We start from the raw sequence: 119551 nt of genomic DNA, 5'->3' as shown, positions 1-119551 counted from the left end.
GTAGCAGAAACGATACAAAAAGCTTCATCTAAGAATTAGCCTTACCACTTGTAAAAAAAATCTATAGATATTGCAAACTATAGCTTTAGTAATTTTTTCGTTGTTTACATGCAACAGAGAAAGAAAACTGCCATGCGCAATATCTTTTTGAATGAATAACAGCGGCAGAGCGGCAAGTCAAAGAAATAAAGAAATATTTGTGCAATGTTTAAAACTTAGCGTTATACACAAGTTGCGCATTCCATGACATTTATGCTAAGCAGCGAACTAAAAGCCAGAGAAATTTCCTTTAAGCCGGAAAAAAAGTGCAGTTTTTGTGTAATTTAGAGTTATAACCGGGTGTGCATGTCGCTGTGACACATTCGGTCCCTCAACATGGTCGAAAGGAAGAAATAGTTTGAAGAGTATACTCTAGTTAGTCTAGTACTCTAGTATATACAACTATAGTTGTTAGTAGGTATGCTGGAGAAGGAATTAATACGTTCGTACCAATACGTAGAGAATAAGTAGTTATGTTATTGCTACAAATAAATGGCAAAAAACTCAAATTCATGCAGTAACCGTAATTATTCCCTAACTTAATTATGACGTAAAAATGGCCGCCATTAAAATATAAAAAATGAGCTTGAATCGAGTATTTGGAGTGAATAAAATGTAAGTAAGTAAGTGAAATTAACAAATAAATTAAAAAGAGTGAAATTGCAGCTGCCATGGTTTCAATAAGGTTGCGCCAGGACATGAATTGCACCATGCAATGCCAAGATCAAACTGAGTTTAAATCGTTTGTAACTCACGTTGAATGCGCTCTGGTGCTAGCCTCGTCCTGTCACGGTAACTGTAACACACTTATGCTGAAAATAAACATTACTTGCTACTTATCAGTAATCACTAACCTAGCATGGAGACGTATTCTATCAAAAACGCGTTATTATACTATAGCTCGCCTATCAGTATATTTCTATCTCCAACTAACCCACATCATTTTTGCATCAAAAAATTCCGCGGCATCTTACAAAATGCTTTCCAATTTTTGTTATGGCATTGCTTAAATACAAGCTGGTTACTGATGATGTGAAAAAGGTTTCGTAAGGGATTTTAAAACAAACCTTATTGTTAAAACAAAATTGTTTGTGATTAAAAGATTACGCTGCAAATCCCTTGTTTAGTCTGAAATCTCGCGGGGATCCCTCCATTCTGTAAATCGGTTGGCAAACACTGGCTACATATTATTAAAAATCCTTTCCGCCTGTACTCACTGGCAACAACTTTTTAAATTAAAGCCCACTTTTTTTGGCACTTCCCTTCTTGCCCTTCACTGTAAGATATACAGAAAATTGAACCTACTGGAAAATTTGCAAGTTTCACAGCAATTTACGAAATAACATTCTCACAAAAATTTACTTTTATGAGCAACTAATCTTTCGTAAAGGTGGTGATCTTTATAACCAGTAGTTTTATTAGGCGAAATCTATTATAACAACGCAATTTTATTGCGTTATAACAAAACATTTTATTGCGGCTAATTGTTATGTAAGACTTGAAACGTTTGCGGCGGTCTTATCAAAGAAAAACAAAAGAGTAACCGCAAAAAAATTGCAGCAGTAAAGGTAAATACATCGGCATAATTTAAAATGAAACTAGTTGTAGTATTTATGTGCAATTGCCATTTACCGATATAATGACTGTGTTGTCGTCTAAAACAATGCTGCTAATTGTTGTAAACAAAATTCATGATATATGGCCTAACACAGATATATATATATATAACTACACCAGTATATAACTCCATTGCAAGTTAATATATGGTAGCGCTAACACCTTTCGGATAAAGCTATGCGAGTGCAAAAATTAAAAATTTCTTGGTCGCAGAAATGTTCGCCACCACGTTCAACAACGAAAAGATGTCGCAATGCACTCGAGGAATATTTGCGCATAAAACTTAGTGACGAGTAGAGATCGCGTGCGTATGATCATCTATAAACAGCGACAAATAGGTTTAAATCACATTAATTCTAGGAACGCAAATAGTATTTGCGTTGATAGGGATGACGAAAGTAATCTGTTATGTTACTAAAAATAGCCAACCTACATGGTATATTTGGAAACAGTACAGATAAAATTTGTCATTGCAAAAGAACTCAGCCTTCAGTTTTTATTAATTTGAACAAATAAAATGGATACAATGCGGCAATCAAGAACCTTATGAAAGACAAATTTATGTTTGGTAACAGTCTGTGATAGTATAACACATAAAATGCTTTTGCAAAGTAATTTAAGCTTCGTTGTAACTTATTGCTACAAAAAATTACCCAATGTGTTCAATTTAAATGAAGTCACACAAACGTGGGCGTGAAATTCATTCGCTTGTTGGTAAAAGTCGGACATCTGATCCAATTATTTTCTTGCACTCGTTTAAGTAAAATCAACTTTGTTAAGACATTTTTAACATGCCATTTATTTATTAATGTTATTTTACAGTTTTTAAATTGTGATAATAATTAATTTTTGTTTGTATTAGTTGATTGTCACTGCTTACCTCACGTTTTCTGCTTTACCTTCACCTTGTTTACCTCACACAACGTTTTCTTATCAGTAATTCACCTTTTGCATGCTATAAAAGCTGTTATTGAATGATTTGAGAGCTTCAGTTGGGTTTGGTTGTTGGGGATGAAATAAAATCGCTCTCCTGTGTTTAACTCATGACGCCACGGTTCACTGTGAATGTGGAAAAAGTCTAGCAAAACAAAGCTTCAGAGTCTTCCGTTACATACATAAGTCTAACTGTAGTTTAGATAAGCTTGATTACAATTATTCCAATAAAGGTTACTTACAGGAGTACTTCTTAAACTCGTAAAATTATAACTTCATTAAAATGCAAAAAGCCTTTGAAAAGCGATGAGGTCATCATTTCTTAGTTTCAAGAAAGATTTTAAACAGCCATAGTCATAACCAAATAAAAAAGATTCTAAATAAAGCAAAAAATTAATTACAGTTATGCGTATTCACAGGGCCGAACTGTAGGACGCTCAAGACTGCTGGGATTTATTTTTTGAGCAATTAAATGTCAATAAGCATGTTTGAGCGATATATTTTTTACAAAACTGTGCTTATATAAATTCGTAAAAATGCGTTATACATCTTAGCCGTAGCGCATTCATTTCAGTTAGGTTTGAAAGGATTTGATTCATCTCATAGTCTGATGAAGGCCGGCCTTACATGTAGAACATATATGGACTCACTGTGAGTCCATATACATATATGTATTTGTGAGTCACTCACAACAAAACATTAGCTGAAGTAAGACAGCGCAAAAAGTTTTCACATTTTTGTTGGTTTATAGCGCATAATAAAAGCATTGAACTTATGTACTACTGCATAAATGTAATTTAGCTCTGCCTGGTCTGAAACTGCGACAAACGTGAAAAGAGAGAAGCAAAGTGAAAACCTTTTTACTACTAATGAAATATGAGAGCGAACACATTGGTCCATAATTCCGTTAATTATATGAGCAATAAATTGTCGTATTTTTTCCATAGTTACCTAAATACGGTCTTGATCCTATTCAATTATTATTGATGGTCTTCTATTCCGATATCCTTAACTTTATTGCCGTGTTAAGTTTATTCCTCGATGAAACTTGTATGTGATCATTGAAGCAAGAAGTACCCTGCTGTCACTTAGCGGTTATAGGAAGCTGAACACTACAGATTATAATTCCAAGAAAAAGATACATAGACAATAGCATAGGTAAATGAATGTAGAAATAAATGTCATTGTAATGTTGTTACATTCCCAGAAGTCATCGCACGTTAATCGTCGTTAACAAGATGTCGAAATGCCGAGGCCAATATGACGCACAACAGGCTACTTCATGACGTCTTACTAGATCGGGATGTCTGCCATTCATTTCCTATGTTCGCTAATTATAAGACATTATGGCAAAAATACTCACAAAATAGCCTATACTTGTTTGAGGTCTACGAACCGAAAAACTATAGACTTTCATTAGCAACACCCACATTGTTGTAAACACGTAGTCCAAAAACGCAACGTATGCCGTAATAAACACGACAGGTCCACAAATTTAGTTCAAGTACTTTGCCTATCTTTAACAATGGGAAGATGGAAACTTTTTAATTTATTTACCAACTGCAAAATGTTCAAGCATTGAACTACAATGCTTTTATTCGTTGTGTAACAAAGGGATTTAATACACTCAACAAAAGTCATACATTTCTTCAAAAGTCGTGTTTTTATAGCGCTTTAGATGCATCTTATCTGCGGTTTGTTGTTTTAGGTTTGTTCGGCTAACGTATCAAGCTCTCTGTGGGATAAGAGTCTTTACCTTAACCCTAATGTCCGAACACCGTAATAAAAACGTTTGGGCAAAATTTTTTACTAATGCCAAAACACCCCGAATTTGAAAATTAGCGACAAAATTCAATTTTTAACCTGCTTTCTTTTGTGCATCAGAATTAGCTCGTTAACGGTACATCGCTGAAGCCCATAAAACTGAGAGCTCGTTGGCTGTCTATTGTAAAAGTATAAAAAACTACTCCCAATGCATGGCTGTGACTCTTTTAAAGAAGGTAAGTGCCCTTCGCCAACGCAAACGACTGCGAATATAAAAATCGTAACTAAGCGGTATAACATTTTTAATATGAAGTATGGGTATGTAGCGCCCACCAACGTCACAAAACAATTTCTGTACTAACCCATTAGTCCTCATCACGCTAAAAACAAAGCACACAGACAACGGGAACTCAATCATATAATTACTCAACGTAAAAAAAAACAGACCAAGCACGCATAGGCTTCATTCAAATATAAGCCCGGAGCCTCCTAGGATAATAGCACGTCTGTAGGCAACATATGGAAGCAAGTACCAATTCCAACGCTAAATGGTTAATGATCATAGATTACAAACGGTGGTGCACCGAAACAAATGTATTCCAAAGCCCACAAACCACTCCATCAACTGCTAACCCTTGTTTCTCAAACCATAACACATGGTGAGGTAAATGATTCGGCTCTTTACAGCACCCTCTATTCATTCGTGGAGCATCGTCCGGTCTATCTAAACTATTGCTACTGTTTATGCAACATGAGTGACCAAGTTGGCCATATTTTCCCCAACCCCACGTGATCAGTTGTCCTGTTGATGTCACAGCTGCAGTATGGCGGGAGCCACAGGATACTCCAACTATAGACACAAAACCATTCTGTCCAGGAAGATACTTTTCAAGTTCTAAAAGTTGAGGCTCTAAAACCATACCAACAGCTTCGGTCGAACTTGAATCCGCATCTTGATTGAAATCTGTACAAAGTGAACCTTGCTGCAGTTCTGTAGCTTCAAACTCAATTCTTTTCCCGCTAACAGTATTCTCGCTATAGTGATGGTTTGGGGATTTGGATAAAAGCTTTGGAAATAAACAGTTTAAGCCAGACTTTTTTGATTTGGGATCTGTAGTATTCTTAGGAGAAATTTTAGTGCACGTTGTAAAGATTTTGTTTGGAGCAAGAAATCCTGTTTGACCAGATTCATTCCATCCCCATGTGTAAAGGTCATTAGTTTCTTAGAAAAATAAGAATATGAGAAGCATAGAGTTTCACGATTTTGTCCTATTATCACTATATACGTAAATTACTTTGAAGATCTATGACAATGATAAGCTGTATCTGATTCTGAACACATACTTGACCAACTATCACATACATACCAGCCAATGCAACAGAGTGCCAGCCACCACATGAAATATGTTGTATTGTAACTCCATCCAATGTTTCTACGAGTTGTGGAGCTTCAACTGTGTTTGTATGTCCATGTCCAAGCTGGCCACGACTGTAACAACAAGTGTTTGTCGTTGACTGCATCACTTAACCTTACTACAGTAGTCAGTATGTCATGGTTATCATCAATCAGTATGCCCAAAAAGGTTAAACAGGTTGACAAATTTCTCTACTAACCTGCCTATACCCCATGAGAAAACCTTTCCATCTGTTGTTAACGCTAGACAATGATCTTTTCCACAGCTTATTTGCTTAAAGAGCGGTTTAATACAGAGTGGCAGTGAAAATTTGTACAAGCGTTCTTGGCCTCCCTTCTCCAAGATCACTACCTTTCCATCTGATGATTAATTACTTATTGGAAATATTGCTATTAGGAAGGATCGACTTTTTTTGTCAATCAAGTTATATAAACAGTGGAACCTTGTTACTTTGGTAAAAATATTGATTTCAAATATATTCAAAAAAGTCATGCATATTTCATTAAACATATACAAATTCAAATCAGATTAATACAAACTTATGTAAACATAAATAAACTCATGCAAAATGAATAAATTTCAATTAAATTGAAAATAATTTCATGTGAACTCAAATTAATTAAGATACAAAAAAATTATGGAAATCAGACTACATACAGTACATAAAAATCAAAATAAAATCATGTAATACAAAAATATCTTAAAAAACTAAAATAAATAAATAAAAACTCAGATAAATACCAATACAAGTGAAATTAAAAAAGCATAAAAACGGTTTAATTTTACAAATTTTTTTTTTAATTCAAGTGAAAGTTGTTCAATATAAAAAAGGACAAAAGTAATGTTAACAGTAAAATAAATCAAACTTAATTTGATCTTGAATGAATTTATTTAATCTTTTTTAACTTGCATAAATTCATTCAAATTCATATGAATTCATTTCAATTTACATTAGGGATGCATCAATTAAAAATTGATACATTTTTTACCGATATTTAATGCAAAATTTGCTGCTGATTAAGTAAGTTTTAAAGAAGCCAGTTTGTTGTGAGAATAAGAAGAATCAGTATGAAAATCTGTATGCTACAACATGTTTATAAATGTGCGATTATTAAAACCGAATAATTGGTAAAAAGTGATTCCAATTAATATCTCCAAAATGGCTAATAAAGTCAATTAATAACCAGTTAATTAGCGCAACAGAAATTTATCCAAATTGAACATAAATTGTATGAAATTAATCAAATACAATTTATATACTTGTAATTAATCAAATTTACTTGAGTTTATACATATATATTTCAGTTTTTATATACGTTATTTAGTTTTAAATAAATTAACTGAAACTTATTTGAGTTCATAGTAATTTATTTAAATTTTCTCAAATTTAATTGATCTTTTATAAGTAAATAAAGTATATTTATACCAACACTGATTTTTATAAACTTAAGTAAAATGCAAAGTAAAACCATCTATTCAGCCTATTGCATTTAAAACAGAACTATGTTTCACTCACGGTTTGGCGTTATTATCAGTTTATTGAAATTAGAAAACCTGACCATAACCGAAAGTTAATGAATCCAAAAAGACCAAAAAAGGCTAGAACTGTGAAAAAAATAAGCCATGCAAAATGGCAAACTGTTATGTTCTGCTCAAACAAAGGTGGTTACAAATAAGACAGATAAAAAAAGCAAAAATGCCATTTGTTTTCTCTTGTCAACAAGAAACAATTGAATTGTTTTTGAATTGTTCGCAAATTGCAATCAATAGTTAACAACACAAAAAATCATACATACAACAAGATGTCATATTATTGTAGCTGACAGCATCATTTGAGAATACAAAGTGTATTGTAAATAATGTTTCAAGTCTTAAGCTGAAACTGAATGCCAAAACCTAATGATAATTTTGCTAAAGCACCCACGAACTCATGGAATGTAAAATAAAAGTTTGTATGAAATATTGTACAGAGATGCACTGCGTCTTTGTCGTTTTTAAGGAAAAAGTCTACAAAGAAGTGTCTCAAAATGGCAATAAGCTTAAGCAAATAGAGATTAATCACAAACAACGACTATTTATGACATTTTCCACTGCAACTTTTCCCTCATTTTACAAAGCACTAATGCAGCGCAGCTTTATGTAAAGCGTTTAACATAAACTGTTTGGAAATATCTCCACAAATTTAGTTGCTGTTCAATAAAACTGCCAAGTAAACAGAGGTGGGCAGTCGCCAGTCGGTAGTTTGAAAATACCGTCAGTAACGATACCGGTACTTGGCAAAAAAATGTACCGACGATTCCAATGTTTGATACTATTTCAAAAAAAGTAGTTTAGTACTTTGCTTTGCTTTTAATATGCCATAGTTTGGTAACCTCTGATCTTCTAAAATGGCTATATGGTCATATCATTTACTTTGCCAATTAAGTATCCCAGTACAGCAAACACAAAATTTTTCTATCAAACAAAGGATTTTTTTAATAATAAGACCTTCATTTTTTTCAGTATTAATTTCAGTGATTTTTCACATTATCAAGACAATTAAACACAGACACTGTATCGGTAATTTAAAATTTGGGACTGAAAGCAGAGTGAAAATTAAGGTGGTTGCTTTACTACCACTTGATTGTCTAGACCAGTGTTTCCCAAAGTGGGCGCCAGCGCCCCCTTAGGGGCGTTGGCGCCTCTCAAGGGGGCGCTGGCTACTAAATGGGCGATTGGGGGGCGCTGATAATAAATTGGGCAGTAACAAGAACAGTGCCAAAGTAAACATTTGCGCTGTTTGTATAATAGTTTTATGCTTCGATTTACTTATTTTACTTTGCTGTGTTCGGTTTCATATTCTGAGAATTTTCGGTTAATCCTGAAATAAAATACATTTATTGGTCTCACTATTCTTATTGTTATATTAATAGACGAATTCCAACTGTATTGCGTCATAATAATCTTGCGTTTTTTCTCATGTTGCATATGCCAAAGGGTATTTAAGCCACGAGGAAGCTAGTGTGATTGTGAATAGGAATATTCTTAGATTTTAGTTAGTGAGCCGGTACCTAGGTATAGTTATTTTATTCATTCATTAGAGTGCTAAATAATTAATGAGTTCAGTCAAACGAAAATGCAGGCAATACAGTTCAAGTTATCTCCAGTATGGATTAATTCCAGCCTCAAATTCCGAATCACAGACAATGTGTTTGCTGTGCTCTAAAGTGTTTTCTAATGAAGCGATGAAGCCGTCCAGACTTTCCGAGCATTTAACGAAAATTCACCCAGATAAAGTAGCCAAGAGTGCAACATTTTTTCAAATGCTCTGGGAAATTTTACAAAAAACGGAAAACTGTTGGCACGATGTTTTCAAACCTTTCCCATACAAGTAATGATGGATTACGTGCGTCTTACAATTTGTCTTTGATGCTTGCAAGAAAAGGAAAGCCACACACGATCGGCGAAGAATTGATATTGCCATCAGTGAAGGAAGTTTTAGACACCGTTTTGCACAAGGCCTCTTCTACAGTTATTAAATCTATTCCTCTGAGTAACAATACTGTTCAGAGACGGGTGGATGAGATGGCTACCGATATACAAGATAGCTTATGCAGCATCATCAGGAATACAGAATTCAGTTTACAACTGGATGAGTCAACTTTGCCAGGAAATAATTCTCTATTACTTGGGTATGTTCGTTTTGTGAATGATGGAGTTTTACATGAAGAATTGGCAATAGCTTTAGCACTGGATTCAGATACTCGGGATGAGACAGTATTTCAAGAAGTTAAAACATATCTCGAAAAAAAAAAAATTCCACTTACCAATGTCATAGCGTGTGTAACTGACGGCGCCCCATCTATGATGGGCCGTTACCGTGACTTCATGGTATTCCTAAAAGCAGCAAATCCAAACGTACTTACAATTCATTGTGTGATTCATCGGCAGCATTTGGTGGCCAAGAATATCAGTGGTCGTCTTAACCTCTCATTAAGACTGTCATCAAGGCAGTAAATAAGATTAAAGCTCATGGACTTAACACACGCTTGTTTAAGCAATTGTGTAAAGAGAACGAGGCCTTTGAGCGCTTACTTCTACACACGGGAGTAAGATGACTCTCCAAGGGAAGCTGCCTTGCACGATTTTACACACTGATAGATATTGTTGTGGAATTCTTGGAAAGCTGACACCCTGGCTTTGCCAAAGAAATTATTGCTATAAAATGATATCGCATACTTGTCAGATATACTTTCCCAATTTAACGAATTGAACCTATTCCTTCAGGGTAACGAGGTAAATCTAATCAAGGTAAAATCAGCACTGTGTGGATTCAAAAATAAGGTTGTGTTGTATGGGCGAAATTTAGCTAGACGCAATTCTTCCAGTTTTCCAGCTTGCAACAACTTGCTATCAGCGACAAAGGTATTTCTAATATTGATGTTGAGACATACAGCAAGTATATTTAGGAGTTGCATGAAGACATGGAAGTTCGGTTTCAGGATGTAATACAATTGGAGATTCCTGACTGGATAACCGACCCATTCATTGATATTTCCGAGCAAGGGATTCTTGCAAAATGATTTTGAACTCAAACCAAAATTCCGTATCTCGTATCAATCATTTTGGCTGCAACGCGAAATTAAAGTGAAATATCCTCACGTGTGGGACCGGGTAAAAAATTGCCGTCACAATGCTTCTGGACAACAGAAGAAACCACCTGGACATAGTGAGACGAGGAGATTTATGAGTGTTATGTAACAACATGTTTATGATGTAAAAAAAGCTTTGTTTGACTTGAATGGTGGATGATGTAATAATCCCTGCTATCTAGTTTGGATCGCTGGAGCTAGGCTTGTAAACGTTCAATTTATTTGCTTATCGATGTAGTTAAAGAAAAGCGATTACACAGTTCGAAAGAGGAATGCCCTGCCGTGTCAGAAATGTTTTAGTTGTCAAAATTGACCCATCGTACGTCGAGTAATTGTAAAAATTTCAGGCTAATTTTAGTGCTGGTTTTGCAAGCGTACATGTGCTTTTTTCCTTGCTTCTCGAATGGATAGTAAATTCGTTGTTACTTTTTTGTTAAATGGGCGTTTGATAGTCAGTAAGTTGTCCAGGGGGGCGTTATCGGAAAAAAGTTTGGGAAACACTGGTCTAGACTCTAGAAAGACAAAAATGTTTGGGACCAAATTAAGATGGTTGAATAACCAACAGGTCTCAATATAATGATCCTCAACCAAGGTTCCACTGTATGATAAAAGAAACTAACTTACTTTCAAGGGCATATACACTTGATTCATGGAACTTATTTTCAACCATTTCGAATTTCTTTTCTTCATCTACTAAAATGAGGTCGTCTTTGCTTATTACATTTTGACAATTAGCAGTTGTTGCAAAAACATAAAAATGTCCAGTTTTGGTTAAAATTCCAATGGTTTCACCCAAGTCCAGTATTTTGACAATTTGCTTGTCTTTTAAAAGGTGGCTTTGATTCAATTGTATAAAAACATGGTCATCATTTCCGTAAAATCCTTGTATTATTAACTTCTCATCTAAAGTATAATACAGAGTTAACCAAATTAAAACAATGGAACCATAACACATTTTAATGGGAAAAACTGATACTGTAAACAAAAAACTTACTTGATATAAACATTGATGCTGACCATGACGGAAAGACATCAGTTACAGAATGATTTCTTTCACCAAACTTGCCACATTCTGTTGGTATCCAAACAACTGATGACTTGGGAAAAATCGAAATTTGACCAAAGCCATTAAACCCAAATGCAAGCAGTTGGGGCATTTGTGTTATAATAAATTTAAACAATGCGGTAATTTGTAAACTCAAATCAAATTTGAATTCATAGTGTTATTTTATAAAATGAAAGTATGTACTGCTTGACCACATTCAGACAGGTTAACAGAATTATTGGAGGCAAACAGCTTTTATTACACTTATTAGCCTGTGTTTAATAAGGTTTTAAATTATTAGTACAATTGTGTGATTCATACAAGATTAATTGGTGATGCATGGGCTATTACTGTAATACTTCTAGACCTGTCAATAAATCTATGGTAGCGGGTACCGAGCGGTAGCCTAAGGTACTGATCGTTTTGATGCTAGTGTAATTATAAACAAATAAAAACGATGCAATGAGTTTGCCAATAGGAACAAGATACTAGAACATAAAATGCCGATATACAAGAACTTAAAATGTTTTTTGAAGATATGTTATACAACGAAACTATGCAGCATGCCCGTGTGAACAGTTTTAAGTTGTCACAGAAAGAGATAATTGCTAATAATTGCATTTATGCACATTGTTGGAGTAGTAGTTTGACGATACCTTTAGACCAGTGGTTTTCAACCTGGGGTCGCGACCCCGGGTGGTTCGTCTGCCTTTTCTCTGGGGGTCGCGAAGACGACAATTAAATACCAATCACTATTATGAAAATGACAATTAATTAGTGTAAAAAATTAACTGTAATGATATTAGTGAATGTTGTTGACAGTGAATGTTCAAACAGTTGAATAAAAGTTGAATGTTCAAACTGTGAGCAGCCAGGAAGCAAGTTGCAAGATAGACTATTGTTTTTGCAGCAGATGATAGCCTAGGCAAGCCAGTGTAGGCTTACTATTGAGTTCCCGGTATCAATCATAAGTAGGCTACGGTAGCTAGCCTAGCCTGAGGAAATTTCGAAAGCGACTGTTAAGAACAAAGTAACATTTTCTAAACATAAAAAAATAAAACTTGACTTTTTTATTGCTATTTCACATCAAATAAGAACATTTTAACAGCTTATTTCATACAGATTCAAGTTTACCGAGGGCTAACGAGCAGTATTTTTTGCTCGGTTTTCAACGTAGTAAAGTAGCAAAAAAATGACTTTTTCAAGCTCGTAAAACGTTAGCAAGCATCCTGTAATGAACCTCTTGTTTAGGAGCTTTAGACTCGTGATATAGTTTACTTAAAATTTAAAAATTACAATTGGTGATACTTCACAAAATTATGGCGAAAAAGCGAAACTATTCAGAATCATTTCTCAAGTATGGATTTGTCCCAATCGTCTCTGATGGCATTGAAAAACCACAATGTGTACTCTGCATGAAAGTTCTTTCGGTTGAATCCATGAAACCAACAAAACTCAACAGGCATTTAGAAACGAAACATAATGACTGCAAAGATAAAGACTTGTCATCTTTTGAGCGAAAGGCAAATTTCTTGAAGCGATCTCGAATGGATTCCTCCGGAGTATTCCAGCAACAGAATCGAGCTTCTGTTGAAGCATCCTTTCAAATATCATTGCGAATTGCTAAAGCCAAGAAGCCCCACACAATTGCTGAAGAGTTGATACTACAACCTGCGAAAGACATTAATCGCATGTTAATTGGAAAGGAAGCAGAGAGCAAGTTGAATATACTATCACTCTCGGGTAACACAGTGCAAAGTAGGATTTCACTGATGTCAGAGGACATCAAGGATCAAGTAATTGATCAATTGAAGTCAGCTGATCCGTTTGCCCTGCAGCTGGACGAGTCCACGGATGTTTCATCCTGTTCACAACTAATTGCATTCGTGCGTTACATTCACAATGGTGTGATGAAGGATGAGTTTTTGTGCGTTATAGCTCTGCCGTCCAGAACACGTGTAGAAGATAGTTATCAGACTATTGATACTTTTTTCAGGGAAAATGATATCAAATGAGAGCTGCTGTGCGGACTTTGTACAGATGGTGCTCCAGCCAAGTTAGGCCATACTTCAGGGTTTCATGCATACATAGCATGTTCAATGGAGATAATACCCAATAGCCCTGAAAAATGACTCAACTACAGAAGATGTCTTCAAAGAGAAGAATTTGTCTGCATATTGGTCAGCCATGGTACCTAATTGTTATCCCAGAGTTGCAAACGCAGCCATTCGACTTCTGATGCCTTTTCCGTCGACCTGGCTGTGTCATGCTAATTGTCAACAATGCTGGAAATAAAGAACAAGGCCAGGAATAAACTAATAGTAGAGCCAGATCTAAGGTGTGCTCTGGCAACAACAGCGCCACGCATAGAAAAGCTTGTCGCCAAGATGCAACACCAGCCATCTCACTGATGCTGCCTTGTGCATGTATTCAATAAATGAGTATTTTTTTTCAACAGAGTGGTATCATAATTTATGTTATTTTTATTTATATTTTTTTGTGCTATTTCGCATACACAAATGTATTACATATGCCTGAATCAAAATTTTTGGAAGGGGGTCATTAATTATATTGGGTTGTTAAACTGGGTTGCAGTATGAAAAATGTTGAAAACCACTGCTTTAGACAATAGGGTCTAGGGCTCTAGGCCTACTAGTATATTAGCGTATGTAAGCGTTAAACTAAAATATTGAACATACTAGCATTGGTGTATTGTAAATAAATGAAGAAAATATGTTCAGCATGGAAACTGGAATTAGAAATTAGAACAATAGGTTCAGAGATAAAATACGATTTTTTTTTATTCATGAATGTTAGTAAAAGTTATGCAACATGACTGCATTGTCAGTTTTGAGGCGCCACGCAAATGTTATTAATTGAAATTATGCGCACTGTTGTAAGTCAAACAGTTCTTTTACAAGAGGTGCCCAGCTTGCAAAAGCTTGGATGCCAGCGGACATCCATTCAAAAAAGTTAAGATATTCTCCGATTTGCATCGATTCAGACTAGAATATGGCAAGATGACCAGCAAATGGGAAAACTTGCATAATGACCTATATGAGATAGCAAAAGTACAAATAAGTACTTTGCTATTGTACAATAAGACTTTTAGTCCGAAAACAAAGATTATATTATCATACCATAGGTACCATATTCTGGCGTCAAAGGTGGGGGTGTCTCGCACCCTTAATTTTAACAGTGAAAAGACACCCTTTGCCAAAATGAAGGTAATGCCTAAAGATAAAACGAACAGGGTAGGATGCCTAATTTATACTGCTTTTTAAGGATCGCTTAGTTACGCCTTTAATTATTCTTAAATAAAGGTATTTATCAATATTCAACAAGTAACCGGCTTCACGCCGGTCCTCCTTCCTGTGCAAAGGCTATGGAGACCAGGGACTTTTCTTTGCAAAGTTGTGAGAAAACTGTGGTGCTGGGGTTGACAGAAACCTTAACTAGGGTATTCCCCTAATAAAACTTTTTTTTACTTGGAAATAAAATTCCATTTAATTATGCGTAGCCATAAACTTTTCGGCGTATGAATCAATTATTTAGGGTCAATCGAAAAAATTTAATTTAAAGTTTAATTTAATTATTTAGGATCCCTCATTTACAGTGTAAACTTTTCGAACAGACTACTTTGAAAATCAAACAAATTTTTTGAACTGTACTGAGACAGTACTACTCCGCTTGGTAAATCTTTATTTCTAACTTGACTCAAGTAAAGTCAATTATCTATTTGACACAGGTTAAGTCAAGTCAGGACCGTTTTACTTATAGCCTAGTTTTACTTATAGCTAACCTACAATTAGCTGATTAGTTGTTGAAATATTTGGTGACTTTGCAAGAATAGCTAAAGTGTAGGGCTTTAGGCAATAGCCTATTAAATAGCCCACAAACACTGTATATAATACCAATTAATCATTTTTTAATCAATCAAGTCATATCTTGTTAGGATATAAGTATTAAGCTGGGGGATTTAGCGGCAAAATTGTGCTTTTGTCAAGACGTGTTTTTCGTGGACTAACAAAAAACATTTTCACGACAAAACGTTTTTATCGGTTAAAGAAAGCAATTTATCTTTAATTTAAAACACGCTTGCTTGCGGCATGATTGCGAACGCTGGTATGAAGCGAGGGAATAAAACGTGAAAGACATTCAACATTTTTAGTCAAAGGTTTAAAGGTGCCTTGGAAAAGTAGCGATGTCTGCGTGGAAGTAGAATGAAAGTTGCACTATAGATTAGTTAATGATAAAATTTTGTAGCCTACCAACTAAGTCAGATTAATCTGCCTGCGTATGAAACTTCAGACATCTTTCATATTTCAAATTACAAACGCAAGTGCTAATTGTATGTCGATTGTTGTACCAAGCTCAGCAATATGTTGTTTAAGTTGAGGTTTTTGCACTTATGTTGGATAAATATAGTTTTCTTAGCCGGGACGCTGTTCGCAGTTCGAAACAATATAAATGCACCAGTGTGTGACAACTTGGCACCAAAATCATTGTCATGTGTAGATGTCAAATGCAATAACAATAACGTTGTTGTCAGCATTCCAACAGCCAAGCTAACAAATTTTTCATTGAATCCTGGTGAGTAAGCACTTAAATTTTGTTTTGCCATTTCTTTAAAGGAAATCTTATATGGAGTCGATTCCCTACTGTTACACCCTGCTTTAGCCTAGTGTGTCCAATCAAAATTTAGCAAAGATGAATTAATAAACCAGTTGTGCGATCAACGTCGAATAATTAATTCAAAAATTTTAAACTAAAACCTTCTTGAAGCCTTCACTAAGTTCACTTCTGTGACAAACTCAATTTAGGTTTAATGCTTTTGTTTTCATTTTACAGACTTGGAAACAAATCTTTTTGTCGTCCAAGGGAACTCTTCCGATGTATCTTATAACGAAAATGGCGATGTACTGAAGATAACTTTTCCATACAGAAAAGACACCGAAAGAAATATTTATGTAAGATGATTTTTTTAATCTTTGCGAAATTCCCATTAGTTTGTCTTATCTAAAACTTCACACTGATATGAATCAGAAATTTGGCACTTCACTAAACTGAAAGTTCTTGTTTGCAGTGGAGCGGTGATCAATTGATATATCCTATATATGAAAGCATGTCATATGTTACTGACGTCCGTCGCTCGTATCAATTAAATTACACGTGTAGTTTTTCACGTGAGGAAGAACGGTTCCGTTTATTCTCAGGTACTCGTATACTTTGTTATGTGATGTAAAATTTATTAATAACATCCCGGATGATATGTAAATAATATTAATGAATAATGAATGTTCAGACGAAAAAGAGAAGAATTTCATCAACTATTTACAGTATCGAGATGGTGCAGAAAAGTTTTCGGGTAAGAAGTGGTTAGTTTCTGACATCCTTGATTTACACACGAACGTGTTTTCTTTGGCTGGCATGTATCTGGTGGAACTAATTTTATTTACAGGTGAAGCTTGTAACTCCTTCTTCAATATTACCATTCTTCCAGCATTTATGTCATGGGATGTGAAATCAGCACTGTCCGCTCTTTATCCTTTAAAAGCCATTGTAAGTGATGTTTTAAAACTCACAATTCATTCCGAAATGCCGAACAGTGTGGCACTTTTTTGCTACAATTTATTTTTATCGTATCTTCTTTTAATCAGGTACAGACTTTCCAATCCAATGGGAGTTTACTTAGTCAAGCTAAAAGTTCGCTCCCGGGGCTTTCAAATATTGTAAAGAATGCTGGTGATACAGCAGCACCATCAGATACACAGTTGTTCTCTGCTTATATTTACAAATTCGATGTGCCCGTCCAAGCTTTTGGAGCTATTCTGGACAGAGCACAGTAGGTTTTACGAAACATTATAAATTACATCAGTTTTCAAATTACTTTAGTGCGCTTATTTTCGTAGGGCGCAACAAACTTTTGCTATGCTTCCACCGTGTGCTTGGGGAAGTGAGTATATTTTGATTTCGTATTCCGCGCGCAAAAGCTATGTTGTCGTCGTGAGCTACTATCCAGACACAGAAGTTGAGGTCCGCTTGAAAAATCAAGGCAACTTGAAGTTTAATTTTACCGTTTCGGCTTCTGTTGCTTACTTCGTGGCAGGACAAGGTTACTTGGCAAATGTGACAGATTTAAGTGGAATTTTACTTCTTTCCAACCAACCTGTCGGTGTGTTTTCGGTCATGCAAGATGCCAAGGTATAGCCTAAAGCTGCTGTCTTAGGAATTTAGCTTTAAAAATCAGTCGCTTTCATTTAAGCTTACTGATGCAGTCGGAAAAATCTCAAGTTAAAATTGTTTTTTTATTCAAAGGTTCCAGCTGAAAAAACTTCTACACACACCAACAATCTGGTAGAACAATTGCTCCCAGTTTCTCTTTGGGGCAGCGAATACGTTGCAAGTTGTCCGAGCTTTCACCATACAGGATGCATAATTCGACTGGTATCTTATTGGGAACACGTGCTTGTTAAAGTAAGATGCTAAACAAGGACGCATTTAATAAGTGTGATGTCGTCTGCGTTACACACTTAACCGCTTTTGACCTATGCTATGTGTTCTGAAGAAATACCCGTTTTTGTTTTTTCAGATATACCAAGCAAATTCCACACGTGAATTTGAATTGCTTCCTTATTCTTATTATGACGTCGATCTGGGTAGGAATGACAAGGGGTATCTAACAAGTGTTAACAGAGTTGCGTTTATGGCGGTCTTACTTGGAAAAGGCGGATTGATAGGTAATCCCTATTTAATCCATAGTAACAGATTCTTTCTAAAACGTATTCTAACAAGCTTGCATCAATGAGTCGATAGGTCAAACCAAATTCCTCCTTTTGGGATTGACATTATTACATTCTATCAAACCATGTTATCCATCAAACTACATAGACTACATGTTTCGTATACCTGCGAAGTCTCGATAAACCATGGTAAGGTTTAACTTCGATCTTGTGTTTCTAGAGCATTCGTCACCATCTTCCCATTTTCGTAGTAGTATTCACGAAACCGAGGCATCAAACCAAACGTTACCATTCTTGGTCCAACTTACACCAGTTAGGTTGTACTCTTCAATGCACACAGTCCCTCCGCACATATACGATGACCCTACTCAAACGATTACACTTACTTTCACGACTAATGCCACTGAAGGTGAGGTAAAATTTAGCTAGCTTGTCTAGTGCACGAGTTGAAAAAATATTGATTCATTAAACTACCCTTTTTGCCTAGTAAGTTTTAATTTGCGTGTTCGTGCTCTTTATACAGATATGCGTTTTCTGGGCTTCCCTACTTCATCTGAAGACTGGTTACTCGTTTCCAATAGAACTGATCAAAAAGTTGCCCAATTCACCATTATGTTTCGCGACCACATGCAACATTATTATGCAAGCTCTGGACAGTCTCGGTTTTCTACGATTGTGTACAAGAGGTCCAGAAATACTCTCACTGCTCACATGGGAGCAATGAACTTCGTGCATATTCCACTAAACGGTATAACAGGTTTCTTTAATCACACTAACGATTTGAGGTTAAACACCTAACCCCGTTGTATACAACCACAACAAAGGCCATTCGTTCCATATCTAAATATCTCATTTCACTCCCAACGCCTACAGTGCCAAGTGCAAAGCAGACAACGCCACTCGTGGACACTTCAGTTCCACCCACAACTCCATTTCCTATAGACGCCTGCGCGAGTTTTCCTTGCCAGAACAACGGCATTTGCTCACCAACAAACACTTCCAGGTTTAATTACTATGCTTTGTTTTGTAAAATAGTACACGGGCGAGTAAACATGGCCCCAAAAATGAAGGATGTTCTTCACATAACTATGTTCTCAAAATAATGTTTGGCAGAGTCTTCGAATGTGTTTGTGATAATCGACATGCTGGCCGATTTTGCCAGGAGGTAGTTAGCAGACGTAATGGTTTTTTCTACATGGCTGAAATATCTACTCCTGAAATTAGGCGTGGCTTTGGAACAACAGAATCAACAAGATTGTGGTAAATTTAACTCCGTGAAACTTTCCTCTTAAGTTAAAAGTTCTGTTCCGTTTCCTGTAAGTATTACTGATACCTTGGAATTTGGCTGCAGGTTTCCAGTAAAGGTTGAAATAGTTTCGTTAGGCCAACACTACTACATCAGGAGTCTGGATGGTTGTCCAAACCAGTATCCATGTCTCAGTTGGCTAAGTATTTATGAAGAAAGGAAAGTCGGATTCTTGCAGGGTGCCGGAGAAAGGCAAGTACCTATCTGTAAGTAAGTATATATTTCCATAAATATTTTATACCTAATTCCTCAAACAGCCCATATCCATGGACCATGGTGGTAAAAAGCTTCGATGACCCAGGAAGTTTCCTAATTAGTGGAATAACTGGAGAGTACTTAAGCATTGGTGCCTACTACCATTTGTCAAACGATTCTGATAAAGCAATATCGGTTCAACTTTTACCCACGACATGTAAGTATGTTACACAGTTAACCTCCGAAATATAATTTTTACAAACATGTACTTCCGATTCCTTACAGTGAATTCCAGCGTCTTGGAATCACAGAAATACGACTCATTCACGCAATACGAAGTCCAAAATATTTTCTCAGTCATGAGTAGCATCCAAGTTCCTCTCCATGAACCTGGTGTACTTCTTTCACCGGGATTTAGACTTTGTTTTTGGTACAAAGCCTTCCTCACTTCCCAAATTTCGTTTCCCGAAATTAGATTTCGTCTGCGTGCAAATACAATAAAGGTAAACGAATTTCCAGGATTAAACCCCGGAATGAAGGCGATAGCTGTAATTGACAAGGCTGGACTCGAGGTATAATAGTTCGATCACAAGACTAGTATTCAAGTCGGTTAATAAGACAGTTAACAGTGTTTTGGGTTCAACTTGGTATTCTAAATTTCACACGGTAATAATAAGCTGCTGAGATTACCTTTAGCGTTAGAATTCTTTGCCCGTTCATTGTATTTGTGTTTCAGACTCCCACAACGGATGAATACAACGCATTTCTGCGAGATTTTTGGCATTTTGCTTGTTTCCAATCGGATGAAGTGTCTCTTACTGTTTACGTGGACAGCTTCAAAATCGCAAAAATCTCGTTATCAGACCTTGAGTCAAACGAGAGCTCGACGATTGATATAGCCTACTGCTCACCACAGGCACTACCTTCATGCTTTTCAGGTGAATTTCTATAGTCGACTTGCATCAAAATTGTGTAAAAACAGGCAATCATGCTTTTAAAAAAATCGCTCCATCACGGTCACTTTGTAGCTTCAACGATATTGCTAAAACATCCATTCGAAGTAATGGTTCCTTCAGTTGCCACACTTTGATTGTTAAACCCCTCCAAGTTCAACGTTTTGTACATTTGATACAGGTTTTGTTCAAGGAATTAGCGTTTGGTCGCTTCCAACGAGCAGCGAGTCTTTGCATTCGATCTACACAAAGCCTTCGGCGTGTGGTCCTGCTGCCAAGGGAATCAAACTTATCGGCCCCAACATAATCACACGCGACATATTATTTCCGATATGTGCTTGTCGTAGGTGTTTAGAAGTTTACTATCAGTAAAAGGGATACTTGTAATTTACGTGTTGCTGCTTTTTTCACTAGGACACTGTCCGGTCGGGTGGAGCAATGCTGGATCCCAATGTTTTTCGGTCGTCCAACAGCGATTCACTTTTAGAGAATATCAGGCTGCCAATTTGTCGAACAACATTAGACCGGCTGTCCTCACAAGCAAAGAACACCGTTTTGTGGCGTCGAGCATGGTGGACTCCATCTCTCCATTAACACTGCCATATGTATCTCGTTTCTTGCCTGCTTTCAATGATACTTATTTGTGGCTGTAAGTACATGTGATTGCATGCTGCTGTGTAGAGACGTACCTTCGGAAAAAAACTTCATCAATATTTATTGCAGCGGTACTTTTCCTGTAGTCAAGGAACAAACCGCTAAGAATTTGTCTCTAGCTGTTTGTGCCGTGTATTCGCCACGTTCATTTTCTTCGATTCCAATGAAAAATCTTTCTTACTGGCCCAGTCGCGCTGCCGGCGCCATTGCACAGCCAAATGATTATTATTTGGAAGACGGCGACTGTTTTTCTCCACGTTCTGGCGTTTATGCTCAGAACAGTCGATTATTCCAGTCAACTGAAAACACAGTAAGTTTTATCGTTTTAATCGTTTAACATTTTGAACTTCGTCTAATTCCTTTCTCAAATATACTATTCTCCTTTGCATTTTCACAGATCATTTTTCTGCTGGGTAACCTTCAACTTTATAAATCAATGGTCACCTATAAAACTGTTTTGAAATCCATTTGTGAGTTATTTCAAGACGTGCTATTACACAAAGCCAAATGCTGCTTGGTGGCTCGCGGTTTGAAATGTGCAACGTCGCTTGCAGAATTTGAGCAGGTATACGATGTATTTTTTCTCGAACCGTCGTAAGTTTATTTGTAGACTCCATTATAGAATGTCTATCACCTTTTCACCTTTCGTTTGTAGAATATCTTGAAAAACGTGGACATCCAGTCACTCAGCTTAACTGCACAGGCCACCAGTTTAGGAAAAATACTTCCTCGCGATTCATACGTGGTTTTAGCTACAACAGCGGTACAAGACGACAATTCAATAATAAGGAATTTGAAAACGGCTTTGATTAGATCGCATTCATCTATTTATGCTTTAGGTAAGCATTAGCATGCTCCTGATGGTATGTTTTATTTTCTTAATTTTCATTTACTTTTATAGGGTTCGGGAAAAGCAATTTGCGATTTCTCCAGAGTTTGGCTACTCATCCACACTTTGCCCACTACAATCCTTTCAACAATTTAACGCGTAACAATACGAGCTGGGAAAAGTTCGTGTTATCGTTCCAAAGATTTATTTGCGGTAATTATGCTGAAATCAATAAAGAGTCCTGCATATGGTCAACTCGTCTTAAAATCAATTCGCTTATCTTGAACTTATAGAGCTATAGCAACTTTTTGTTGTAGGGATCAAACAGTCAAATCAGTCCTTTCCACTTTCGGGTACTTCTGATGATTTCGAAGATCCTGTGTTCCCAAATACTCGCAACTACCGTATGTTCACTTAATAATTTCAATTTGTTACAATAATCAACTAATTTTAATTGACTATTGTAGCCATAGCCAATTTAATTGACAATTGACTACAATAGCCACACTATTGTAATTGTACAACGTATAATTAAGCCTCCCTTATACTTTTTTTTTCGTAAAATTTTATTTTCTCAGCTGAACCAAAGGTGATGTGTGGCAGACATCAATTAACCGTAGAATTAGACCAGCAATTTGTTCTGGAAAAGGTGAACCTTGTAAGTTCCAACAACATTGTCGTTTATTTTGAGGGATACAAAAGCAACAAAGCTTGTCGAGCCACAAACGCTTATGGTGCACCAAGACCAGTGTACAGGTAATTTTATGGAGCTTCTTTATTACATTATGCTTTTGTGGCGAAACTTTTCTCATACCTTTGCTGATCCTGGCAAAACAGGTTATCTGCCCATTACCCGTTTCAAGAATGCGGATTAAACGTGCAACATTCAACCAACCGTATGTACGTTTCTGGAAAGATATTTCGGGATTATCTTAACATAAATCTGCCGATATCATTCGGGATACATCTTGCTAACATCAATTGCTCGTACGCTAACAATAACAGCGCAATCAAAGAATCCTTTAAACCCGTTTTAAACAGGTACGCGTTTTTCATCTCCACCGAATTGTTTAAAGTTAGTGAATGTTACATCTTAACTTCAAATATTTTGTCTTCAACATTTTGTTTTCAGAGATGCCAGCAATATCACTGGGCGCGGGAAGTTCTTTAATATCTACATAAGTTTATACAGAGATGAAACTCTGAGAAATATGTGGCCACATGAGCCGGATGTGATTATAGGAAATCGCATGAATGTTCTGGTTAATGCATCTCACCCTGTACCGCAAGGTCTAAGAATGATCGTTGTGTTCTGCGTCGCTTCACCTAAATCGGTGTACATGCCTAACTCCACACTTCAAATTCCTTTGATAAAAGACGGGTACGCGCCTTAACAAAAATGACATGAATTTTTTAGGCTAAGATCTGTTAGCCAAAGTGTCCTGAGTCTATTGTTCATTCTCATTGCTGTTTCTGTGTTTCATTTTGCAGATGCGTCCCTACCATCGCTTCCGCAGGACTCGGAGCAAGAATCATCATGTTTGATGACAAAAGCTTGCATTTTAACTTCTTAGTGTTTAAATGGCGTAATCTCCTTTACAAGAAAATATTTGTTCACTGTTTGGCCGAAGTTTGCGATTCTCGACTTCCTTCCTGTGCGGTAAGGGTTTTACGCGTACCGTAGAGTTTATTTTAGATTAGTGTACTTCACATTAGGACTACCTATCCCATCACTATCAATGCTCAGCGGACAGATCCCAAGTCGACCGCGCAGCCTTTAAGAAAAACAAAATATATTATCATGTATGTTTTGTATAACCAAAGCATTTTCTCTTTAGCCTTGTTCATCGGCTCGAAGACGGCGGTCACTAGCAAATGGTGTCTACCAATTAACAACATCCGTCGCTCTGCAGCCAATCACGGCCAAATCTGCAACTAATACCACTGATCAATTAAAGAACAACTTCCTACCAACAGGTGATTTCAAAAAAAGTATTGTATATGTATAATAGAAGTAGTAGGCACACTACAGTGACTTACTAATCATACTCATTTAAACTCCAGCGCCATCTAGCATTTGCACGAAATCTCGAGTAGTTTTGTACCTTTTAGAATCGAAACTGACTACTTTAACCAAAACCAACTTGGGCATGGTCAATCAACCACTTAACAACCATGGCCGTGGCCCTGCAACCACTGGCTTCCAGCTATCTGACTACAAAATGGCTTGTTTGTTGCTGTTTACTTTCCTGTTTTTTCTTACCATCATTGTGGTGGTATTGCACGTTACAAGACGAGACAGTTTCAGCCAATGTGTAAAGTAAGACTTATCCATATAAAGATCCTATAACTTCAAGCAAACGCATCATACCTTGACCATCTACTTTCAGGCATACCGCAAGTCGTTACTACCGTGGGCTAAGTGTTTCTGACATAACGCAAGATACTTACCCGAAGCCTGCTGTCAACCAAGGTGATAAAAACATGTTATCATCATACATTCGTGCATTGTCTTAACATTTACGCTTTCGCTGTTTTCAGCAACTGCAGCTTCCAGTTCAGTTTTCAGCGCTGGTGCTCATCCCGTGATAGATTCCACTCATATTTTGGATCAAGCCGATATCCAACCTGCACCAAATACCAGACAAGTTCTGCTAAAGGAAGTCGTGAATGCTGCCAACAATTTTCGCTCTGTCGCAGGAGTTTCTGTTCAACCTCGTAGTAACCGCAAAAGAAAGCCGTTCTCAACTTTTCTTGGCAGCGATAGCGAAACGCCAGGTGGAAGTCGTCCAAGATCAGGAATTAGCAACGTGAATACAACTGCTTTCAACGACAACGACAACAACAACAATCTGGCCAATAACAATAAAAAAGCACTGAACAATGATGGCAACAAATCTCTCAAACTCCGCTTTGAAGAGAGGGCTATGGAGCAAACTGTTTTGTGAAGTTGCAAATGATAGCATTAGCAAACGGCATAACTTGCATTTCGTTACATAATAACTTAAGTTACATCAAGCATCAATCTCACTAGTTTATTGATTTTCTGCAACGGCATTGTGTCTGCTGCAATTTATTTGTTTTCGATCAATTTATTATGTTAGAACCTAAATTAGCATGTTACCTTTGTGGTGATAAGCTTATGTTCTTTTCGTTTTCATTAAACTTATATTGCTTGCTTGTGTGCTGTGTTTTGAAGTTACCATTTCAAGGCAAAATAAAAACATCTAGCACACAAAATTTGTCTGTTAAGTGACTTGACGTCAGTCACGAAAGCTGTGTCAGCTGTCGTCCAAGTTGGCTTTCATAATTGTAGCCTATAATTGTAGGCATCGGAATACCGTCCCAAGAGCTTATTACTCACCGGTAGGGACGGCTACATCTCTTTGCATTTTGTTGTATACGACTACTTATCAGTTATATGATCTAGGAAAACATAATACAGTATTTAGCATAAAAAGTGGGATGCGCGGCATCAAAATAGTTTAATCGGCATTTCAAAAATGTACACCATAAACTGTCGGTTATTATTGTGCGTATGCTTATAAAACAAATAATAATGCTAATATAATAAAACAAATTCCATTGTAGTTCTTCTCCTTCGGTGTTCGTTTTTCTCATATTTTGACAAGTTGGAGAGCAAATACTGCCTCCGTTTCCGGACACTGAAAACCCGAGGTACGCCTCTGATTCCGTGTGAGTGTGACGTGCAAGTTCATATTGGTGCAATCCTTTGTGAGTGCAATCGCATTTAGGTGCAATCTCGCGTGGGCACAATGCCGTAACCAACCAGAAATAAATCATTATGTAGTGAAGATCAGTGTAGGGAAATACCCTGTTAGAACATTCTTTTCAAGTTTCTTCTGTTTTGTCCTTTAGGTTTCGAAATGTTTTACCATATTTCGTGTTTATAAATCACTCATTCTGTTTTCAGAATTAAGCGATAAAATTAGAAGAAAAAGTATGCAAAAAGTTGGTGTAATGGGTTTAGTGATGGCTTGATATTGGAGTCCTCAGTTGCACAAATACCTGTAAACGAATGAAACATCTAAAACAGCACACATCCTCGTTCCCGTTAACAAATACCATTAGTTATTCAAGATATCACGCTTACTACAACTTATTTGTAGCAATGATTAAAACAAATGCATTACTGACCCAAGACCCTAGAACCCCAAGATACCTGTGCGAGACCATCCCACTTTTTACTACCCTGTTTTACAATAGTACTAGTACCCTTTTTTCGTTTTAAGCTCTTTATCCATTCATGCTTTGCCAATTTTCCCTTTCATTACTTTTTCTTGAACATGTTTTTGTGATATAACTGTTAGCATACTTTTTTCAGTGAAATTGCAACAGCGACCTTAATCAAGTGACCTAATTAGCTCATACTCTCCGGAAGTGGAACACTCTAGTTATGTAAGACATTAATAAGTATGGTTTTACCAAGAATAATTTGTGCCATTTCTGGTGGTGTTGACAGCGCTGTTGCTGCACTGCTTCTAAAAAGAAAAGGTAATCTGTTTATTTGAAATTACTATAGTAATCCTTAACTGTTTAAAAATTAATTCGTTAAAATATTTTTAGCATATCCCCTAAAATCTATCATGTTTGTTAGGATGTCAGAGCTACTATAATCCAACTCGTTGTGATTTTCAAAACCTTAGTTCAATGGCAGATTTTATATACTCATATGTCTAGGGTTTAGTGCAGAGGTTTCTTGCCACTTGATTCTTTGCTATCATATATGACAGGGGTGGCCAGACCTGCTTCATGCTCGAGCCGCATATAACAAATTCCAGTTTTAAAGGAGCCACAACACAAACATAAAAACCACGAATTTATTCACTCACAACGAAGTGTAGCTATTGATTAACATTAGTGGTGCGTGGTGATACTATGAGTCTCCACCTGGGCTTCACCAACTCTTTTTGCAATTATTAGTATAACCGTAACCAAGACTTAAAACTAGGTCAGCCCTGACGTACAGCTTCAATCTGACAGTTTACTTAACTACAGTGTACAAGTTAGCACACTTCTGTACAATAATGTCCTTTTTGGAGTGTAATTTGATTATTACTAACAATGAGTCCATTGTTACTACGTGTGATAGAACGCATTGTTTCATAATCTGATCAAACAACCCGTCTAGACCGGGAAAATGCATGTCTAATTCATCAATGCAATTTCATTAAAGAGCCGCAATCAAAGGCTCAAGGAGCCGCATGCGGCTCGAGAGCCGCAGTTTGGCCACCCCTGATATATGACATCCTAGACTTCTTTTACCACTTTTAAATAATTTTGAATTTTAAGCACAGGTTATATAAGTTATAATCTAAGTTATAAATTTTGTATAAGCTAGTATGTAACAGTTTTCTAGATGTAATAAATATTACAATGGATGTTACAGTTTAACATTAAGTCTTGACCTGATTATTTTTGGTTGGTTTGTTTTCCGTACACTTTATTTGTTAATTATGTAAAATATTAGATCTGCTTATCGTTGTATATGCTTGTTTACAGTTTTATCTTCATATAAGCTAAATTCTTCTAAGCAGCATTATTATCATACCAACCAAAAACAAAGTGGTTAGTTTGTATTTCACCATCATCGCATTTGATGAAAATTAATTTCAAACATGTCAGCAAACCAAAGATTTTTTTCTCTATCCATTTTTATACGTTCACTGCATTTTTTGTTCAAGGAAAAGACAGATCAGCTTTTATTAAAACAAAAGTTTTTATCAAACAAATTTAAGTTCTCAATCGCCATTGAGTTACATATTTTGAAGCAAAGCAAATTTGTTTGTGATTAAATGTCATTAGAAGTCAAATTAGACAACATATTTATAAAATTTTATCGTTTGTTGCTGATACAAATAAATTCTAGATTTATTTGTCTTGACCTACATCATGATATGTTTGTGTTTATTTGAATCCAAATAAATTTCCTTGCTTAACGATACCAATACTGATTTATAAAAATAGTAATGTATAAATATAAATGTAGTGACACTATTTTGACACTATAAATGTAGTGACACTATCAAATGCAAACAGCTATTTTGATGCAGAAAGTGCCAAACATAAACCTGATTGTTTGACAAAAGTTCATCATTTTTAGGTGTTTTATCAAACTCAGGCTTCACTCTCACAAAATAAAAAAAAGTATTTTTTATCATGAGATAATGCATTCGAAATGCATTTGAACTGTTAACACTGCTTCATGAAATTTACTGTCTTCTCACACTATTTTCCTCTCAGCATATTATTTAATTAGTATTGAATACAATTAGCGTTTATAATTTGTATATTTTATGGTACTAGTTGAATTTCTTAGAAGACTTTTCTTACAACTTGTATGTTTCAAATGGTTTTATTTAATATGGTACTTTTACTTGCATAGTTGTATGTACACCAACAACACAGATTCTAGATGTAGTCGTTACCAAGTAAAGTTTCTTTTTTAGATTTAAATCATCTTGCCTTTTTATGCAGTGATATGGTCAGGTTGGCTTTGAGTTTGCATAACGTTAAAGAGACTAGACTAGTGCAAAAACAATTTCATCTTAATCTTATATCAAAGAGCACAAATATTTGAATAAATTGGTGAACAAGTTTGAAAACCCTTAGGCCACCAAGACCAACAAATTGCGACAAAACTTGACAAAGACCAGTTGTCTCATAGGCTACAGTTATTTGATACCTTTCAACTGGTTTAACTGTTTGGTTGATGTGTTTGTTCATGTATTTCCAAGGTTATGATGTGTTGGGAATATTTATGAGAAACTGGGATGTGCGCGACGAAATTGGGCACTGTACTGTTGATGAAGATGTCAAGTATGCCAAGCGTGTTTGCTCCGTTTTAAACATTCCATTTCGAGAGGTTAATATTGTGTTGTAAAATGCATGGGAAATTTATTTCAAACATGTAACCATTGGTATAGTATATTGTTTTAACCATTGTTTTCAAATTTTGATCATGGATCTAGCAGGTTTGGTAAGTTGAATGTCTACTTATACTTAATTTACGGGAATTATATACATACTTTTTATATCTATGTATGTCAAGGTTAACTTGGTAAAAGAGTATTGGAGTAATGTGTTTATGCCAACTATTGAAGAATATGAAAATGGAAACACTCCAAACCCAGATGTGCTCTGCAACCGGCACATAAAGTTTGATTCACTACACAAAAAATGTCACAGACTTTTTGGGGATGACAATTTCATTGTTGCAACTGGACATTATGCACAGACCACATTTGGAGAAAGAGTTTTGAAAGAAAACATGCAGCTTGAATTTGGTGAGTAACTTTCGAATGCATTTCCTTGATTATATTAGCAATAAGATTAATCTCATAAAATAATCATTTGGGCTGAGCCGATACGAACCCACACCTCAATAGATTCGCCAAATATCGCCTTTGTGGAAGATTAGGGCAAACACCAATACTAATAATGGTGAACCCAAATATGGTATTACTTATAAATTGACTGACGTACTAAAAAATGATGATTTAGTTTCCTGGCGAAGCTAAAATAGAGTCAACAGTACTTACAATGAAGGCTATTTTCCTAAGGATTTTGCTTTTCCAACTGCTTTTTAAACCTTATTTTTTAAAACAAAGTGATTAGGGATTACATCATGTTACAAGCAAGACTTGACAACTTTCGGATGAATTTTATTGTTTGGTTTTAATATGAATATCTTCCGGCTTCGTTTGTGTCAACCTACATGATATTTGGATTCGCACGAACCTGAACAACTTTGCTTGCCACACATTCCTAATAATTATATATATAATGTGCTACATATTCTTCAATACTAAGAAGTTTGGTTGCCTTTACCATTGGTTGTTTTTTTTGCTTTTGGTTGGCTTTGTGTAAATGCACATTAAGTTAGATGTTTTAACTTCAAAACTTTTCAACAACAGCCTTGTCCTGGCAAGCCAGCTTGTCTGTCTTTATGATTTTTCGAGCTATGCTGGAGCCTTGGGGAAGCCTTGCTCCGAAAAAATGTTTGTGCCAAAACAGATTAAAAGCATTTAGGCTAGCCAGCTTATACAAGAAGTATATAAGTCAATAAGAAATCCACTCCTGGTTGTGAAGCAAGCATTTGTTCATGATCAACAAAATGGCCTCATAACCAATATGTGAGACATCTTTGGGATATGGAAAGAATGTTTAATAAGGTCCTGTTGAATCTTGTAGCAATAGTATCACTGAGCATGAAGTTTCCAAACGGTTGTAAAGTCCTCCAAAACTGACAAAGCAAATTGGCAAACGCTTGTGATGGAATCCCGCTTGAAATGCTAAAGCGTGTGGACAGAGGCAGAAATTCTTTGGCTGACCTAAATGTTTTTAAATTGCCGTAAATTTTGGGAAAAACACTAAAAGACTGGCGAATAGGTGTTATTCTCCCAACACATATTGTAAATAGGGTGACAAAAGGTGTTGATTTTATCAAGGAATCTCTCTGCTAAGTCTACCTGGTAAGGTGTATGTCGGATGTGTTGAAAAGCAATGTTGTGAAGTGGATGGATTGCAGCTGGAGCACACAATGTGGTTCAAATTGTGTTTTCAACACAACTGATCAATTTTTTCTCTTATCAAAGCTTTGAAAACTATTGAGATACATAAAAACAAGGCCTTTGTCATGTTGTATCTGAAAAACATACATGATTAAGCTCCTATTTCTCAACCCTATCACCAACATGGAATCCACCAGTTCAATTTTTTGTTTTCAGAGAACCACTGCACAAAAATTTGACAAAGGTAATTTTGACTATGATTCATATTGATACTTTTACATGTGAAAACAAAGGTTTTCTCCATTGGCTTCATTTGGCATGAGCAAAAAAGAAATAAACCAACCAGTAAATCTTGTGGTCCATTTAGCAAGCATTTTTGAATGATTTGGTCATAATGTTTCAATGATTAATTATTTGTCAAAATCTATAGCACATAAGTCAAATTGGCAGACATAAAAAGTATTGTAAGCTCCCTCATCAGCTACCCTTATAACCCTCTTAAGGGGGCATCGAACACCAAAAAATGCCATAAAATCTTTGTTTGTTTTATTATACAGTGAATTTACTAAAAGACCGATTACTCGAAAAATTCTATATGGGGCTCTCTGAAATTTTGCACGTCAATTTAGTATGCTTTGGACTACTATTCCATAAAATGCCATCAAAAAACCATGATACAAACTTTTTTAACAAAGCCGCAAAATAAACACTAGAATTTTCGGTCTAAAAAACCCAATTTTAGCTACTTTCATGCTAATTTTTAGCCAAATTCTGCACGTGACCTGGGACATTGAAGCACGCCAACTGCTAGGGTAATTCCAAGGCTAGCTGCTGCCTTCTGGTTGGTCTAAACATGTTTTTTAAATCCCTACGTAGGAGTACAACGAAATCATAGAGATCTTAGTTTTAAGTGTTTGACAGCTCCTTAATAGTAGATGGCTGGCTCCTAAGAGTGTGAGAGTGAAGAGGTTAAAAATTAAGCACTATATTAATTAAACCATGGTTTTAAGTCCTTCTAAATGTTTTTTTTAGAGCAACAACTTTTGATGAGTGTTGACAAAAATAAAGATCAAACTTTCTTTCTTCATGAGGTTTGTAATATTTGTCTTCAGTTTTTGTTTTACAACATTAAGTTCGGAAATAAGTCTGAAATATTTATCATTGATTTTCTAGATCTTTTGATCCTAGCTTTAACCAAAGCACAGCAGCAACACATTTTTATTTACTGTACCGGTAAGTAAAAATATAAAGAAATTTTGTGTTGTAGGTAGCATTAAAAGCATTGCTTCACACCTATTTCCCCGTTGGGCACTTGCACAAAACTGAAGTAAAGGAAATTGCTGCGAGTTCAGAAGTAGACTTCACACTAGAGCGGAAAGAAAGCATGGGAATATGCTTCATAGGAAAAAGAAATTTTTCTGACTTTATTCAGGTTTGTTGCTTTTAAGATTGTATTTAAATTATGGCAAAACCAGTGCTAGTGGGAAATAATTACAAGTCCAGGAGATGGTAATAGTTATCAGCCATTGTCAGCACTTAAACGGTTTTTCAGGAGATTTTATAAAAATTCACAGGATTACGTCCCCCCCAAAAAAGGTTCTTTTGTGTGTTACGAAACTGGAAGAATAATGGGTGAACACAGTGGTTATTACAAGTATACCATAGGACAGCGAACGGGAATTGGTGGGCTGAGTGATGCATATGCAGTTCTTCATCGAGATGTTGTGTCTGGGAATGTGTATGTGGTAAAGTAATCTCCTTTGTCTCGCAAATTTTGTTTGGACCTACAGTAGTGTAAACAGTAAACATGTGATAATAACCATCATTGTGCATCAACTAATAATATCAATCCTATAATGAACTTCCTTTTCTACACTATCTCAAAATAGCAGTTTAAAGTTGGTATACTAACTTAGAAATGCCCTAATGTTATAAAACTGTAACTACGTTTTATAAAGGAAATTTTTATGAACCTAAATATCACAGGTTCATGGAATGGATCATCCAGCTTTATATTGTCAGAGTTTCATTACAAATCCAGCTCACTGGATTTCCGGGGTTCCAGAAAGCATCAAAAATGGGGAATCTTTTAAATGTAAATTTAGGTTTTTGCATAGGGAACCTTTAGGTAAGACTTGTATTATTGCAATTTTTTCAATGGAAGATTTAATGTTAGTGTTAAGCAATTTATTGGTTAATGAACAGTCGATGTATAAGGCTGTTACTGTTTTTTTTATTGTCATTGAATGTACTGGTCTGAATATTACCGATAACTCCATACTTTAACCCCCAAATCCCTGAAACAACTCAAACTCTGTAACAAGAATACTAACGTATATTTTTTGGCGATTTATTTCTTTTAATACCAGTGCTCCAGCTAACCTAGTCCTGTATCCCAAGTATATCTAAAATGTCTGAAATATTAAAACAAAATTATGTCTTGTATAGTAGGATTGTACTTTTTTTGGCTCTAGCACCTGTATTTGTTTTAGCAGCACTAGTGTATATAGGGTTGGAACCAGCCCCCCCCCCCCCCCCCCACGAGCCCGACCTTTTGGGCCATAGGAAGACATGCGAATTTTAGACCCAGTTTTTAAAAACATTTGCCCACCACTCAACGCAATGCTAAAGTCGCCACGGTGTAACAGGACATAAGGTTTGCTCGAACTCAGTGATGTTTGCCTAGTGCTTGCTCTTAGAACAAGGCCATAAAAATTAATTTAAAGACTAAAAATCAAATTGAAAAACTAACGTAAACGAGCTCATGCTGTAATCGGGACACAAGTCGATCGTCGCTGAGTTTAAATCGTCGGTAGACGGCTCTTAGTTGGAGCATATTGGTTCCCATGTACCGTATCATGATACAATTTCCTCGCTTTTTTGCATGTTAGGTATTTATTTTTGTTGTGTTTACTCAGTGGAATGCGAAGTAATTCCCTTTCAAGACGATGGTAGACTGCTAGTGATCTTGCAAGAGCCACAGCGGGCCATCACAGTTGGCCAGGTATTTGTAGTACTGTAGTTGTTTCGAGCTAATGCTTTTTTAATAACAAAACAAAGCTCTCATATATGCACAAGCATTTATTACAATATATTTAGTAACCGCTTGCAATGTGTGTTGGTATAAATTAGGCAGCACACAATTGTTACAGTTAAGCTGATGTCAAACGTTTTTTTCTGTGTTTGTTTCGCCATTGATCAAGTTACTTTTGTTTGCATAGTCAGTAATTTGACCAAAAGTTTTTCTCCAAATCTTGTATTATTACATTTCAGAACGCAGTCTTTTACTCAGGCGATCAATGTTTAGGCGGTGGACGAATCGATGACCTTGGACCATCTACGTTAGAATGCCAGGAACGTGGCCAATTGAACTTGACCACTTTTCGTAAAAACCCAGATAGATGGCGGCGTTTGGTCAACAGCTACGGAAAAAAACTTTGTCCGTTTCCAAAATCTGGTTTAATCTACAATAGCCAAGCCACTGATAAATGTTGATATTTTGATGCTAAACCGCTAGCCATGTTATAATACTATGCATAAGACCGCTTCTGGTCAATGTGAGCGAAAATAAAAATTCTTCCGCCCAGATTTATTTCTTATCAGTGCAGTGCAGTCATGCGAACTATCTTAGTTATATGTTATCAAATATGGAAACCTTGCTGGAGTTCGATATCTTCTACCTACCCACTTTTGTATTTTGAATATTTATTATCTTTTCCCATCCACTGATGAACAGCATTGAAGCAATTTTCATTTGTCAGTTGCTTGAACACACCACCTGCTCGTCTGCTTAATTTTCGCTTTTTCAACTTACGTTTTATGGATTTAACTAATTATAGGTTTAGTGGCCGTGCTAGTTGTTACCAGCAAATATTAACGTTATTTCTCTTGAGCACGTTTTAAGCCTTTTCAGCTTTGTCACTCATTCCTGTTTATTGGCGCGTGTGAGTAACAACTGGCTTGATTTCTCGTCTCCACCGCGCTTTTGACGAGAAATAAAATGATCGATTGATTCTCGAAGCGGTAGGCCTAATGTTTCAGCCCGAACCGTTGCTGATATGGATTCGATTGTTTTAGAAGACTTTTACTGGTTTTAAGAAGATCTGGACTAGTTATTGTGTCTGTCCAGGTGAAGTGAATAGGACAATAATTTAGAAGTGTTCGCATAGTCCGACTCATAAGCCTGACTTCTATTGTCTTTCAAAGAGTTTCCTTCTCGAGGTCACTTGAAGATGCCACTGGTAATGGTGATTAATGTCCGCTCGGTGGTAAACGTTTGTGAGAATGCCTTAATCTGTTCTACGTTATCATTCGCGGAGGAAAGGATTTTAATTTTAAAGTCTCGTAAACTAAACAATCCTTTCCTCTAAATGAGGTTTAATGTTAACTATATTGTCGCATCTATAAGCGGCTCCGCAGTTTGTATTATCACTTTTTGTTTGATGCTAGGCATTGAAACGGAGGAAGTGAAGGTCGAGCGTTCCTCTGTTCCATAGAGCTTAACACCCCCAAGTCTGGTCGTGTTTATGTAGGGCGGCTTAATCTGCTTTTCAAATATTTGAGCCAATCATTTAAGCAAACAAGGTTTATTGTTTCGTATGCTTATAAGCGAAATTATACGCGTCACCTTCAGCACGTAGGCGTGATATAAAATATGCAAAAGTAAGATAGATTTTTGGAAGGTGTACGTTTAATAAATAGCCAAACGAAATAGCATATGATATAAGATAAATATTTTGTACCCACAATAACAAATCTACAGAGAGTTTATATTCATTAAATTAACCTTACATTGCCAGATATCGATTTAAACGAGCTAACGCGTGGCATACAGGGCATAAGTTGGCCTTCTTTTATTCTCTGGTTGCTATAGTTACGGCTTAATCAAAGAGTGTATTGTGTCGTCATAACGTTTATTGTTACAATACAATAAGAAATTTAACTGTTCCTACGATATGTGGTCTTGTAACCTTTTGGAAGGGGCACATTTTTATGTGGTAAACATAACTATTATTTTTTAAAAGCTAGTTTAGTAGAAGCACATTCTCATTATAAAACTGTGGTGTTGGATTTCTGCTGGAAACAACAATACTGAGAAAGAGAAGATATTCAGTTAGTTGAGAGCAAGCTGTAAGCATGTTTTTAGGAGACGTTTGAATGGACATTAGCGCATCCGTGATTTGGATAAGTACGACTGTGCTGAACTACACTTTAGAACCAGTGTTTATGATTAAGTTGTTGCATGTAGAAAGTGTTCAAACTAGTGTATGTTAGACAGCGGAATGAACAAAGCCAGTGTTTTGTAAGGTGCTTTGAGGGACCGAAAAAGTCTCCTAAACTTCTTCTGCGGTCACTTTAAATTTAGATCATGGTTGTTTTTAATTTTTATGTACTTCCATTATGGGTTTGATAACATAACTGCAACTTCTTAAAATATCTTAGCGGTCGCCAAAGCAAAACCTTAAAAAAATTGCACAAGATGAACCTATAAGTTCTACTGTACTCCGTCACGTCTCCATGTATAGTATACATTAGGGATGGGCCGACACGAACCCAAACCCGAATAGATTCGCCGAATATCGCCTTTATGGAAGATTCGGGCGAACCCGAACACAATATTACTTATAAATTTACTTACTTTCGTAAAAAATGATGATATAGTTTCCCGACAATGCTAAACTAGAGTCAGCAGTACTTACAATGAAGGTCGTTTTCCTAACAATTTTGCTTTTTCGATCGTTTTTTAAACACTATTTTCGGAAAGAAAGCGATTTGTTTATCGATTACGTCATTTTAGAAGCAAGACTTGACAACTTTTGGAGAAAATTTTATTGCTTGCTTCTAATACGAATAGATTCGTTCGTGTCGACCTTCATGATATTCGGGTTCGCACGAACCCGAATAATCTTCCTCGCGGCACATCCCTACTATACATTGTATAGTGAAGACAATACGAAATGCCTCGATTGATTTTCTGAGCAAAGTTAATAAAAACCTACTTTATTGATGTGTGTTCGTTCATTTTTTGGTATACTCAAGGAAATAGGTGATAAAATAGAAATGGGAGATAACAATTTACTTAAAAATATCCTCAGCATGGACGAAGCGGAAGACAAAGACACAACTTTGGTGGATATGTATCATGACCTTCTTTTCATCGGCGAAAGACTCAAGAACGAAGTTCAAGCCGCTATAGAAAACGATCTCGCTGCAAAAGCAAAGCGAGCAGAAGGAGAAGAGAGCGAAGTGGAAGAAGAAGATGAAGACGACGAAGAAGAGGATGAACAACAGGAGGATGACGAGGAAGAGGATAGCGAAGATGAAAATAACAACAAAGTAAGCATTATATGGCAAAATTATAATGTTATGTTCAAATTAAAAAAACACTTGTTCTTCAAAACGGCAGCCGTTAGAATTGCTGTTTTGCACAAAGTTTTAGTAATAGTTAGCTTGTATAAAATTTAATAGTTTTCAAATAATCTCATTATATAACACTTGTTTCTAACTGAGTACCGCGTACTTTTCCAAGAAACCGAAAGACAAAAGGCAGAAAAAACCTGGTACTGAACTCGAACAACTGCTTGAATCTCTGGAGCTCCATAGGCAACAAAAGCAAAACTTGTTGATCAAGAAAGCGATTCTGTTAAAGTTTGAAGAAGCCCTCTTTGGAAACAACAACATAACCATGACAATAGATTTACGGTGAGGATATATATTATAACCTATTTAATTACAAAGTGACTATTTCACCGTATGTAGTTCACGCAACCTGTTGTTAAAGATAGACGCTGAGGTTAGGAGAATAGTTATGCAAAAAGTTAATTTTAGCTATTTAAGGTTTTATTGCAGTTAGATTTAGATGGTTTATAGGTTAGGTTAATTAGGTTTACTGTATCAAAATATTTAAGTTCAAAGGTTGACAGGCAACTGTGAAAAATACCTTCGAACACACGATTATTTCTGGTGAAATTTTGGAAGTCATTTAATTAACGTGAAAGCAAAATGAAAATGTTGAATTAAGTAAATTAACTGGAAAATCGCATCAAAGACAAACAGAAATAAACTAATAGAATTGTTTTTATGAGTTCTTTGCTGGTTCGCAGTATTAATATAGCAACATATCGTATTACGAACACATGTACAATACTAACATTGTTACAGACGATAACTAGCCGCGACCAAACAATACCGCCTATTTTAAATTTCAACAAAGTTTCTTTTGTTTAGTTTTTCCGTACTATTTTTCTATGGGCTTGGATAACATTCACATAGTTTTCGGATTAGACTATTTTTCCCTCCACAAACCAATTCGTGTTTCACTACCCATTGTGTTACATGTTGCTTGGCCGAAGAATATTGCGAACTAAAAACCATTGTTATTTATTAACCAAGTAAGCTTTCGTATTATAACTTATATTTCCATTCGTTCAGGCAAGTAGGCGAAGAAGAGAAAGAAGGCAAACTGGAGGAAATACTCCAGTGTAAAAACCTTACTCGGTACATGCCAAAGAAGGAAACTGAAAACGGAATTTCTATGGAGTTTGCCGAAAAAGCTGCTTTTAGAGAATCCGTCAGCGTAGCAGAAAGCCCCCCAGACATACTAAAACCTTTTCGCTCAAAAACCCCCAAGAAAATTGCAGTCAACCTGATAAAACAGCAATATAATATCAGGTACGAAAATGTGATTAGTTTACATTTACACATATAGCGACAAACTTTGGTATGCAGTTGCAGTTTATTGTACCTGTGTTCTTAGTCTACTATAAAACACGTTGTTCTGGCGCATGCAGGCACCCTACTAAACTAATCAATTCAACTGATGTTATTCTAGGTGGAACACTAAAAGCGGCGAATCAAAACCGTTCGATTTTTTCGATCTTCCAAAGCAGTTTCGAAAAGGCACTGTGCGGAAAGCTCACATGCAAACTTTGCTGTATGAACACAAAGCTAGCATCATCAACCTTCCGAAGACCGTTAACGCTACTGGTACTTTAACAAAAGAAGATTTATGCCCTTCTTTTGTCTATGTGAAGAAGGATCCTTACGCCAAAGATGCCAGTGAGGCGGATGAATCGACTCCGGTGCGAGCCCGAGACGAACCCAAGTTCTCCTGGCAGCGATGGACGGTGCAAGGGGGTGACTGCACTGAGCTTGGATTTGAATTCCCGATCGAGCTGAAGTGGATCAATCCCAAGGTAAAGACGTTGATAAAAAAACTTTGCCATCCGGTTTCAGACGACTTTCATCCGGAGAACACAAACAATCTGATGTACCTCCTGGTGGTTAATGACACGACATCAGAAACGCTATCCGAAGTTGGAAACTGCAGTCAGATTTACATAGGAGCTGCAGATGAAGGCCTGAAGGAGAAATTTCTGCAAGGAGACAACTGTCATTGTGCTAGAATGAAGGAATTATACGAACAGTTTAGCACAATGGAGGCATTTACGCCAAATACGACCGCCTTGCTTGTTGAACTAAGAATTCTCCTGGCTCTGACTAGAAAGGAATCTCATGCTCTCTTTGCTCTGCAATCGTTTGATGACCCAAGAACTCTAGGTCGTGAACTTCATGATCTCATTATCCAAGTTCTTTGTCTGGCAGACAACGAGATTTGGGGGCCAGCTGTCAACATGAAATTTGGACTAAATGTTAAAGAAGAGTTAAAAAAACGACGTCGGTACTTACCCGATCACTTTCCTGGATCACATAGAAAGAAAAAGAAGTAAATCACAGAAATCTGACACAATTTTGTCGTGTTTATTTTGGTCACATGCAGTCCTGACTGGCACCAGTTAGTCACTTGTAGTCGAAACACCTTTCTCAAAAAAGCGCCGCCAAAGTGGCTGTAAGGTGTATGTAATTCACGGTGGTAAATCTCCCAAAGTATTTATCACCTAGATCCAGCACAGAATTATTTGCACTTACGTGTAAAAACTTTTTGTACGGATTTTTGCACTTATTGTTTCGTATGTAATTTTAAGTACAAAACTGTACGAACATTGTATATAAGCTGATGAATACTTTTTACCATCTAAGGCATCTCGATAAATCTATAACGTTAACTTATTACACTAATTACAGTATAAGTCAATGCATGTTTGGTTGCTTTGCATAATTCTAGCACTTTCGCTATTTAGGGGAGACTACAATAGTCGGTGGGTTACTTTTAAAATCCATTTACAGTACTTAATATATTTTGGAGAAAGAGTCAAATGTGTTTGAGTAGTTTACCTATTCATAGCTTACTTTGGATAGCTCAAAAGAAACTTTAATTCCATTAAATTTAACTTTAACTTTAATTTCATTTAATTTACTTTAATTCCAACTTAATCCACTTTCTGCTAGAGACATTTTTAAAAAACCCTTAATTTGAAAAAAGAAATTATGTTGAGGCAAAAGTTTCCTAACTTTTTAAGAGTCACCAAGTTCCTGGGCTACGTAATTATAACTCACTCGTGATAACCTAGAAAGAATTTTTATACAAGACCCCAAACAAATTTTCAAGCTTTCCCTTCAAAGAAATGAAAGAACCAAGCGATTTATTTGCAACTTGACGGATTCCGAAAAGCTTTCCTACCTGGATATGTTTGAAGTAAGTTACATTTCAACGTAGGCTATACCAAGGCATGCAATTTCTCAACTTTTTCTCCGCTGAAAAATGTTATGTGTCGAAGATAAAATGGTCTTAACTTGAACGTCTTCCAAATTGTGTGTTTTTATTTTCGTGTTTATTTTCGCAGCAAAAGTATAAGTTAGTACAAGAAAAGGGGCAAGGCATAATAATAGGCAGGGCGTTTTAAAGAGGAAAACATAACAAAAATGTTGCGCTTTGCGCATTTGAAAGAAGCAGTTGGGCAAGTAGGTTGTTAAAATAAATATTCTTTAAGTTTAAAAGCTTAGCTGTCATTATTTCACTGAAAAAATTCGTGCGCTCCAAGCTATTTGTCACAGTTTCTTGTTAGCTTAACTTAAATGTTACAGTAGAATTCGCCTATAGTGACTTCGGCTATAGTGACACTTCGCCTATAGTGACACCTGTTGCAAAGTCCCGTTTGCAAACCATATGTTTTACATAGAAATGACTTCGCCTATAGTGACTTCGTGTATAAGAACACTTTGCTTATTGGGCTCAACCCTTGGGCTCAAAAATTTCCGTATAAGGACACTCGTTAGTTTGTGATGTAATAATATATAATTATATACTTTATCCATGCGCAAGCAAGATGATAGAAAAGGTTTATGAGCAGGCTTCATAATAGTGATGTAATAAAAGCGTAGGCTACTGTGGCTGCTAGCCTTGTTCCATGCTTTTGTTCTTGTGAGTTGTGATCAGGTTGATTGTCATTGTATAGTTTGTCGATCTAGCAACAATCGCTATGTACAATAGAACTTGCATATAATGGACACGTGTATAACGAATAACCGTATACAACGGACTAATTCTCCAGTCCCTTTGAGGAAAACAATGTAAAATACCTCGTATATAACGGATATCGCATATTACGGACAAATTTCGCTGGTCCCGACTGGTCCGTTATATGCGAGTTCTACTGTAGTCATCTGCGGCCATTTTACCTTGACTTCGTCTATAGCAGGCATGCACAACTCAAAACAGTACACGGGCCGTTTTAGGGAAAAAATATTTTTCGCGGGCCGCGTGCTAACGTTGTTGTAACTAACGTGTAGCCTACTTTATATAATGTGACCGATTAACCGTTGAATAAGAGATATCGTTGAGAAGATGGTTACTGTCAAGAGACGGTTGCCTCTCGCACTACAGTATCTAGTTGTTTTTAACGCTTAGCGACGGTAAAGCATCGGATTCGTTGATTATGTAACTGTAACCGTGGAGAAATTGCCTGAATGAGCGAAATCACGGAATATCTCGTGGGCCGCATGAAAAGGTTTCGCGGGCCGTATGTTGTGCATGCCTGGTCTATAGTGACACTTCGCTTATAGTGACACTTTTTCCGCGGTCCCTTCAGGTGTCACTATAGACAAATTCTACTGTATAAGGTAATAATCTAAACACAACCAAAATCTTCCTTCTAAATCTACCTCTAAAGCTGCATCATTACCTCGAGTCTTTCCATCTCTTCAATGAATTCTTTGCTATACTTTACGCTTTATATATATATTTCTAGTTCGACATAACGAAGCCGTAATGTATCAAAAAACACAAAATGCGGCTAGATTTGTATGCCAGATGATGCCCATTCGAATTAAAAATATCCGTATGAAACAAGTATTGCCAAAAATAAAAACGCTTTAGATTTTTAGCACATCTTCGGAAGACAATTCAATTGCCATGAAAAAGGAGGAAGAATTCTCCAAAAGACGGACGAATGCTAGCCCTAACGTATTAGCATTTTAAGACCCAAACCTGTTTGCTATTTTTTTATGTGTATCATCGGGCTTTGTATTTTTTTTGTTTTAAAATTTCCGGCTTAGTAGTAGTACTAGTATTTTACAGCGCTTTGTGTTTTTGTATGAAATTATTTACTGCAATTTAAGTCTATCCCGTTTCGAAAAATTATGTAAAATAATTCTTGTTCTGCTTCTTTCAATGAAATTATTTCTTTTAACATCACGTTACATTACATTTACACATTACATTCAACATTAAAAATACATAAATAAAGTTAACCTTCAAAGTGCCAAACTAGCCTATATCCTGTTTTTTATTTTACTTTAGGATTTGGTTAACACGGTTCGGGCAACATCAACGTTGTGAGTGATGTCTGTGAAAGTTTTTACGACCTCTACGCATGACTTGTCGCGTTACCAGGTTACAGATGTACTCTTTACTCAAATTGATTCAGATTGTGCAAGCTAACCTATTTGTTATTGATTGATGTACTCTTGAATTAGGTTAACAGCGGATTTCCGCTTCCAGTCCATTTGATTTGGTATGAAGACACATTTTAAAATATTTTTATTTTAAAATCGATCTGGTTTCTTAATCTAAGCTTAAGGTACAATAGGCTTACAAATCTTGACTAGCCTAAGCCTAGTAGTGATGCGCAATAGACCTTAGCCTAAGTGCCTAAGTGTTAATAAAGTTAAACTCTCTTGATTCTGATGGTGATACAAACCTGTAAGTCAAGTCGAGTCATTTTAATTACATTATCAAGTTCAGTCAAGCCAGATTTTCCGTGTTAACACAAGTCAGGTCAAGTCTTTTAAACAACAAAACACATATAGAAATAGCCTACCGGCATATGCTTATACAGTAGCAATTCAAGTTTTTCCAAAAAGTGCTTTGAATCAGACTCCAATTACAAGTCAAAGATCTGAGTTTTTCCATCTCTACCTTATAGAACTAATTTATATAAAATTGTAGAATTGTGGAAACCATAGTTAGGTTGATTCATTGCGTCAAATCCCGAATGGAAAGTACGGTAGTTTTTGACAAGAAGTCATGCGTACAAGGACGCAAATTTTGGCGTGATGACGCACACTGAGGCCTCAATTATTTTTTTATTTATTATAAATTGGCGTTCAAACAGTCTTTTTGTTTGTTTATTATAAATCGGCCTGAAGATAAAAAATTCAGCGTGCACGCTTATGAATCTCATGCAGACAGCTTCCACTCTTTCCACTATGGCCGTCATTGTGTAGTGTATGCTGAAGAAGATCACTTAGCATACATTTTAACAAAATTTCGTTTTCATGTTAGTTATAAAACTTGGGCACAATATTTTGGCAAGGGGTGATGTTGTCTTAAACAGGATTAAGCAAGTAAACTAATTACTAGCCCAAATGGTCAAGTTTGACAACTGCGTGAAGATCTTTAAATCCATACACCACAGTGCTCAATGTTTTTTTTATCCATGTTGCCCAGGAAATTTAATTCTCATACTCATATAAGGGAATTTTTTGAATGAGTGTACTAGGGCCTAGCCACATGTAAAGTAAATAACGAAAACGTTTCAGTGCTCAAAATTTTGTTTTCCTGTCATTTTAGATAAACTGCAGTGTATGGCAATTTTCACTGAGATCTTGTGGGCACAAAAACAAACTTTCGGTGTCCAGTTGCGCAAAGAAACTAGCCGATGTGCACTTGTGACTGTAACTGTTTGTTGCTATAGGGAAAATACAGCCTTTTATACTAGAAAAGGAAGAAGAAATAGTGTCTCTTTTTCACAGGAGACTTTTAAGACTTCTCTTCTCCCATCGAAGAGTGGCATGCGATTTTGTTCTACCAGTGTCATTCTGGTCCTTCCAGAACAGTCATTCTTGATTGTGGACTGGAAAGTAGGCAAATTGCTTTGTTGTTTTTTTGGAAGTCATCCTAGTTAGCTATCATTATCAGCTGATTACAAAGCAAAAATTTTTGATTGCAAAACATTTAAAGCTGACTGATGGTTATCATGAGGCATGTTACATTAGCGCTTGTCACTTTATACATAACTGTTAATAAAAAGTGAAGTGTTTTCGTCTTTAGGTTCCCAAAGTATTAAGAGTTTAAGGAACGGAATATTTAAGTATGCCAAATTAAAAAGGTAAACTAAATTTTTGAAAGTTCATAAATTTGTCCAACACCATAATGCTATGCTTTTTTTCTTGATCAACAATAGGGTATAATTAGATTAGTGTTTGATCAAACTGGTATTTGTTGCTCATAAAAATGTGACCAAAATTTTGTGTCAATTGGAACAGGTAAAAAGGCTAGCTCAGTAACCGGGGCTCATTCGTTCTGATGACTTTATTGTAATATAAATTTAAATCTGTCACATAATATGCTAACTTATTCCTAACCAGAATCTATGTTTTAAACTAACTTCACTATACACCTCCAATTTAGTTCAATTCAATTCGAAGTAAAATAAATTCAAGTTTTTGCATAATCATTCTCTCAACCAACCATATGCGTTACATGTGCATGACCTACTTTGTGGTAACTTTAGTTAAACTGGAGGCTAGGTACTTCCCCTTATTAGCCTAATTGGACAAAAATAAGAAGTTTCTATAATTAGTAGGCTTGTTAACAGTACTTGCATAATTACGTAATCTGATTGACTATTGGTTCGTAACCGTAAATCCATAATTTGCAGTAACATTGCTTTTTAAATTTTTGAATTACGACAAGTTCTTTCTGAAATTATCATAGGTTTATGATTTAATAATTATATAGTTTTACTATCAAAATTAATTCAAATGATTGACTGTGGCTTGTGCTTTGCAATTTGCAGTTTGTTTTATAATAAATAAATATGATATGCTAATGTACAAGTGAAATTTGTTAAAAAGTATAAATTTGTTGCTGATCGCCATGTCTTCCAAAGAACAACGCGGTCCTCGTACTGCAACAGTAGGAGGAGGTGCTCAACACCGCACAAAACTTCCTCCTATTCCAGTGCGAAATCGAGCAGTTTCTGGTGGTGGAGGAAGTCGAGATTTCTCAAAGAGCAAACTGATGACGTATCGCAGAAGCAAGCATTACCAACGAATGCTGAATGACATTATGTAAATAAAATCTTAAGTTGGAGTGTTTTTGACGTGTCAATTAATTGAATAAATGTATTAAATATCTTACGTCAGGGTAGCAGTAAGTTTAAAATGTAGCAGCTAGAATGCTGAAATTGTTGTTGTTGAATTGGCATGATTTTTGTTCTTATAGAATCAAAGAAGCAGAAAAGGCTGCAGAGGAAACAGAAGAATTTGTTCGTCATGCTTCTCCCGATAAAAATGAACCTGGAATGCCTGTCTCTGTAAGGCACACTCTCCACATTTTTTAAATTCAAAATAGCATTACAGACCTGCTAGTTCTTATGAGTCTATGATTTTCTGTATGTACTTTCCATGTCTTTTAAGTACTTCTTATGCCTTTTAAGTCTTTGTGGATATTAGGAAAAGTTTTACCATACTTATAAGTGTCCTTACATTATGCAGATGATGAGCCATGAACGAAAGAGAAGGGTTAGTATAAATTAGTGCAGTGCAACTGTGTTTAGTACTACATAAAAATGATAGCTTAATTAGTTAATTAATTACATAGATTATTAACAACCAATGTAAGTTACAAACTATATATTGATGCTGCACTTTCGTGATTATCGTGAGTAAAATGCATCGCTTTTCATGTCTTTACAGCAAATGTACATGTATATGAAAAAATGTGTCGAATCTGGTCCCGTAGTACCAGTCCAACAAGAATGGCTTCAATCTATCTTGGAGAAAATTCCTCAGAAATTGCAGACAAGCAAGCAACAGAAAGAACAGATTAATGAGATATTGACTGAAGTGAAATCTGACTTTGAAACAAGCACAAGAAAGTCAATGGGTAAAATTACAATATAAAATTTTTTTTTATCTGTACTGCATTTATTTGTGTGTAGGTCGGACGCATGTATAAGGTATAACCCAAAATTCTCGCTCAAAAATAGTACAAAATATTTTGAACATATTTTATTTGCAAAAGCGCTACATTTAATATCCTTCAATGTGATGCTTCAGTCACAATCTTGTGATTAAAAGTTGCAATCCATACTTTTCGGCAAACCAAACCTTAATCACATTTTGTCTTCAACCTATAAATATCTGACAATGACAAAACACTAGAGCAGTATTAATTCATAAAAAGCAAATCACCCCAAATAAGCTATCGCAACAATACCATTACTATATTAATATAACAAATATTACTTATTTACTTATTGCAACATAAAAATATTTACCTAGTGCAACATGTGTTGTTGAAACCTTCCGTCAAGGGTCTTGACAAAGAAGAGGCTGGCCCGCCACCATGCGAACCTGTGTAAGTTACTACAATATGATCTAGTAAAATTATTTCAATTACATTTTGGAAAGGCCAACCGGCTCTTTATTTACTTCAAAATATGTCATATTTACAGTACAGCAGAATTCGTTTATACACCCAACTCGGGATCAGCTGGTTTTTTGATATTTTCAGTTTTAGTTATAATGACTGGTTTTCCTAAAACTGCAACTAAGCAACTCCCTAGGGGGTAAAATTGCAATTAATGTATTGCACTGTATTTGTTCAACACTAAACCTCTGCGCAACGAAGTTTGTGTAGGTGGAAATTTTTTTCTGAGATGGTTATCTACTTGTTCGATTAGATCTTCAATTGTCATAGGCCATTATTTAAACACAGTAAAGAAGAATTTGCCTGCATGGGAAACTGAAAAGGAGTGTGTAAAGCACTGGCTTCTTGGAGTGGGTGTATTAGCCAAGGTTTTTATAATGAGGAATGAATAGGAAAACTCCTTCCCAAGTAATCTGAATGAAATAAGCAGTTGGTTGTATTAATCGAATTCCACTGTGCATACAAAACGAAAATGTGATCGTGACTGATTTTAAAATACATTTCCAGATATATAAACTCACTTACATTTGCTTTTATGCTTGAAATAATTCCAGGGGTATTGACTATTCCAGTCCTTGGCATGATCAGTTTATAAAAAATCGCAAAGAGATTGAGGACAATTTGTGGATTGTTCACAGTTCCATGCAAGTTGTTCTACAAATGTGTCAGAATAATCTTCAAAACTTACTTATGGTTGATCTTGGAGGACTGAGGTTTGTGCAAATTTAATTTTTGCTGTTTATAAGCTATTATTATTGAAGCTTAATCCTTAAGCATTTAATTCGTTTGAAAATTCATTTGGATAACAATCAGCAATTGCTGTAGTTTTCTAGTTTCATGATTTAACTTGTTTATCAGGACTTAGTTAACCCAACTGACGTTAAGCAATGATTATTTTTCAATTTGCACAAAGAATTTGAAATGTAACATTTTACAAATAAACATACTATGGTGTTTGCCTGGATATATGTAAAGCAAATGTTGTGACAACTCCATTTTTTGCAGAGCTCAGGGTCCAACAGACATTGATCATCTTCGAAATCATGTTGCTATTGAATGTGAAAAGACTGAAGACCGACTGATGCAGCGTTGGTATCCCCGCATCATCAATATCTATAGCGATGATGAGAAATTTAAAATGATTCGGAAAGATAAGACAGACTCCTTTTATGCAAGTGTCACAACTCTTATTTCAAACCAGGTATTTGCAAATTAATGCTTACTATACAGCTAGGGGTAGTTCCGTATTTTCCGGATGCTAGTATGCGAATCGACGGCAGTCTGTATTCTTATGAAGTTAATGAGTCAACTGAACAATGACCAATCAATGTGTTAGTAAGTTGGGCGTTACAAGTTTATTGTATAATGACACAATTTTATTTGTGGAGTTTAAATTTGATTGTTTTGTTTGCCCCTTTGATTTAAGACATTTTGCATTCCGTAGTGCTGGCATGATGCTATAAATCGTGATGGTTTTGCTACATGTGAAATAGTTCAGTCGGTTAATTACATTTTTATGCTACTGGTTGCAACAGAATTGTTTCAGTTCTTATCGGCTTACAAGTATAAAAATGTCAAATATCAGTGAGCTACAGAATGCTGTCATATTTGATGCTATTATATTTCCTTTAAACTGGGCCTAATTATTGTTATTATAAGAAACAATGACTGGCATAATGTTACCTTGATTTAAAGTCATTTGATATTTCAAGTTTCTTGTGGTCTATATTATATCTATTGTTTTGTGGATTGTATTACTTGTTATTTGATAGCTTAACATTTCATTACTGGTAATATTGTTGGTTTTTACATAGTGAAACTAATGTTTCAATTCATACATTTTTATTCTGTTGTTTATTCCAAAGCATTTTTGTTTTTATGAATTTTATATACTATTGTGCATAATTTTTTTAGTTATTCATTTCTGAACTCTTAGTATTAAGCAATCATAGATGATGTGAATTTTTACACATTAAGAGTCTGGTTATTATTTTTTAATCACAGCTTCCCTGTAAATATGTGTTTTGTTGTAGTTGAAAGACCTGGTCGTGAGATCCCTAGACCACTGGGTATCGCTATTTGATTTAGATGACAAATGCAAACTTCCTATTTTCAAAATGGAACTTACATTTGATGAAGGAAAAATGGAGTTTTATCCAAGTTTTCAAGTAAAGACAATAATCAAGTCGCAGTTGCCTGATTTAATTATGGATAGAACTTAACTACAAATGAGACTTGATGTTCCCCTAATGACGTTTTTATATCTTGTAGTTTTTATGTATCTCTTGTAATTCTTATGTTTGGTGTCTTGCAGGATCTTGAGGAATGCATATTGTTTGTTGCTGATACCATCAGCGGTAGCATGCATAGCGTACCTACAGTCCAGTCGTGGCTCTCTGGAGCAGCATCCACAGTGAATGTAGACACCTCAATCACAGATGATCGAGTTATGTCAGTGTTGGCAACGCTAAGGGATGCTGTCAAACATAATTTTGAAGCCGTTCAGGAACATATGAACTTCTTTGGTAATTTCGTCTTTGCTGTATTCCACATGACTTTGTCATTTTAATGCCTCGGCGTGAACCTTACAATCCATTAATTGAAACAAAAGATATTTTTCATTCAACAGGTTGATTTTTCAAAATGTGCTAAATTTTAGAAAACTCTAATTGCAATATTATAGCTAGTAGTTGCCATTTAATTGTATTTTGATGGCTTCTACTGTTTACATGTATACTTAATACATATCCCAGAATAAATGCACTACAACATGATAGCAAGTTTCTGAATGCAGTGTTGCTATGGTATCAGCAGGCCACATGTGAAACTTTGACCGTGATTTCAACTTGTCATAAATCAAGAATTTTAGGCTTACTAAATCAAGCATTTTGCTCTATTGCACTTTAAGAAGTTTTTTATTACTTCTTGCTTTTGCTTGGATTGTCTTGATTGTGCATGATTTATCAGAAAAAGCTACTTTTTGCTCAATTAAAAGCACTACATTTTATTAAGAAAAAATATCTAGCCTGATTTTCCACTGCATATATAAGAAAATTGCGCTGTAAATTGTTCAGTAAGCACCTGCACCCGCTCTTGTGCTTTGATGTCATACTGTGTTTAATTTATCCTGAGTTTTGACTTGTATAACACACATGAGGCCTAATCAGCTGTTGTACATACCGTACATAAATGCAGATAATTTCAGTTGTATGACCTAGCTGAAATTGAACGGTGTTATGAATGATTGATGATGGAAATGATTTTGGCAGTTCTTTTTAATGTCATAAATGCACTCTTGGATGCCCTAAAACCCTAAACTTTAGCTAAAACTTTGGATTTTTTAACTTTAATACAACTTTTCTCTTGCATGTGCAGTGGAAAAATACAGCTATCTAGTGAATGGGGAAGCTGCGTCTGATATTGAGAAGTTTAAGGCAGAAGAACACAGCTTCAAAGACTACTGTGAATATATTGAGCAGTTCCGTAACACTGCAGCTGACATCAACAATCTTGACAGCATTGTTCATTTTGACATGGTGATAAATTCTATAACACACTTGGCAAAATAACGGACATGTGTTTACTTTTTCGTACATATAATATATATATATATATATACAAACTTCATACTTTTCTTTGAAGCAATTTATGCTGTGGGTTGTATTAAGTTATTTGGATTTTTGTTGTGGCCCAGAACTCGCTACATAAATTTAAACATGCTGTTTCATATTCTTTACATAGATTCGATTAAATTGTGAAGACATTAAGCATGGTTTGGTGGAATACGCGAGAAAACATGCAGACACTTTGCTTGAACGCCTTACCCTTGATCATAGGACAGATAACAAAGAGTAAGTATTTCTTAAATTGTAGATTGATGAATATGTTTATTTAGGTCTGTTTTATTTCCAAAGCTTATTTCAAGACTTTGTTGATTTTAATTGGACCACATCATTAACTTAAACTGATATGATTTAAATGCAGAATTTGTTCAAAATTTGAGCAAATCAAGCAAAGATGTTTGAAGGTTCCTGAAAACAGCGAGGAAATGATGGACATGATAGAATTTGTTAAAGAAGCAAGAACTGTCGGTAAGTGACATGAGGGGTCATTACCGGTATAACATTATTTTTGGTATGATTGCATATGAGGCATCATCTTGTATATGATTTGCTGTAGTGCTGTACTTGTGGTTCCACACTTACTTAAACTGAAACTTTTTCGTTTTTTTAGGAGTAACTGAGCTGAAGGAACGAATTACTGAAAGCCACAAACGTTTGAACTATTTGTTGGATGTACATCTTTTCAGCCTTGAAGATGTTCAGTTAAACAGCACTGTACTTACATGGCCGAAAAGTATTCAACCGGTCTTTGAAAGCAACGATGATGTAAATACTACATTTGCAGTTTTGATTTTCTTTGGTTTATTCAAACATACCAATTCTTCTTGTTGTAAGAAAATATTTAACATTAGATGAAATATAATAAAATAAGTATAGGCTATAATAAAGTAACATTAATAAAATACTGTTGCACTGGGAAGTGCCCACATCAAATGAAAAATCCTAGATCTCCCAGAGAACTAATAGTTATCTCTAAAAAAACCTAAAAAACAAAAAGCTGTGAAGGCCCCCCTCCCAAACAAAGTAAATTAAGTTACGATATAATTATATAATAAAACACCTTCTATTTTTTATCTACTATATTCCTAATTTAATCTACTATGTTTAAACTACTACTCACCATTTTTAAGACTAGTTAATATTTCTGAAAGAAATTTACTGTTGGCAATATTAAAAAATACAAAATTGTTTATTTGCAGCTCGTGGAAGCATCGAAGAAAGCTGGTGAGCAGGAATTACTTGCCAAGAGAGAGAAGGTGATGCTTGAGCTAGAAAAACTTTCTCGTCGTGCCGCTGAGTTTGAGGAGATGGGAGAGCTTGAGATGATGCAACAATATGTTAACGACACAAGAACCATTCAGAAGAAAGTCGCAGAAGCCCAGGAACAAATTACTTTTATCAACAAGGTTTGTTGGTCATATTTTCATATTTGTTATTCACAAATGTTGATAATATTATCGCGCTAATTACCATATATTCTGTAAACTTTAGGTAATTTATTGGAGGTGACACTTGAAGTCATAAAATTTAACACTTTCTCTACCAATGCTTAGACTCGGGTTAATTTTTTTAAACGACTTGTGGTTTTTTTTAAATGCTTATGTTTCTATTTTGTCTTGCCTTACAGGAAGAGGCTTTGTTTAAGTGGGAAGTTACCAGCTACCCAATTGTAGAGCAGATCCAGACTTCCCTTGAACCTTTCCAAAAATTATATGGTACTGTTTTGAAGTGGCAAAAAGCAGAGAAAAGATGGATGGATGGGGAGTTTATGAAACTGGAAAGTGAAGCCATTGAAGCAGAAGTTGATGAGTTCTGGAGAGAGATTTACAAATGTGAGGAAGACAAACTTTAGATTGTATAGTTTTGAGGCATATTGTTAAATAGCTATATCATAAAAATGTATATAAATCAACCAGTGTGTAATTAAGGATATTAAAGCTAAGTGAACATAGCTAACTCAACAAAGTAAAGGCATTTTCACCTAGGTATTTTCAAGTTATGCATTTTCCAGGTTTAAATGACTTTATTATGTTTTGTCATGTCAAGTTTTGTGTTATGTTGACTAAAATTGATTCAAGTGTGATGGAAGCTTAAAAGATAAAAACATGTTAAAATCTATAAACATTTCCTATTATTTTAAAGAAGTTTATAGTTTTTACTTTTTATAATGTACTTAACAAAACTCCTGAAAACTATCATTGTGACACCACATTACTTCAAAGATCTTTTTTTTTGCGTTATCTGCAGCCAATAAATCTTTCACGATGAGGAAGAAGAAGATGGAAGAGGAAAAACGCAAGAATGCTCCCAGGAGGAGGAAAGTTGGGGATGAGAAACCGGAGGAAGACGAGGAAAAGAAGGATGTCATCCTCGAACTTTGCACAACCATCATGGAGGGTGTCAAAGAATTTAAGGTGCATTTTATTAAAAATACTGTATAATTATTTACCCTCATTACCATTGATTTGAACAGTCAGCTTTGACCGTTAACACTGCAGAGCTGTTTTCCTTGTAGTACACACACTAGACAACTGAACTGCAGCTACTTAATATTGTACTCATTTTTTCCGCTTGCAGCAATTTATTCCTCTCATTACAACATTATGCAATCCTGGTATTCGCAAACGACATTGGGAGCAGATGTCTGAAATATATGGAGATGACTTAACACCTGATGCGGGCACAACTCTTCGCAAGACGCTCAAGAAAAATCTTGATGAACACATGACCGATTTTGAAACTATTAGTGGTGCTGCAAGCAAGGTATAAAGCTTTAGTAGGACTACTTTAGCGACATTAGATGTTGGAAATTATGCTTAAAAGTTTTTGCTAATATAATAAAAAAAAACATGCAGAGCATTCATTAAAGTAAACGTGGAAACAACAATGTTCCTACTCTGTTTTTGCTTGTATTAACATTTCTGGAATTTATATTTCTGCATTTCAGGAATTTTCTCTGGAAAAAGCGCTTGCACGCATGAAGGAAGATTGGGAGGAAATCCTCTTCACCACATTGGAATACAGAGACTCCGGAGTGTCCATTCTTTCTTCTTTGGATGAAATTCAGACCGTCCTGGACGATCAGATTGTAAAAACCCAAACCATGAGAGGATCGCCTTTCATCAAGCCCTTTGAAGATGAAACTAAGGTACTGTAATAAGTTGTAAACTCTATTTCAGCTCTTCTTTGGAAGTGATAAGTTTAAAAATCTATGCATCGTGGCGGCTCCTACTCGTATCCATCTGATGCAGTGAAAAACTTAATTTTTGTGCACGATGCTATGAAGGTAGTGGTTTCCAACAAGAATAATCTTATCAAACCCACTTTTATGGCACAGGTATGGGAAGATAGGTTGCTTAATATCCAGGATACTTTGGACGAGTGGCTGAAAGTCCAAGCACAGTGGCTTTACCTGGAACCCATCTTCAGTTCAGAGGACATCATGCAACAGATGCCAGAAGAAGGAAGACTCTTTCAAACAGTTGACAAAAACTGGAAAGAAATTATGAAGTTCACAATGAGAGATCCACATGTACTTTTTTGTTTTATGAAGCCGATACGTGTATTTTTTGTCTCACTTTGACATAAAAAAATCTTCAAAAACTTTAGGTTATGGCTGCCACGTCCATGAAAGGTCTGCTGCAAAAATTGATTGACAGCAATCAGCTCTTGGATAAAATTATGAAGGGTCTCAATGCTTATCTTGAGAAAAAGCGTCTATTCTTTTCAAGGTTAACTTTCCAAATCACGCTATGCATTGACATGTATTTCTCCAGTTAATTGACACGGTTGATTTTTTTACAACATTTTAATGTTGTAGGTTCTTTTTCCTTTCTAATGATGAAATGCTGGAGATTTTATCCGAGACCAAAGATCCTACTCGAGTACAACCGCATCTCAAGAAATGTTTTGAAGGTATTGCCAAACTGGAGTTCTTGGAAAATCTTGACATAAAAGCAATGTTTAGTAGTGAGGGTGAGAAAGTTGAGTTGGTCGATCTGATTTCGACTTCTGCCGCCAGGGGACAAGTAGAAAAGTGGCTTTTGCAAGTAAGAAAGTTGTGAATACTTTGAACCAATTTGAATTACATTAAATGTTGTCTGCCAAGTTACTTTGATCGACATTCGCGAAGTGGTTATGTACATGTAAATTTTAGAAACAGTAGTCGTAGTTGAATGATGTAGTTACATGACAATATAGGTGGAGGAGGGAATGTTAAAATCTGTACGGGATGTCATCATAAGAGCAAATGAGGCTTATCCACAAGTGCCACGTCATGTCTGGGTGACGGAATGGCCTGGCCAGGTAAGAGTTCAAGTGATATTAATAGTAAAGTATGTCTATGACATATCTATGTAGTATGCATTCGAAAAATGTCAGAATGCTTTACTAAAACTTTCATAGAAATAGTTGGCGTTTTCCTATCAAGAAATATCTTAATATCTTTGTTGCCACCTTGGTTTGTAATTAAACAGACCATATGATACAATACTTGACTGCAGGTGGTACTCTATGTTTCACAAATGTACTGGACGTCAGAGGTGCATGAAGCTCTACGTAACAACGGCTTGCAAGGACTGAAAGATTACGTAAACGTTCTGCAAGAGCAGGTGTGGATTTTATCACGAAATAACATACTGGTGACAAAGTGTTTAGAAATATAGAAAAGCGTTTTGATAACAAACTTCTTCACAGATGAGCCATATCGTAAATCTGGTACGAGGCAAACTTGCAAAACAAACCCGAATCACACTGGGAGCCCTTGTCACCATCGATGTGCATGCCCGTGATGTCATTACCGAGATGGTTGGGCAAGGTAAGCTTGTTCAATTACACGTTGCCTTTGGTAGTAGTAGTAGTTCTGCAACAATGTTTTTGTTACCTTCGGCTTATTATGTGAGTCCACTTTGCAGGAAATGTGTGGTATCTTGCTTGCAGGTGTTTCTGCTGAGAATGACTTTAACTGGTTGGCTCAGCTCCGTTACTACTGGCAAAACGACCAAGCTCGAGCTCATATCATCAACGCCGATGTGAAGTACGCTTATGAATACCTCGGAAATTCACCCAGGTACAGTATAAGTATTCAAGTTTTTCCCTTTGAAGAAATACTTTTTATTTTTTGTATATTTTTGTGTTATAGTTTGTCTCAAAACTTTGTTTCAAATCACCAATAACTTCCTGTAGGTTGGTCATCACCCCACTTACCGATCGTTGTTATCGGACATTAGTTGGCGCCTTTTATTTAAACCTTGGGGGAGCGCCGGAAGGTCCTGCAGGTACCGGGAAAACGGAAACAACAAAAGATTTGGCGAAAGCTCTTGCCGTGCAGGTGTGCGAAGTTTATGTTTAATCTCATAATTCATTATAATTATTATGAGCCCACGTGTTTATTCTAATAAAATGTCGAGATTGCTGCTCATGTTATGATGGATTATGTGTGTCTGCAACGTGAAAACAAACCCAAAATAGTAATAGTACTAAGCAAGGTGTTTATTTTTTCTTAAACACCTTTAATTCATAACAGTAGATTTTATAATATATCGCAACATTCCATTGTACAGTGTGTGGTATTCAACTGTTCTGATGGTCTCGACTACCTCGCTATGGGAAAATTTTTCAAAGGGCTTGCCTCTTCTGGAGCCTGGGCTTGCTTTGATGAATTCAACAGAATCGAACTTGAAGTTCTTAGTGTCATCGCGCAGCAGGTAGCAACATGGACAGCTTCAGTTTCTCCTTCAGTATTAGTTTAAGAATTAGATACACAAAACATGTTAACTGTTGTTCTGTCGTATGTCATGTCATTGTAACGTTTTTGCATACAGAGGTTTTAGATATCTATAGACACATGCGGTTCTAACATTGCGTTTTTGCTCTTTGCGGTTACAAAAGTTATCTTACAGTAGAAACATAATACCATTACTGTTTTTGATGCTTTGTAGATGTTGTGCATTCAACGCGCTATCCAACAACACGTCGACACTTTTATGTTTGAGGGATCAGAACTCAAGTTGAAACCGAATTGTTTCGTCGCTATCACAATGAACCCCGGTTATGCGGGTAGATCTGAACTTCCTGACAACCTAAAAGTAAATAAACTGTTTACATTATATTAACCTTATTGATAATAATCAATTTTATTTTTAGTTTGTGACGTTGAGAAACGTACATATGTATTATTAATAAACGTTTGATGTGTTGTAACGTTTATTGTGTTAACGCCTTTTTAAGGTGCTCTTCCGAACCGTTGCCATGATGGTACCGGACTATGCTCTTATTGCTGAAATCTCCCTATACTCCTGCGGATTCCTGGATGCGAGAAATCTCTCAGTGAAGATTGTGATGACGTACCGGCTCTGCTCCGAGCAGTTATCATCACAGTTTCACTACGATTACGGAATGAGAGCAGTAAAGGCAGTGCTTGTCGCTGCAGGAAACTTGAAACTGAAGTTCCCAGATGAAAATGAAGACATTTTGGTGAGTCGTTTGGATCATGACCGATTTAATTTATTAGTTTAAACGTCAGTATTATAAAAACTTTAGTACAAATACAGAGTAAATAATTTTTACTAATTATTAAGTTACATATCACAAACTTAAAGACGTGATGTTTTATTCTACTTTGTGTCCTTTCCTTAAATTTTTATTCATAACATTCTTCCAGCTTCTGCGATCGATCCAAGATGTTAATCTTCCTAAATTTTTATCACACGACGTTCCTCTCTTTCGCGGCATCACCTCCGATCTCTTTCCTGGGGTCGTGCTTCCGGAAGCTGACTATGAGCTCTTTCTGGATGCGACAAAATGGGCGTGTGAGAAGCACAAAGTTCAACCAGTTCCAGTCTTCCTGGAGAAGATCATCCAGACGTATGAGATGATGATCGTCAGACACGGGTGACTTTATTGTTTTACATTTTATTTTGGTTTATCACTCTTGGTTTTAATTTTGTCTTCTGCACTGAAATACACAAGCGCGACAGGAATGTGTTGTTTCGTCTGAGCGCAATGTGTTCAACATTAGCAATTTGCTGCAGTTTTGCAAAACAGATTTAATTCAGTGATGACATTTTCAAAATGAATGCTGAATTGAAATTAAACTCTACATGACTAACACCTGCAAAATGTGTATGACAGATGTACGTTTTTTAATGTTCTACTTTGAGAGGATTATTCATTTAAACTTGATTAAAATATCACCTTTGCAGCTTCATGTTGGTTGGGGACCCGTTCGCTGGCAAGACGAAATGCCTCCACGTGCTTGCTGATGCGCTCACACTTATGCACGAGAAGGGGCAAAATGAAGAAGACAAAGTGATCTATAAAACCATCAACCCGAAAGCGGTCACCATGGGTCAGCTCTTTGGTGAATTTGACCCCGTATCTCACGAGGTCAGTCTTGCACGTTGCTAGGGTAACAGCGATAAGCATGATAATGATAAAGCGTGTTTCTAAAACGAAGAAGATTTGGTAAAATGAATTTAGTTGGAAACCAAGGTAAATTAAAAGACGAGTAACGACGTGTACATCACAGTAGTCTCAGACTTTTATTTGTAGTGGACAGATGGAAATGTTGCCAATACTTTCCGTGAGTTCTCGAGCACGGACACTTCTGACAGAAAGTGGGTCGTGTTTGACGGTCCCATCGACACCCTTTGGATCGAAAGCATGAACACTGTACTCGATGACAACAAAAAGTTATGTTTAATGTCCGGTGAAATTATACAGATGTCACCGCCAATGAGCCTCATTTTTGAAACGCAGGATTTGTCCCAAGCCTCGGTAAGTTATATGTCATTAACTTTTATCTTTTAAAGCTACTTCTTTTGTGCGAAGTTGAAGAAAAATTTTGTTCAAAATACATTATATTTTCTGAAGTACAAAATCGTTCAGAAAGTTTACTAGTGCTGTTATTTATTGCTCAATTTTAACAGTTTTAGAAAGGGTGAAGAGTAATTAAGATATGTTTATAATTGCAGCCAGCCACCGTCAGTCGATGTGGCATGATATACCTGGAACCGCTGTCATTAGGCTGGAGACCAATGTTCGTCTCATGGTTGGCGACACTGCCCCCGGTCTTAAGTGAGGACAACGCAAAGCTTATCGAGGCCCTGTTTGAGACATTCGTAGAACCTTGTGTCAGATTTGTGCACAAATCGTGCAAAGAGGTAATTTTTTTATCTGCAGAATAATTTTGTAAAATTCTTTCCACATTATTACTTATGTTACATATGTTGAATTATTTTTTGATTTTGTGATCGTTCATCTGGTAGATTATCATAGATGAATTTCTCAGTACATGTTGAACAAAACATGTTGTAGGTTATCGCCACCCAACCATCAAACATCATACGAAGTTTGATGTACTTGTTTGAGATGTTGTTGAGTGAATCAGCAAACGCAGATGGTGCTCAAGACAATAAAAATATGAAAATATGGGTTCAGGTAAAAACTTTCAATTGTGTAGAACGAATACTGTATATAGTTAGTACTTGAATGTATCCTTTAAGGATATTGCCATTCTTTTTTATTTATTAACTCTGTTACTCCTATGTTAATTTCTCATGTGTTTTTTTTTGTTGTCCATAACTTTCGGTAACGTCCTCTTTCTATCATCTTCATCATGTTTCAGAGCGTCTTCTTCTTCTCATTGACCTGGTCCATCGCTGCCTCTGTAGATCTCGATGGAAGACACAAGTTCAGCGATTACATCAGAGAGTTCCAGGCTGGGAAGCTGGAGGAGCATCCGATCCCTGCCTCGATCGGGAAGTTTGAATGTCCAATTCCAGATGGTGGATTGGTCTATGATTACTTCTTCCAGCAGAACGGACGTGGCAAGTGGTCACTGTGGACCGACCTGCTTCGAGGTTCCGACTCAGCTCCCGAAAAAGGAGTTAATGTTCAGAATATTATAGTGCCCACAATGGACACTGCCCGCTCCGCTTACTTGCTGGACATCTGCATCAACCATGGAAGACCAATACTCTTTGTCGGACCAACAGGAACCGGTTAGTTGATAAATGTCGTTCGTCATAGTTGTGAGTGGAATCAGAGCAATAAATAGTTATCTGGATTAATTGAATCTTTCATTTCTTTTGTTAACAATGATTGGTTTCGTGTTGTGATTATGTATTGATGTAAGTTTGCTGCAATAAATTAGTTTTTATATCCCAGGTAAAAGTGTGTACGTGAAAGAAAAACTGATGAACAATCTCCCCAAGGACAAGTTCCTACCCGCCTTTATTAACTTTTCTGCAAAAACCACCGCAAATCAAACCCAGGGACTGATTATGTCAAAATTAGACAAGAGAAGAAAAGGTAAGATTTCGAATTCAACCTTTCAAATAAGACTTATGTTTTACCCAACTCAAAGAAACAACAATTTCACTTAAATTTGATTCCTACTGTCAGGTGTATATGGACCACCAATGGGCAAAAAATGTGTGATATTTGTCGACGACATGAACATGCCTGCCAGGGAGGTGTACGGTGCTCAACCACCTATTGAACTACTTCGACAGTACTTTGATCACGGAAACTGGTATGAGTTTCTGTAGAAAGCTCGTACTTACCTTAATTCTTACACCAGAATAATCCAAACTCCCTGATAAGAATCCAAACTAAAGTTCTTTGGAAATTTTATTTTTTTCAGGTATGACTTGAAGGACACCACCAAGATATCTTTGGTTGATGTCATTATCGTCGCTGCAATGGGGCCACCGGGAGGCGCTAGAAATGTGGTGACGCAACGGTTCATGCGACACTTTAATATTGTCTCAACGCTGGAGTTTAATGACGACACAATGGTTAAGATCTTTACGACGCTGATGAACGTCCACATGAAAGCGAATGAGTTCCCAACTGATTTAATTGTTGTTTCCCAGCAAATCGTAAATGCCACCATGAATGTGAGCTGTGTGACAAGTTAATTGATGGTGTTGTAATCTGAATTCTTAGCAAACGCAGATCTGATGCTTTAATTGTCGTAAACACTTGGGCTAGTAATTCGAATAGATTCTGTTAAAGGGGTGTATATCATCTGAGTGACAGTTCATTTGAGTGACAGTATTTGCGTAATGATCATTTCAATGCTTCATTATGCAAATCATGTCATTTTATGTCACTGTAAAATCACTTTTTTTAAACATCAGGTGTACAAAGAAGCGATGAAAAACCTTCTACCGACACCAACCAAGTCCCACTATACGTTTAACTTGAGAGATTTCTCCAGAGTTGTGCTTGGGTGTTTGCTCATAAAGAAAGAAAGTATAGAGAACAAAAAAACTTTTATCAGGTGATGAGTCAAGCGACAAAAAGCTAAAAAATAACTACTGTAGAGGATAATTTTCAATTAACTGGTTTTGGTGTCGATATTTTGCTTGCATTAGTAAATCAGGTTGTTGAAGAAATGCGTCGTTTACCTCGAGCATTTGCAATTATTTTTTACAATCTTATTTCTCGAACAGTTTGTTTACGTTGTTTACCTTTTCTGAACTTTCATTACAGGCTGTTCGTCCACGAAGTATTCCGTGTCTTCTATGATCGACTCGTGGATGATGATGACAGAGAATGGCTGTATAAGTTGACCAGGACCATGGTGAAGGATCATTTTAAGGAGAACTATGACACCCTGTTTGAACACCTCGCGCAAACTGCACAACCGGTAAAACATTCAACCATAAAATCCGTACAGTTCAACACGAAAACTTGTTATTAGTTTTCAGACACATTATTTTTGAAATTCAGTAATGACAATCCTTAACATTTTCATGATAATTAGCACTTCCATATGTGTGTTTTTTTATAACAGCCGTTACTTCGATTTTCCAGAATATCGTTCTAGATGTGTTTTTGTTGACAGCTTTGTGAGGACGATATGCGCTCTCTACTGTTCGGAGACTACATGAACATGGACGCTGAAGGCGAGGACAGGTTGTACGAAGAGGTCCAATCAATCGATGATTTTACAAATATTGTACAACTTAGTCTCGATGAATACAACCAAACTCATAAGGCTCAGATGAACCTTGTCGTGTTCAGGTTAGGGCAATATGTGACCTCGACACAGAACGCTTTGTCTTGCTCGCACACGGATAAATATGGTGCCCATTGCTTTTGCTCTAGTTGTATTATACAGTTCATATAACTGAAACATTGTTTTGTTATGAACTAAACTATATTGTTGTATTTTGTTCCACTTTGATGTTATCACCCAAGTTTTATCTATTTCATTCTAGATACCTCCTGGAGCATCTTTCTCGCATATCTCGCATTCTGAAATCACCTGGAGGTAATGCGCTTTTGGTTGGTGTTGGTGGTAGCGGAAGACAATCCCTCACAAGGCTGGCTACCGCCATGGCCGGTATGATCTTGTTTCAGCCAGAAATTTCCAAGAGCTATGGCATACCGGAGTGGAAAGAAGACCTGAAGGTAATTGGCTTCATAACCTCATATCTACAGTATATGTTTTAAATGACCAAATTTGTCTTACTAAAATACCTTAGTTTCACCATGGGAGTTATACTGCTACAATATTTAAAAACAAATTTGTGAAATAGACAATAAACTAATCGGAACACGACAAAGCAAACTTATACATTCATTTTCAGAACGTTTTGCGAGGTGCTGGTGCTCAAGGCAAGAAAACGGTCTTCCTGTTGACCGACACACAGATTAAAGACGAGTCGTTTTTAGAGGACGTTGACAGTTTACTCAACACCGGTGAAGTCGCAAATTTGTTTGCAGTCGACGAAAAGCAGGAACTAATAGAAGTTAGTGATCTGTACAGTCTGTAATATGATGATGAATACTGTAAGGACTAACTTGCCTTACAACTTCCTCATTCTCTGCCTGTAGTGCTTTGTTAATCGAAGAAAGCTTTGTTATGCTTTGTAAAGAGTACAAAACTTTTATGCCATAGCTTAACAGCTAACTGATGAGTTCGATTTTCAATACAGGCCATTAGACCAGCCATGACGTTACAACTGGGGTCTGATGCCGACTTTAGTCCTCTCGCCATGTTCGCTTATTTCGTCAGCAGGTGTCGGGAGAATCTCCATCTGATCATTGCCTTTTCGCCCATCGGCGACGCCTTCAGGAATCGACTCAGACAATTTCCTTCCCTCATCAACTGTTGCACCATCGACTGGTTTCAGGTAATCATAAATCCGATCCAGAATTCCACTCTGTGAAGGTAATATGGGTGGTATCTTAGTTGACGAGGCGCTATAGGTCTGCTTTGTGGTTAGCATTTTTATGACGTAATTTTAAGTGAAGGTGTTTCAAAATTCTTTCGTCTTTATTATTATCAAACAGCCGTGGCCTGCTGATGCCCTGGAACTTGTGGCCAACAAGTTCTTGGAGACTCTTGAACTGACTGATCACGAAAGGAAAGAAATTGTACCACTCTGCCAACATTTCCACACGTCGGCCAGGAATTTATCAGAACAGTTAATTTTGCTTTTTCAATTCAATGTCTTATTCACTAAAAAACACCTAAAAATGTAAAACAATCCTTTCTTACATGTTAGTCTGCTTTGGCTTTCTGTTACAACTTTTTTAAAGAGTATTAATTGCACTATAGGAGATTCATTTTGCTTTAAACTGTCTGTTTATGATGCAGGTTTTTGACTGAAATGGGTCGTCATAACTACGTCACGCCAACGTCATACCTTGAGCTGATTGCGTCATTTAAGAAGTTGCTCAACGAGAAAAGGGACACTGTAGAAAGGGCAAAGAAAAGATATATGGGTGGCCTTGAAAAACTGCAGTTTGCCTCTGCGCAGGTTCAATATTTTGGATAGTTTTATATCTTTGTACACGTTATGTAGAAGCGATGATTGCAATTAAAGTTTGTTGGATTATTTTGTTTGAATCTAAGTCATTAAATTGTTGGACGTACCCGGAAACAGAGACAAGCCAACTCAGGTTATTTTAGCAGCTAATAGAAGAGGGGTGTAAAAAATGCTTAGTTTCTTATGATACTTTGATAAACTGAGACTAATTAATTATTATCGAATACATTTGTTCTAATTGTAAGTTTATTTCAATAAGTAGTGTTTCAAAAAGTTGCCGATTAACTTCAGTGAAATTTATAAATGATTTTTATAATTAAATGAAATTGATTTAGTTTGTGTTGTTAAATCATCATTCAATAACAGACTAAGCTGCTGTTTTACAGTTGAACACAAGCCCTATGTACAGCAAATAAATATTTCTGAATTCTATAGCACTATATTGGTAATACAAGTTTGACGTTAATGTCTAGTCTTTAATTCTATAACGACACGTCTCGGGGTAAAATGTCAGCAAAATATCTGAAGGGAAGCTGTAAAGCATAAAAAGTGGATAAAAAATTCTTTCGAATAATGCTTAGAGTTGCTATGCTGTAAAAAAATTTTTTCAATAATTTATATTGTGACAAAGTGCTAATTTCTAAAGCTGATGTTTCAAAACTCTGGTATTTCAATTAGACCTGTTTTGATTTATGTCTCACTATTATCTTTTTCTGTTTAAGTGGTAAACCGTGTGATAAACATTTGATCTTGTTGTTACTGTACTGTTAAATGCGTGCCAACTGTGTTATGGGTGTATTTTTGTTTGTGTTATATAAAAGCATGTTGCTGCGGTATTTTACATGAACCAATCCTTTGCAGGTTGCCGAAATGCAGAAGGAATTACAAGATTTGCAGCCCCAGCTTATCGTTACAGCTGAAGAAAACAGCAAACTTCTTATTGTATGTGGCCAGTTACCATGCTAAAGTTTATAATTTTTTCTGAGTAAATGCGTTAGTGGAAAACATCCAACTGGAAAAGTATCTTAAGAACTCCACGTTTATGAAATCACAACCTTTAAATATTCTCCAACAGGTGATTGAAAAAGAGACAGCTATCGTGGAGGAGCGTACCAAGGTGGTACAAGCTGATGAGGCGGTCGCCAATGAGCAGGCTGCCGAATCCCAACAGCTCAAAGACGAATGTGAAAATGATCTGGCTGAAGCCATACCAGCCCTGGAAGCGGCTATGGCTGCACTTAAAACTTTAAAGGTAGTCAGGATTACGAAAGTTACTTGCATATTGTGTATCCAATTCCTCGCAAAAAGTCAACAGTTCTAACTGGCAAGCATTTTTGTTACAGACATTTAAACTGTTTGTTATGTTTGTTTTTTATTTTACTTCGCAAAATATATATGAACATATATATAACATGAATATATATATAAAATATATGCACTCTTGTCATAGCCTTCTGACATCACAATCGTTAAATCAATGAAGCAACCACCAGCAGGAGTTAAACTGGTGATGGCAGCCGTGTGTGTGATGAAGGATATAAAACCGGAAAAGGTTCTGGATCCTTCTGGTAAAGGAGAAAAGATTTTCGATTATTGGGGTCCGAGCAAAAAGTTACTTGGAGACATGAACTTCCTTCAGATGTTGCAGACTTACGATAAGGATAATATTCCGGTATTCATCATCGTGTTTGTATCACAATGTCACCATTTCACCTTGCTTCTGTTGGCTTTCCTGAAATATATTTATTGAGTTATTGTTTGCTTGAGCGAGTAGAGATTTTGTTGTGTTTAGGTTCCGGTCATGAAAAAGATCCGCACAGAATACATCACAAACCCAGACTTTGATCCCGCTAAGGTAGTGAAAGCTTCCTCAGCAGCCGAAGGTCTTTGTAAATGGATTCTTGCCATGGAAGTTTACGACAGAGTGGCAAAGGTAACTTCATAAATTAGAAAACATTTGTACTCTGTGTAAAATCAACCATTCCATGAGTGGTACAAGAACTTTATGTCGATGTGCTTTGTTTGTTTGTCTATGCTTTTGCAAAGCTGCATAAAAAAATTCTGTCATTAGTTTTGTTTATGAAGTCTATTCTTATGTGCAGTTATCTCAGTGGAAAATATTAGCATTTAAAATTTGCAAGTAAAATTTTTTTTTATGTTTGACAACGGTAATAAAAATAATATATAAATTTAATATTACAATAATTAATTACAATACAATTATAATAATAATAATACAATTATATTACAATTACATGCAGTAATACAATTGGTTTCAAAAGAACCTTTATTTCACACCAGGTTGTTGCTCCGAAAAAAATAAAATTAGCTGAGGCGGAAGAGACATTAGGCGCCACTATGAAGGTCCTAAATGCAAAGAGAGCTGAACTACGTGAGGTTCAGGATAGATTGGCCGAACTTCAGGCAAACTTTAAAGCAGCAACCGACAAAAAAGAACAACTTGAATTTCAGGTAATTATCCATTTCCATTACTTCAAGGCACCATTTTTCCAGTAAAATGAATCTGCATTTGACCTTTGTATGTTTTTGCTTCCTTAGGTTGATCTTTGCTCGAAGAAGTTAGATCGAGCACAAAAGCTGATTGGAGGACTTGGTGGGGAAAAGACGAGGTGGACACAAGCAGCCGAGGATTTGCAAATACAATATGATAATTTAACTGGTCAGTCATTGAGTTCGCCCTTGTTCTAAAACAAAAATTGAATAATTAAATTGACAAAGTTTGTCGATCTGTTAATAGTTAAATATATTTCCAGACCTAGAAACGCTATTATCTTACTTGCCCTAGCTTTGTTGATGCAGTTAAAAAGCCCCTTTCGTTAAAATTTATCCTGATTTACTGTACTTGGTAGGTGATGTACTCATATCTTCGGGAGTTATTGCTTACTTGGGAGCGTTTACTGCAGCTTTCCGAAAGCGATGTACCACAGACTGGACACAATCTTGCAAGGTAGGCTAAACAAGGAGGAAAGATTTTGTGTTTTCTATAGCCTGTGCAACGGTCTTCTTTCAAGTTTTGATTGTTGCTTTTCTCAGAAACATGACATCACTTGCTCAGACTCCTTCTCACTCAGCACAACACTGGGTGATCTGATTAAGATTCGAGCGTGGAACATTGCAGGGCTTCCAACTGATAATTTCTCAATTGACAACGGTGTTATTGTCGACAATTCTCGACGATGGTATATCTAATTTTGTCAAGTTTGTTGTTTATATTTAGTTGTTGCTGATTACCAGAATAACTAGTACATTGCAATACATAGCACTGTACATTTTTGAGTTTGCTTGTAAAGTTAACGACCGGTTTTATATGTACCCCAGAATTCTACTTACAAAGTAGAAGCTTTTGGTAGAAAAGTATTTTTCTATTTTCAAAACATTACTGAAGCTGAAAATAGATAAAACCCACATCTGGCTTAACTCAATTATCTACAAATTGAAATATTCCCACCGATTTTAATGTTTAGGCCGCTTATGATTGATCCACAAGGGCAAGCGAATAAGTGGGTCAAAAATTCAGAAAAAGAAAACAAATTGAACGTCATAAAATTGAGTGACGCCGACTACATGAGGAAACTGGAAAATTCGATCCAGTTTGGGACCCCTATTCTCCTGGAGAACGTTGGAGAAGAGCTAGATCCTTCACTCGAGCCTCTTCTTCTAAAGCAAACTTTTAAGCAAGGTAGGTTTGCTGATTGATCACTTGTGCTCGATTTTAAAACTTATATTTCTTTTCAAAATTTTCGAAAGCATTCTTCTCCCCAATCTAATCCAACTATTGTCTTAAAACCACTTGATAAACACCCTTTCCTGCTAATAATATAACAAAAAGAGCCCCAGAAAGGAAAGGAGCTGTTTTCTCGGTGCTTATGACAACAAGTACTTCTTGTAATGATAATAGCCGGTGTCATGTGCATTCGTCTCGGTGAAAATGTGATTGAGTACAGCCATGAATTCCGCTTCTACATCACCACCAAACTCCGCAATCCTCATTACTTACCGGAGCTTGCCACCAAAGTATCGCTTCTCAATTTCATGATCACACCTGAAGGTCTTGAAGATCAACTGCTTGGCATTGTGGTTGCCAAAGAAAGGTTAAACGATTTTTTTGACTGAAAATTAAAATCATCTATTTCGCTTAGGGCGTAGATTTTATTTAGCAATACACTTTCAACCTTACTTTATGCCATTCAGATTTGCTTTGTGTAAACAAAGTTACGATAGATGACAGCGCAAATAAAGAGATTGTGTACTTTTTGGAATGCATTTACAGCTCACATCGTCATTAAATTCAGTATATTTATTATTTTAGACCTGAATTGGAGGAAGAGCGGAATATCCTGATTCTGCAGAGCGCATCTAACAAAAAACAACTGAAGGAGATTGAAGATAAGATCCTTTACACGCTATCTTCTTCGGAAGGTAACATATTGGAGGATGAAAGCGCCATCACAGTCCTAGACTCCTCCAAGATACTCTCAGACGACATTCAAAAGAAGCAAAAGGTGTTTTATCTTAATAAATTTTTTAAAATTTGTTTATGAAAATATGATGTGAAAAGCAACTTTTAAGTGAAACAGGCATGCTGATATTTCTCGTAACAAACTTTTCGATAGGTCTATTTCACATTTTTTAACTTTTTGTATTACAGTACGATTTTTTTAACTATCTGGTATTAATGTTAAGACATTTTTTCTGCCTAAATACTGTGCGCTCTATAATTTGCTGTCTACAATTTGGACAAAAACATTTTTATCTCGTTGTTTATTTAGCAAGAATCTTGTATGACACAATCGGTACAAACTTTATCACATTTTAAATGTTTTGAAAGATTGCTGAAGCAACAGAGCAAAAGATAGCCGAGTCACGTGAAGGATATCGACCAATCGCAAAACATTCTTCCATTCTCTTCTTCAGCATCACAGACCTACCTAACATCGATCCCATGTATCAGTATTCGCTCTCATGGTTCGTTAACCTCTACATCAACTCCATCGTCGACAGGTAAATGTGGCGATGTTGCAAATTTATTAAATTTTGAAATAAATCAAACAATTTCTCTGCATTGCCATGAAGTAATCATGAATGAAATTAAATGAATATGAAACGTAAATTTTCTAATTTTGCGTATACCTGCAACTGCTTCGGAATTTTTCAAATTTTTTTTATTTGGCTGGCTTTAAACGATCGGTGTTCTGAAAATAAAATTTGCGTGTTATTTATTGTTTTCACAGTAACAAGTCAAAGATCCTTGAGAAAAGACTTCGATACCTGAGTGACCATTTCACGTACAACTTGTACTGCAACGTCTGTAGATCGCTGTTCGAGAAGGACAAACTGCTTTTCTCGCTCATTCTCTGCACAAACCTGACCATGTAAGTTGAAAACTTTTGTTATGATATTGGAAGCAGCGATTACCTGGTTTTTAGCTTCGATGAATGTTTAGTGATCTTTAAGGTGTTTTGTTTCCATTTAAATTAACAATAAATATCCCGAATACTGTTGATATTTTTTGTATGTATTTACTACAAATCCTCTTTGTCAACGTCCTCTCTGTTGAATGTTCACCATACAATGTGGTGCTCATACCGTAAGATTTATCAGCTAGTTGACGAATTTACCAATCGGTGTGATTTAACCACGAATACATTTGTACTTAATGTTAACTATGTAGAGCACGTGTACACAACAATATATATATTTGAAATTAAATTACATCATTTGCCATATCCGCGAACTTTTTCTACAAAATGATGGTATTTTTCCAATTTTGAAAGGAAAAATATGAAATATACATATAAGCTGTAACCACCTGTGGCTGTGACATATCATCGTATATCATAGCCCTTTGTTTTTCATTTGTTTATTTTTACGACAGGGCCAAGGGAGAACTGAGCCAGGAGGAGTTCCTTTTTTTCCTCACTGGAGGAGTGGGACTTGAAAACAAGAGAGCTAATCCTGATTCTTCATGGCTCAGTGATAAGTCTTGGGATGAAATTTGCCGCATGAAGGACTTGCCCGCCTTCGGTGGCTTCTTGTAAGATGTCTTTGGTCTCATCTAACTCTTACTTATGCTACTCTTGTTTGTAAATACAACACTGCGTGTGCGGTACTTTGCTACACGCTTCAGTATAGTGTCGGAAGCTTAAGTGTATGCCTTTATAATTTATACCATTTATAGTCATCTTAATGCAATTAATTCTTCTTGCTTTTAGAGATCATTTCCAGGACAAGATCCAAGAATGGAGGAAGGTTTATGATCTGAAGGAACCTCAGTCTGCTAATCTTCCCACTCCATGGGATCGTAGGTTGAACGAGTTCCAGAGGATGACCGTCATCAGATGCTTGCGTCCAGACAAGGTTAAAGACTAACGTTGAATTTCAATTCAGCAAAATACAACTACTTCAATGAAACCAAAACACTCTGATTTTATCTGTAAGATGCCGAGTTTGCATAACCAAATAACTCAGGAATAAGTTCTTCTATCCTCATCTTCCCATATTTGACTTACTACACCATTGGTCCAACGGTACTCCATCAGATAATGGACTTATTGCAATCGTTTAGATCTTATTCCTTTGATGAAACTATTACGATCGTCTTTATTTTGATATACTTTTATATTCAACATACTTTCAGGTCATACCGATGGTGCGTCAATTCGTTCTTGAGAAACTTGGACGGAAGTTTGTGGAGCCTCCGCCCTTTGACCTTGCCAAGTCATACATTGACTCAAACAAGACCATTCCTCTTATTTTTGTCCTGTCGCCTGGAGCCGATCCTATGGCGGGTGTGTAAATATCGATGCTGATGTTATGTTGATATCAAGTTCGTTTATTTTTCGTCTATTTTTCTTCGTTTCGGTTTAAACTCAGCGGCTTTGAAGGCGGAGTATGTATCCATTTGATTGTATATGCTGCTGTTTGATTTAGATTTTAAAGTTATTGACGCTTTCTGAGAAAATTTTCGAGTAAAACCAATAAGATAAAGCAAGTGTTCAAAACTCGGTACATGATAGGTCACCTGCTTGACATACACTGATGGTATTACAACACATAGAATAACATGACTTATAAACTTAAGGTCAAATTAATCATTTGTCCATCTGCATGCAGCGTTGCTCAAATTTGCGGCCGACAAAGGCTTTGAAGGTGAAAAGTTCAACGCAATTTCACTGGGACAAGGTCAAGGGCCCATCGCCGCTCGTATGATAGAATCAGCCATGAAGGACGGTACTTGGGTAGCGCTGCAAAACTGCCATTTGGCAGTGTCGTGGATGCCAGCCATGGAGAAGCTCTGTGAGGAATTCAACGCAGATACAATGCATAACGATTTCCGCCTCTGGCTTACGAGTTACCCGTCTGATAAGGTAAAGTGTTGTGTATGTAATGGTGCAGCGGTCGCCACTGTTTGGTTGTTTTCGGCCTTTTTTGTAACTCACATTGTTATATGAATCTGAAATTTTGATAATTACAAAAGACCCTGTTGATTATACTTTTTATACCGGTTTTTATTTTTATTAACGCCGCTGACGTTTTTTCCACAGTTCCCTGTGACCGTTTTACAAAATGGCGTCAAGATGACAAATGAACCGCCGACCGGCTTGCGGATGAATATCCTGCAATCTTATCTATCCGATCCCATTTCAGATGCGGAATTCTTCGCCAGTTGCAATGACAAATCATCTGTAAGTTTGAATTTTTCGCACATTTTCGTATTTTGTATGATAAAGTCCTGACTTTTAACTTTTTGACATCATGTCAGGTTTTTGAGAAACTTCTTTTTGGATTATGTTTCTTCCACGCGTTGGTGCAAGAGAGACGCAAATTCGGTCCATTAGGCTGGAACATACCTTATGGTTTCAATGAATCGGACTTGCGCATCAGCGTGAGACAACTACAGGTAAGCGTAATGGCCGTTAGCAATCATTAGGTTTAGAAACCCAAACCTTTGACGAGGATCCTCTAGCATTGTGTACTTCATACTAAATACTGTCATGTCATGAGTTACGAAAGACCAGATTGTGGATTCTTCATTCCCGCTCTTTAAAATCCTAACTCATATTATTTTCTGTTTGTTTTATTCAAGATCTTTATCAACGAATATGAAGATATTCCATTCACAGCTATCACCTATCTGACCGGTGAATGCAACTATGGCGGTCGCGTCACAGACGACTGGGACCGCCGTCTTTTAAGAAGCGTATTACGTGACTTCTACACACCGCCGCTTGTCCATGAACACAAATACAAAGTGTCACCAAGTGGCAATTACTACGTTCCACCGAATATGTCTTATGAGGAATATATCGAATTTATCAAAGTAGGTTGTTTTTTAGACCGAATGATTCTGTTATTACGACGTATGATAGGAAATGATTTGCTTATCTTCTATTTGAGTTGAGTTTTTCGAATTATTGTTGAGTTAATCATTTTAGTGGTTTTACATCTGATGCAGTAAGTTGATCGTAACTCAGTACCAGTATTAATTATTTATTAGTGTAATCTAACCTATAATGCTTTTAATAATTCAGCACGATTCAGTCGTTAACTTGTAGCAAACGAAATGTAATCCTCTTATTTACATAAAAATTGTCCAGGCTTTTCCAACAAATCAGCAACCAGAGGTATTCGGTATGCATGAGAACGTTGACATATCTAAGGAACTGCAAGAGACAAGACAGATATTCAACTCAGTGTTGCTAGCCATAGGCTCGCAGGTAAACTTGTTTCGAGTGCACTGACCTCGCTTTGGTACTTTATGAGCAGCCTTACTCTTATATCTTTTAATATTCTCTCTGTTTAATAATTTTTGTAATTTATGATCAAATAATACATCTATTGCTACAAGTATTTTTATCTGACCCTTTTTTATTATTTTTAACGCTTGTATAAAATGTTTGCATTATATTGTGTAATGTCAGCGCGATTTTGGGCAAACTCTTGTCCGAATGAATTAAATGTTTTATTTTTCTCCCTGTAGTCCGGAGGAGGAGGGGGCAAAAAAACGGACGACACTTTGAATGAGATCGCCATCGACATCCTCGACAAACTTCCCAAAAATTTCGACCTTGAGGTGGCGCTACAGAAGTACCCAGTGACGTATGGTGAGAGCATGAACACCGTGCTTGTGCAGGAAATGGAAAGATTTAACAAGTAGGTTCTTTGTGTACATCTTATGTGATGGCACGAACAAAACTTATCAAATTTTTATCCTATTCTTCTTTTTTTACTTTTTTTGCATTGACCGTTTTAGATTGTTGATACCTTGGTTACAGCGACATGGGACCATCTGCTTAAACACTGTATAGGCTACATTAATTTACCAACTCATACCATCACACACTTAACTTTAAAAATTGGTATTTAATATGCCTTAGTTTAAACTTGCTGCGATATTAGTCTTTGACGTAAAATTGTCGATTGGTTAAATTCCATCATTTTTCCAATTTTACCAGAGTTTGAAATTCTAACAGTGCAATAATTTCTTCCAATTCATCTCCAGCTTGCTCACCATTATTCGCACGACACTGGTCAACCTTCGAAAAGCGATCCGGGGTCTGGTCGTCATGAATGCCGAGCTGGAAAAGGTGGCGGGAAATCTGCTGATCGGGAAAGTCCCAGATCTTTGGATGAAGAAATCTTATCCCAACTTGAAACCTCTCGGAAGTTATATTAGTAATTTCCTGGCTAGGCTCAAGTTCTTACAGGTTTGCGATTGCGCTTGTTAATAGGTTGCTATTTTTCCTTTTGATATTCCCAACCGCTGACTTGGGTGAAACCCGTTGTGCTTTTCTTGCGTTCTGCAAGAATATACAGTAATATAAATAAAAACTTGTACTGGGCGTTACTAATAAGGCCGTGTTGTCGTACTGGCGTACACTTGCTTTATAGTTTTTGGATAACGGCATAAATGTAACTTCAAGATTAACTTGCCACTTAATCAAAGTTGAACTGTTTTCGCAGGACTGGTACGATCGAGGAAAACCAGATGTCTTCTGGATTTCGGGATTCTTCTTCACACAAGCTTTCCTCACAGGAGCGCGACAGAACTACGCTCGCAAATACACGATCCCGATCGATAAACTTGATTTCGAATTCGAAGTTCTTTCGTTTGATGAGACCAGTGACGGGGCGCCATCTGACGGTGTTTATGTACACGGTCTCTTCCTTGATGGCGCACGATGGGACAGAAAGAAGTAGGTTTTAAGCTGTCTTGTTGCTGTAATTTTCTAAATAATTGCTACTTTGGTGGATAGCTTTGTGAATAATTAAAAACGTTGTCTATAAGCAATATTGCAAAGAGCCTATTCATTCTTCTATAGGGGTCTGCTGGCCGAACAACATCCGAAAATCCTGTTCGACACCGTTCCCATTATTTGGCTCAAACCGAATAAAGTGGACAATATCAAGACTGGTATGTACACTTAACGAAAAATTTTTGGGTATTCTATTTTCAACGAAATTTGTGAATGACAAACGAAAGACCCCTTATTTCTTAGCATTGACTTTAAGAACTGATGTCCATGCAACAATAGAAACCGTAATACGAATGTGTTTTAAACGCAAGTTATTATTCTCCAGGAAAAAAATACCCTAGATATGTCCTTCTGAACACGATATTAAATATGCATTAAAGCTAATACGCAATAGTATCAACCTACTATAATTTACGCTGGACTAAATTGATCAAAATTGAGTTGCTCTGCGTTTCAATTATAAAATATACCATACACTTCAAACTGATACCTTGAATTGTCGTTTCTGCGTTACAGGTCGTGACTATAACTGTCCAGTGTACAAGACGAGTGAACGCAAGGGAACGTTGTCCACAACCGGCCACTCGACCAACTACGTGTTGGCGATCAGACTTCCTTCTGACCGCGCAGAGTCCCATTGGATAAAGCGAGGAACTGCCCTCCTCTGCGCACTTGATGATTGAATGCACGGGTTTATATGTTGGGGGGTGGGATTATTGGGGCAAGAAATTTTTTCGTTCAATTCTGGGGCGTCACCGTCATTACATCGTTCAATTCGTCATCGTTTGCGTCATCAACTCCTAATTTACCACATCCAACATCCGTTAATTTCTCATCTCCGCGCTTGACCTGTCATGCTTTGTATATAATTCCATACTTAATTTAATTGATTATATTAATAGTACAGCTGTAGGAAAACGTTTTGTATGATTTTCCATCTGTCATTCCATCGATCTTTTAATTTTGCGCCGTAGTTAAAGTAGTCATATAGATTAGAAATCATTTTAGTTAGCCCCTGTACTTGTTCGAAGTTTCTGTTTGTAAAAGTAGTTAATGGCGGGCAAAAACCCTTTTTATTTCGCGTTTACGCGCTTGTGTTTTAGTAGTGCTCGTTTGCCGTGCTTTTGATTATCTAGAGCCTCGTTAGCAGGCCTGAGTGGCATATCTGTTGACTTTTCTGTGAGTTTTTTGATAGCTTGAGTGCTGTGATTTTTGAAGGACTTCTTATTTTTCTTGTTTTTTTTGCATCTTTGACACCTTATTTTGATATACTTTGATGCGAGCCCCAGTATTTTTATGTGGCTCTTTTTGCATAATTGCTTTGATATGAACTTTAATTATATATTTAGAAATGTATTTTTATCTATTTTAATACAGGTTATTCTTCATATACGTTGCATTTCCTGCATTTTTGGAGCACGTTGTTTACGAAGAAAATACAAGTTTGTTTTGTAGATTGGTTTAGCTACCAATAAAGGTTTTACAAAATGGTCAACAAAATAATAATGTCATCTAACATTGTTTATACTATGTGCTTGGGTCAAGTTAAGAATGCGTAATCTTGGTTCACGTTCACACTATAACTTATTTGTTTTAACGGTTTTGTAATTATTTTTAAATTTTCATAAAACTTTTTGACACCTGTTTGCTGGTAATTTTTTTCTACTTGCTTCATTTTCCGCTTGTAAATTCAGGTAGGCCTAATAATTTCTCACACAGAATGTGTTTTCAAATCCACAGCAATATTCAGTAGCATTGTAGCGCACGACTCGGTCCCTTTAACTTAAAACATTCTGCAATTTAAAATGAACAGCAGAAACCAACCATTTTGTTGAAGTGAAATGCAAACCATCAAAGTAAGGCAGCAAAATTGGTTAGGAACGATGCTCGCAACACCATGCGCACAGCTATTTGTTACCAAGGAAAATAAGTTGGCCAAAAAAGAAGAAACCTAACTACTAAAACTGGTTTCCATAATTACCACAGATACAAGCAAGCGTCAAGGTACATATTGCAACACAGACTTGCATAAAGCGTGGTGACCTTGAGAGCTCCAGAAAAGTTACTGTCCACACCGGGCCATAACATAGTTGGCCCATCTGGTAATAGTGAAATCCTAAAATACCGACTATATACGAAGATCAGGCGAGGGCATATGAAGCGCTGGGTGGCTCTAGGTGTTCGAGTAGCAAAACAGCTCCCACGGACCTCCGATATGCTCTACACCGTGGGTGATCCATAAACCAAAATCATTTAAAACTCTTGTGCTATAGCGCTCGAATTACAGCACAAGGTGAATATAGAATATAGCATACACTGAATGTGATTAGATTGCAAATTACTTGATTATATGCAAATAGATTATGTGATTCAGCTGTATCTGTCGCTCAAACGAAAGTAATCTGGGCTCTTTTGCATAACATTCATAAACGATATTAACCAAGAGATTATTTTGCGAAGAGACGAAGCAGATATAAAGAGTAAAGGTAATTTTATGACAATCTTCAATAGCTGTTAACTCCATCACGTTAATGATCAATTTGCTGTATAGGCTCATTGGAAACACAATATTCAGAAGCAAACACATTTATTACATGTATTTGGCGAATATAGATTTTCATTACGATAAACAAACTTAGCATTTGTGCAAATGATTATCTCGGCCAGGAAGAAAAACACTTCTACATGATGCAATAATAAACAGAACACACAACCATAACACCATTGATTCCACACTGAATGCATACAAAACGTAATTGCTTGTGATGGCAAGCAGCAATGACACTGTGCATTGCACCAACGATTCATTTGCAGGAAATAATTTTAGCAAGCACCAAGTACAGAATTATAAAATATACACAACGACACTCATTTGAAGGGTTAAATACTGCTATTTATGAAGCAAATTCTAGTAATACCATGAAAACGATCATAAAAATTTCAACTTTGCAAAAATATAAACCTTAACACCGATATAGTCACGCATAGTAAGGAGACGCCCAAGGACAACGCAATTATCGTCAACAGATGCAATAATTAAATTAAGGTTATTCGGATTTCAGCGCAGTACGTGGAGGACATGGTAAATAACCAACAAAAGTTCTAGAAAAATCTTAGAAGTTTTCATAATAATTTCTCCGAAGATCCAACTGCAGGCAAATAACAACGAACGGGGTAAAAAGAAGTGGAACGGCCACCACTTTGCAAATACCACCATTCACAAGCACCTCTATTATGATAAAATGAGCGGGGTAAGACCGAACAGTGGTGAAACACGCATTGGTAGTGGAGCAAGCTTTTGCAATACAAGCATAAGAAATATTAAATTTGGCACAACTGGTGGTAGCAGATGCACTGTTTTTCTGATAGATATTTAATGTTTCCGGCGAACAACAAAGCAAAATTATTTGTTTAGAATCAACGCGGCAAAATAGAGCAAGCAAATGTTTAATGCAAGCTTCTATTTGTAATTCCACATCTACTTAACTCAGCTAGCTAAGAACGTATGCAGCAAGTACAGAGTTGCGTTAAGCAACTTATTAAATTAGGTTATTATTAGGTATTAGGTCTATTATTTATTAAATAGATCTATTGCTTGCAAATAATTCAATAACTATTTAATTAACACTAAAAATGAAACCTTGCAAATACCGTGAAATAAAACATACCCAAAGCAAAAGCAATAAAACTAGTAGAAATTTTGTGTAAAACGAGTCTAATACAATCAAGCTTATGTGGCAAAAATTGGTTTAGGTAAAATCCAAAGTGCGAAACAGTTTAGTGTATCAATCCGACATTCATCTTGCCGTGCAATGATGAAATAAGACGCTACTGGCAACGCAGATCCATCCCCAAGCAACGATTTACTTAATTTAGCCGGTAAAAGCTTTAGACCGTACCGTCCAGCTGCTTTTGCATGAATAAGTACCGCCAGAAGAAATAACTATGAAATACTGTAAGGTAAACTGCCATAATACATACTGCATTAAAATCACCTCAAAACGCAAAATGAAGAAAACGTAAAAATTAGGAAAAAAATGCTTTCTCCAAAAAGTGACTTGAATCTTCTTGAAACGCACAAGAAACAGAAATTTAATTACTCTTTGATTTCATCGGATTATACTTGCCGCTCGTGATGAAGGCTGCTATAGGGCAAATAGCCCGAAAAAAGAGCAGCGAATACCGAATGGAATACGAGAAAGAAAACCGACGGCAGTTCGAGTTGGGCGGCGCCGCAATCAGCATCGTTGACCTGCATTGTAATGATGTTGAGAAGCATATTCCTATAAGATTGATGGTGGCTCTGTTATGGACCGAATTTAAATTGCGCGTAGCTTGCATTATTCACATGAAATTTTCGATCGCGTACTTTTTCAGCGTTGCCACTGTTTGCTCAAAACAAAAACTGTCCAACGTTAACTAATCTAAGAAGCTGTTCCTTACCTCATCATTATTCAAGATATTTCGAACGTCATAACACTGCTGTGTGGGAGTTTTCCTATACCTAATACAATAACAGCAAGTTCGAATAAGCAAGTCAGTCAAGTACAAAGTAACACAGCAGCAGTGACATGCTTTTAGTCGGTTCCGTTTACAATTTACCGACTTACCTTCCCTCTTTACAGGCGTGCTCGTGAGAAACTTCGCTCCATAATTCGTCGGTCGGGTATGGGGTGAGACAGTTTTCCTCATTTCTATCATCAGAACATGGCGTGGTGATATTTGCAGTGACAAAGAGAAGATTCGTTTCGGAGATACGGCTGGCTACGTAGGACCTATACAGTGACCGGTTATTGTCAAAACTTGGTGTAGAAAGAGAATAGCGAAACCGGTTCTTACCGCACACAAGAGAAACAGTCAGCTTTCCCGTCCATGACAATCTCGGTTGGGCCGAACTTGAAGACTTTCGCTTTTCTTACGCAGTGATAATAACCAAACAACGAGCTGGGTGCATTTACTTCGGCTTGATGATGGTGAGGTGTGTTCGACCCAGCTATGCCACTGTCGTGTCGTCGTTCGCTTGCAAATACGTTATTGGGGAAATTCACTAGTACATACAAGAAATGTTGGACTGAAAGCCACGCGCTTGACGAAAACCACCCCCCTTAAACGAATAAAACAATCGGTAAATGTTATGGTAAAGTCATGCATTTGGATCGCCAACAAAAAAATAAAAATTTAAACACTTTTTCTTCCTTCGTTTCAATGACGCAAGCTCAGAATTTCAAGAAAAATTAGGAAACATTGACTGAATAATAGTTTCACAGAACAAACCAACCGACCTAATTTCAGTAAATTCGTCATCGTCGCGAGAAAGAAGTTTCTTGAAGCAGAATTTTTCTTCTGTTTTGATCTTTTGCACACCTCTTGATGCTGGATGATGTCGACCGAGGCATAGACACCATCCTGTTCAAGAGCCTTCATCAACTCTTTATCTGTTTCTCCAAAAAATTTGCCAACCTGATCGAAGGAGTAGAAAAACAAACACAAAAGATACATCAGTAGCTTTTGTATTGATCACAAGTGAGAATATTTTTATTTGAACGAGATAGTACCCTATGTTTCTTTCCATTTTCTTGTTGGTTTGTCATCACTAAAACCCCGGCGTCATCCAGTACAACGCACAATTGATCCTGTGGAAACATTTGGTGTCAACCAACTCATTTATAAAATCCTGTTTTCGCGTTGTAAAACAGTGTTTAGTTAAAGAAAGATGGCCAATTCCGATTCAGTAAATATCGTATCGCATTTGTTTCCAAAAGCATTTTTTAATGTTAATCTTTTTAGTTTCGTGTGCCACTTATGAAAGCGGATGGAAGAATCATTTGAAAACTAGCCAGAAGTGTCAGACGCACTCAGTAGCGCTGTTTTAAACAAACACGTGCGAACCAATGTTCCCGTGCTTGTCCGGTTCTCATTCAAACCGTTCAGTACCCCTGCGCGTATCATCATGGTGCTAAATGACAATCTGAGACTAAACACTAGGTTCAGGCACCTGGCGATCATTTTATGTTATTCGTGGACGTTTAAGGTTAACCTGCAAATAAAATAGTTGTGCACAATAAGGGTCGGCACGTCACGCATTTTAGGATAAACAGAAAATGAGAAAAGTACAAAAGGCTGGAATAAAGCCAAAAGACGAAAGTTTACCTCGTTCAAGCAGCTGTGGTAGAAGTTGCAATCTTCGTCGGATTGACACTGGAAAATATTTTCAGTCGGCGAAGATGTATACCAATTTAAATTGTGTTAAACATTGTTAAGTCTTCTAAAAGTACTGCAGAACTACTGTATAGAGATCATGCATATGTTACCTTCTGAGCGGTTAGATTGAATAAAATTTCCTTGACACCATCATAATCTAATAGAGCACCAGATACAACAGGGGTAATGACCGGCTCGGTTGATAATGCAAAAGGCTGGCTCACCGCAATGAACCTCGCCGCCTGAATGGGACCACGGAAAGCATGAAAAAACTCTGTAAATCTTGCGATTATAGTTATACACGTTTCAGCAACTATGTCTGGCAAGTGTTTGGGCGCTTATGATTATTTGTTGTTGCTGATAACCGAAAAGAAGCGCGACAATCAGGCAATTTTTCTAAAATTGCAAACAAACTGTAATCTTTAAGCAATTGCATAAACCGAACTAGCATGAACTAATCACAAAGGCTCAAGATTGATAAAAACAAACGCGAATAACGCAAATGCAACATCACCAAATCCTCTCCGTACCTGAACCTGCGCAACAGCTGTCGTCGAACACGCAGTGCTGACGTCATAATCCGCAGCGGTAGAACTTTTCACGGTGGTGGTGGGGGCAGTTGTGACGTTCACATTATCGCCAATAAAAGGAAACTGGACTAGCGAGTAAACGACGGACTTAGACAGGACAGCTCGTTGGAAGTAATCCTTCGTGGTTGGGTTGCTCAGTTCTCGTTCTATTCCCTGGGGTTGCAACGTATTATCAATTAACAAAACGTCGTCTTGGCCAACGGCGCATAATAAAAATTGTTATAACCTAGTGAACCCTTGAGAAATTAGAAAATCCCAAAAGATCAGTTCGCATCAGTTCCTTCATCAACGGCGGACGACACGTAATATTTGACATCATTATGACGAAACCATTGCGTAATAATTAAAAATAAACACACGCTACGTACATGCGAAGTTGGGTAACTGATCAATAATATTTAGAGATTGTCACAAACTAAACTTAACGTTTAGGTTTAAATGATTGGGTTCGGCAGTCAAGTTTTCAATTGGAATTGGAAAGGAGCTCGGTTACATGAATGTGCTTGTACTATGAAAAACTACATCTTTAATAAATAATTTTTCACAAAGAATGACTCAAAAATTTATTGATACCTGTCTGTATTTTTCGTCGCCGTGGTGGCGAATTCTCAACAAGGAGGGCAGACCGTCTGTAGCCACAAACAAGGCTTTAACAATCGGGTCTGGTGTTGCAATTGACCACTTCTCAGTTAGCAAGATGTGCGACACATGACCATGCAACAGGAGGTCATCTAGTCGTGTGTTGTCGGCTGAAATACAGTCACAAGTCACATGACGTCAAACATCCCGGATGTATTTTTTATCGATCGCAATCGGTTTTAATGGAATTGTTTTAAGAGGGCGGGATAGGAATTGTTGTTCTGAGAATTCGAAAACATGACGCTAGTTTGTGAATTATGTTCACAGAAAACGACCTGATTGTGTACAATTTGCAGCGATCTCATCTAGTGACCGACATTCAAACTTTCTTGATGCGGAATCAGCCGAATTCAATGAAGACTCGCGCCCACACGGTGACTGAGAAGATCCATCGTCTGCGCTGTGTTCACAAGAAATTGAGAAATCTTAAACATGAGGCGACCGTTTTATAAAAAAGATTAAGATCGGCGACAGATTGCGGAATTAATGAAATGCTTTTCAAAATTCTGCGCGTAAATCTCGTGAGAAACCGATAACTATAAACGGTTACGTAATAACGTTGCTGCATAACAGTCTTGACAAGTGAACGTTTAAAAAAGTCAAGTTAACCAAACATACGCTTACCTTATGCACGGCATTCCGCATATTTCGGTATAAACGTCGCGATCTGCGATATTAATTTCGCTTAGAGTTGATTTTCCAGACGGAAACGTACCACTGCTGACGATACGATATAGTTTGTCGTTTGGTATTCCGAGCCCAACACTGTAACAAAAATGAGCGTGAAAATGTTTTATCGATTCAATCAACTATATTTTCCAATAATTTCCGACTGTAGCATAAAATTGACCATTTTATGGCCATTTATATTAATGGCAATGTGGCATAAATATTGCATTCGCAATCATAACTTGTCAATGCGACTTCCATCAAAACGATAGGACCTGAAAGCAGACAAGAACCCATTCATCATAATTGATGAGTTTGTGCATGAATTATGTATGCTTTCACATTTTGCCGATAAATCCATATTACCATCAGGTGGTTTAGTTTTCGTCAACATTCTAATTTTTTTTGTTTTTGTTTTTTGCTTTTTAAATTGGACTTTTTACTTTTTGTGTGTGAATTTCAGCATCCCGGAAAAATGTGAATATTACTTAATCTGGTAAACCATGCCAACAACAATTTCAGTTGATTGCTGGTTAAGATTAGCACAAAATTTCGTTAAAAATGAAACTTTTAAAATATTTTCAAAAATTAAGCATATACACCGTCAAATATTAGTCGAATTATATCATATTAAACTGTAGCCAATGGACACCCACTGGTGATTTGTCGCATAAGAGAGGGCGGATTACCGGTAACCAATACTAGCAAACGGTCCGCAAAGCACGGGCGTTGAACTTGGCTTGATAACAACTCAGAGTAAAACACAAACTCCCGATAAATTACTAAAATACGATATAACCACAGCTAAGTAAAAAGAAATGATTGCTCTAGAATCTAGATCACTAAAAGAGAGAATGGTACAAGACAAGGGTCGTGATTTCCATTGGCGCTAGATCAACGTATTAATAATGCAAAATATGACAGCTAAAAGCCTGGAAAGCTGATCCCAAAGAGTAATAAGCCTTGACAGAAACAGTTAAGGCTGGTATTAATCGATAAGACTTTTCGAAATGTAAACCGAAACATGGCTGAGAATAATAAAAACGTTTTACCTGAATAGGGAATTTTGGACAGGCGCATATTTGTAAGTAAACATGGCCTCGTATATGTGTCGTACGCCATACGATGTTGAGACCATGGTGCGAGAGAGCTGGGTTTCTCCGCTTTCTCTGTCTATCATTGATTTTCGGAGCTGTGAATAAGAACCTTACATTCAAATGAGACAGTGTTGACTAAAAGATCTAATTTTTATATCATCTCACCAATCAATTGATATGCAGTAAACGTTGTGTAAACGGGATGTTTGGTTACGATCTGACAGTGACAAATATATAACGTCTTTATTTCCCTGTTATAACGACATTATTGTACCTCAGTCATATTGCATTGTTCAATGTCTTCGAGATCTTCTACAGTAGGTGCGTTAAGCTGACCCTAAAACAATTCGTATAAAAAAGGTAAAAATTGATTTAATAAGTTTGTTAAATGATGTCTTAACTGTATAGTAGAAAAAAAAACACAGCAAAGAAATTTCAATAAAACACTGAAACTGCACAGTATAGTGTTGGTCACTTCTACAAATGTACAAGTACATGTTTATCTTAACCGATAACCGATTTTCTGAGGTATTCAATAAACTATGCGAAAACTGTTACGATAACAATATAATAGTAAGAAAATATTTTGAGAAATAATATTTTTACGAATCAATCAGGTAGTCTAATATTCTATATTAAATATACCTGTATACAAAATATTTCTAGATTAAGCAAGATTATGCAAGATTTGAAAAGTTAGTACACGTTAAGCTCAGTGATGTTACCTTCCTTAAAAGGGGGTGGTGGAAAAGAAAGCCGTTGTTTTCAGTCCCAAACATGTAGGCGTGCAATCCATACTAATCAAAAACATTACATTAAAACAATACACGCTTATACAATATCTGTGCAAATACGCCAAACTTCTACAAGAAATTAAAGATGTCACTAAAGCAACAAACGCATATATTAATAAACTGTCACATGTCATACAGCTTCAGAAAGAATACAGTGCGATCTCGTTATTCCAAGAGCATTTTTAAGGATAAGTGAGGTTTCCAGAATAACAAAAAAATAGCAAATACATTGCATAATAATTTGCACCAGATAATAAGAGTTTCGAAATAACAAACTCTGGAATAACCAGATCCCACGGTACTTGAATACGGAGACCGTAGGCCGTTCATAGTTAGAATTTCGTCTCCTGTTAATGCGAGGTAGCGTTCAAGCGAGAATAGACAGCTGCTGTGGGAATTTAAACCGGATAATCAAAACCCTGCTGCAGCTTTCAAAACTCATTACGCGTGCATAAGCGCATTTCATTCACGTACCTGTGTAGCTGTTATATTATCAGCAACTGGTTTTGAGCCTCTTTACTTGTGTTTGAGACAGGCGTTATGCGAAAATTACCTGCGACACGTCCATGATTTGTTTGATATCACTGTGTAAAATATCAGCAGCTGCCACTCCAAGCACACCGAGTTTGCGTTTGTTGTTGTCATTGTAGTCTTCGTATATCGGTCTAGTCACCGTCATCACAGTGCCAAGGCCTAGACGATCCTCGTAAGGAAGCGACCATTTGTACAATTCACTTTAAGAAACAAGTAAACTAAAACTTTATTACATGTTGTTGTTTGCCTGAAGTATTGTATGAGCACAAACGTCTTGTATAAAATTTCATGACGCATAGTGGTAATAGAAATGAGCCTGATATTATAAACGAACTGTAAAGAGTTAATTGCGACACGATATCTCAATCATCAAAGCGTTGAAAGACCAGAGCAGGTGGTAATGATAATATTTCGCACACAGTTACTTATCAGAGAAAACGATATGCTCCCAAAAACTAGATAATGATTGTAACATCTTACATGCAAAGAACAAACAGTTAGCGGAGAGCTTAAAGCAAAATCAATGGCGTTAATGGCATAGATCGCATTATATAAAACAAGAACACGACTAACATACCAATACAGTATACAATATGCTATATTAAAATATTGATTTTCCTACATACGTCTTTTCAATGGCAAGAGGCTTGCTGATTTTATCCAAATACTTCATGGTCTGAAAATGAGTTGCGGTGTCAGTGGGAATGGTGGAAAACTGACCGTGATTGTTGCAAGCCATTTGGCGCAAAGTTCCAGTGCTGGCAAAATGCTTTCCGACGGAATACGTGAAAACCCTCGTCTGGAAACGGAAAAGTGACTGATAGGTTATTATAATACATCACATATTCAGTCGAATACCATCTTAACATCACATACAATGAAAACGATAACAAAACAAAAAACGTATATTCAAGCATTACGACAGGCCGGTCCTGCGTAATGAATTACGAATTAGATAACAACATTCCGCGGCGACAAACGTAAGTTTTCGGTTACAGTTCAAATTCCAAAGGGAGGTCAATGCAGGAAGCTGAGATATTCGATGGAGAGACGCGCGCTGCTAGCAAGATCGCGATCTCCGAACCGTCGTTCACAGACGGGTGTGTCATATCACAGCAACCTCGTACCTCCCACAAAACCCTTCTCCGATGTTTAATTATAAAAAGATAACACGCTATTGTCTCCTATTTGTGGTACTTGTGTAAGTACAGATAACAAGTAATAGACATAATCATACAGTACTTTAGTAAAGGTAAATAAAATTCTTGCGCCTTGAACAAACGATTTACTCGAAACTTCACTTCCACTAGACATTGTAATCGAAAAATTTTTTTACTTAAAATAACTTTCAGGTTACACTTGATAAAGCATATGTTGTGCTGTCATTTTTCGTATCAAAAATATTGCTTTTGGTAATGTAAAATTAATGAAGTATTGTCTCAAAGTTGTTGCTAAACTTTTAGCAGTGCTTTGGAAAAAGGCTAATTGCAACTTTCTCAGTAAAAAGCGTCTTTTTCCAATGTCATTTACGTTCTGCATCTTTTTTGGGAGAAGTTGCCACATTGATAGTACACCTACTCTTAAATAGGAATTTTTGAATAGACTTTCACCTTATTAGAAATGTTGCAGTGAATGTTATTCAATGTTAATAAATGAAATGTTAATCTTATAAACACTGCAAAATAACGTTAAGTTGTGGCCCGGAGCAAACAATTTGAGGGGGCCGACTTGTCATAGTGTGTCATTTCATGGAGGCTTGACAATAAACGTTGTTTGCATATAGTGGGTTGCCCTGGTCTGCCAGTGTGCACGGAGCTCAGCCTTAAGGACCATAAAATGACCAAGTATTGCGCTGCTGGTCAGGGGCTAATTTAGGCCAACTCAACTTAAATTCGTTCACTGCTCAATCACCAAGATCCAACGAGGTTGTTTTCGAAGACCCGGAACGAACGTTATCTTTTATTTTTCAAAGTAAGAGAATGGTTTTATCGAAATTGAAGAGTTGATCAGCGGCGTATGTTGAGCGGGCGAGTTTTGTGATGGCTTTGCTGTAGCAGTCGCCAGGGAGGCGTGTGCCGCTAGCAAGCACACACTCCCAACGCCGCCTGTTGTGGTTGACCGCACCACAGCAATCACGGACCTTCAATATAAACTAAGCCGATGTTTATTAATGGTAGGTGCTATCCTTAAAGTGCTTTTGTACTACTTCTGCTACAAATGACGTATGTCACGGTGTAGATGCAAGGAATTAGATACAATAGAATACGACGGCACTTTAAACTAAAACTTCAGTTACTGTACATTGACTTCATCATTGTCAATTATAAATTATGGAAAGCATAAAGCCAAAGCTCATACTCTCTCAAATTCAACTTATTTTGACAGAGGTGGGCAGTCGGTACTTTCAAACTACCGTCGGTAACGGTACTTCGCAAAAAATGTACCGACGGTTCCGGTATTCGGTAATATTTTAAGAAAATAGTTTGTTACTTTGTCGGTTCTCGGTAGCGGTACTTTTTGTGTAACAGTAAAAGATGCTGCTGCAAATGCAATGTTTGCCGCAATTATGCTGCCGGTAAAAACATATCGTATCGAAGTACTGCCTACCTATGAGTGTAGGTCATAGGAGTTCAGTCTATGTCCAATTAGGCGTCATGTAAATAAATTAGGAACGTGAAGCATTGTAATTGAATAAATCACGACTGTTTTAAACGTAAAAAAACGGTAGCCCAATCATTTGCGTCCGTGAAGTTACGGTATCCTTTGGAACGCATTGGCTACCGGTCAACTGGTAACATACTTGTTGCCAGCACTACTGTAAGCTGTATTTGAAATATAATTTATCAGTTCAACAAACGCAAAGTTGCAGGTTATTCTGGTTCAAAATGAACCAACACGTGACGTCATGTACCATTACTTTTAACAAAGATAAAGTTGGCTGTGAAGTGGAAGCTTAGGTCTGCAGTTGAGCAAAACTTGCATCCCAAAATCTCACTGAAAAAACGAATATGATGTAAACAATGAGACTTTATAAACGTTTTGCTTACAACATCATGTCTATGTCAGTTTCTTATAGCGAAGTATAAATCTGATTTGCAAAGATCAATCTCATGACTACATTGCGGCAGACTAGTATCATGGGTTTGGGACTAAGAGTAATGTATCGACATGACAACTAAAGCATCTTTTACCAACTGAATTTTTAGTTGCTTTGTGTACTTAATGTTTAGTTTATATATAATACCAACGAAATAGAAAATCATAAAACCATTTACAAAATGAAGGTCAAGAGAGGTTGCTGAAGCACTTGGCGGCGTGGAGACGTCACTCCAGCGCGAGCCTGGCGAGGTCTTTCTGCCAGGCTCGTACGTCTGTGTGAGTGTAATGTGAGTTTTGTTTTGTTGGGAGTGTTTCTTTATTTGCTAGGCTATTGGAATTCGCGGCAGCCGAGACAGCCGCCGGAGGGCGTGAGCCGCTAGCAGACTCACGCTCCCCGAAACGCCACCTGCGTTGGTGTCGCACCACAGCAACCGCGGACCTTCAGCATATTCTATACCAATCGTGTTATATAAACCATGAAACAAGTTTGATCTCGCCTTTGTGGTACTGTATTTAGCGATCGAGTTACTGTTTTCAGGAAGTCATACTATACACGGAATACGTGTATTTAATAATTATCTATTGCAATAATATGGTTAAATTCAGGATATCCGTATAATTAAGGGTGACTCTGATGTTCCGAAAACTGGTGTAATAGAATAAATTCAACCAAGCTTAGTTCTCGGGTCAAACAGACAGCTGTTATTTAAGAAATATGATTTCGCCCTACAAGGCATCTTTAGTTTCTAAAAAATACAACATAAAGTAAACGATGTAAACCATAGTAGTTTAAAAATTGTCCTTTATACTTTAAGATCAACACTAAATCAAAAGTTAAAACAGTAAGTAACTATGCAGGATTTATCTACAGACAAAGGTACGAGTGTAACGCGGAAATTTTATAATTACTAGAAACTGTCATGGTTTAAAACGTTTTCGTTAAGATACATGCCAAATCAAGACAGATGTAGACTAACTATGATGGGAGAATTTCATTTTAAAGCCTAGCATACCGACCAGGAATACATTCACGATCTAGGATTCTAGGAGATGGACTAAATCAAACAAAACAAATCGCGAATAGTAATTATTTATACGAAGTTAGTTACTGTTCGATGGAGGAAAATGTAGAAGCAAAACTTAGATTATCCATATTTAAAAAAATGTTGAGAGAGTAAACGTTACAAAACTATCTTATTATGATACGAGCACAGGTATGGTCACTTCGCAATACAAGCTTTGCTTATCAGAAAACTTGACTGCGTTCCAAAACTGTACGCCATAAATTGCCAGTTACTGTGCGTACAAATATGAGAACGCATTTCATTTCAAGGCCTTTTAAGCAGTTCTGAGGCACTAAAGCGTAACTTTTTTAAATAAAGTCATAAGGATTTTAAAGAAAAAAGAATACATATACGAAGAAAACCGAAACAGAGAGTTGTTTTGCTACTTTGTTGCCACATTGAGTTATCTCATTTGTAGGTAAAGATGCAAATCGCGGTAAAAAACGTTTAATTTAAACTGACGAAGTTACAATTCTGCCAAACATGTTATAATTTCCCGAAACATAACCATGTGACTGCAAAGAATCACACTCGTGAAAATTTTTCATTGGTAAACGAGAGAAAGACTAAGCAATGATGAAAATGGAGCTCAAGCTTGTAGCTGAATTACTCGTGGTAGCGCGGGGACTTTACTCCAGCGAGGAGTTCGTGGACAGGCTTGCAACAATTCCTCAGAACGGTGCAGGAATATAGTGTGGAGAAGAAAAGATCGCATGATATTGGAGAGCGTAGTGAGAGGGATTCTACTTTAACGCGGTGTTGAGTTTGACGAGTTGCATCATTTGTCGTTTCGTTTCTTTCATTGAAGTTTGCAGGTTCAGTGTTCATAGGTTTATTTCGTTATTTCGTGTTTCACAAGATTCATTGAAAGTGCTTACTTTGATACGCAGCATATGACGCTCGCCGGGAGTCACCGTCACCAGCCTGTGGGTTTGATTTGATTGGCACTACAGCAACGACGGACCTCCCTCCAACAGACCTTAAGGTCTGTTTGGTTATAAAATAAGGAAACGCAACAACCTATGGTTTGTGGGACCTTTACTACAGTAAAAGTATCAGAAGTATATCCTATGCGCTAAGTTAATCATGTTTCAATTGAAATTACGACAAAGTCAATGTGGTACCAACGATCAAACAATGATATAATTTTGTTTGCTTTGCCATAACTCAAAATCAAGGTCTCTGACCACTGCAAATCTATTTGACGGATCAAATAGATCAAATACAACTTTCTTTTCAAAAACGTTCACCTAAAACAAGCGTGTCAATGAAAGTACCAATATTGCTTAACTCCAATAATAATATAATGGCGCTTTTCTAATTACAGAAAAAGTTCCATCAAAATCCAGTTAAACAGAACAATCAAAAGCATGTTCATGATTTAATGAAATCAACTCACAGTCTTGTTCCCATTTAGTGAATTAAAAACTTCTTCCGGGTATTCTGCTCCACCATCGGTGAAAAGGAGGATTATGGGATTGCACGATGCATTTCTTGGAACAAAGTTCAACTGATTAAATCCAAAAGCAAAACCATCAGAAAACGACGCTGGGTTTTTTGGTATAATACTTGCCAACCAAGAGATGGCTGCCTGAAATATTTTACAAGCAGTTGAATAAGTGTGACATGTTAAAACTCAGATACAACGCATGAGTGAGATAGTTTTAGTTGCCAATTATTACCAATACTAAAATCATTCTACCAAAACTTGGATCACAGTTCTGACTATGAGGACATGGTTACCGCAAAGGTTCAAACACTTCAACTATAATTATATACATTGACTGTTTTACATTGTTGGCATAGTTTTAAGTATGCTTAATAAAATCATCAATCTGATAGTTGATTTTCAACTGACATTCATATAAACATTATAACAGAAAATTACCTCTTTGTTCACTGGTGTTCCCTGCATTAATCCTGGGCATTTCATGTTCAAAAATTCAACTTTGTCGTTGAAGACAAAAACATTGAAAAAGTCATTCTCACTGAAAGAGCTCATGACGTGTTGGACTGACATTTTGATAAGAGTCAGTGTCAGGCCTGTTACACTTCCACTTCTATCAATCATAATTAGAACATTTTTGTGTGACGACATACTCTGCAACGCAATCAGTGAATTGAAAGCAGCTGGTAACTTATATCATTTAGAGAGTTAGTTGCCACAACCAGTACGGTTAGTTGTCAATCAGACTTTCAATAGCCAGCTGTACAATTGAGAAGCATACGTAAGTGATACACTTGCACTAAAAACCATAAATGGAAAAACAGGGTTATATGACAACAGTGGGTGTGATATTAAACACAAAAAAATATTTTTATAGTTTTTCAAAAATATTATCAACTTGGAGTTTATAGTTACAGCAACAGGACAAGTTGGATTTGATTGATTATAAATTATTATTGGTCGTCTGTGTGGTTACATTTAAACAAAAAAAAACTTCCAAAAATATGTTCAGCAATACAGTGCAACACCACAGTTTTATGATGACTTCCAACAGCTATTCAACAGCATTTTCTTACCTGCACAAACCAAGACTCGCCACGACAATCAAAAAGATCAATCTCGTTGACAGGTGTACTCCACTGACGTGAGGGAAAATATCTTAGTACGCCATTCCTAGTTGCAACATAAAGCCATCTTGTTTTTGCTGACGTATCATTATTACAGAAATGGTCCTTGAAAACAGGATCCATACTTTGTGTCCAGGCAATATCACGTAAAATGGAACTTCCTATGACAAAGCAAGTAATAAGTATCATAAAGAAGCAAAGTACTTAATTTTATGATGATTTTTAACAAATATTCAAGTTCGGTAACTAATCAGAGTAATTGGTACATAATTGATCAAAGGCAATCATTTTTAAAAACTACTTACCCTCATTGTATACATCAACTGGAATATGAACTGCACTTAAGTCAGTGGAAACCTGAAGGCCATTAAATTGCAAATTTGCACGAAAACCACCTTCTGGTGTGTAGCAAACTGGATTCTGGTCTTCGCTGAAAGGAGACTGTTTAGGCAGCTGATAACCATTACCACATTTTGAATTGTAATAAAAAAGAGTTCTGTTTGTATGTTTAAACACTTCATTGGGTGTGGCGGAAGTTTCATTAACTCCTTTATCATAAAAGCGCACTTGTACATTCTGTAAAAAATCAATGGTAATAAAAATTCACTGGCACGCTAAAATTGCCAATGACTGCTATATTCTTCACCAAAAAAATACTTACGGTTAGCTTTTTTTCGCGATTTGTTGCATTGTTAAATAAATACGCTTCCTCTGTTAAATTCTAAAATAAGTGCAATTGAAAACAATTTAGAATAAAATACACTTGCAATGGAAAACTCTGTAGACATGAACACTATTTGTCATGCATATAGTAAAACAAAGTGAAAACGTAGTTTCAGTCTGTACTTAAAACACATTTACAGATAATATAATTATCACTATTACCATCAACATAAAACACAATTTTATAAAAATACTTAAATATTTGAAACAAGTTCATATTCTTTGGATAATCCTTGAAGTTAATAAGGTTAATATACACATATATATATTTATACAATTAAAATAATGCGTATGGGACAATAATTGTCCATACCATACCTTCACTTTACTTTCAGCAGTTTGAAAGAGTTTCTGAAGATTTATAACTGCTGTGTTAATAATTTCGTCCCGGTTTATTTCAATTACTTTCAATCCTAACCTGTTATATTCCTAAAACAATACAAGAAATAAAGCACAAATTGGAACACCACACCCAACCCAAGCATATAGCAAAATGCACAACTTGTTATCACTAGATGGAAATTAAGGACAATTGGCATGTACATATTAGCTCTTTCATAAACCACTTTCTCAATGGACTATGCCCAAGAGCAAGTACTTACATAAAAATATACACATACTGCATTGTAGTACACCAATGTAATCAATAAGTATAACCACAAACAGAATCAGTATATTATTTGCAACAAAACAAAACAAATTTACCTGTTCTAAATAATGAAAAGCTGTGGATTCTTTGACTGTTTCACTAATGTTTCTATTAAAATCCTGAGTGACTTTTTGCAACCTCAAAAACATGAATATATAAGTTACAAAAAATATTTATCAATTCACTTACACAAGACAATGACATTAAATACAGAGTTACTATTTCACCATAAGTAGGTCACGCGGGCCGTAGTTAAAGATACATGTGGTTAGGTTAGGAGAATGGGTATGCACAAATTCGATTTAAGCTATTTGGGGTTTAATTAAAGTTGATTTAGATTAAAAGGAAGATTTAGGTTTAGTTGTAATACTGCAATATTATGTTATAATGTTTGAGTTAGGTTAACAAGGAACCATGAAAAATAGCTTTGAACGTAGTATGATTTTTTTTGGTGAACTAGTGACAGGCTTAACTTTATTAAATGAAAATAAACTACAAGTATATATAGAAATTATATACTTAGGCAATTACAATTATATAAGAATGTTTTCACCATGCAGAGGATTAGTTATATCATATCTTTCATCCATGTTTTTAGTTTGATTTACCAAAGTTCTCCCAGTGAACTTGAAGAAAATCCAACGCTTAAAATCAGAACAACCCAGTACAGCAATGTTGCCATCTTAGTAAAATGGAGGACATTTTGTATCATCATGCCCTGATTACTTTAAGAAATTGAGCAATCCTTTAATCAGGAGCGTTGAAACAGCATGTAGGCTATTATCAAAGAACAGTTTAAATCAATCCATGTCCACGTGCTTTTACAAAAGCAAAAAATTTAAACTTGATGTTGCAATATTCATTAGTTACTAGTATATTACAGAATTAAGACATATATGAAACATATCTCAGATAGACAAGCAAATAAATTTCTTTTAATTCTTCTTTAACTCTACGATTAAGGTCAGGTTTTACTGTTTTATGCTGTTTGATGAAATTTCTAAACCAGTACTAGGCCTAGCCAACTTGTTGTAACACCACACAACTATACGTAAACAACCTTGCTTTGTAATTATAGCCTACACACTTGGCCAAGCCTCTATGGACCAAGTGTTTTATTTTTGCACTCCAAATGCTGACAACCGAACTATCAGAAGCTATATACTTCTAGACTTCTAATGACAACAGAACATAAGCCCTGACAGCTCTATCACTCCGTGATAATGAGTAAGGAAGGATGCGTTTGTTCCCAGCGGGGACGAGCTGTCCCGAGCGTAGCCTACTGTACTTGTAAACAAATCCAACTCTAAAACTTAACTTGTATTGTTGATCTCATCTGCTCGAAGAACGAGTACGCACGCATATACATATATATAACGAGTAAATACCACACATACCACTAAAATCAGGGCAGACACAGTTTGAAGTGATATGTTCAAAAGACAGAATCACCGCGTGGTGGGCGCCACACAACTCCATCAGATGAGGGCTAAGTAGTGTAGAGCAAAACGAAGACCGAGATCGTTATAAACTTCGGCCGTGAAAAAATTATTCGTTCCTATTTTTACGCTGGTCGCGTCTGATGTATGACACCCAGATTCTGTGTCTGTAAAACGGCGTCCGATGTCTCGAGAAGCATTCCCATGCTCTTGCTTTCGTGGAGGTGTATCATTTGAACAATGACGTCGTCGTTTTGGTCGTGCAGGCAAACATCGGTACTACGATTCGCAGTCTTTTTGTAGTTGACGGCACGTTTACCAAATCTCTTGTGTAATAGCACAGTTGCCTTGCTGGTTTTGAGTTCTTCAACGAAACGTGAGTGGACTCTCGAGGAATAGGTGCAGTGGTCGTTTGCTTGCAGCCATGGTCTAGGACTCTAGGTCGATGATGCGAGGCGAATTACGCGTTGTTAGTCGTCGCCTTCAGCATTTGACACCGTTTTTTTAGTTCTTTCACTTCTTAAACCATCTTAGATTTTTCATTTTCGTAAATCCTGCAATTCCGCTGCTTGCTTGTTGACTACGCTGTACAAACGTTCCAGCTTTGCGTTGAAGTAGCCCATTTTTTCTTGTAAGAAATCTGCGCTCACTTAGCTGTGACAAGTGGGCGGCATCTTAGACATAAAATTCGTTGCAGAAGCCGTTGTCGACTGGGCTTCACGGGGTCTCCAATGCGGCGCTCCGAAAGCTATGATGCCGTGATAATTAGTAAGGAAGGTAGCGTTTCTTCCCAGTTAGCACGAGCTGTCCCGAGCGTAGCCTATTTGTAAATAAAGTCAACTCTAAAACTCAACTTGTATTGTTGATCTCGTCTGTTCGAAGAACGAGTACGCATACATAGGTATATATATAGGTCTATAACGAGTAAATACCACGCATACCACTTAAATCAGCGCAAACACAATTTAAAGTGAAATGTCCAAAAGACAGAATTACCGCGTGGTGTCACTGTAGCTACCACAGTTGGACGCTTCTGCAACAGACCTAAAGAATGAAAGTGATTCGCTAGGCTGAAGTATAAAAGCTTGTCTTAAATGTGTACGTGTGTGATGTGTCTATGCGAACATGCACAAAGACTATGCTAGGTAACCGGGGTAACCGGGGTAACCGGGGTAACCGGGGCTCGAGTGATAAGGAATCATTGGCGAATTTAATTTATGCGAATCATGTTTAGTAAACTGTACTAAGTTAAAGGATAACTTGGAATAAGGATTATGTTACCAGACCATACCACACCAAAACTGGGGTCTAGTATACAACGGCATCCTGTGTTTGTGCACTTGTATACTAGATTCCCAACTAGGACTATTTGTCGTTTGTCAAAATAACACACTATTCGAAACTTCCCCCAGGCCAAAAACTTCTACATGTATCTCCTTCGAGCAAGCAAACCGTAACAAAGAAATAAGAACGCGAAATAAGAAATAAGACTACCTTCACTACCATAAAAACAGCGTCTTATAGAGTACGTAGGCTACCGTAGGCTATGAGCGTCGATCGAAGATATAAGGCTACCATGTTTTTTCATGTTTTGCAACTGTGGACTAACATCTGTTGAAATGAAAGTCGCAACATTTGGTAAAGTATTTTACTAACCAATGACAAAACGGCCCTTTCTCTTTCGCTTGCTGAATGATGAATAAAACAGTGAAACACTTAAACCGCGCAACGTACAACATACTGTGGAGCTAGCACACTCTGACGGCACTGAACCTTCCTACCACACAGCAAGGAAAGCGTTTCAATAATCTGAAATAATTCTCTTTGTACGTCATGCTGTGCCGTCATTTCTATGAGACTAAGCCAATTTATGTTCAAGTGGGGACCATTCTAAATACCAAAATGTAGCTAACGTAGCTACTAAATTCCAAAATGCAGTTAATGTATAACTAATACAGCTCATGTAACTAATGTAGCTAACGTAGCTACTAAATTCCAAAATGTAGGTGCTAAAATAGCTAAATACTAAAACTTAATTATTGTAAGTTAAATAACAAAAGGTGCTCAGCCGGTGAATTAATTCTTTTATGAAACAACGTTTCGCAAACCCATGCGGGTGAGCTTCATCAGGGCAGATTACAATAAGTGAATAAGAAATCTTTTTTGAAAATTACAAACATATAAAATTACCTAGATACAAGCAATCACTAAGAAATAATTATGATGTATGGTATTATGACGTAAGAAACGCAAAATTACATAATAAAGCAAAGATAAAAAACTAGCAGTTAAAGGCAAACAAATACAGTACATACATATAACATGTTTAAGTAAAATATTGCGAGTAAATAGGTGACAACAGGGTGTTGTCAATTGACATTTACTATATTGTCTGTTATTATATTATTATTATTGTTATTATGTTATTATTATATAATGTTATTATATTAATATATTGTTATGTGTTATAAATATTGTTATATGTATTATATATTATTATTAACTATTGTTATTATATTAATATATTGTTATGTGTTATACATATTGTTATATATATTATATATTATTATTAACTGTTGTTATTATTATTATTATTACCATTCATTGTCACTACACTGTCTACATTGACAATTACCAAACGGTCAAGCTAACTTCTTACGTAGTTAAATCATAAGCTGTCTAAATAGTCATCAACTCATCATGCAAATAGCCTTCTCTAAATAGAGAAGAAAAAGCGGCTTTGAATCAACTTAAAAGCAACAAGGACATCGTTATTTTAAAAGCTGATAAAGGTAGTTCCACCGTTATCATGGATTGTGTTGACTATGAAAGCAAACTTGAAGTAATATTATCTAACTCTAAAACATATCTTAAACTGAAATAAGACCCTACAAAGACTACTGAAAAGATTTTAAACAAATTCATTTCCAAACTTTCTGCCCCTAACATGGAAAAACTTTCCCCTGCGGAAACATTATTATCGTTAAAACGTTTTGATGCTTCCGCTCCGCGTCTGTATATGGGTTGGCGAAAATCCACAAACCTGATACTCCTCTGCTGCCTATCATCTCTTTCATTGGTACTCCAACATATAATTTATCAAAGAAAATAGCCGATATCATTCCGCCACTAACTGGACAAAGCAAATACCATGTCAAGAATTCTCCGGATTTTGTGAATGAGATTACTAATCTACACATCGCTGATGTCGAAATAATGGTATATTTTAAAGTTATCTTGCTCTTTACCAACATACTTAACCATAGATATTGCTAGAAAGTGAGAGGATAACATTTCAAACAAATTTTTGGTACTGCCATGGGCACGCCTGTGTCAATGATTACTACAAACTTTATCATGGAAGACGTAGAGAACATTTCGACATTTTTTCGCCCAAAGTACGGAAACGCTGCGTTGATGACTGCTTTGTGATTTTAAAAGAAGAAGATCTTGAATGTTTTCACCAACACCTTAACTCTATTGAATCTTCTCTAAAAATTAACGTTGGAAAAGGAAGAAAATTGGTCAATTGCTTTTTTAGATTCATATATTTCCCGTAATAAGTTAGGTCTGCTCACTTCAAAGGTGTACCAGAAACCTACTCATAACCCCAGGTATCTCAACTTTCATTCGATGCACCCACTACAGCACAAACGCTCGGTGGTGAAAACTCTCTTACACCGAGCAAAATCACTTTCGACCACAGATAAAGACAGAAAGAAAGAATTAAAGACTGTAAAAGATTCCTTACGATTAAACGGTTACCCGGATTAGATACTAAACAAAAGCCAACAAAAGGTCAAACAAAATTCAGATAACTCCAAAGCATTCCAAGATTTTGTTCTTGTTCCGTATATTCCCCTCCTCGCCGAAAAACTGAAACGAATTTTAGGAGATCACAAAATCAAGACTGCTTTCAAACCGGCTTTGAACATTGATGACATTCTTTCCTCTCCCAAAGATCCTATAGCCTACTACAGGGAAATAGACAAGGTGCCATTTACGAAATTTCTTGTAAAGGCTGTAAGGGTACTTATATAGTTGAAACAAAACGATTCTTTGCTACGAGAAAGAAAGAACGTAGATCTGACATAAGCAACTTTCGATATGAAAAGAGTTCTTTGAATAAACATGCCTTGGAAAAAGAACACATAATAGATTGGGAGAATGCTCATGTACCTAATTTCGAACCAGACTACTGGAAAAGAAAATTTATGAAATCGTTTTATATTAATTCGAAACAGGATGTAATAAACGATAAAAAGGACACACTATTGTCACCTATTTACTCGTAATACTTTACTTAAACATGTTATATGTATATATTTGTTTGCCTTTAACTGCTAGTTTTTTACCTTTGCTTTATTATGTAATTTTGCGTTTCTTACGTCATAATACCATACATCATAATTGTTTCTTAGTTATTGCTCGAATCTAGGTAATTTTATGTTTGTAGTTTTCAAGAAAGACTTCTTATTCACTTATTGTAATCTGCCCTGACGAAGCTCACCCGCATGGGTTTGCGAAACGTTGGTTCATAAAAGAATTAATTCACCGGCTGAGCACCTTTTGTTATTAAAATTATACCTGGTAGGAAACATAGTATAATGTAAGTTGACTTTGCAAAATGCGCGCGGAATGCCAGTTTTGTTGGAATTATGAGCATTGCCAGGCTTTATAAGAGTGTGGTGCTCGTACGTTTGCTCTGGTATAATGGTACCTGTGTGTAGAGCTGTGATTGTACCGTAATGCTTATTGGAAACTGGAGAGTGGAGCACAAGGGCGCATATCATAGCCTCGAGGAAAGTGTGACACTTGCATGCACGATGCTTCCACACCGCTCGTGCCTGTGTTATCAAGCTTGTGTTTGTGCGAGTTCCGATTGATACAGATATTTTTTAATTAAAAACACTTGGCTACCAAACTGACTACTAAGTGATTTTAAAGTTTAGCAGATTAAGCACGGTAGAGTTTTAATCCACCATTTTGAAAGTAAAGTGAAAGCGCAAAACAATCCTTACCTACCAACAAAAATGGTGTTTTAAAAAGAACTGACAAAACTTTCTCCCCACAACTTCCACATGTGTAATAGAATTTATTGGGTTACGTTATACCGATCTTGGGCGGAAATCCCGCAGAGACGGTGGAGTCACGTTCAATGTTCCCTCTAAGCTGCGCGCGTGCGCAAATGCGCACTGCTGACACGGTCTCCGCGCACAGAAAATCTGTGCTGCGCACAAGAAAAAAATCCAACCTGAATTGAAAATAAAATAAACGCATAATAATGGCCACAGTGCGCAAGTGGCACGTCTGATGTTGCTCACAGCTGTCCAAGGGACCGCTCAGGGAGTTAGTTTGTTTGCTCAGACTCGTGAAAAATTAGAGGGAACATTGGTTACGTTCCCCCTCAATGGTTTTGTTGGAAGAAATAATATCTGTTACGTTGGATACGATTTGAATGTGATTTATGTTGGATATGATTTTTCAGCATTTCTTTGTCATGAAGCAAGAACTTTCTAAGAAGGCTACATAAGCCACAATCTTTAAATAGTTTAAATTTTTCTTATAACTCTATTCTATGGTTAAGAATCTTTGGTACTGACCGACAGAGTGCGCTTATAGGCTACGGTTGTCATGCAGCTTCGAAAATGGGATGTTTATTGCAAATTTTCAAAAGCTAAGTCATACTAAGTTAGATCAAATGCGTATAACACTGAAATCCGTACATCCTTGAATGATGCGCTGTTATATACTTCCTCTGATGGAGAAGTCTCAACTACGATGGCATGGACATATCACGAGAATTACATAGGAAGATTTTGCATAACAAGTCATGCTTGTCTCACCGACCGACAAGAGACCACCGGTCAACCAAGAATCAAAAAGAACTAGAAATATAATTTTATCATTGACCTAGCGTGGTCACGAACGAGTAGACTACATAGATCCCTACGACTTCATGTTTTTTATTAATAGCAAATCAATTGCAAACTGCAGTAGTTAAAAAGTTTGCAGAACATCTACCCCTCGGCCCTCTTAAAGAAGTTATAGAGGATTTTGAAGAGAAATAAATTTCAATAACCAACGTCTGAGACCTTTACATTAATTTGGAAGTTTTTCCAGCGTGAAAGTTACTGGGACATTTAAATTCGTTTGAAACAGAGCTATTTATTAAGAGTTTATCATATATTCTGAGTTTATTCTGTACGACTTATCTAGAGCAGGTTTCTCAAACTACGTGGGTCACGGGCTCACGGCTCTACTTGGTGGATTGTGTGCATTTGTATAATTTTGCCAGAGACAAAAATACTACTCGATATTTGTATGCTATTTTGACGTTTATTGTTTTAATATCATTAACGTATAGGCTACACATTAAGGGGTCGCATAAAAATTTCTTTTCTAAAATGGTGTCGCAGAACTAAAAAGTTTGAGAAGCCCTGACCTAGAGTATAATACCTTTCGTCGTTGCAGAAGAGTTGATCATTAAAAACATTTGAAGTTATAGGTACAGAACAGTATTTCTAATCCATTAAATTTGCAAACTGTTACACTCAGTGTGTTACCAATACCTCACATTAGGTCCTTGTGAATGCAATATTCTGATGCGATTCCGTGTGATTGCAATTACGCCTGAGTGCAACACCATGGCCACCGTCGCTCATGATAAATCCCACGGAGATTTGAGCAGCGAAATTACATAGCTTACTGACATTGTGACAATACTGAATACAAAATATTCAATAGAAATCTTTTTAATCGACATTACTTGCAAGCTTAAAATAAAATCATAACACTCGCAAAAACAATTATACGATTAGCAAACTGTAGCGCAATATTAAAATACAAAAAACGAACTTTTAGAAATATTTAGACCTACATTAAGCAACATTTTACAAGAGATTTTATAAACAAGTTAGGAGAACCAACGGATATACTTTTCCGCATTTCACTAATAATGCACCACACAAAAATCAATTGTGGTGTTTAAACTACTTTAAAGGAGTCAAAGCGGAGTATACGAATTGGTCTATACACGCAACGATTATATTGTAATTTATTAATAATAAAACATGTAAAACAGTGACGTGAAAATTAAGAGAAAAACAGCTATGATGCAGCATTGTATTTCTCGCAACATTTTTTTGGCAATCCATGTATCCTGAAGCATTCTGTCGGCAATATTGCGTTTACAACCGGCTTGATTTTCACAAGGAAATGGCTGATCAGGAACAGGTTTATCAAGAAATTTGCAGAGTGGTTTCCAACCCTGTCAAATGCGATGTAGAAAAATGTGGAAGTAATAAAAATCATATCAGTAAAGGGCTTCATTTTAGCCCATAGAAGCATAAGTAAAGCTTTTGACTCCTTGACCTGTGGTTTGTTTTATCAATATTCAACGTTGCGTAACCTACTATGCAAAAGGTTATCAACCAGCATATAGTGAGACATGTATAGGCTACTAAAGCAAACAAATAAGTTGTGTGCTATACTGCCGATATGTGTGTTTGGTGCAAAACAAACACTAAAGGTAACCTATAAAATTCAACACAGAGTTATTCGGTTGTTCGGTTAAGCTAAATCCTTAATATATTTTTGGTTAAACTTAAAATAATATACAAATATTTTTACAAAGGAAAGCGAACTACGAACCTCCTTAACGTCAAATTCTAGAAGTTGCGATGACGGCACCGATGTCCTGACAAAGTTGTTGTGGCGTACAAACCAAGTTTTCCAAAAAAATGGCTTTGGTTTAACGCATCCCTGAGGATAAAACGGGGTGAAGGCTGAACGTTGCACTTGTGATAAAATGTACGACAAAAACTGTTGTTTAATGACAAGGCACCTACCGAAGTAACTGTGGATAGATACTCGCACCATTTAATTAACCTTCTGCTTGATGGAGAAAGGTAGTAAAATATACGTAGGGGTCCGTAGTCTTTCTCAGCTCGCTGAACCATTGTTTTATAGCTTTCAAACCACTCCTCCGTGTCTCTTATCGTCAAAATGACCTGTGGAAAAAATGTATTATGAAATATAGCAGTTATAAGGTATATCAATTTATCAATCAATCAATTCTAGCCTACATGTTAACAAAAAGCGTAAGGTACCATGAAACGTCAAACCCATGAATTTGTGTATAGATAATACACATAGACTAAGTGCTTTACTTGAGTATAGCCTAAGCTTATGCAAAAAATCTAAAAAGCGCAACCTCCAAGTGTGTACTAGTTTGAGCAACTGGTTTCGTTATTTTTTTTTCAAGAGTTTGTTATACAGTAGTTGTAAAAGTATGAGTTAATTTTGAACAGTAATGTTTAGGAAAGTCGATTGGTTGCTATATACAGTCAGACATTGCTAATCGGGACCACCTTGTTTCGTTGAAAAATGTCGGTTTATCGAGGTATAACCAGATAATCGAAATCGGAAGAATTTCTGTGTAAGCATTTACTACAATTAAGGTTTAGGCTACAGATTAAAGCACAAAACACTGTATTAAAGATCCAACATTGCGTCTAAAATGACGGATTAAGCAAAAGAATTTAGAAAATTGGTCAATGACTGCGCGTAAAACAAACATTGAAGCGTGACAAGTATGAGAGTATGATGTATAAATACGTTTCGTTTATACCGTGATCCGGATTAGCAGATGCTTTTCTATTGATTTGACATATCCGCTTTTAAATTTCCACGTCGGAGTTGAATACCAAGGTTTCCAAATAAAAATAGGTGAACTGTATGGGAAGAAATACGTTCCTTTTAGAGCAGTTACATTTACATGCCGGATACCGGGATTTTCGTTTTTTGACTTGCGGATAAACGAGGCCTGACTGTGTTTGACGAACTTAACATAAACAATATAAACAATAGAAGTATCCATTCCAAGCTATTGAAAATTATTGACAACTTTTCGCGTGCAATTTTTTGTCAATGTAACGTACTAAAGCTTAATGCGCTTAATTTTATTTCAAGATCAAATTTCCCTGGTACAATTCGGAAATATAGAAGTGCTGAAGTGATTTTAGAAATAGTGGGTGTCAGGGTTTATATAATCACTTTGTTATGCGCTGTCTGAACAGGGCGCCATGGCTTAGCGGCAAAGCGCCTGTCTAGTAAACAGGAGATCCCGGGTTCGAACCCCGGTGGTGCCTCTACTTTATTTATTTCATTTTCTTTTTCTCTAAAAATATGTTTTTTAAATCATTTTAAATGTTTGTGTAACATTTTTCCCAGTTTGGAGTTTTTCAAAGTGGATATCAAAAACTTAACTTAAGTGCTGATCAAAACTTAAACTTTAACTCCTTACTCAATTCCAGATCAAAAACCCAACCCCATAATTTTCTTGGAAAAACAGACCCAACTCAATAGTGTTGAGTGGCGATCTCCACTCACAATTACCGTATATTCTGAATTAAAATAAAAAATAAGATATAGGTTGGCATTCTGAAGGTTACCTTTATTTTTTATTCTTCTACACGAGCTTTCGCAAAGATAAGCTTGCTTCTTCAGGCGTACTAAGAAAATGTGTACGTATATTCTGAGTCACCGATTTTGGTGATTTGAGTACCCAATTTCATAGGTATGTCAAATAAAAATTTAATTAGCCAACTTGGAAAATAAAATGCATTGAAATTTTAAAATAAATGTTTGTTGTTGGAAAGAATCGGCTTAGTTCGTTTCAGAGAAGGTTTTTAATTACAGGCTTGCTTTATGTAAAATAAAGTCATAGCAGAATGCCAAACTTCCATAGAAATATATGCCAAATGCATTTAACCTCATTATGCTGTTACACAATAGCCCAATCCTATCAATACAAATATGAACCCAAAATAATCAACAATAAGCATGAACAACGATCATTGTTTGCAATTATCTTTGACCAGCACTAAGACATTTCAGTCTAGAGGCCAGAATAAATCAATGATAATAATCTTGAAATTGTGTGAAGTTATGATTAAAGTTTCGCACCTTTGCCTTCGGCCATTCTTCCAAAAAATGGTCAAAGAAGTGTGAATGTGGCATGTCAACAATCGCTTCTACACCTTTGGAATACACTTTTGTCATTATTTCACTGAGATCAGATTTCCTTCCTTCCCATACGTCTTCCCATTCCTCAAAAGCAAATTCCATTGCTTCTTCTATGTCGTACACTACGTAAAAGTTATGTTTCTTACAATGTAAAAGTTTTCTTAATATATTTTTATATTTGCAGTCATTCACCATATATCATTAAGAAGAATGCAGTAATCCTAATGCAACGGTTTCTTCTTCTGAGATAAATTTTTTAAATGAACATCCTCACATCTTTCCACACAAAGTAACAGTAAGTCGGCACAAAGTGAAATTTCTATTATTCTTTCTTGCAAAAGAAGCATCTCACGTATATGATTAGGTTTTAGTCCCAAATTCAGTCGTGGCGCCATGGCTTAGCGGCAAAGCGCCTGTCTAGTAAACAGGAGATCCCGGGTTCGAACCCCGGTGGTGCCTCACTTTCTTTTTTAATTTTGCGTTCCGTTGGCGAACATAACAAATGTCATTCCATCTTTTTATTTTTTGTCAAAAGCGTGATGGAGACGAAAAATATCAATCTAGTTTTTATTAGCATGCGCTAAACAATGGGAAAAAGTGACAAAGCCGAAAAGGCTTAAATCGTGCTCAGAAATGACGTGTATGAAAGGGTCGTACCAAGCAAACTATTACGCATTTTACGTTGCATGCTCCATTGCTTTTCGTGTCCGTAACATCATATCAAAGAAATTAATTGCGTAGCATCGCTGTAAAATAAAAGCAAGGCAATATTTTCTCGAAATTTTTTTCTGTAAAAAACTTCATACGATACTCACTTAAGTAAAATATTTACAATCCGATGCCCAAAATGCTTACAAAAAGAATCAAAGTGTTTCGACATATTCAATAGTTAAGCAAGGGCTAATGAAAAAATCTTGCCACTCACAAAATGGAGATGGTAACACACAAGGTAAGGGTTTATTGCAGTGATTCTCAACGACAGCCACTTGGCTCAACATAAGAGCAATTTAAATTTTTTGGGGAGAAAATTTGGCTTAGGAAGGAAACAGGGAAGGATTGAGAAAACTAAAGAGAAACATGGGTTTATTGCTTTTGGCCCACATCATATTGCTAATAAACGTTAGGTCTATTTACCAGTTAAAGCACTTACTCAAGCTGTGAATACATCCTTAAGTGAGCTATTGGTGTATAGACTGTATGTATTATTAATTTAGTAAACAATTTTTTTTAGTATTAGCACACGTTTTCATTTGTTCAAGTTTTTCACCGGAATAAATACAGTAGATATCGCGTAATACATCGACGGTTAATGCAAACAATAGCTTATTACGTCCAAATTGCTTGGAAAGGAATTTTCCTTTACCTTTCTCATTATCAAAACCTTGGTTATTGCATCCAGCCACCGCTTAGTTCATCGCTTATAGCATCCAGCCACCACTCTATCTACCGGTATTCAAACCGAGTGTGTTAGAACAGCAGTCATTGTAGTTAGATGAAGCAGCACATACATTGCGGTATGAAGAAATCAAGACTTTCCCACCTAGACAAACCTCGTTGCACAAGTTTTTCTGTGTTGAATACATACAGCAAATTCAATGATTGCGTTTTTTCTCCCAGAGGGTTGTTTAGTGGCATTGTTTCTTTATTCGGTTATTACAACCACCGCTTATTACATCCAAAATCAGCTGGCCCGAGGTGGATGTATTAACCGGTGTCTACTGTTGCCAAGTTGTTTTTATCTACTACCGGTGCCTATCATTTGCCACGCTATTTTCATTATGACTTCACATTGTATTCAGTGATTCGTGTTATTGCAAATTTATGTTGGAGAGGATTTGAAAACGTTTGTGATTAATAAGGGAGAAATATGAAAAAAAATAAAAACCGTTGTCCATTGGTCTATTGCAACAGTTGAGCACAAGCTTAGAAAACGGAAAGTGAGTATTTCACCGAAGTAGGTCACACTGCCCGTTGTTAGCTAGATAGGTAATTTGATTAGCTTCAGAAGAATGGGTGTATGCAAAAAATGGATTTTAGCTATTTAGCGTTTAATTGAAAGTAGATTTAAATTACAGTAACTTATAAGGTAGATTTAGGTAAGGTTTGAGTTATTATGTTATAACATTTCAGATAGGTTAAGAAGAAACCTGTAAAAAATAACTTCAAACGTATGATTTTTTGTTTTTTTACGAACGTATATGATTAAATTTAACCCTAAACAAGTGATATCAAATTTTTCGTATCTTTTCTCGTAATCTATAACCACCTATCTTTAACAACGGGCCGCGTGACCTTTTTGAGGAGAAATAAACCGTTTTTAAGTTAAAAATTTTATACTAACTTCTTGATTTAACGAAACAAACTGGAGATTAGTTTCAAATTAGGATTTCAAATTTAAACTTAAAAGTGTGAAGTGCTTTGTTTGTAGTCCACATGTTTGGGTACGAACGGTAGCCTACGCCAAAACAGCTCGCGCGATAATAAAAGCAAAGGGAATCGCGTTTAATTTCGTTTTATGAGGTTATTTGCAAAATCCTTTTTTCTTTTTATTGAATGAAAACTAGAACGTGCAAACGTTTTGGATTCGTATTCATATATGCCATGGGTTGTGATAAAGTGACAAAAATCACTATTTTCAGCGTAGCCCAACTAAAAAGTAAATAAAATAAAACATTCACTCGCACATTCACGACGTCAGACTTCCACGAACCAAGCATACACTGATACACTCATCAATATTTAGTTTTTCTTAAAGAAGTATAAGCGGAATGCCGAATTTTGCGCCGCACATATGAAAGCCTGCACGGACATTCCACAGGAGACTTGGACGTTCAATTAAAAGATAATATCTTTGCAGCTGTAGCCTATAGGCAGGGTTATCATTTCGTACTTATTTCTAAGATTTTTGCTTGTTTTCAAGAACAATGTCTTGTAAAATATTAACGTGCCTTTTTCTAAGAAACATGTTTATTTTTGATTTGTGTGCTTAGTTTGTCTTAGAATATCTTTCATCAACTTGGTCACTTTGCGCGAGCGGTGAAAAGCTATACCAAGTTGGCTCCATACTTTTGTACTTGGTTGCGTCCGCGTTGCATCGGATGAAATAAATAGGTCACTTATGCAATATGTTCATTTCACTAAGTGGTTTGACCAGATTATGAAACAACGCATTCCATCACAAACATCAAAAATAACAAAGTAGGGCCTATTGTTTGCAATACCGGTAGACTAAGTTGCCCTGCGAAAAGGAGACACCGGTAGTACAATACTACAGTGTCCTAACTTGCGCATTGTAGTCAAGTAAACTCCCTTCTTAGGACTACATTGTTAGTGGGGAAAAGGAAGCCCTTTTAAAAGGTTTTCATTGATATCTGTGTCAGTTTGAAACTTTAAAACCAAACAATTTCGCAAGAAACATTACGTAAAACTTGCAATGAAGTATTTTACCAGTGATAACCTATAGTTTACGACTGTACGTCATCGCACATACAGTGTGCCAGTTTTTTTGTTCTACGGCTACACAAATTATAACTTTGTCTATAGGCCTAAAAAAGGAAATCCAACATAAAAATATAAAATGGAACGGGGTCTGGTTGATTTTTTTAGCTGGTGGTCTAAAGTTACAGACAACAAGCCACATCAGCAAATACTCAGAAGATTTACCTGAAAACGGTAACCAGTAAGGTTAAATTAGCAAAAATTGAAATTTGATAGGGCTACCGAGCAACAGTGAAACGCTCAGGAGATACGCTTCGCTGGCGCTGCAGGTGAACAACGAGCTAAAAATAAACCTTTCACGAAACATTGCACTTAGCATGCACAGAATAGGTTTTGAATCAGAAATTCCCAGATTTTCTGAGATGCATTGAGTGATTGTGTTTAATTTGCAAATATAAACTGTATAAAACTAACATTTCTACCGTACAGCAAATTAGTAGGATGATGTACATACGGCACCATGTATAGGTACTTTCATGGAATGCAAACTGCGGTTTATGTCATCGATTCGGTTTATACTTTGAAAACGCTCCTTACGTAACCTTTTCTACTTGTATAAGTACATATTCTTATAAAAATTGTTTACGTAACACGTAATTTACCTTTGTTCTAGGTAATAAAGATTTCAATTCATGATATTATTAATGAATTCCAGCTAAAACGCGTGCTTTTGCCGTAGGACAATTACTTCAGTTTAGTCAAAACCACCAGGTTTATATATAGTTTGCGAAAGTAGATGTAATTCTAATAGTTATGAAACTGGAGTTCATAGTAATTCTGCTTGACTGCAGCTCGAACGTTTTAAACACTTAATTCGCCAGCCGCAAGATAAACCGCAATTGGCTTTCATCCATAAAACTGCTTGTTGTACAGCGTGTAATTTATCCTGCAAACGTGACTAGGAAATTTAACTTTTACCCAGAATAGCTGGTTTTACAGCTCATACGATTACACAGATATAACAAGCATAAGTTTTTAGGAAAATATATCAATGTGTTCACAACAACCCGTAAAATTTGTTTGTCGAAAATGTGTCCATTTATCAATAATAATTACAGCACAGCTTTCTTTTATGACACTTTTAAATCAAACGATTAACACTAACCTGCATCGTATCCGAGTATTCTAAGAGCTCTAGCGATTGACTTTGTTCCAGTTTTTGGTGCACCGGCGCATATTACTTTCATCTTGAAACGTTTGTCGACTTTCGGTGAAACCTCAAGACAGAGCGGTCTGCGGAATGCCAATGAAGTCTACTGATTAAAACCTTTTTCGGATTCACAGCACGTTTTAATCAGGTCAGCACAAAGGCCAAGTTAAAGGTAGGCCGTCCCACTCTCTGTCAGCGTTTTTCACCCGCCCAAATGAATGTCATCAGCTGTTCGATATTCAAAAGCTTGCAAAAGATTGGCAGAATGATATTTTTAACTGAGCAGCTTAGAGTGAAGTCACCTGTTCATTAAAGCTGAAATTGTATTATTCTACGTCTGCATCACGTATGCTACCCCCACCCGTACCGCGTATCATATTTATATCTGCACGGCCATACCGTATAGTTATTACGACTATAACGTTCTAATAACGAAAGGTGTCTATAGAATAAACTTTTGCAAGCGCTCAAGTTCAAAACAAGTTTTTATATCAACATTTTATCACTTCGAATTTGTGCAATTGCATTTAGCAGCCGGCAATTTATAAGGCAGCGGCAACCGTTTTTATTTGTTCGCCAGATAGGAATTCACAACGCATAGTGGCCATAATTGAGTGTAAAATATGGGACACAAGTTGTCGAAAATATTTGACCAGCGAGTTTGAATTAAGGTTGCTTTATATTCCAATGACATAACTTTGTGTAACGTTAATGATAACACAACAGCTTTGTTTGCTCGTTATCGTGACATGATTCGCCATTGGTGCATCGTCGCTGGACGCTATTTGTTTGCAGGAACTTAAATTGCCATGGGTACTTGATCGACAAGTGTGAATTAAGGTTGCATTCGTTTCGTATAGTTCAAAACATTTGTTAGTCCGTAGCATATTTTAGTGCATGAGGTTATCCGAGCACAAAAAAACGCAAAGTAAACAAAGTCTTTAGACGTATTTGGTAGTTCAACAACTCGGACAACAATCTTTTGTGAACAATACAAGCTGAAACGGTCAAATGGTGCCAAACAGGCGCTTCGCGCTCGGTCAACAAAATCTTTCCATAAATGTTGGCGCGAGACAGAATAAATGGTGTGCAAATATTTGCCCCAGGCGATATCTCCATATTATGCAACATGTGCAAGCATGCAGTGGGCTAAGCAATATATTAATAATTATTTATTTTATGCAGATATACCTCTCGTTAGTGGTGTTTATCTGCGTCGTGCTATCTATAAGTTCATTCAAGTTGTGAGAAACGTTCAGACTGCTCTCCTACGCTATCCAGTGATCTGCAATCTGCATGCAAAAAAATCTAATTAATAAATATCGTATACACTTTTAACAATGTGCAAAAGAGCTACCGCCTACACCCGAGCGAGTGTAAAGTAAAGTATAATTAACGACCATGCAATTTGCGTACGATACCTCAATTATATACTAACCAGCTTCAGTTTCAAAACTTTGTCAACAGGGTTTTATCACAAATTCAATCACGTTTTTACTGCAAGTATTTCAAAGCAAATGAAGCAATGTCAGCTGAGCAACCCAAAACCAACAATAATCGTTGTTCTTCGTTTAATGCTAAAAGTACACTAGCAAAACAATTTTTCTGAAATAAAGTTTCTTCAAAACTGTTTACTTTCAGACGTTATAGTCATTTTCAATTTCCTCGCACAATATCTGAATACAAGATATAGATAGCTAAAAAGTTTCCTTTAGATATAAGTTTGATTTGAAGCTACCTACAACCTATACATATATATAACCTACCCTGTGGGACAATTAGAATGAATCAATGCAAAGAACGATTTCTTACTAATAGAACCACAGTGAATTAAATAGAACATGTCGTAGAAGCGTAGATTACTGGAATTCCTTAATAAAAAAACTGCGTTTAATTTCTATTTCTTTTTTTATCTTGTACATTTGTATTTATATGTAAACAGCAATACTTAAAAAGGCTTTAAACTCAAAGTACTGCGTCTCTTCGTGTGGCGGACGACGAAAAAAGGCTTAACCCAAATAAAGAATGTATTAAATGTGTTTGGAGCAGTTTCTTTATTTGATATACTGTATTGTAAAAAATGTGAAAAATTGAAAAGTTATTAGATCTGATGATCATAATATCATGCCGTTTTCGTCGTGTACACAGTGACCTTTTTTCATAAGTTGTAACAAAATGTAAAAATTAAGCCTTAAGCAAAAACACTGATGAACGCTGATGACCTGTGTTGTACAGGTTCCTCGAATACTGAGGTCGTCAATTATGTACCACAGTAAATGATTAATACATTTTTAAAGGATTAATGTAAAAAGGGGAACTTGACGTAAGTAACTGTTACTAAACATGATTTAGATTTTTAACTGACATGTGACAGGGCAAGTTTATCAATTTTATTGTTTATTATTGTTTCATAATAAAATAATCCTATTAGTAAAGATGTCTTTGTACACGGGTAAACAAATACCTTTAGTTCTCTTACTGTTTTTCAGATGTTTTGAAGTTTCCAGAAAAAGATTATACGTTTTGTAAGAGAATAATTGATTCTGATTAGTCATCAGTTCTACAGAATATCTGCATGCAAAGATGGCTAGGTGTATTATTTTGTAACAATATAATCATTTATGTCAACTACTAAAGCTTAATTGGTTTACAAATAAATGCAAAATTTAATCAGTCGAGTCTACTTACTGCGGTCATTCAATTAACAAAGACTCTTATCAATTTGCCGCTACTACAAAACCTTTTCGACCTATTTAAGAAGTGATTTAAACTAAGTTAAAATTACATGCTAACCTAAATTGAACTCAAAGTTTTCATTTAAATTACACTCTAATTCAAGCTTTGTATAGGAGAATAACGTCTTTCGTTCAAGCATACTTTCTCCTAAATCTAATTATATTTTTGCGAGCGTTCCTTGCAATTTATTTTCGTTAAAATAGTCACTTTCAGTACATATTACTCTAAATGCTTTTCTGGAGAGCAAACTCCTTTAAACCCGTTCTGCCAGAAAAGAAAATCAGTACAATACAGCTTCAAGCAACTTTGAAAAAAATGTTGAAAAAAGCAAATACGCCGACTTCGACTTATACACGTTTAAATTAAGGCATTTTTCATGTGCAAGATGCAACAACCTACATTTACGTGCTATATTTCGCCAAATGCTCTCTTCTATTCAAAGTGTTAGTGACCCCGCTTCACACTTGTGTTTTCATGTCACTATCAGTTGAGAAACCTTTTCGCAATCTATTGATTGCGGGCAGTCTGTGAGTTGCTGTTTGAACCGGTTTGAACTATGTTACCCGCGAATTCTTCGGAGTTTTGCCAATTGGTACAATGATGATGTCATTTTAAGAGAACCTTAGAGTACGGTAGTTTACTTTCCATAAAACTGTGAACGTTGTTTGTTACATGTTCGAGGACATCAAACTGAAGCCCTTTTGTAAAAATGCTCTGTAAATGCTCACGCTGCAAACATTTACTGTATACAGTTGGCTATAAATTAAGAATAAGAATAGTCTTTTTGTATCTTGCAATAAATGTAAGTTGGTAGGCCAACAACTTTTCAACGATTAACAGCATGTACATACCACTTACAATCGTGTTGCAGATTACTGACACGATTGAATTAACATAAATTATAAATAATCAATGGAGCGTGAAATCATAAAAGCAGAAAAGAATTATGACATAAATTGCATTAATTTCATGCTTTTTACGTGCAATTGAACGCATTTAAAATGGCTTACTGATTAAGCTGGAAAACAGAACATAAGTTAACTTCCGGTTAACGTTGATGAAACAAAACGTAATAGCGAATAAGCAAAGAAGCAGTCACAAATAATAATACAATCCAAACACTACTGCGAGCGAGAGTGGAATAATAGCAAGCACAATACCAAGTTCTTTGGCAATTTGTTTCGCAATCCAGCTTTCTTGCATCACTCTGTCAGCAGGTTTATCATCACTGTCGGCGCTGTTCTCAAACGGAAATTTTTCTCCTGGTACTGGTTTCCCTAAAAACTCGCACAGTGGTTGCCAACCCTGTGAATAAAGTCATTTTTATATTATAGTTATGGCTTGGCTAAAGTTACCAATGACCGAAGCATATCGGTGAACATACAAAGTTAAATATCACACGCAGATAAGTGAGCAGGTCCTTGTACATGCTTTGAAAACTTTATACACATAAGTCATGTCTTAGGTCTCATAATCGTATTAATTACCTCTGCCACTCTATACTCCAACAGCTGTTGCGATGGTACCACCGCTTTTACGTATTTGTTATGGCGTCTGTAAGACCATTTCCACAGAAAAGGATGTGGTTTCTCTGGACCCTTTGGAAATATGGAACAGACATACTAATCCAAATCATAAAGGGATGCCGAAACAAGGCTTTGGATTCTGGCCTAAACTACTTTTTGTTTGGAAAAAGCAACTGTTTTGAGCTTCAAAAATCGGCAGGTGCAGGCGCATGTAAATGTTACCTTGATTCAAATTTAATCATATTTTTTTATGAGAAACAGTAAACAGAAAAGTTCTTTTCAGAAAAAAAAGGCAAACTTGGCGTCGATACAACTATCCAAGTAAAAAATATAAAAGTTTCGTCGTTTGACTTCCACGTTCTTATTTCTATTGTGCTGTTTTGAAAGCGATACTTGCTTCAAATTGTCCGGTTATATCAATAACTTTGTATAGCTGGTTTTATCGCCATCATTATATTAACTGAAAACTAAACAATCTGATCCTTTTTCAATGGATTTTCGTTTAAAGCAAGTTCAAAACTTGACAAGTTACAAAACTCATTGAGGAGCTTTTCGAACAGTATTTAACCAAAACAAAACACAAACAAACACGAAAGTTTTAAAAGGATTCGCAGAAAGACTCTCGTAAAAACGATCATGTATCGCAAAAAGTTTTGGTAAAACAGTTGCCTTCAAAAGCAATAAAACACATCTCATTACCACTGTCGTTGTGAATAGCCAGACTTGCCAGTTGAGCATTCGATTCAGGGTTGGTGAAATATAGCGAAGATAGTGGATGGGCCAGTATTTGTTATTAGCCCAGTCTATCATACTTTTGAAGCTTTGAAACCAGTCGTCCTCGTCACGAAGTGTCAAAATAACCTATTACAATGCATGATGAATTAGTTAGGTTCAGTATATATGATACCACTCGAGTTTATATAAATAGCTTATTGCCTAATTTACAAAGTGATGGAAACAAGTTATAACGATTGTAACCCAAGTCAAGTTATTAGCAGTGAAGGGCAAATCCAGAAAATTCATTTTATCTTATATTTTCAAATCAAGTCTGGTCAATCATGATCATCAAGTCAAGTTCTACAATCATAACAGATACCCAGTCACAGCAAACTTGGTTTTTATGATTTATCTTTTGTAATGCGTTAATACTATAAGCAAAATCAGGAATACTCGTAACGCACTATTACAGGCTATACTTTTGATGTTTAAGTTTTCCTATTCATAACATTTTTTTCGAATGTGAAAATATTTGAATGAATGAAAATAATGAAATAATTTAAATGGTGATTTAAAAAAAGTATTTCATAAAAAAGAAACCGATTTTATATGAAGACTTGAGTATTATTTTCGCTGGCAACTCAATTCAGATCAAACAAAAATTTTATGTTAATACAACTGAAGTCCTATTAAACAACAAGACACAAATTGTGTTTATATAATCCGATCTGATCCGCCTTTCCATCGCTGTCAATTTAAAAGAAGTGAACAGGCAAGTTTATTTTATAGAAATCAATTAGGCACTAAAATGAAAGGAAGAAAAAGGTTTTGCCGATTTCTGTTTAAGCTTATACCTTAGCCTCGGGCCAACGTTCCAAGAACTGCTCAAAGAAAGCTGAATGTGGTATATCCACGACAGCCTCTACGTTTTTCGAATAGACTGAATCAAGTATCACGTCTAAGCTAGTTTGTTTGCCCAGCCAGATTTCTTCCCATTCTTTAAATGCAAACTCGGCCGCTTCTTCTGCGTCATACACTGCAATACAAGGACAGAAATGTTTTGAATATCATCGCAATACTATTATTTAGCTCAAATAGTGCTGTATATGAAAATAATTGTAACTTTTAAAACATGACACTGTTTACCTTCATTATAACCCAAGATTCTCAAAGCTTTCGCTAAAGATTTTGTCCCAGTTTTGGACGCACCAGCGCATATAACTTTCATAATAATTTCTAAAGAGAGTAGCCTATTATCGCTGTTGCAGTACCGTATGTAGCGCTTACTCCGGCTAAACGTAAACATGTATGCTACGTCAAACTTGTCTTAGTCTTTGTTCAGTTTTTTTACACGGAGGAAAATCATTCACGCGTAAGAAGATCATGCGCTGTAGTTACGCCAAAAGTTCTGCTTACTGCTCATCGTGTTTTAATGTCTTTACAATTTATATGATACTCATATATGCAATTATTTTTTAGAGATTGCGAATCCCAAAACACCATTGTGCAAAAATTTGCATCCATAAGTTATACCAGTAGAGCTAACAGTCACAAAAATTACTGAGTCGTTCATGGCGTTGAAACCCTGTTAGGTCTATATTTATAAATGACAAAGGATACGTGTCCTTAGCAACTTATTAGAGTGGCGTGACTCGTACTCACCAAATGCAAAACTCGTGAAAAAGCCAGCACCTGATCATCCTGTTCTAATTGTGACATTTTAAATACAAAGTTACGCAATAATAAGTGCAAAAGTCGTAAAATATTGTACATTAAGCTAGCTTCCATTTCTGTGACCGTTAGAAAATACTTAAAGATTATATTGTTCATTACACCATATAATGTTAATCTAAGAAAGTGCGGTTACTTAGTTGTTTATGTAACTTGCATGCATAGGTGGGCAGTACCGCGGTACTCTAGTACCGAATTACTGTGCCGCGGTACTTTTTCAGTACCGATATACTGGTACCGTCGGTACCTTTGACAAAAAGAACCGAATGTCTGCACCGAATTACTTTTTTCAAGAAATTTCAGTTGGTGCCGGTACTCGGTACTTTTCACGTGATTATTTCAAAAATTTAACAAACATGTTTTCAAAAATACATGTTGATTAATCCTTAATACTAATTTTAGCATCTGTTGATTTTTTTAATCTAGAAATGTCAAGCAAAATTGCAAACGATTAACGTCAAATATGTTTTGACCGGGAGTAACCTTTATCGGCGGCATAATAGCGACAAACATTGCATTTGCAGCAACATCTTTTACACAAAAAGTACCGGTACCGAGTACTGACAAAGTACCAAACTACTTTTTTTTAAATAGTACCGAATCCCGGAACCGTCGGTACATTTTTTGCCAACTACCGTTATCGGCAGCCCACCTCTGCTTGCTTGGTACCAATTTCAAAGCGTGTATATGTGAATACAATATATGCATAGTTATGTATGATATCCAGGTTTATCCATGGGACACATCTTTAATATAGAAAATTTTTAAAGACGTTTCCAACACTATAAGGCGCGGGTGGGCGAAGGAATAGCATGTGAATAATGTTTATTATAAGTACAGTATTATTGCAAATTTTTCACAACAATGATTAAAGGAAAGCATTTTCTTATCTAATCAAATCTATTTTCTCTTCGTGATATAGCATATAACCACGACAACATTCATACGATTGTCCCACAAACATTGACAGTGTCATTCGATAAATCAAAAACTTTTGGTCATTCCATGCATTGATTTCAAGCATTATTTTGTTGTGGTAGGTGAAGCCAGAACATTTTACTCGCGTATAGCCCTTACATTTACTGCTTTTCGATTTTGCTTTTATTGTTTTGCAATTAGTTGTATATTTTGCATCCTAACAAAGCTCATTCCAAACAAGATTTATACAATTGTACCTACTACATTTATACCTAAATGGAAGTATGATACAAATTTTGATATTACAAAAAAGCGAACAAAATTTACGGTTTGTAAGAATCAAACTTTATTGAACTTGGAAAAACAACTTTAGAAATGAGCCGGTAAATGTTAAAAAGGAACTTAATCGAATGGTATGCCAAACTAAAAGTTGCTCATTAATATTTTGTTCAATAACAATTGGAACATAGGTTTTTGCACGAACCGACATCATATTATAAGATCATTACCTTGTGCCAAAAGCCTTTAACTTGCATTGAAAGTTCTGATTGTATATAACCTTACTACTCTATTCCACAATCAGACCAAATACAGCTCACTCAGCAACAATCAGAGGCATTTACAATAAGAGCACAGGCTAGCCTTGTAATAAGCTTAGTAGCTAATAAACCAGAAGTATCTACGGTTATTAGTGATTATATGATTTCTTTCTGCAAGGATCCGTCCACACCAAGTTTTCACGTAGAATGATCTAATCTAAACAACTTGCTTAGCGATGCCAGTATCGTTGAAAGGGAATGAAGGTCATGTGATTGAAAGAGCAGCGCGGTGTGGACATTTAAAGTAATATTACTCTTAACTATGTGGCGCCGTATGGTGATGCCAGAAAGTTTACAACCGAAGGGAATCGGAAAGCTAATATAATATACTGTTAGGCTATTACCATTTGGATTACTTATACTATTATCACATCTTTTCTTACCAAAAAGACAAATGCTAAATCAAACAGTTGACATGCAGTACAAAAGCAATACAAGCATTTTCAGTTGCAAAACTACAGAAAGACTGGCAGGCAATCAAATCAAATCCACATCAAACGGTTAGCATGCAAAAAAAACTTGTAGTAATTTCAAAAAATAAAAGCAAAGAAGCAGCAAGACATTGTTGTAGTATACCGTTCTTGGCAATTTAGGTTTGAAAACCGTGTAGAAGTGATTTATAAGCAGTCAGAAAAAATTGAAATAAACAAGTCCAACAATGAAAGCAACAAACACGGGCAACAATGTCATAGCAAGAATAATTTCTCTATAAGCTTTCTTTGCTATCCAAGTATCTTCCATTAACGTGTTTGCAATGTTGTGAGCTATTCCAGCCTTGTTCTCAAATGGAAAATCATCCTTTGGAATTGGTTTATCAAGAAATTTGCACAACGGTGCCCAACCCTAGAAGTAAAGAATACATGTATAAGAATAGAAGGATTTATTATTTTCTATTGCTTGCTTTTCAATTACAAATAAAACAAAGCAGACTATGTTTTATAATCAGAGTCATAACCAACTCATCAAACTCTATAGTCGCAGGTCAAATTGGGCCTATTGGCAGAAATCACTTGAGGCAAGTCGAGTTATTTAGCAAGTAAGATTCGAGTCAAGTCGAATTGTTTACCAAACAGGTCTCGAGTCAATTCAATTGATACCTAAAAGCTAAGCGATATAAAGAGTGAACAAGAAAAGCTTTCAAATTTTTGAAAATTTACTTCGTTTTGCCGGCCGGTAGGCGATCGTAGACAAACAATCTTCATTTTAAGGTGTACACTTAAATGGGTTTGGACAAAACAAAAATTTGCTTTACCTTATTGCCCAAACCTAATAAACAAGGACTGATTCGAGTCGAATCAAGTCAAATCATTCAAGTTAATTTCTTAGACAAGGGCTTGAGTCAAGTTTTTGCAACAAGTGTCTCGATGTAGGTCACTGACTTGATTACGACTCTGCCTATAATATAATTAATTTCCTGTGACATTCCCAGTACAAAATATTATTTTCTGTTACTTCTTTTATATGATATTCTAAGAGCTTCTTTGGGGGTACGGTAGCTTGTACAAACTTGTTATGTCTTCTGTACCATGTCTTCCATATGAACGCGTTGGGTGTTTCTATACCCTATATGAACACAAAATTGTCCTATTTTATTAAAATATATCTATGAACATAAATAGATAATTTCATTCACCCTACCTAAAGTAGCACTGATGGGGGTTTAGATTTTCTTGATAATGAGTCTTATGTGCTTGGTATATGATATATGTGAATATTTATCCTATACGAGTAAAACTGTTTGGACAAACACATTTAGGTTATCGAATAACCTGATACAATCTTAAAAGAATGATTTATTGATTTGTATTAACTAGTTTTAATCAGCTATTAGCTTATTTAATTTTGCAAAAACTTACCATCGTAACTTTAAATAGCCATAAATTCCAACCGATAAGTCGATTCAAAGAAGGAGAGAATGAACGCAACCAACTGAAATAAGAATATTGTTTGTTGGTTCGTTCAAGCATTTCCTTAAAACTGCGAAACCATTCATCTTCATCACGTATGGATAAAATTACCTAAAATGTAGCCCTGTTTACCATAAGCCTTAAGTTACACGACTATAAAACATCACTGGATGTTGAAATTGTGCAGTATAATTCCCATAACAGGAAACGTTAATTCTAAACACGGCACGGCACATTTATCAAAACTACCATTATAGTTATAGGTTATAGTTGCCTTTGCATCTGGCCACCGTTCAAGGAACCTGTCAAAGAAATATGAATGCGGCATGTCGACGACAGCCTCAACATTGTTGGAATAAACGGTGTCGAGTAAAACTTTCATGTCAGGTTGTCTGTTCTTCATCAAATCCTCCCATTCCTCGAAGCCAAATTCTATAGCTTCTTCCACATCATACACTGTAAACGTACACGTAACATCAATTGCATTAAAATAGATTTTTAAATGGATAAACCTGTCGTAAGTGGATTATAGGTTACAAAAACTTGGTAGTTTATAGTAATAGTTTGTAGCATGAAGCAATAGTTTATAGCATGAAGTGCAAGTGCTTTAAATTGGCATCAGACTTACCGCCTTAGGGAATAACTTATAACTTACTTTCAGAAGTAATTTGTTTTAGCTTTATAACTTAAGTGATTATTTGAAAAATATTATTTACCTAAAATATCTACCCTGTTCAATTGTTTTACGGTGCCAACACGGAAAGTTTAATTATTACGGTTGCACACTTTAAACAGGAAAGCATAGTTAACGTATCGTTATGTGCATATTACCCGTATAAACAAGTTGCACACTAACCTGAGTTGTATCCAAGTATTCTTAAAGCTCTAGCAATTGACTTCGTTCCAGTTTTTGGTGCACCGGCGCATATTACTTTCATCTTGAAACGTTCGTCGACTTTCGGCCAAGTAATTATTACCTCAAGGTCACGGCGTCTACGAAATTTCAATTATCCTATATACGGGTGCAGGTGATTACAATTTTCGTATTCGTAATTCAAGCACTATTTACTGAAATCAGCATGTAGGCGGATGAAAGAGCCACCGTCCAATTTTTAATCGACTTCTTTTACTGATGCTTTGATGCTGGTAAAGGTGCTTATGGAGTACTTATGCAGAATGTTATCCGCTGATCAATGTCGTAAATCTTGCAAAAAGCCTTAAAAGTCGGTAAAACGATATGCGCTAAACTTTGACAATTTTATGTGTTTAGATTGGATCAAACGTTGTTTTCCTTATTTTCATGATCGTTTATCCTGTATTCAGCTTAGCTACTAATCGAATACTAGCCAAGCTATACTGCACAATGCACATATGACCGAAATGCCAGTTCCCAACTGACGATGTCATGACAATAACAGACGTTTTCTAAAATCTTGGCAAAAATACCTTATACGTAGTACTATATAACAGATTTGAAGCTATGCGTT

At 36.3% G+C, this 119551-nt stretch overlaps 10 protein-coding genes and 2 non-coding genes across 16 annotated transcripts; 7 read left to right on the top strand and 5 right to left on the bottom strand.

Annotated features, from left to right (window-relative positions):
• Positions 1 to 4564: 4564 nt before the first annotated feature.
• Positions 4565 to 12940, bottom strand: LOC143458556 (E3 ubiquitin-protein ligase HERC2-like). The gene is made up of 5 exons (XM_076955335.1): positions 11394 to 12940; positions 11024 to 11302; positions 5968 to 6127; positions 5721 to 5842; positions 4565 to 5575 (listed from the first exon to the last, which is right to left on the bottom strand). The coding sequence occupies exons 1-5, from the start codon at positions 11554 to 11556 to the stop codon at positions 4920 to 4922; spliced, it is 1380 nt and encodes a 459-aa protein (XP_076811450.1). The 5' UTR covers positions 11557 to 12940; the 3' UTR covers positions 4565 to 4919.
• Positions 12764 to 13459, top strand: LOC143459568 (zinc finger BED domain-containing protein 5-like). The gene has a single exon (XM_076956782.1). The coding sequence runs from the start codon at positions 12764 to 12766 to the stop codon at positions 13457 to 13459; it is 696 nt and encodes a 231-aa protein (XP_076812897.1).
• Positions 13460 to 15820: 2361 nt separating this feature from the next.
• On the top strand, positions 15821 to 25346 carry LOC143460826 (uncharacterized). The gene is made up of 32 exons (XM_076958466.1): positions 15821 to 16037; positions 16296 to 16414; positions 16531 to 16660; positions 16750 to 16812; positions 16906 to 17006; positions 17105 to 17289; positions 17357 to 17648; positions 17763 to 17921; positions 18037 to 18184; positions 18408 to 18596; positions 18711 to 18935; positions 19061 to 19190; positions 19301 to 19447; positions 19539 to 19685; positions 19751 to 19905; positions 19974 to 20260; positions 20425 to 20626; positions 20823 to 20984; positions 21056 to 21290; positions 21365 to 21605; positions 21693 to 21860; positions 21951 to 22134; positions 22197 to 22337; positions 22442 to 22528; positions 22703 to 22880; positions 22962 to 23165; positions 23257 to 23505; positions 23616 to 23784; positions 23963 to 24101; positions 24237 to 24444; positions 24515 to 24597; positions 24666 to 25346. Exons 1-32 carry the CDS (start codon positions 15827 to 15829, stop codon positions 25070 to 25072), a joined length of 5745 nt encoding a protein of 1914 aa, XP_076814581.1. The 5' UTR covers positions 15821 to 15826; the 3' UTR covers positions 25073 to 25346.
• A 669-nt stretch (positions 25347 to 26015) lies between these two features.
• On the top strand, positions 26016 to 34246 carry LOC143460577 (mitochondrial tRNA-specific 2-thiouridylase 1-like). Its single transcript, XM_076958150.1, has 9 exons — positions 26016 to 26639; positions 28883 to 29010; positions 29197 to 29431; positions 31691 to 31749; positions 31926 to 32090; positions 32233 to 32403; positions 32645 to 32786; positions 33577 to 33662; positions 33932 to 34246. Exons 1-9 carry the CDS (start codon positions 26561 to 26563, stop codon positions 34151 to 34153), a joined length of 1287 nt encoding a protein of 428 aa, XP_076814265.1. The 5' UTR covers positions 26016 to 26560; the 3' UTR covers positions 34154 to 34246.
• A 1340-nt stretch (positions 34247 to 35586) lies between these two features.
• Positions 35587 to 39758, top strand: LOC143460985 (uncharacterized). Of its 3 annotated transcripts, none has more exons than XM_076958701.1 (5): positions 35587 to 35788; positions 36754 to 36994; positions 37188 to 37360; positions 38090 to 38329; positions 38490 to 39758. In XM_076958701.1, the coding sequence occupies exons 2-5, from the start codon at positions 36755 to 36757 to the stop codon at positions 39385 to 39387; spliced, it is 1551 nt and encodes a 516-aa protein (XP_076814816.1). In that variant the 5' UTR covers positions 35587 to 35788; position 36754; the 3' UTR covers positions 39388 to 39758. The 3 variants fall into 3 exon arrangements, with proteins under 3 accessions (XP_076814816.1, XP_076814815.1, XP_076814814.1); XM_076958700.1 differs by having other exon boundaries at positions 35590 to 35846; XM_076958699.1 differs by lacking the exon at positions 35587 to 35788 and having other exon boundaries at positions 35891 to 36994.
• Positions 39759 to 44860: 5102 nt separating this feature from the next.
• LOC143459262 (dynein axonemal heavy chain 12-like) lies at positions 44861 to 74635 on the top strand. The gene is made up of 72 exons (XM_076956336.1): positions 44861 to 45130; positions 45285 to 45375; positions 45557 to 45583; positions 45758 to 45947; positions 46346 to 46421; positions 47048 to 47206; positions 47499 to 47694; positions 48527 to 48661; positions 48808 to 49018; positions 49869 to 50029; positions 50235 to 50344; positions 50478 to 50584; positions 50727 to 50881; positions 51316 to 51522; positions 51744 to 51948; positions 52364 to 52530; positions 52694 to 52879; positions 53064 to 53264; positions 53454 to 53648; positions 53726 to 53847; positions 53937 to 54165; positions 54317 to 54421; positions 54619 to 54726; positions 54812 to 54932; positions 55055 to 55184; positions 55301 to 55445; positions 55678 to 55821; positions 56056 to 56202; positions 56345 to 56590; positions 56778 to 57007; positions 57319 to 57502; positions 57668 to 57892; positions 58090 to 58278; positions 58433 to 58555; positions 58743 to 59118; positions 59285 to 59428; positions 59522 to 59651; positions 59763 to 60018; positions 60262 to 60404; positions 60617 to 60773; positions 60972 to 61150; positions 61348 to 61540; positions 61720 to 61881; positions 62068 to 62265; positions 62426 to 62559; positions 62733 to 62895; positions 63766 to 63846; positions 63980 to 64156; positions 64355 to 64576; positions 64697 to 64837; positions 65206 to 65376; positions 65464 to 65584; positions 65775 to 65872; positions 65959 to 66104; positions 66390 to 66604; positions 66824 to 67016; positions 67235 to 67427; positions 67754 to 67926; positions 68157 to 68297; positions 68801 to 68959; positions 69138 to 69282; positions 69563 to 69713; positions 70039 to 70292; positions 70470 to 70610; positions 70688 to 70825; positions 71012 to 71245; positions 71523 to 71642; positions 71906 to 72078; positions 72428 to 72632; positions 72889 to 73121; positions 73248 to 73339; positions 73698 to 74635. Exons 1-72 carry the CDS (start codon positions 44937 to 44939, stop codon positions 73862 to 73864), a joined length of 11940 nt encoding a protein of 3979 aa, XP_076812451.1. The 5' UTR covers positions 44861 to 44936; the 3' UTR covers positions 73865 to 74635.
• Positions 74636 to 75751: 1116 nt separating this feature from the next.
• On the bottom strand, positions 75752 to 92653 carry LOC143459357 (voltage-dependent calcium channel subunit alpha-2/delta-1-like). Of its 2 annotated transcripts, XM_076956477.1 has the most exons (25): positions 92423 to 92653; positions 91871 to 91952; positions 91484 to 91594; positions 91104 to 91163; positions 90748 to 91018; positions 90392 to 90603; positions 89757 to 89969; positions 89268 to 89459; positions 84332 to 84504; positions 83725 to 83905; positions 83103 to 83174; positions 82652 to 82714; positions 82333 to 82472; positions 81236 to 81376; positions 80887 to 81011; positions 80546 to 80721; positions 79913 to 80125; positions 79493 to 79624; positions 79332 to 79379; positions 78737 to 78814; positions 78464 to 78641; positions 78021 to 78285; positions 77792 to 77956; positions 77625 to 77685; positions 75752 to 77433 (listed from the first exon to the last, which is right to left on the bottom strand). In XM_076956477.1, exons 1-25 carry the CDS (start codon positions 92527 to 92529, stop codon positions 77299 to 77301), a joined length of 3594 nt encoding a protein of 1197 aa, XP_076812592.1. In that variant the 5' UTR covers positions 92530 to 92653; the 3' UTR covers positions 75752 to 77298. The 2 variants fall into 2 exon arrangements, with proteins under 2 accessions (XP_076812592.1, XP_076812593.1); XM_076956478.1 differs by lacking the exons at positions 90748 to 91018; positions 91104 to 91163; positions 91484 to 91594; positions 91871 to 91952; positions 92423 to 92653 and having other exon boundaries at positions 89757 to 89928; positions 90392 to 90522.
• Positions 92654 to 99992: 7339 nt separating this feature from the next.
• On the bottom strand, positions 99993 to 109671 carry LOC143458956 (uncharacterized). 2 transcript variants are annotated; one of them, XM_076955868.1, is made up of 7 exons: positions 109369 to 109671; positions 109122 to 109222; positions 107886 to 108013; positions 103223 to 103404; positions 101104 to 101265; positions 100907 to 101017; positions 99993 to 100523 (listed from the first exon to the last, which is right to left on the bottom strand). In XM_076955868.1, the coding sequence occupies exons 3-7, from the start codon at positions 107965 to 107967 to the stop codon at positions 100314 to 100316; spliced, it is 747 nt and encodes a 248-aa protein (XP_076811983.1). In that variant the 5' UTR covers positions 107968 to 108013; positions 109122 to 109222; positions 109369 to 109671; the 3' UTR covers positions 99993 to 100313. The 2 variants fall into 2 exon arrangements, with proteins under 2 accessions (XP_076811983.1, XP_076811982.1); XM_076955867.1 differs by having other exon boundaries at positions 107886 to 108232; positions 109369 to 109670.
• Positions 102334 to 102405, top strand: Trnat-agu (transfer RNA threonine (anticodon AGU)). Its single transcript has one exon. It is a non-coding gene; the product is annotated as a tRNA-Thr (tRNA).
• Trnat-agu (transfer RNA threonine (anticodon AGU)) lies at positions 103670 to 103741 on the top strand. The gene has a single exon. It is a non-coding gene; the product is annotated as a tRNA-Thr (tRNA).
• A 1617-nt stretch (positions 109672 to 111288) lies between the features above and the next one.
• Positions 111289 to 114463, bottom strand: LOC143458954 (uncharacterized). Its single transcript, XM_076955865.1, has 5 exons — positions 114056 to 114463; positions 113764 to 113945; positions 112892 to 113053; positions 112154 to 112264; positions 111289 to 111971 (listed from the first exon to the last, which is right to left on the bottom strand). Exons 1-5 carry the CDS (start codon positions 114213 to 114215, stop codon positions 111762 to 111764), a joined length of 825 nt encoding a protein of 274 aa, XP_076811980.1. The 5' UTR covers positions 114216 to 114463; the 3' UTR covers positions 111289 to 111761.
• Positions 114464 to 116434: 1971 nt separating this feature from the next.
• LOC143458955 (uncharacterized) lies at positions 116435 to 119120 on the bottom strand. Its single transcript, XM_076955866.1, has 5 exons — positions 118921 to 119120; positions 118339 to 118520; positions 118014 to 118175; positions 117610 to 117720; positions 116435 to 117000 (listed from the first exon to the last, which is right to left on the bottom strand). Exons 1-5 carry the CDS (start codon positions 119000 to 119002, stop codon positions 116785 to 116787), a joined length of 753 nt encoding a protein of 250 aa, XP_076811981.1. The 5' UTR covers positions 119003 to 119120; the 3' UTR covers positions 116435 to 116784.
• Positions 119121 to 119551: the final 431 nt, after the last annotated feature.

Source organism: Clavelina lepadiformis, chromosome 5, assembly GCF_947623445.1.
Source record: "Clavelina lepadiformis chromosome 5, kaClaLepa1.1, whole genome shotgun sequence".
Taxonomy (NCBI): domain Eukaryota; kingdom Metazoa; phylum Chordata; class Ascidiacea; order Aplousobranchia; family Clavelinidae; genus Clavelina; species Clavelina lepadiformis.
The sequence above is the reverse complement of the archived record's forward strand: the minus strand, read 5'-3'. Positions and strand labels throughout refer to the sequence as shown.

Bases quoted from the DNA above. Each gene is read 5' to 3' on its own strand.
- LOC143458955 (XM_076955866.1), bottom strand. From the start codon at position 119,002: ATGAAAGTAATATGCGCCGGTGCACCAAAAACTGGAACGAAGTCAATT. The intron at 118,521-118,920 runs GTTAGTGTGCAA...GTACGTTTACAG, and splicing joins AATACTTGGATACAACTCAG to TGTATGATGTGGAAGAAGCT. The intron at 117,721-118,013 runs GTAAGTTTTTGC...GTGTTCATATAG, and splicing joins GGCTATTTAAAGTTACGATG to GGTATAGAAACACCCAACGC.
- LOC143460577 (XM_076958150.1), top strand. From the start codon at position 26,561: ATGGTTTTACCAAGAATAATTTGTGCCATTTCTGGTGGTGTTGACAGC. The intron at 26,640-28,882 runs GTAATCTGTTTA...TGTATTTCCAAG, and splicing joins ACTGCTTCTAAAAAGAAAAG to GTTATGATGTGTTGGGAATA. The intron at 29,011-29,196 runs GTTAATATTGTG...ATGTATGTCAAG, and splicing joins TAAACATTCCATTTCGAGAG to GTTAACTTGGTAAAAGAGTA.
- LOC143459568 (XM_076956782.1), top strand. From the start codon at position 12,764: ATGGCGAAAAAGCGAAACTATTCAGAATCATTTCTCAAGTATGGATTT.
- LOC143460985 (XM_076958699.1), top strand. From the start codon at position 36,665: ATGTGTGTTCGTTCATTTTTTGGTATACTCAAGGAAATAGGTGATAAA. The intron at 36,995-37,187 runs GTAAGCATTATA...TACTTTTCCAAG, and splicing joins AAGATGAAAATAACAACAAA to AAACCGAAAGACAAAAGGCA. The intron at 37,361-38,089 runs GTGAGGATATAT...CCATTCGTTCAG, and splicing joins ACCATGACAATAGATTTACG to GCAAGTAGGCGAAGAAGAGA.
- LOC143460826 (XM_076958466.1), top strand. From the start codon at position 15,827: ATGTTGTTTAAGTTGAGGTTTTTGCACTTATGTTGGATAAATATAGTT. The intron at 22,529-22,702 runs GTATGTTCACTT...TTATTTTCTCAG, and splicing joins CCCAAATACTCGCAACTACC to CTGAACCAAAGGTGATGTGT. The intron at 22,881-22,961 runs GTAATTTTATGG...CTGGCAAAACAG, and splicing joins GCACCAAGACCAGTGTACAG to GTTATCTGCCCATTACCCGT.
- LOC143458956 (XM_076955868.1), bottom strand. From the start codon at position 107,967: ATGAAAGTAATATGCGCCGGTGCACCAAAAACTGGAACAAAGTCAATC. The intron at 103,405-107,885 runs GTTAGTGTTAAT...ACTTTTACGTAG, and splicing joins AATACTCGGATACGATGCAG to TGTACGACATAGAAGAAGCA. The intron at 100,524-100,906 runs GTTCGTAGTTCG...CGCATTTGACAG, and splicing joins TAGAATTTGACGTTAAGGAG to GGTTGGAAACCACTCTGCAA.
- LOC143458556 (XM_076955335.1), bottom strand. From the start codon at position 11,556: ATGCCCCAACTGCTTGCATTTGGGTTTAATGGCTTTGGTCAAATTTCG. The intron at 11,303-11,393 runs GTAAGTTTTTTG...ATTATACTTTAG, and splicing joins AGCATCAATGTTTATATCAA to ATGAGAAGTTAATAATACAA. The intron at 5,576-5,720 runs GTATGTATGTGA...TATTTTTCTAAG, and splicing joins GCACTCTGTTGCATTGGCTG to AAACTAATGACCTTTACACA.
- LOC143459357 (XM_076956477.1), bottom strand. From the start codon at position 92,529: ATGATGATACAAAATGTCCTCCATTTTACTAAGATGGCAACATTGCTG. The intron at 78,642-78,736 runs GTACTATCTCGT...TCCTTCGATCAG, and splicing joins AAAATGGAAAGAAACATAGG to GTTGGCAAATTTTTTGGAGA. The intron at 78,286-78,463 runs GTCGGTTGGTTT...TATTCGTTTAAG, and splicing joins GACGAATTTACTGAAATTAG to GGGGGTGGTTTTCGTCAAGC.
- LOC143459262 (XM_076956336.1), top strand. From the start codon at position 44,937: ATGTCTTCCAAAGAACAACGCGGTCCTCGTACTGCAACAGTAGGAGGA. The intron at 45,948-46,345 runs GTAAAATTACAA...ATATTTACCTAG, and splicing joins AAGCACAAGAAAGTCAATGG to TGCAACATGTGTTGTTGAAA. The intron at 48,662-48,807 runs GTAAAGACAATA...GGTGTCTTGCAG, and splicing joins AGTTTTATCCAAGTTTTCAA to GATCTTGAGGAATGCATATT.
- LOC143458954 (XM_076955865.1), bottom strand. From the start codon at position 114,215: ATGTTTACGTTTAGCCGGAGTAAGCGCTACATACGGTACTGCAACAGC. The intron at 113,946-114,055 runs GTAAACAGTGTC...CTTGTATTGCAG, and splicing joins AATCTTGGGTTATAATGAAG to TGTATGACGCAGAAGAAGCG. The intron at 113,054-113,763 runs GTATAAGCTTAA...GCATTGTAATAG, and splicing joins AACGTTGGCCCGAGGCTAAG to GTTATTTTGACACTTCGTGA.